The sequence below is a fragment of the Xiphophorus maculatus genome, chromosome 18 (genome assembly GCF_002775205.1).
Source record: "Xiphophorus maculatus strain JP 163 A chromosome 18, X_maculatus-5.0-male, whole genome shotgun sequence".
Classification (NCBI taxonomy): domain Eukaryota; kingdom Metazoa; phylum Chordata; class Actinopteri; order Cyprinodontiformes; family Poeciliidae; genus Xiphophorus; species Xiphophorus maculatus.
The window spans coordinates 11,298,344-11,408,780 of NC_036460.1; the positions used below are offsets into that span (position 1 = coordinate 11,298,344).

General features: G+C 38.4%; 12 protein-coding genes and 1 long non-coding RNA gene across 16 annotated transcripts; 7 read left to right on the forward strand and 6 right to left on the reverse strand.

Annotated features, from left to right (window-relative positions):
• The first annotated feature begins 8,412 nt into the window (after window positions 1-8,412).
• Window positions 8,413-10,301, forward strand: LOC102223908 (tripartite motif-containing protein 16-like). Its single transcript, XM_023352104.1, has 2 exons — window positions 8,413-9,208; window positions 9,290-10,301. Exons 1-2 carry the CDS (start codon window positions 8,543-8,545, stop codon window positions 10,244-10,246), a joined length of 1,623 nt encoding a protein of 540 aa, XP_023207872.1. The 5' UTR covers window positions 8,413-8,542; the 3' UTR covers window positions 10,247-10,301.
• A 1,086-nt stretch (window positions 10,302-11,387) lies between these two features.
• Window positions 11,388-16,751, reverse strand: LOC102224169 (tapasin-like). Its single transcript, XM_005804553.2, has 8 exons — window positions 16,639-16,751; window positions 16,361-16,537; window positions 16,003-16,278; window positions 14,493-14,822; window positions 12,691-13,038; window positions 12,426-12,518; window positions 12,320-12,339; window positions 11,388-12,208 (listed from the first exon to the last, which is right to left on the reverse strand). Exons 1-8 carry the CDS (start codon window positions 16,682-16,684, stop codon window positions 12,194-12,196), a joined length of 1,305 nt encoding a protein of 434 aa, XP_005804610.1. The 5' UTR covers window positions 16,685-16,751; the 3' UTR covers window positions 11,388-12,193.
• Window positions 16,752-17,010: 259 nt separating this feature from the next.
• gemin4 (gem nuclear organelle associated protein 4) lies at window positions 17,011-24,098 on the forward strand. The gene is made up of 6 exons (XM_014470814.2): window positions 17,011-17,198; window positions 18,335-20,332; window positions 20,814-20,961; window positions 21,038-21,308; window positions 22,290-22,988; window positions 23,563-24,098. Exons 1-6 carry the CDS (start codon window positions 17,177-17,179, stop codon window positions 23,782-23,784), a joined length of 3,360 nt encoding a protein of 1,119 aa, XP_014326300.1. The 5' UTR covers window positions 17,011-17,176; the 3' UTR covers window positions 23,785-24,098.
• Window positions 24,099-24,173: 75 nt separating this feature from the next.
• fam57a (family with sequence similarity 57 member A) lies at window positions 24,174-27,896 on the reverse strand. Its single transcript, XM_005804555.2, has 5 exons — window positions 27,524-27,896; window positions 26,104-26,187; window positions 25,793-26,012; window positions 25,380-25,475; window positions 24,174-25,265 (listed from the first exon to the last, which is right to left on the reverse strand). Exons 1-5 carry the CDS (start codon window positions 27,643-27,645, stop codon window positions 24,975-24,977), a joined length of 813 nt encoding a protein of 270 aa, XP_005804612.1. The 5' UTR covers window positions 27,646-27,896; the 3' UTR covers window positions 24,174-24,974.
• A 3,108-nt stretch (window positions 27,897-31,004) lies between these two features.
• LOC106700275 (gastrula zinc finger protein XlCGF57.1-like) lies at window positions 31,005-35,105 on the forward strand. 2 transcript variants are annotated; one of them, XM_023351858.1, is made up of 4 exons: window positions 31,005-31,141; window positions 31,232-31,329; window positions 31,728-31,868; window positions 33,112-35,105. In XM_023351858.1, exons 3-4 carry the CDS (start codon window positions 31,805-31,807, stop codon window positions 34,725-34,727), a joined length of 1,680 nt encoding a protein of 559 aa, XP_023207626.1. In that variant the 5' UTR covers window positions 31,005-31,141; window positions 31,232-31,329; window positions 31,728-31,804; the 3' UTR covers window positions 34,728-35,105. The 2 variants fall into 2 exon arrangements, with proteins under 2 accessions (XP_023207626.1, XP_023207625.1); XM_023351857.1 differs by having other exon boundaries at window positions 31,086-31,141; window positions 31,232-31,326.
• A 3,172-nt stretch (window positions 35,106-38,277) lies between these two features.
• Window positions 38,278-42,536, forward strand: LOC111612045 (oocyte zinc finger protein XlCOF20-like). The gene is made up of 4 exons (XM_023351853.1): window positions 38,278-38,325; window positions 38,427-38,521; window positions 38,955-39,095; window positions 40,243-42,536. Exons 3-4 carry the CDS (start codon window positions 39,032-39,034, stop codon window positions 41,442-41,444), a joined length of 1,266 nt encoding a protein of 421 aa, XP_023207621.1. The 5' UTR covers window positions 38,278-38,325; window positions 38,427-38,521; window positions 38,955-39,031; the 3' UTR covers window positions 41,445-42,536.
• Window positions 42,537-45,160: 2,624 nt separating this feature from the next.
• LOC106700273 (gastrula zinc finger protein XlCGF57.1-like) lies at window positions 45,161-53,083 on the forward strand. Of its 2 annotated transcripts, XM_023351842.1 has the most exons (5): window positions 45,161-45,256; window positions 45,347-45,441; window positions 45,799-45,939; window positions 50,163-50,962; window positions 51,047-53,083. In XM_023351842.1, the coding sequence occupies exons 3-5, from the start codon at window positions 45,876-45,878 to the stop codon at window positions 51,752-51,754; spliced, it is 1,572 nt and encodes a 523-aa protein (XP_023207610.1). In that variant the 5' UTR covers window positions 45,161-45,256; window positions 45,347-45,441; window positions 45,799-45,875; the 3' UTR covers window positions 51,755-53,083. The 2 variants fall into 2 exon arrangements, with proteins under 2 accessions (XP_023207610.1, XP_023207609.1); XM_023351841.1 differs by having other exon boundaries at window positions 50,163-53,083.
• A 4,718-nt stretch (window positions 53,084-57,801) lies between these two features.
• LOC102237183 (transcription cofactor HES-6-like) lies at window positions 57,802-61,265 on the reverse strand. Its single transcript, XM_005804517.3, has 4 exons — window positions 60,908-61,265; window positions 60,698-60,784; window positions 60,522-60,603; window positions 57,802-59,498 (listed from the first exon to the last, which is right to left on the reverse strand). The coding sequence occupies exons 1-4, from the start codon at window positions 61,211-61,213 to the stop codon at window positions 59,086-59,088; spliced, it is 888 nt and encodes a 295-aa protein (XP_005804574.2). The 5' UTR covers window positions 61,214-61,265; the 3' UTR covers window positions 57,802-59,085.
• Window positions 61,266-64,314: 3,049 nt separating this feature from the next.
• Window positions 64,315-66,513, reverse strand: LOC102224942 (transcription cofactor HES-6-like). Its single transcript, XM_014470815.2, has 4 exons — window positions 66,412-66,513; window positions 66,237-66,332; window positions 66,066-66,144; window positions 64,315-64,986 (listed from the first exon to the last, which is right to left on the reverse strand). The coding sequence occupies exons 1-4, from the start codon at window positions 66,472-66,474 to the stop codon at window positions 64,625-64,627; spliced, it is 600 nt and encodes a 199-aa protein (XP_014326301.2). The 5' UTR covers window positions 66,475-66,513; the 3' UTR covers window positions 64,315-64,624.
• Window positions 66,514-68,154: 1,641 nt separating this feature from the next.
• On the reverse strand, window positions 68,155-76,139 carry LOC102225201. Its single transcript, XR_002754361.1, has 5 exons — window positions 76,124-76,139; window positions 74,418-74,482; window positions 70,513-70,673; window positions 70,057-70,148; window positions 68,155-69,831 (listed from the first exon to the last, which is right to left on the reverse strand). It is a non-coding gene; the product is annotated as an uncharacterized LOC102225201 (long non-coding RNA).
• Window positions 76,140-76,160: 21 nt separating this feature from the next.
• On the forward strand, window positions 76,161-89,838 carry cab39 (calcium binding protein 39). Of its 2 annotated transcripts, none has more exons than XM_005804518.3 (9): window positions 76,161-76,381; window positions 80,098-80,253; window positions 82,653-82,817; window positions 84,391-84,509; window positions 85,307-85,475; window positions 86,272-86,331; window positions 86,763-86,828; window positions 87,234-87,377; window positions 87,900-89,838. In XM_005804518.3, the coding sequence occupies exons 2-9, from the start codon at window positions 80,140-80,142 to the stop codon at window positions 88,086-88,088; spliced, it is 1,026 nt and encodes a 341-aa protein (XP_005804575.1). In that variant the 5' UTR covers window positions 76,161-76,381; window positions 80,098-80,139; the 3' UTR covers window positions 88,089-89,838. The 2 variants fall into 2 exon arrangements, with proteins under 2 accessions (XP_005804575.1, XP_023207295.1); XM_023351527.1 differs by lacking the exon at window positions 76,161-76,381 and adding an exon at window positions 78,631-79,142 and having other exon boundaries at window positions 87,900-88,088.
• A 2,361-nt stretch (window positions 89,839-92,199) lies between these two features.
• On the forward strand, window positions 92,200-98,816 carry LOC102237697 (integral membrane protein 2C-like). Its single transcript, XM_005804519.2, has 6 exons — window positions 92,200-92,481; window positions 95,147-95,290; window positions 95,382-95,570; window positions 96,698-96,808; window positions 97,543-97,693; window positions 97,774-98,816. Exons 1-6 carry the CDS (start codon window positions 92,389-92,391, stop codon window positions 97,863-97,865), a joined length of 780 nt encoding a protein of 259 aa, XP_005804576.1. The 5' UTR covers window positions 92,200-92,388; the 3' UTR covers window positions 97,866-98,816.
• A 4,290-nt stretch (window positions 98,817-103,106) lies between these two features.
• Window positions 103,107-107,377, reverse strand: LOC102225460 (lysophosphatidic acid receptor 6-like). Its single transcript, XM_005804558.2, has 2 exons — window positions 106,467-107,377; window positions 103,107-103,154 (listed from the first exon to the last, which is right to left on the reverse strand). Exons 1-2 carry the CDS (start codon window positions 107,312-107,314, stop codon window positions 103,148-103,150), a joined length of 855 nt encoding a protein of 284 aa, XP_005804615.2. The 5' UTR covers window positions 107,315-107,377; the 3' UTR covers window positions 103,107-103,147.
• Window positions 107,378-110,437: the final 3,060 nt, after the last annotated feature.

Consider the following 110,437-nt stretch of genomic DNA (forward strand, 5'->3'; position numbering starts at 1 on the left):
TTTCTGAACTCTTCCTGAGTTAAAACATTAGTTTTTTTTCTTGTTTTCTTTGCATTATTTGAGGTCTGAAAGCGTTGAATCTTTTTCGTTACTTTGACCATTTCTCATTTTCTGCAAATAAATGTGAAATTTTTGCTAGGAATTTCGAAAACATGTCAGTAGTTCATAGAATAAAAGAGCAATGTTCATTTTACTCAAACATATACCTATAAACAGAAAAATCAGAGAAAGTGATCATTTTAAGTTGTCTCTTAATTTTTTGCAGAGCTGCATATACGTACTAATATACAGTATATCTGTAATATTGGTGGTCAGCAGATGACAGCAGGATACATTACATTAGATCCATTATTCTGTCCACTTTTACCACATCCAAAATATTTTACCTATTCTATTTTAATGCCATGTATAAAAACAGATACCACCAGATGATGTTGGGTAGAAAACTGCCCCACATCCTGAACAAGCCGTCCATCAACATGCAGCCATGCATGTTCATATAAACCAACAATTTCAACTGAAGAGACCCAGACAAAGTGCAAAAACAACTCACTTTTGATTTATGAGCTCACCGAGGCCCTGATAAAACTCATCCTGAATGAACTCATTCCAGTGAGATAGACTATAGAGGCTCTAACTGTCTTTGCATTCAATTGTGTTCCGACATGAAAATTGGCAAGTGAGTGCTCTTTTGCAACACTTTTGTTTTGGATGATTTGAAGTGACTCTGCTTATAATCACAACATTAAATTGTTTTCTGGTACTGACATGTTTGCTTCTGTACTCCTCCTCCTCCTTCACTCACATTTGTTTCTCCTCTGTTATTTCCTGTTTAAATGTCTGTGCTGCGTTTTATCATCCAGCTAAGCTCTTCTGGTTGCTGTTGAGTAAACTGTTTGGAGGACATTTCCAGAAGGAGCTGGATTTGTTGAAATCATCCTCAGTTTAACACTTATAAATTGTGTTTATGTCATGAGTTTTCATTTATGTTATCTTAACTCCCAGCTGTGCCTGGATTATTCCCAGTCCCCTGGACACAGTTAAAAGTAGTAGTCTATTTTGAAGGTTATAATCTATTCTAACATCATCTGCTGGGGTGGCAGCATCAGAACCGGGGACTTAAAAAGGAAGACTGGTTCTGGGGAATACTGTGGATCTTCTAGAGATGACGGTGCAGAAAATCAATTTTCTAGATTTTTTTTTTTTCATAAAATCAAGAAAATTATGGACATCCCTGAGCAGCATCTACAGCAACTCTATGAGGAATCTTAAATTAATATGAGCTACAACAATGTTTATTTTGGCTTTGGGATCAATAAAATATTTTCTAACCGAAATTGTTTTGATTAAATGTCAGTTTAATTTACTGTCATTAAAGCTGAATAAAACCAAATTTATAATATTTTAAGAACACAGGAGGATACAGAAATGTGGATTGCTGTTAAAAGGCGAAATTGGACGAGTATATAAAAGAAAAATACTTTTCCTGGTGTAACTGCAGATTTAGAAATTGTAAATAAATATTGTAAATAATGTGGTAAAGAGGAAACACAAACTCATTAATTTTAGAGTCACAAACATTGAAACTGGCCGACTGAATGAAATGAATTCAAAATTGGAATAATTATGTTCAGAGTAAGAAACAGTTTACTTACAGAAAACGTCCAAAAACATTTTGTAACACAGATGAGGGTTAGAATTTAAGATGCATCGTTTTTGTACAACAAAAAAGAGTTTGAGCATTTGTTTTTGTGCTTTGGATATATGAAACAATTAAAGTGGAGGCTTGAAACAATCAAAATACATGAATGTAATAATATAAAACATATTTTTGGGAGGTATATAACTGAGGATGGTTCTATAAACTTTGGTTGTTACTTTTATAAATCTCTGTGCAATACTGAAATAGAAAATTCAGGGATGGCAGTCCATTTGTTTGTTTAATTTGGGATTTAGGACATGGATATAATCAAAAGCGCAATAATAAAATTTTACATATACCCTCATCTTTTCAAGTAGTATATTTTGCAAGTCTAAGTTTTTTTACTTGCTTTGTTTTTGTCTTTTAACTTACGTGTGAAACTAATCAACAAACTAAACAAAACATTCATCCCAAAGTGTTTTCTTTTTGCTGAGACTGTAATTAGGTTTGCAACATTCACACTGTGAGGAAAAAATAAACATACTCTGGTGCGCTTGAATATTTAAAGCTGTAATTTTCCCAAATGTAAAATAGTCTGCCAGGTCCTGTGTTGGAGCAGGGATGCATGTAAAACCTGCTATACTTAGATATGATTTAAAATTACCTGGATTAATACGTCTGAGGCAGTACAGTATGTACAAAACCACACTGTAAGCCCTCCCCAACCTGGGATTTTGAGGAGGCCACATGTGTGAAGGTTTTTATATGTGTGTGTGTGTGTGTGTGTGTGTGTGTGTGTGTGTGTGTGTGTGTGTGTGTGTGTGTGTAGTTAGTCATGATTCCTAAACAGTGTAACACGGGAAAGGTCAGCAAGACGAATTCCCAGACTGTTAAAGAGTCTGAAGGGGTGTTCAGGGAAATACAGTCATTTTTCTCCCTTCGTTTACATGTGTGTGTGTCACACACACTCCTCATGTAAAAGCAACACAGCACTGATTTATGAGCTCTCCAGAGCCCTGATAAAACTCATCCTGAGTGAGCTCATAAATGTTGCAGAAAGATGGAGCAGAGACTATGACTGGTGACTGCGTGTGCTGTAATTTGTGTTTTGACATGGAAATTGGCAAGTGTGCGTTTCTTTTGCAACGCTGCTGGTTGATTTAGAAATGACACTGCTTATCATCATAGCAGAAAATAGTGTTTTACTGCTGACATGTTTGCTTTGCTGTGCCTCCTCTTCTACTAACATTTATCTGTTATTTCCTGTTGGTCTTTATGGGTTTTGTGGTTTGTGTCTAGCTTGCTTTTTGTGCAATTGTTTGCTTGAATTATTGTTTTATCATTATCACTTTCCCTTCTCAGTTTAATTGAATTGTCAAATTTTAAATGGAACTATAGGGTCAGTTTTAATCAAACTCTGGTTTATTTGCCTTGAAAGTCTACTTTTTATTTTTACTTGAGGAAAAAATGTGTTTAAGAAATGCTGCTCTTGCATTTTTGGGGTATCTTCCCACCTCTTTAGTTTGCCACAAGCCATGCTGGATACAGTTACACAGCAAATATAGAGTGCTCTTGTAACTTTTTGCCCTGCATGCAACATTTTGCATGCATCACCCTCAACACGCTGTACCCATGGTGGTGGCGGCATTATGCTGTGGGAATGCTTTTCTTCAGCATTGACTTGTTAAAACAAATGCACCCAACACTTTTTAGATTTGTATTTTTGAAAACCATTTTGAAACCCAATATTTATGAAGAACATAACGCCAAAAAAACCCCAAACACTGTGAATTTGTAATTATAACTTTCCAAAACGTGAAAAAGAAGGTTAAGAACAATTTAACCTTTGTTCTTAACAAAGGTTAACTTACCCAAAAGGCCACATTTAGGTAAGCTTGAAAAGATTGAACCAACATTGGTGCTATTTTTGGTTCGCAAGGCACGGCAAATATAGAAGTTGTTCAGGAATCAAGTGAAGAAGTTCAGTTTTAGATATAACTGAATGTGTGGGAAGCTTTATGGGGATTTGTCATTTTCTTATTTAAGAACAAGTCAATTGGCAAAGTTGTCTTACTTTTCACCCTCAACTAAGACAAATGTAGGAAGCACGATGCACATTTCACTGTCAAGAAATGAAAATTGAACTACAGTGTGTTATGTTTATTACTATGACTGCCGGATGGTGGGTCCAGGTTGCTGTGATAATAGTGTTATTGCCAAAGACATCTTGGGAAAAAAATGTGGCAACTTTTATTACCTGAACAACGAAACGTATTGCAGCTGTGAGTCAATGTGACTGACTGCTGCATCAGTGTGAAAACATATCAGACTCATGTCTGGTTTGCACTAAACTTTTAACATTGCTGGAATCCCCCAGGGACATTGCAAACACCACAAGCTGCAGTGGTTCTTTAATAGAGATTTAAAACTTAGACTGCGTTCACACTGCAAACTGAAATGACCCAATTCCGATATTTTGTCAAATCGGATTTTTTTTTTTTTTTTTTTTTTTTTTTGCTAGGGCCGTTCACACTGCCACATATGCGAGCTGTATGTGCTCTGCAGTCTCAATGGGCAAAGGACCTGAAAGGGTCCCGCATGCGCAGTAGAGGGCGCAATAGCGTCAGCGTTCTCAGAGTTCTGCCAACCACCATAAAAAGAAGTGCTCAGTGTTTGCGGAAGTAAACATGGAGGCTAGCGGTGGAGCATAGCCTACATGTTTGAAGTTGTTGTCCGACCGGGGCAGCATATTAACAACTTAATCCTCATTATAGTCGGTCGTGGTTGTTGTTATATGTCCCACTTGCGCGTATCAGGGCGCAGAATAGTGAGATTTGTCCAGTATCAGTGACGTTCAGTACGGATGAATGTGACCTGAACGTTAAGTCCCTTTTGAATCGGATACGTATCGGATATGCAAGTGGCCTGGGTCGCATTCGAAAAGAATCCGATCTGTGCTGTTCAGACTGTCATGAAAAGATCAGATACAGGTCGCATTATGTAAACAAAAAAAAAATCGGAATTGGGTCACTTCAGCCTGCAGTGTGAACGCAGCCTTAGACATAACAGCTGCTAGAGTTTGTGCAAGTTGCCATTGTTTAAAACACAAAAACAGGAGCAAGAAAATAATTCTTTGCGCTCTGCATACCTGCCTTCCTTCTGGTTGCTTTCCAAGAAAGAAATAATTTACATTCTGTTGCTGATGCTGCTGTAATTTGCCCACAATAACCAACAGGTTAAACAGACAGGAAGTCACCGCAAAAACAAGAACCAATGTGTTCCCCCCGCAGGCCAAGTGGTTAGCAGAGTTTGGATGATATAATTAATCACACTTAAGCCTGACATAAAGAATCCTGCACCACGGCAGAGAAAAATACACTCATCCAAACTGAACTTGAAGGTCATTTGGTGAAAAGCAACGTAGGACTGATATTCGCTGGGATGGCAGAAGGTAAAATCTGAGAGTAGACATGAACATGAATAAATGTTCTCCAAAAATTTTTAAAACTGAATGAAATTAAGAGACTTCTGCCAAAACCAAACACCAACAGACTGCTCCCAATGAGCAGTTGGCAGCAGTTAACATTTGTAAAATTAAACGGCTAAAAATGGACAACGTTAATAATGATAGCAGTTAAAAACATATACAAAACATAGCACATTTCCTCATGAAACACTGTACACTATCAAATTTGCCCAAAATATATGTTAGAATATATTTGTAAAAAAAAAAACAAAAAAACACAGAGCTGATTCTAATAACATATGGCAGTTACAAACAGCAACAGAAAAAGGGGGAGGAGCTGTCAGTTACCGGTTACTATGGTAACCACCAACTGTAGAGAGCAGCACAAGAGAACTTAAAACACCAATAAATGTCTCCTGTTGGCTAGGTTTTATCTACAAGGCACACCTTGGACTCTGGCAGCCTACATTTGAACTGCAATTGCAATTAGAAATTATTGACTGTTAACATTTTTCTGTCACCTGATTTGTTACTTCTTTCTGTCTCCTTTTCTCGGACTGAATTGCTAAGGCTTCTGCTCCCTCCTCTTGGAACTTCTTACAAGAAATATTCACTGAATTTATCTCATTTAGTGCGTTTAAATCCAAGCTAAAAGTTCTTGAGGCGGATCCAATGACGTACTTGTCTTTTATGGCTTGACATTTTCTTTTAACTGTGTATTTGTTTTGGCTAGGACTCCCTTGACAAGAGGTATTTAATCTCAATCGGGTTTTATCCTGGTAAAATAAAGGTTAAATAAATAAAAAATAATTTGATGATTCGGAACATTCGACTAAAAAGCAAATGGAGAAGAAATCTGTAAGGGATCCAGCACCTTTCCACTGCACTTCATCTGTTTTAGTCAACTTTTTGAAGGTCCACATAGATTTCTATACATGATACTTTATTTCTTCTGAAAATTGTCCAACTTTATCAACTGCTGTGGTTTGAAAGAGTCAAAATATCTGACTTAAAATTACACACCAACAGTATTGGTGTTCAGTATTACCATATGTCACACTGACTTGTGCTTTTGTTTGACCTGTTTCCAGTGCAGCCGACTCAACAGCAGCAGACTGAGCGGAGCTGCAGATTGTGACGTCTGCTTGCAATCAGCAGCTTTAATAAATCTCCCTCTGCGTTCCCATGAGCAGCCACAGATTGCATGCTGCGCCGCTGTTTGCTGAGAGCTAATGATGCCGTCTTTCCAGAATTTAGGCAAAAGAAAAATATGGTCTCGTCTTGATGGACGGGCTCTGTTACGGAGCTGGCGAATGCCTGAGTGTGTGCGGCTGATTGCTGAGTGTTCAGCTCCAGGGCCTGGATGAGGAAAGGGTGATGTAATGCCATAGCAGGGCCTTTCTGCCAGCCAAAGAGCTGATGTGGCAACACTTTGATACAGCAGACATTGTGTGTGTGTGTGTGTGTGTGTGTGTGTGTGTGTGTGTGTGTGTGTGTGTGTGTGTGTGTGTGTGTGTGTGTGTGTGTGTGTGTGTGTGTGTGTGTGTGTGTGTGTGTGTGTGTGCGCTCAAGCTGCAGAGAAAGAACAATTGATGGATATGACTGAGATGGATTTTGGCTCAGTGTTGGTGAGTGACATCATTGTGTTGCGCAACAACCAGCTATCAGTGTGTTATGAACTGATTGAGCTGTTTCTTTTCCTGGAAAAGATGCAGAACTTGGACTTGGTGTCCAGGCTGTTTATTCTTTTCTGAAGTACTTCCAGAAGAGCAATGAAGAAATCCACAAATCTGTTTTGTTTTTTAGCTAAAAAAAAAAAAAAAAAGTATGATACTGTCTGCCTATCTGTTTTTATGCTTTCACTTCATCGACAGCCAGTTCATTTCCCAGAGCTCCCCTCAGGTCTTGAGGTCACGTCCTTCCAGCATCCTCTCTGCTATTGACTTTAGAGGCCTGCTCACTTCCAGCTCTATCTAATCCTGATGACATCCCACAGAGGACACCGTGTCCAGTCTCTCCCTCCGCTCACTACACTTCATATTGTATCTTTTTGAGAGAGAGGTTCTGCAAGAGCATCACTACTCTTACTTGAGTAAAACGTCTGATCTGATACCAAGTAAATACCGCACCAATTCTTTTTAATCAAGTTTGACATATCATCAAACTTCTGACCTTTTGGTGTTTTTTGGTCTTTTCCATTTAAGTGTTTTGTTAAAGCAAAGAACAGAATTTGGACAAAGTTTATAATTGGCTGTTTTCCTCAGTCGCTTTGGTGCATTTCTCGAATCATTCTTGACAATTCCAAAACAGTAAGTGCTTTTCTGGTAACAGTTCATACAAACAGCATCAAACCTGCAAAATCCACTTTCTAAAAATCCTTAGTCCATCTCTCAGCGGATAATAGTATTCATGAACATGACTGAAACCTAGGGATGTGTGAAAACTGTCAGAGTGAGGACATTACGTTTGGAACGCTGGACTTGGCTATCTGTGCATGAGGCAATGTCCACCAAGCCTAAATTTAGTGACAACAGTTTCCAATTTGAGTTCATAAAAAAAAGATTTGTGCTGGAATGATCCAATGTGGAGAAGGAAATCAAAAGAAATGCTATCCAAGTGTAGCAAGTGGAATCTCACAGGGTAAATGTGTTGTATCATAGCTTTTAGTTTGACATATCATGAAACGTCTGCAAACCAGATGTAAACTTTATTTATATCATACCAACAGCAGAGGGCGTCGTTATCCACGATTTGGTCGCAAGCTTCCATGATGTACATTCTTTTAAAAAATGAAACAAAAAGACATCATAAATTTATCCTCTTGGTAATTCGTTGATTTTGATAATAAAGTGTGACAACTTGTTTTATCTCTGCACTCATACAACCCTGTTATGTTTATTTTAGTCTTTAGTCGTGCCTTGTGAATTACGGTAAAAGAACAGCAGGACTGCTGTTGCAGGCGAAATTAAGAGAGAATGAGAAGCATAACCATCAAAAATATATATTGCACAACTATTACTTTCACCTTGATATGTATGTCTAGAAAAAATATTTTACTTCTATCTGTCTGTCGTAATGTTTTAGTTTATTTTCTTTTAGTCATTTGATTCAATTCTGATTTTATATTTTTCATGTGTGCACTTGGTGCAGTTCTAATCTATTTTTAAAAGTACTATATAAATAAACTTGACAATAACATATTTTCGTATGTTCACCCCTACTGCTCTATTGCCGTAATGCACCACTTATGTGCGAATCTAGTCTTTATGGTGATGAAATTACGCCGCCCTGAGCAGTGGATTTTTCACCGGATAAGAAATGGTGCGCACCCGCAGTTGGATCTTGCAGGAGGGAAAAGCTCGTGACCGAAACTGCTCTATGGACATGCTCACGTCACGTGAATCAGCGTACCTTTCTACATCTAACACACCGAAATGGCGCAGAAGGGTGTTCAGCTGGATGTTGAAACTTTTTCCTGTTCAATCTGTTTGAACCTACTGAACAATCCAGTGGCTATTCCTTGTGGCCACAGCTACTGCATGAGCTGCATTCAAAGCTTCTGGGGAAAAAAGGGTAAGAAGAAACGCCACAGCTGCCCTCAGTGCAGGCAGACCTTTGCACCGAGGCCTGCTCTGGTTAAAAACACAATGTTAGCAGCTTTGGTGGAGCAGCTGAAGCAGACTGGACTTCAGGCTGATCCTGCTGATCCTGCTGGACCTGAAGATGTGCCCTGTGACATGTGTCCTGGGAGGAAGCGGAAGGCCATCAAGTCCTGTCTCAACTGTTTGGTTTCTTACTGTGAAAAACACCTCCAGCCTCACTACAGCGCCGCTCTGCTGCAGAAACACAAGCTGGTGGAGCCCTCCAAGAAGCTCCTGGAGAACATCTGTTCTCGTCACGACGCGGTGATGAAGGTTTTCTGTCGCACCGATCAGCAGTGCATCTGCATCTTGTGCACCATGGAAGAACACAAAGGCCATGAAACGGCTCCGGCTGCAGCTGAGAGGGCGGAGAGGCAGAAGGAGCTTGAGGAGAATCGACAGCAAATCCAGAAGAAAATCCAGGACCAGGAGAAGGAGCTGAAGAGGCTCCAGCAGGAGGTGAGGGACGCCTGTGTCTCTGCTGATGAAGCAGTGAAGAGTACGGAGAAGATCTTCACTGAACTGATTAATCTCCTCCAGAAAAGACGCTCTGATGCGAAGCAGTGGATCAGATCGCAGCAGGAAGCTCTGGTGCTTTGGGTTAAGGAGGTTCAGGAGAAGCTGGAGCAGGAGCTCAATGACCTGAAGAGGAGAGACTCTGAGCTGGAGCAGCTTTCACACACAGAAGATCACAACCAGTTCCTGCAAAGCTACGCCTCGCTGCCAGCGCCCAGTGACCTCCCAGACTCATCTGGCATCAACGCCGGTCCTCTGAGGCACTTCGAGGACGTGACAGCAGCTGCGTCAGAGCTCCGAGACAAACTGCAGGACATCCTGAGAGACGCTGGGACGAACACCCTCCAGACGGTGTCCAGTTCCCAACCGGAGCCAAAGAGCAGAGCTGAATTCCTGAAATACACCTGTGAAATCACTCTGGATCCAAACACAGCTTTCAGAACGCTGGAACTGAGCAAAAACAACAAAGCAGCAATAGTGTGGTACGAGGACGAGTCATACACTCCTAATCCGGAGAGATTCAGTTCATGCAGACAAGTGCTGAGCAGGCAGAGCCTGACCGGACGATGCTACTTTGAGTTTAAATGGGCTGGAATAGGAATTTTTGTAGCAGTTGCATACAAGAGCATCCAGAGAGGAGGGAGAGCAAATGAATCGTTGTTTGGGTTTAATGATCAGTCGTGGGCGCTACGCTGTGACATTGAGCGTTTGAGTTTGAAAGGAGCTGGTTACACTTTCTGCCACAACAAAGTAGAGACTCCAGTGTCAGGTCCTCAGTCATGCAAACTAGGAGTGTACCTGGATCACAGTGCAGGTGTTCTGGCTTTCTATGATGTCTCTGAAACCATGACTCTGCTCCACAGAGTCCAGACCACCTTCACTCAGCCGCTGTATGCTGGACTTGGCTTTTTTTTCTGTGATGGAGGCAATGCAGAGTTCTGCAACCTCAAGAAACAGACTGAATCTGATTGTACATTATAAAATATATCACCATGTTGATTCATGGTACGAGACAGATTAAATATGGAAAAACTGAGTTTGTCTGCTTTGTCCCACTAGAAACAACCAATCAGAGCCAGGAGGCGGGTCTTAGCGCTGTTAATCAGTCTTGTGTAGCGCTGTTCATCCCTCTCACATCAGTGGAGTCTGTATTTTACTGTTCTTACCCAAATTTAGATAAATGATTGTGTTTTTTATTATGCATCCTAATGTATTTATTGCAACAAAGACTTTTTTATTTCGAAAGGATTTTTTTATTTTAAGTGAATTGCAGCTTTTATTCATTTCATTCCAGTCCAGGGTTGCCTTTTTTAATCATGGTTAGATCCATTCTTGTCAAGAGAGAACATCCAACAGGTTCAAAACAAGTCAAGTGTAAAGTACCCACTGTGGCATTAAAAAAGCCTCTATTAAGTGACATAGCTTTACAAGTAAAAGCAAGCGAAAGAAAACTGTATTCTGCTTATTTACAGGAGTTTTTGTCAGATAAATAATGGGGAGATTTGTTTTGCTAACTTTAAATATTTTTTAAGTAAAGATTTGTCTGTTTTCTGTCACTGTGCAAAATTTTACTCCTAAATCGAGAGACTTCTTATTTCTTTGTGTTGTTATGATTAGCTCCTGAGACAAATTAAGCATCTTTACAGATGATGTAGCTTCCACTCTTGGAGCATAAAAACCTGCATGTTGGGTAAACCGTTTACCCAAAATGACATTTAGGTGTGATTTTGTGTTTATGGTGCTTTCGTACGTGCAACAAACCAACACAAATTAGTGCATAATTGTGCAGAGTAAGAAAAACCTTCTAGCAGGATAACGCTGTTGAGCGTACAGCCAGAAATACTTAGAAGAGTACCGAGTGGATCTTCCACAATGGCTTAGTAACTTTATACCTTAGCAATAAAATAAAAAAGAACCATTTGATGTCTTCAAATATAAAATACAGGTTTTTGTATTTATTTTCATATTTGCTCTGAAATTTTTTTCCTTGTAACTAGATTTTAATCTACTTTTTTGCATCATTATCCATTCCACAAAAAAAGGAATATCCATCATCCTTCAAGTTTATTGTAATTTTAAATCCTAAAAACAAATATAAAGTTATGTTTTTTTTTAAATTATGGCAACACATTCCCCAAAGTAGATATTTATATATAAGTTGTCTTTTGCAACTCTAAATGAGTTTTTTTTGTTGTTGTCTGGCCTGAGAGAAAAAATGGCTCTCTAGGTTGTAAAGGTTACAGACTCCTGGTATAGAACAAAGTATTTTCATGTTTTTGAAGGGTCCAGTCAAAGTCCAGACCTAAATCCAATTAAAAAACTTTGGCAAGAATTAAACGCTGCTGTTCACAGATGTTCTCCATCCAATCTGCCTGAGCTTGGACTATTTAAGAGAAGAATCGGCAAATGTTTTGGTTTGGAAAGATTTGTAGCTATCTAAAGGTGATTCTACAAAGTATTCACTCAGTTGGCAGAAATATAAATGGATGGCACACTTTATGATTTATATTTGTAAAAATGTTGCAAACCATGTCTGCATCAAAAAGCATGATATATTGACTTTAACGCTGCAAACTGTGGGGGTGAAAAAGTCAAAGGGGGTGAAAACCTTTGCATGGAATTGTAGCTCTGGTAATAAATACAACTTCTTCAATATTGAGTCAGAATACATGCTGGGGCTCCATACCTCAATTAGTAGCAAAAGACACATTAAATTGTCAAACTTGAGTAATTTTTTTGTTTCTTAGTTTGTCAAGTTTTTGTATCCAGGAATTATCATTCTTAAAATTACATTAAAGTCAGTGCAATGTAGAAAACAGAAGCTTCACATAAGTCCAAAATTATCATGATCATCATAAAAGGCACATGGAGGAAGGAGTCAGGAAGTCCAGGCTGGTTGTGTTCATTCCCTTCATGGTCCATCGCTGCTCAGTATGGTTTATCCTGCTCAAAACACACAAAGATAAAAAAACACACACTCATCAGGTTTTTCCTACATTTTACACTGAAATTGATAATTGACTCAAAAATATTTCAGATTCAGTCTAACTTTACCTGCTTAGACTTTTTCATTGCTGTGGAGAAAAAAAATGCAAGTCTCATTTAGATAATAAATTCACACAGGTCTTATATTCTTATCATTTTTAAAGTGATTGGTCACCTGTGTGCAGGGCAGACAGCATCACAACCAGAACAACGAGAAGGAAGGCCAAGATGAAGAAAACCATGAGGTAAAAGGTCCAGCTGGTCGGCTCTGAACACACAGAACAAACCACAGACATGACCCTCTGCTGCCATCCGGTGGTGGACCGTGGTTCTGCAGCGCAGCTACTCAGGACTTAGACTTTTTTTTACTTAGACTGACTTTATTGTCATTTTGCATGCACAAGGTGTATACAGAACGAAATTTCCAGGAGTACTCTCACCTTCAACTTGCAGGATGAAGCTTTTCTTGATGGGCATTCTTAGCGACTTATGGGAGACGATGCATGTGAACTGCCTCCCAGAAGCCTCGAGCGAAGCCTTGAGGTAGAAGAAGCCCGACAAGGAGTAGGTCATGTCCTGGTTGTGCTTGTGACTGGACAGCAGGATGTTCTGCAGCATCTTGGGAAGCGGGGCCCCGACCCGCTGACCCAACGCCGCCGGGTCCTGCTCGTACCATTTTATCTCCACGTCCAGAGGGTAGTAGTTCTCTGCCTCGCAGACAACCTTCTGTTCAGCGCCGTCCAGCACAGATAGAACATTGCCCACATTCAGGGAGACACGGGGAGGCTCTAAAAGGATGAGAAATGGGAATGGGAAAACTGATGAAATACTAGATAAATATACAATGATTCTTTAAAAAAAAAGCTTTCTAGTGTTTAGAAACTGGAGCAAACAGATTCTCAATCAATTATGAGAAACGATTAAAGGGTTCTTGGAGCAGCCTCTCAAATACTTTCTTCCTTAAAATGTGTTCACAAACACACAAATGACTGTAAAACAATTGCAGCATGTATGCAGTGCGACATGCATTCAAGTCTGTGTTAACTATTGCAAACCAAAGGTCTAAAATTGACGTATTAAGACACTATTTGTCTGATTAAAACTGCCCACATTTTAAGTATGTGGGCTGGTTTTAGAAACAGTTCGAGACCCAAATGGAAGCATAAAAACATGCAAAATATAAATTTTGCATAATTTTCATTCTCATTCTCAGCCCTGTTTAGTCCGCTTTAATCGACCAGTTTGTTTGCCTTCAAAGTCCAGTTCATCTAGACTTGGTGTGAATGCTTAATCAAACTCTGCTGAAGACCAAAAATGGGAACTCTGGTCTCAGTTTGGTTGAAGTGAACTCTGCGGCAGTTCGAATGCATATGTGAATGCAAGCAGATCGAGGACCGCTCCAAAAGCAGGCCATAGATGCCCTCCACTACAGTGGAGGGCATTCTGGGTAAATACAACCAAAATAAATGGGTGAGCCATTCAGTAGCAGGAGAAATGGCTCCTGGCTTTTTACCAAAGACAAAAGAGAAATCCTTTAATGGCTAAAATCTGACGTCTCTCCATTTTTGTTTACATTTCATGAAGATGTCAGCTTCCCTGAGTTTAAGGCTTCAGTTCTAAACTTGAAACATCTGACCATTCCCTCCAGGTCAATCTTTGTCTCAAACTCAAAGGAGTTTCTGTACCTTAACAGTGATAGTAGAGTGGAGCGAGAGATGGAAAGACGGACTCCAGTTTGCCATGTGGGGGAAAAAAGCTGAGCAAAAAAGCAAAGCTTTTAATTTCCCAGGCCATGTAGACTCTGACCTTTGCCTTCAGTCATGAGATATGGCTGAAATAATGAGATTCCGGACGTGAGTGGATGAAGTGAACCTCGTCATCCAGGGGTAACTTGGGACAGAGCTGCTACTCCTCTGCATCAGGAGGAGTCAGTTTAGGTGCTTCTGGCACCTAGACAGGATTCCTCCAGGGTGAATCACTTTGAAGGAATTCTGGGAACATCCCACAGCGAGGACAGCCTGGATTATGCTGGGAGGATTATTTATAACTCCTGAGTTGGAGCGTATTGCCCAGGAGAGAAATGTTTGGGTTTCCGTACTGGATGAAATTAATTGCCTGGTTAAACCCCTTAACCCTCACCCCCGGAAAATACAATGAAAAACGGTATGCGGGTTTTATTTTTATTCCCACCCAAACCGGGCGACATTATTTACTGACCTGACCGACAAGCTCTCTCTCTCACCTTCGATATGCAGCACTACGTCCTGATTCCCGAACAGTGGATTTACAAGCACAGAGCAAATGTATGTCCCTTCACTGCTCATCTTGGTGAAGGGCAGCGTGTAGGTGGCATCTCCTCCAGCGAGGGCCTTTTTCCCCACTCCGGAGCCCTGGATCTGCCCCGTCCGGCTGGAGTGGCCGAAGAGTTTGGTCCTCTCTCCACGCTGCTGCCAGTGCCACTCCACCGTGATGTTTGCTCCCCGGTGATCGACGCCGAACTGGCAGTGGAGCCTCTGCTGAGAACCAAGGGTGGCTTTCACAGAGGGAGTCTGTGTTTTGGTAACCATGGCAACTGCAGGACAAAGTTAACCATACATCAATATGTGAAATATGTGAAGAGTGACTAGGGTGGAGGACACCTTTATTCAGATTTTGAAGTATGAGATCCTCAGAACTTCAAAGGTTTTAACATCCCCTGTAACTGTTGACACATTTTAATGTAGTTTATTGGAATCATATGCAATATGCCAGCATATACTGTAGTGTCATATTACTGTGAAATGGAAGGAAAAGGCAACAGATTTTCTAAATTGATAGACTGGGCAAGATGAGCGTTAATCAGAGCAGCAGCCAGTAGGTAACTCTGGAGGAGCTGCAGAGATCTACAGCTCAGGTGGGAAAATCCATCTACAGAAAAACCATTACACTGTAAAAACACAAAATCTTGCAAGGTATTTTAGTCTTATTTTGAGTGCAGATGTCTTTGTAGAACACATAAAATAAGGCAAAACTAAAAAGTCACTTTTCAGGAACATATAGGAGTTTTTTCTAATTTGATCATTAAAAAATGTCTTGCAATAAGTGAAACACCCTGCCAGTAAGTTTTCTGACGATTATTTGAATAACATACAAATGAGCAAATATTTGAAATCCTTTTCTAAGAGATAAAATACCTGATTGCCTAAAATGCAAAAACGCAGCATTCCTTTAGCCTACATTTGATCATTTGTAGTAAAGAATGCACCTGCAGCTAAAAAACATACTTCTAAGGTCAACATGTAAAAAACTCAGCCCTTTCTATTTAAGTTAACATCAACACAATGTAGTGCTGATCTGTTGATTATTATTTTTTGATTAAACAATTAATAGTTGCAATAACAACAGCAAAAGGTGTCTAAAGGAAGATAGATTTTACAGAAGTTGAACTATGACACTTTAAGAGTTCTGGGTTGAACATCGTCACAGACAAATAAGCTTTTTTCATCGTAAATCCAAAATATATCTATTTTTGTTCAGTTTTGGCTTAATTGGTGCTCTGAGGTTGTTTTTCTTTCAGCAGATGCCTATTGTGGACTCAGTATATTCCAGTTAGCGATTAATTCATTACGAAATTTGCTCATTTATCACGATTAATCCAATTAATTGTGTCATCCCTAATTACAATGTACTTAAGGTTTACTGTTGTCATTTCAAAAAGTTCAAGAGGTGAGAATACTTTTTCAACACGGTATTTCTGATCTGTTGAGGTTTACCAGATGTAGTCAGGATCTCAGTGTCAGCGATAGCGGGCCAGCTGCGGTAGTCCTGCTGCCCCGGTGGAGGTTCGTTAGACGGATGTCTGAGGAAGCCGGTGACCGTGAACAGGCCCTTGTCTTGCTTCAGGGTGCAGGTGAACCACCGGTTGTAATCCTTCGCTTCCTGGCTGGGCCAGTGGATGTGTATGCCCTCTGTGCTGTACCTTCGCAGCTCACATTCCAGCTGCTCTGCTTCCACCCCATCCAGATACCGCCGCAGGTCCAGCTTGGATCCTACACCAGAAAGGATAAAACCTGAAATGCAACAGTTTCCAGCTCCATTTCCTTGACTTACAGGCCGCAAGGAGTGACTTACCAGTGATCAGGAAAGTGATGGCATCTGGATTAACAGGAGTGTCTCCTTTTTGACCAAACTGCAGCATGGCCTGTCTATGGATGAGCTGAGTCTCAATGTGGCCCTCATTATTGAGGCTCACATGCTCATCTGTGAACTGACAGGGCAGCCATTGGATCTGATTAACACAGTGCACACCTGCGGAAAGATACGTGATGAATTAGTATAACACAGGGTCATACTCCACACAAAATGACTTAATGTTTACCAAAATACATAAACACATTTAAACGACATACCCGTTGCTATAAAAGAGCATAGAAAAAACTCCAGCAGCAGACCCATGGCGATTATTCATTGGTGATTTCCAATTCGGTTCTCCGTGTAGAACTGTGTATGTCAGGACGCTTTCGCTTTCATTTTCTAAGAATAAAAACTTCACGCGGCTTAACTTGTATCACGTAACAATCACGTGATAAAATTGCATGACAAACAAATTATAAAATACTTTATAAAATGCTTATGAGAATAAAAAGTAATGTGTTTTTTTACAGTAGATGATTTAAAAAAAAAAAGTATTTTATATATCGATGTGGTTGTGGGAGAAGCAGTACCGGCGTTGTCCAGAGGTGTCGCTGTGGCTACTGCTGACCGCTGCCGCACGTTGAAAAAGCGGAAGCGCTGGACTCTTGAAATGTTGACATGCTGTTAAAAAAATAAGGACAACTGCAGCACGCCGACACCGGTAAACTGGATTGAACTGAGACATAGGACCGCTGGTCTGGTTTCTAAAGCTGCCTTTACTGACTGGGCTGCTTTTCTCCTGACTCAGCCGCCATGGCGCTCATTATGAACAAAGGTAAATAGTTCCACTGTTTCCATACCCTATGAAGTCCGCGTATCGTCTGCTGAATAGAAAAATTACCTTTATACTTCATAAATAAAATATTATCTACCATTCGATTGTTTCTTTATGGTTAAACTAGTATAGGATGAAATCAGAATAAATGAGTAAACGATTAGTCAAAAAAAAACTAATTAATAAATGCAAAATGATTCCTAATATGAGTAAAATAGGTAAATGAATATATAAGTAGGTAAGTATCAAAGCTGAATATAACATAATAAGTAAACAAAAGTGGAATGCAATTCCATTAATTAATGCAATGAGTAAATGTATAATTCGAAAAAGGATTACTAACATTTTGGCAACACTGGTGAATCAAAGTAATAAATGTCATCAATAACATTCTAGTGACAATCAACTAAGTTTTATTTTGATTTCAAAGCCAATTAGTTGTTCTAGAAACTTTTTTTTTATTAGTTACACATTTGTTAATTTTGGCAAGCCGTGGGACTGTTAATAGGATCCTAACCACCAGTGGCACATCTCAGGAACATTAAAATGTCCTGTCTTTATCTGTAGAAATCACATATATTTAATAATTTTTTTTGTTAATAAACTAAATGTAGGATATAAACAGAATAAATTGTAAAGATGAACTTTGGCTGATGTTTTTTTTTTCTTTTGTCATTATTAGCTCATATTTGTTGTACCACACTCTCACATGGAGTTATGTAGCGGGTCACCAGCAGGTATGACTGAAGCGATTGACAACTATCCATCATTCTCGTTAGCATGAAAAGGAGGCCAGACAAATGCAATAACAAAAAGTTCAATGACTCCAGAACCGTTTATTCAAATTTTAGCAGACTTTTTAGAAACACTCAAAATTTGTTGTATTTACTGACAGATAAAGGATTGTTGATTTTCTTGTATTATAGTTTTTTATCAGTTTAACTCGTATCAAGATTTGTAATTTCAACAACTTGTAAAATGTAGTAGTGGGCTACTTTAAAGGGTTAGGGATTTCTTCCTTGTAGTTTGATGAACTAGGGTCCCCTAGAAAGCTAGAAATGGCCTTGGTTATAAATCTGGCCGGTGCTTAATGAGCTAAATCATAAAGTATTGCTGTGACTTTCTGATTCTTTCAGATTCAGCCATTATTCAAGGGGCTTTCCTGCAGGCAGAGAAGCTGTGTATCCCCTCGTCTCTGTCCTCGCTTCCCAAAGCCGACTGGAGCCGTGTCGGGCGCCCGATCTTGCTAGCACTCCAAGAAATCTGTGGACTAGATGAACCTGACAGTCGACCCAACCTTCAAGCTTTAACTTGGAAGAAGAGGATTGTTTGTGTTGTGTGGTTGAAGCTGTTGAGCAGAGAAGCTAAGGAGGATGTTGAAAAGGCTTGGAGGGAGAATCCGTTCTTCTCCCTCCAGAACAGCCTCCCTGAGATGAACCACGCAGTCCTGATGGAGTTGGTGAAGTCGACTGCTGCTGCGCCTATTTTTGCCCGTTTCCTCCTTCTTCTTCCCCGAGATCGGATCGCCATGGAGCTGGGAAGGCTAACGGAGCACGTCAGGAGCGAACCCGGTGGGGAAGACGATGTCAGATTTTTTCTGGAAGTTTGGTGGGAGTTATGGAAAGGCAGAGAGGAACTTAAATCAGAGACCGAAGAAACCATAGAGATGATGTTTGCCAACCAGTTTGCCCGTCTGTCCTCAGATTCTCCTCACGCTGCAAAGAGGTTGAAGCTGGACTCTGCAGAAATGACAGCATCGTCTCCAAACACTGACATCCTGCATGTTCTCTTTAATGCGCTGAAAGACATGACGGATCTGGTAGCTTCTACAAATGTGTGTTTTCAGTCGCTATCCATTTCTCTTGATGCTCTGTACACATCCTTCCTGATTACGCAGGAAGTCGTTCTTCCTGTAACAGAAAAGTTGGACGTTTTGTGTAAAATGACCAACTGCAGAGGAGAGATTGAGACCCTCAATGCTGAACTTATTCGAGATGCTCAGAAAGACTTGAGTGCCTCTCTGTCACCGTCTCCATTTCAGCCCAGCACGATGAAGCTGTCTGAAGCCTTGAAGATCATCACATGTCTCGTACAGTTTTGGAAAGATAAAGGCCTTCTGGTGGTCAGCGACCCTTTGACTCCATGTTTCTCTACTGTCCGGCTACAACGGAGCATCCAGAGAGTCCTGACTGCTCTGGATGAAGTTCCTGAAACTGCGACAGAGACGAACACGCTCAGAGATCTGCTCAAGTCCCTGGACCTTCCTGCTGCTGAGAACACTCCTGACATTCAGGCTCAGGTAACCGCAGTGATCATCGCTCATCGCATGCAGGATTACCAGAGCTTTGCAGAGCTGTTTGCAGGCCAGGCATCCTGGGCTCGTTCTGAGCTCTGGGTTCACTGCCTGGAGGAAAATCAAGCCGCTTTCCGGCAGCATCGTACTCTCTTCAGCCTCTCTTCTACCCTCATGAGTCTCCTACACGCTGAGAACTCCGATGTTAGTCAGTGCAGGAAGCTGATGAAGATCGCCGCAGATATTTTTTCTGCACTTTCTTTAGAAGACAAGAACCAGACGCTTGCTGCCATGTTGAGGTTATCCAGCAGGGGCTTCTTCAAGCAGCCTGTCCCCTATGCTGTAACAGAGGGCTTCCAACAGGAGCTCAACATGGCCTTCAACTGCATAATCCAAGGAGGGGGCGGAGCCTCAGCAGCAGTGTCACAAGGCAACCTGACCACTGCCGTCTCCTTGGTGGCGAGAGTGGCGTTTCAGAACCCAGAGGCAGCGTTAAAGTCCTGCTGCCACTCAGCCATTTTCAACAAGGGAGCATTCTCCCTGATGGCCAAGATCCTGCAGCAGCTGCCTGGACTCAAAGCTCAGCTGGGAGGAAAAAATGAAGGAGAACCTAAAGATGATAAAGTAAATGCTGCGAGTGGTAGGAGTCTGCTATGCAGGTGTTTGCAGGACACAGTCAGGAGCAAATCCATGTCAGCGAGTGAGAAGCAGCAACTCCTCAAGTTCCTGGGTCTTCTGATGACCCCAGACGTGATGACTGAGGAGGAGAAGAAGAAGCAAAGTTTCCTGCTGCCTCAGGAGGTCGTCAACACCTTTGTCTTGCCCAGTCTCTCAGCAGTGGGTGAGGATGCCCTAGTTATCATTTTAACCCACTAAGAGTTGATGGTTTTCTTAAAAAATCTTCCAGAAAACTTATTGAGTCTTCTGAAAGAATTCACATTTGTATTTATTCACATTTTGTCCTGATACAACCATGAACTTTACAGGAAACCTGTCTTTTTGCACATTTTTGTACTTCCTTTTGGGTCTCAACTACTTCTAAAATCAGCCAAACTGCTTAAAAAAAAACACCCAGCCGTTTTCTGGAAATATGTTAATGTTTTTTCGTGTCTGGGAAAGCAAGTCGCTGAACTTTGTGGTTGTAATCTGACAAAGTGTCGCACAATCTGCTATGAATCATTTTATTTCCCAGGCTAGCAGTCATTAACTTCAATTCTTATGTCTTCTAGTATTTGTAGCTAGACTTTACATGTATTTGGGTGGAGGATGTGTTGAAACATTTTCTGGTGGATTCACTCTGTAATTTCTCCGTGTATCTCCAGGTGACGATAAGATAGACACAGAGTTCAGTCTGCAGCTTCTCCATGCTGCTCTGTCAGTGGAAGCAGCTCCTTCCCCTCACTGGGTGATGAACTGCTCTCCCTTTCCCCTCCTCTTTGTCTTGGCCCAACTCTACAACCAGGCTTACAGGTGTGTGTGTGTAGTCTCTAATGTTTTACATTTTCTACTTTTCCACCTTTTAACTTCATTATGAATCATCTGATAGATGTTGGGAGGAGCCAGCAGATGGTGCCGTCCACCTACGCTCCATGGACACTAAGGAGCTGCTGGTGTCAGTGCTGACCACTCTGGGGCAGCTGGTGGGGGCAGAGATCGAGGCAGCCCCCAGCAGCTGGTCCAGAGCTCTGTTCTGGCTCTACAACAAGATCGAGGCGTTGGATTGGACCGTTCGGTTCCATCTGAGGCCAGTGTGGGGAGAGCACTTTAAAAACGAGGTGCCCTCCTCTTTGCTGGAAGTCTGTGACCTTCCTGAAGAGGTAGGAATATCATGTCCACACTGCAAAAACACTTATTAGTAAGTATTTTTGGCCTAGTTTCTAGTGCAAAATAAAACACATTTAACTTTTCAACAAGACATAGAAGCTTGTTTTAAGTCAATAACATCTGAAATCTGGGTGTAGTGTCTCTGAACCTTCAGAGCCACAAAAAGACAGTTACAAAGTCGGTCTTCTATCACTTGAAGAATACTTCCAGGATTGAAGGATTAATGTCCCAGCAAGTTCTAGAGAATCTCATCCATGTGTTTATCTTTAGTCGCAACGATTAATGCAACAGTGTCTTCACATGTCTGCCTAAGCAATCAATCGTCCAGCTGCAGCTGATCCAGAACGCTGCTGCTTGTGTTCTTACTAAAACCAGGAAGTTAGAGCACATCACACCAGTTCTTCTACTGGCTCCCTGTAGCTCAGAAAATAGACTTTTAAGATTTTGTTGTTGGTTTATAAATCATTGAACCACAATACATTAAAGATCTGCTGTTGTTGTATCAACCTACTAAGCGTCTCAGGTCTTCTAGTTCTGGTCTGCTCTGGATCCACAGAACCAGAACCAAACATGGAGGAGCAGCATTCAGCTTCCATGCTAATCCATAAATTGATACAAACTTCCAGAAAAACTGCATAACAGCCGAAACACTGAGTTCCTTCACATCAAGTCTAAAAACCCACCTGTTTAGCATTGCTTTTGATTAGTAATAAATAGAACATTGATCAATATAGTTGATGTGCATTGATGATTTTGATAATGGTATTTGACAAAATGTAATATTTATTGATCGTTTCTAAGTTGGTGACTGTGATGTTTTTAAAGTGTAAAGCACTTTGAACTGCCATGTTGCTGAAATATGCTATTCAAATAAACTAGACTTCATTAAGTATACGTAAGAGACTGAGATGATCAAAGGGTTTTCATATCTGGACCAGGCTGTATGAATATTCCTGTCCTTGCTCCCCCTGTAGGACTGGTCTGGCCTGGACCTCCCTGAGTACGGCCAGGGAACGGGTCTTTTAGCCTGGATGGAGTGCTGCTCCCTGTCCGACTCCCTGCGGTCCACCATGTTGTCCTGTCTTTCTCTGGACCGGCACCGGCCCGACCACGTCAGCATGTTCAGCAAAGGCCTGCTGGTGGTGCTGACGCAGACCCTCCCCTGGAGCTCCGTCTCCCAGTGGGAGCGGCTGCTGGGCGTCCTCAGGGAGCTGATCACGTCGGCTTGTCTCAGCGTCCCGTTCTCTCTGGAGTACGTGGACTTCCTGCCCCTCCTGGACCTGAGGCAGTTCTCCTGCGAGCTGCGCCTGTCGGTTCTCCTGCTGCGAGTCCTGCAGCTGCTCTGCGGCTCCAGCTGCTCCGACTGGCTGTCCTCTGACGGCTGGGCCCACATTTGCAGGCTGTACGCCCATGCTATGAGGGACATGATGAACTGTGTGAAAGCCAAGCTGCCTCTTCATTCTTCTTCTTTAGAGTGTCCTAAAGCTCCTGATTCCTCAAAGTTAAATCCGTCTGTTAAAGCTGCCGAAAGAGATCATAATCCTGTGAAACATGCAGAAGATTCTCCTCAGGAATCAGAAGATGCTCAGATGAAGGAGGAGGCGGCTGCAGCTCCGAGCCAAGAGGTCCTCTTCGTTCTCAGCCAGCTCTTCTGCCACATTCAGCACATCCAGGTAGGAATTAAATGATTCTATCTGGATTTTACCTCAGCACACCAACAACATCGCTGCAGCAAAGGTTTGGTGTGGAAAATCTGCTTTTAATGATTATGAAGTTTCAGACATGGCTGCAGATATCGGCAGCCTGATAAAGCCTGGAGATAAGTTGATCACAAAGCAGATTTTACTGCTCAATTCCATTTTTTTTCCTTTATTGATTTACATTGTTTTCTCTCTCATGGTTGTCGTTCATACTGCCTATTAAATGTGACCGCAGTGACACTTCTGTGTGAACGGTTTTTGTTCCCAAAGCAACCCGCATGCACAGAAGAGGAACGTTGATGTCACACAGCTGTGCAGTATTTACAGAAGTATATATGATCATGGAAAGAGCAATTTATGGATCATTTTTAAAGTTTATTCAGCAATGGGAGTTGACGGTATTGTTAGAAGATCCTAACAAGATGAAGATAATTAAAAGAAAGCACGTCTTTAATGTGTGCGCCCTGAAATATCTTATCCAGGTAGTTCCTCATTGTGTTATTGCGAGCACTGATATTGAGATTTGACATACATTTGTTTATTCCAGGTGATGATGCCAGGAGGCCAGTCTGAGCCTCTGTTCCTGTGCAGCCTGGAGATCCTCAGCCACTATGAGGCCGTCATGGCGGCTTTCCCAGAGAGCTGCAGCCACGCGGAGAGCGACAACACACGCCACTTCTTCTCCACCATCACAGACAACCTGAGCAACCAGCACATGAAGGCAGTGCTCCAGCAGAAGATCGCTCAGCTTGTGTCGTCGGCAGCTTGAACAGACACCCTGTGTGTGTTTCCTACTTGAGACAACCTGCTGAAGATTCTTACTAAACAATGAGATGCGTTGAATATCAGAATCCACACCTTACTCAGGTGTAAAAACTGAATTCTAGTAAATAAATGGTATTTTCTAGTGCAAAGACATGATCTGTTCATTATTTTTGTTAGGAGGTATGAAAATAAGGTTACTATAGAAGGGAAAACATTAAATAACATCCACCAGTGTTAAGTAGACAGATGTTTTTGATGAATTTCTGGACCTTAGAAAACATTTTCATAAAGCTCAATTTGATGGCAAAAACTTTGAAAAAATTGTTTGTGACCCTTTCTTAATTAATAAAAATCCCACAATGACCTCTGAAATAACTTTGAAACAGACAAAAGTAATTAAGAAAAATTTACTGAAAATTAACAAATGAAAATGGAACATTGCTTTTGAATTATGGTTCAACGGAATCATTTAAAAAAAATAGAAACTTTTCACAGGCAAAAATGGTGGCAGTTGTAGAAAAGATTGAAAATAATTTAAATACGGGGACATGTTAAACTAACATGTGCCCTCTAGTTAGCATTAGCATGACTTCAAGTTTGTAATCAGTCTACCTGAGAAAAATTACCACTGAACACTTTATTGAACATATTTATTTGATCAAGACGATCAAATAAATCATCTTGTAATGTATATAATAAATATTTTACTATAATGTAAATGGTTTTCCATTACCCTGATGCTGTTGAAAAATTACAATGGAATATTAGGGCCAGGCTAAGAAAAAGGAAAAATAAATAAATTATATAGTCATGTTACCAGAATAAAGTCTGACTATTATGAGAACTTCGACATGAAAAAGCAGTCTTTCAACTGCAGTAAAATGAGAACTTTAAGCATCTTGTGAATTGTATTTTGATACTGGTTTTACAGATAAAGAAATAATTCGTTTACACATCAAAGACTGACTAATAATCTGATGCTTATGTGTTTACTACAACTTTATTCAGGTAATGTTACAACTTTATTTTCAAAATATGACTTTATTCTTATTATTTTTAGTTTTTGTTTTTTCTTAAACACTTTTTTTACTCTGTTGTAAAAGAGTTTCAGTCCAAATAAATCTTTAGTAAAACCAGGCACAGAAGCCATGACTTCTGGTCTCAGTGTCTTAAATTAACAGACCAATGAGCTCCTCAGTCTTTCTTCGTCACATCTTTGTTTACCTGCGGCCTCCTCTGCCTCAGGTAGAGTCGCTGTGCTTTCCTCAGCAGCAAGGTGAACCAGTAGATCTGTGGAGCCAGCAGCACCAGGTTCCCCACGTTACAGTGCAGAGGCAGGTGGAAGGCCACTTGGTGCAGAGGAATGCCGAACTGCCGGCCGTACATCCAGTACATGAAGGGGAATACGAGGATGCGACATGTGAAGAAGGTCAGTAGGACGATGAGGCCGTTGATTTTATGTAGCTTGGTGCCATCGAGGCGCAGCTGTGTGTAAACAAACAGGTGAACAGAAACATGCGAGTGAAAAAACCGGAGCAATCTATCAAGATGTGATGCAAAGAATGAGAAAGACATTATGTTTTTTCCTTCACTGTTCACCTGAATGAGGATCTTTCCTATGGAGACGAAGGGAGTGCTGAGCTCTGTGATGAACATGCAGCCAATAAAGAAATCCCCCAAACCTCTCCTGAAAAACTAAAAACAGGCACAATGCAGTCAATAATCAACTTATTGTTTCTTTTCACTCATAGATATCTGCTCCCTTCATCACTTTACATCAGGATTTAATCTGGCCTACAAAGACTTTGTTGCAAAAAAATATTTCACCTAAATGAACAACTATTTGGTGATCTAGAAATATTTCCAAACAGTGAATATCTGCATCAAAACATTAGAAGAATCTCACTCAAAGTTATTGATTTTAGATCTGTGACAAATTTTCCAAATGAATGAAAATCTGTGACGGCAGAGGTTCGACTGAATGAATACGACTGTTTCCTCACTGATCTCACCAGTGTGATTGGTGTGAAAATAAAAACCAGGGCCACGTGATGGAGAACCAGCATCCAGTCCTTGCGAAGGAAAGCTCTGACCGTCTGCAGCGAGTGTCCACTGGGAGCTTCGGACCCATCTCTGCTCCTCTCAGTGTGGAAGTGGCTCAGATACATGGTGTATATGTCAAACACCATGTAAGGAACTCCAAACAGGACAAAACTGTTCACCAGCCAGTGACTGTGCATCGTGACACATGAAGCATTTTAACTCGATTGTTTTTCCTATATTACAATGAAAATGTACTGGTAGCTTATAGAGAGTTCTTCACCTGTCAGTCATCACATCCCTGCAAGATGAAACAACTGTGACTCCAACTGCAGTGGCCAACGACCCATGGACAGCAGAAATCAGTCTGTAGAAAGAAACACATCAGACCAAAAGTCAGATGAAACTGGAAACTTTTTACTGTAAAACTGAATCCTTTTGAAAAACTTAACTGGAACAGCCTCTGCACGTTCAACTCAAGCTTGAAAAATTTATTATTCGTTATAAATTTTGACTTTGAAATCCTTTGAGTCCTGTCGAGCTTATGATGGTTTGATTACTGAATAATAATTTGGGGAATCAAAGAAAAGTTGAACAAATTTCCATTTATATTATAAGAGTTAGTCAAGGAAATGAACAGCATAAAGTAAGAACAAATTGGATGCACGTTTTTTTTTTATGTGAATTTGTTTTCCAAATTCATTTAGGCCAGTTTATTAGTTACACTTTGCCAGCACCAGGCTGGACACACATTAGTTTTGAAACTGGCCTCTTTTTGTCCCACATAGATTTTAGTAAATACTCTCATGGTTACATTCTTGATGTAAATTTCCTGTTTTACCATATCAACTACACTTCAGGTTTGTGATGAGGTGCATTATTCTGTTGGAAGTGGCCATGAGAAGATGGGTACACTTGTATGGAGGATCAGATCCTCCATACATCAGATCCACACATCAGTATAAATCCATGCTTTCATGTTACTTCCACCTAATTTTCACCCTTTGCATGTTAATATTGCAGCTGCTCCAGACTCATCAGGCATCTTGTGCATTGTTGGAGAGCCTTTTTACATTGACTCATCAAATTCCAGTTCTTAGGAACAGAGGGTCATCTGGTAAGGTCTTCAGCTGCTGTAGCCCGTCTGCTTCAAGGTTTAAAATGCTGTGAGTTCAGTAGTTGTCCTCAACACACCTTAAGGTGCTGAAACAGTCTTCCCGTTCTCCTCTGATAGTTGTGGGATAAAAATCCCAGTGGGTCAGCAGTTTCTGAAATACTAACACCAGCATGTCTGATGGCCGTTTTTTAAAAGGTTATTTACAAATTCATTTAGGTCAGTTTATCAGTTACACTTTGCTAGCACCAGGCTGGACACACATTAGTTTTGAAAACTGCCTCTTTTTTTGTCCCTCATAGATTTTTGAACTTCTTTAAGTTCAAAGTTCATGGTTTGAACTTAAAGAAGTTCTCTTTAGTCTTCATGCCACCGCTGTTGGGCTGCAGGCATTAGCTGATTTACAAGTGTACCCAATAAAGTGGCCAGACTGTTTCAGTATAACCAGGCTTTTCATTTGAAACACAAGCTAAATGTTCAGACTTTAACAGCTCTTCTATCCCTGTTACTATTAGTAATTCAGTCCCCACAACCTTAGCAGCAGCTCGCTAACATTAAAGTGCAGCTTGATATTAGTGAGGAGGCTGACCTCTCACTGACTACGGTGACGTCGGCTTCGCTCCACTCCGTCCTGGTGTGTTTTAAGATCTTCCTGAAGCTGAAGAAAAGCCCTGGAAACACCGCAACTCCACACACCAAGGCGGCCATCATGGTATCAGCAGCCTCGACGTATCTTCGACCCTGGAAAACAAACTCTATCTGCTACATGTTACCACAACATCTCGGTGCTACAGCGTTAACTCTCCGGAGTTGTTGTTCTTGTTGTTATTACTATTATTCTGCTTATCTTATTCTTCTGCTTATTCTTCTAAATAATAACTGTTTACATTAAATAAATATATATATATATAAATGATTGTTGTTGTTATAAAAAAAAGTTATTCTTCTTTTCTTGATAGTTATTGGCGGTTAGCAAACAACTAAATGGCACTTTACCGCCACCAACTGGTGAGAACATTTGCCTTGACAGGTACTGGTGGATCCTCATTGGTCCCCTCACTGGAGTCAATGGAGGTACCTAGTGAAACGAAAACAAACATCTGTTAATACCTCAAACTACTTTGCAGCACTATTCCATCATCTGATTTTTTTTTTATTTTACTTAAGATTATTACTTTTCACCCTAATTTCCACCTTGTTGGGTTGATGAACCCAACAGGGTGGAACCTAACAGGTTGGGACTTTTTATGTGATCAACATTTACCTAGCTAACCTTCAACAGAATAACAAATATTTAATGACTAAATCGAATATAATGTTTTTTAAAATTTTTCACAATCTATCATATCTTTAAGGTTGACTCATACATGTTTAACATATTTAAGATAAGAAAAAGTAAGGAGATGGTGACAGTTGAAGCTTACCTTGTTTTCCATGGTTGAATTCACTTCAAAACCAATTGATGTCACTTCCATTAAATGGCTTTTATGGAATTTTAGTCTTTTTTTAAGGCAAAAAGGAAACATTCTAACAGAATGGAAAAATAGTACTGGGAGAAAACATATGGAGAAAATAAGAACAATAGTTTCAAAAAATTCAATTACATATTAAAATAGGGTTTATTACAGTCAATCAACTTATTGAAGAAAAACAACAAAAACAATATCTATTTTATAGTTTAAACTTCCTGAGGAAGTCTATTACACTGCACTGCAGACACAATGAAATTGAGCATGTGTGTCACCAAAACGGTGTGTAAAGTACAAAATAATATTTAAAATGCATTTAATTTATATTTGAATGATGGCAGACATCTAAATGTATAATTAAAATATGTTGTAAATATTTGGCACATTTTAGAAAAAAAATAATTCTAAGCAAAACACGCAAACATGGAATGTTGCTGCAAAAAAAGAATCACCTGTATATGTGTGATTTTTCCAAGAATTAGATCTTGGAAAAAATCTTTTTTCCAAACTCCCTTTTAATATTCATAAAAAAGGGAGTTTGTTTTTTACAATCCACAATAAGAGGAATAACTATGTATTTCTGACAGAATTTTTTCCGGTTGAGAATTACTTGGCTATCCATTTAAAAACATTCTTCCAAAAAATAATATGAGATCTTTCAGTGACATAATCTCGATATCTTAATCATGATTATTTCAATATCATTATTGCAGAAAGAACAACAGTTATTTCAAACCCAAAATGCTGATGCCAAAATTCATTGGAGGTATGCAGTATGTACAGAAAGTATTCAGGAGCCTTTACATTTTTCACTCTTTGTTTTATTGCAGCCATTTGCTAAAATCAAAAAAGTTCATGTTATTTCTCATGAATGTATGCTCAGCAAACCATCTTGACAGAAAAGAACCAGAAATGCAGAAATGTGTTAAAAAAGAAAAACTGAAATATCACATGGTCAAAAGTATTCAGACTGTTTGCTGTGACACTTATATTTAACTCACATTTCTTCTGATCCTCCTTGAGATGGTTCTACTACGCCTTCATTGGAGTCCAGCTGTGTTTAATTAAACTGATGGGACTTGATTAGGAAAGGCACTCACCTGTCTGTATAAGACCTGTGTCTTTCTCTGACGCAGTTCATGTCAGAGAAAGAGAATCATGAGGTTGAAGGAACTGCTCAATGAGCAATGACTCTAAGCACACAGCTAAAATAACAAAGGAGTGGCTTCGGAACAACTCTGAGACTATTCCTGACGGGCAAAGCCAGAGTCCTGACCTAAACCCAATTGAGCATTTCTGGAGAGACCTGAAAATGGCTCCACCAACTTTCACCATCCAACGGGACTGGAGAAGATCTACAAGGAAGAATGGCAGACTATCCCTAAATCCACGTGTGCAAAGCTTGTTGCATCATTCCCAAGAAGACTCAAGGCTGTACTAGTTCAAAAGGGTGATTCTACTCAATACAGAGCAAAGGGTCTGAATACTGATGGCCATGTGATATTTCAGTTTTTATTTTTAAATTTGCAAAAATTTCTATATTTGTTTTCTATAGGGTGCTGAGTGTACATTCATGAGAAATGCATTTTTTGATTTTTAGCAAATGGCTGCAATGAAGCAAAGAGTGAGAAATGTAAATGAGTTTGAATACTTTCCATATCCACTGTAAATGTGGAATCAAGTTTAAACAGATAATGTACACAAGAGAAAAACCTTTCAGTTGTGATATTTGTGGATACTGATATATCCTGAAATCAAGTTCAAACACACATGCGAATCCACACACACCACACCACGTATTGCTGTGATACTTGTGGAAAAAATTTAACTATATATTAAATCTAATCTCGCACAAAACAACCACCCTAAAACAGAAACCTTTTTGCTGTGATGTTTGTGAACAATGATTCAGGGCAAAAGGTGATTTAAACACACATATGAGCATCCACACAGGGGAGAAACCTTTCAGTTGTGATCATTGTGGGTATAGATGTAGCCAGAAATCAAATTTAAACATATACATGAGAATCCACAAAGATAAACATTTTAGTTGTGATAGTTTAGGGATATGACTTGCAGACGAATTACATTTTAAATAGAAGAATCAAAACAAAAAGACAAAATACTCAGCTGTGTGTGTTGAGTGGAAACTGATTTAGAACGTAAACATAAGCATGCAAAGAGTATGAATACTTTTTAGCTTAATTGTATTTATGAAAAAAATATTTTCTTCATAAATGTAAAACATATAAAAGACATAATATATTATATAATATGTAGACATTGTAGACATTCGTAATACTTGTATGTGTGAGAAAACCTAATAATATGCTAATTCCAGCAGTTTGACAAAGAAAGTTATTGGTTGATAATCTTAAAAAGTTGAAAAGGAGAAAGCAAAATTTGACTGAGAAAAGTTTCTACAAAACAACTCGAGAAATGACTGAATGAATCAGTATTTGTTTCAATATCTCACTGACAGTCCTAATTAAAAGTATATAGTTTTCTCTCTGCAAATTGAATAAAATTGCCATTTTTACCTACACTCCTCACCAGTAGGTGGCAGCAATGCATACCGGAAAGTTTTTTTTTTGTTTGTTTGTTTTTTGGCCTAACCGCAAAAACCACAAGAGGAAGAAGAAACTGCGTCATAAAATTTCCTGTCTCTCCATCTTGGGTCACACGGGGACAACGCGGCCTGGTTTACATGGTCAGATTATATTTCTGATAAGAAAACGGTAAATATTCTCATAGTTTGTTGAAATATGTTTTTACCCTCACAGTGAAGTGTTGAGCAGGCAGTATTTTACCAGGATGGTGTATTTCAGAAACGGATGGTGAAGAAGAGTTGAGCGTGCGGCGCAGAGTGGCCATTTCCTTCTGAGGATCCGTTGTGGGATCATCTGTGAACTCCATTGTCCTGGTGGTAAATTATGCATGTAGTTCTTCCACACGCTTTAAATGACTGCTTTTGTGTAATTTATCTCTGTGTATATTGCTTGTACAGTAAAAGGCCACTGCCATGTTTCTGTTATTTTATCTCATCTATTTAGTACTTTTTCAGTCTTAATTATTAGTTTTTATTATTCTGTAAGTTTTCAACATTTCATCTTTGGTTACCAAAGTTTAGTAGAAGTCTCTATTCTTATTGTTGAACAAAGTTAAAAAGTACAATGCTGCACATTAAGAACCCCAGCTATTGTACTGTGAGGATAACTGGGACCAACAAAACATCCTAATAGATGAGTTACAGAATCATATTGTATTTTACAATGATTTGTAGCTTTTAAACATTGTTCATTTTGTGGTTCCTGCTTCTCCCAGCTGGGCCCACAAGTTGATCTTGCCACCAGTTCACCCATCACTCTGGTTGTGAAGAGGCGCGGTCTCCATTAGAAGAAATGGAGCATCGAGGCAAAACGCTGGGGGCTGATTTCAACCCCATAGTGCTGCTGCATAGATTAGGTTTGTATGTTTTCTTATCAGTAATGGTTCTGGAGCAGCTTTCTGAGTGAGACTTTCTTCCTGATCAGCTCTGAAACTGGAAACAGTTGCACTTTGGTCTGGGAAGTGTGCATGCAATCAAAACAACATAAAGAACAGAGTGCTGCTCTTGAGAAAGTTGAAGTTGCCAAATGAAGCAAATAACTGTAAACAGCTGTAGGCCGCAGTGACATTTTTAACAGAGACAAGTATATTTTTAATTTCATGAATACAATGATAAAATCCATTAATTCAGCAGTGTTATTTGTCTGCGCGCTGCCGGTTTTAAACTATAAACCTATCTTCTATTAACTTATCTTTTAGGAATAAATCTGCTCCGCCAGTGAAGCGCTCAGAGCAACAGAGATGCTTGCTAACAGGCTTAAAAAAAATTTTAGACCATTTTTTTATTTTTATTATTTATTTTCCTAAGAACAAGGAGGATCAATGAAGACCCTAAGTCAAGCTCCTTGTATTTGTTGTCGTCATATGTGATTGCGACACACACAATAAAACGTACCTAACATCGCCGCAAAAACAGCTTCAACAAGAAAACAAAGATTATCTAATGCTTAATTTTATAGCAACATTTTAATGTTAACCCAGAATAAATCATAACGTGTTATATTAATAGTTTTTCGCAAAGTACAGAATATGCTTACCATATTCGGTTTGGTAAAGCCCCCCACTGAACTTCAGCTCAACTAACCAGTTTTGGTCGCACCCGCTTGTTCGATGTTTATCCTGCGGCTCTCAGAAGACTGCTTCGACAACGATTTTTACCAGGAATACTCCATAAACCTTCATTATCACCGTTACTGCTCATAAAAAAGGACGTATTTTACAACAAGCAAGCAGCACTTTGTATTTGTTTTTTGATTATTTAAAATGTCTTCCAGTTACAGTGTTAATTTTTATGCTATTAGTAAACACTTGTATCAAAAAAAGGGTTCATTTGTGAACTGTGATTGGTTCGCGCTCTCAGTTCAGTGCTTCAACTATAAACTCGTCTTTGGTATCACTGTTACTGGTGAAGAGATGCTATCAGAAACAGGCTTAAAATACGGATTTGGGGATGGTGGTGTTGCCTAAAAACGAACAACATCGCAGTTCAAACTAAAGTCAAACATTTATGTACGTTGTTTTTTAACACAAGTAATGTTGATGTGAATATTAGGCTGCAGTGGTTTATAATATACATAATTTGCCTCAATGGTTCCTGCAGATGCTCAGCAGATGTTGCTGCTTAAAGAAGATGCTCCTGAAGAACATGGTCTGGGTTTTGACATACCAGGTCCAGAGTTTCTCCCACCAACCATGAATGAGGATGATGAAGAGTTTCTCCTGTCCTCACACCTTCATCAGCACCACATACAAGACAGAAAGTTACCAGAAGTTCACTGTGAAGCAGTAGAACCCGTCAAGAATCAAGATCATGGAGCTTACTCCAACTCATCAGAGACTGAACTCATTGAGGAGGAGGAGGATGAAGATGATGTAAACAACGTTTTCTGTCATCTTGAACAACTGCGGGATTGCAGGCCGAAATGTAAATACAGGGGAAATGACACCAAGGTGAGCCATTCAAGTAGAGGTTCTCCAAACTCTGAGGATAAAATGAAATTCATTACTTCAAAACAATCCCTAGACTCAAAGAGGAAAGTTCAGGATGAAATGAAGGTTAGCTGTGATGAAATCAGGAAAACATGTAATAGAAATCCAACCTCAAAAAGACATGCGAGAACCCTAGCAGGACATGAACATCTCTGTAAATTGTGTGGACACACTTTTAAAGAAAGAAGAAACTTAGACACACACATGAGAATCCACACAGGAGAGAAACCTTTCAGTTGTGACATTTGTGAATACAAGTGTAGCATAAAATCAAGTTTAAATGTACACATGAAAACCCACACAGGAGAAAAACCTTTCAGTTGTGATGTTTGTTTGCAGAGATTTGGTCATAAAGCTAATTTAAATAAGCACATGAAAATCCACACAGGAGATAAACCTTTCAGTTGTGATGTTTGTTTGCAAAGATTTAGTCAGAAAGGTAACTTGAGCTTGCACATGAGAATCCACACAGGAGAGAAACCTTTCAGTTGTGATCTTTGTGGATACATTTGTAGCGTAAAATCAAGTTTAAATCTACACATGAGAACCCACACAGGAGAAAAACCTTTCAGTTGCGGTCTTTGTGGATACATTTGTAGCGTAAAATCAAATTTAAATCTACACATGAGAATCCACTCAGGAGAAAAACCTTTCAGTTGCGGTCTTTGTGGATACAGATGTAACATAAAATCAAGTTTAAAGGTACACATGAGAATTCATACAGGGAATAAACCTTTCAGTTGTGACATTTGTTTGCGAAGATTTAGTCAGAAAGGTCACTTGAACTCGCACATGAGAAGCCACACAGGAGAAAAACCTTTCAGTTGTGATCTTTGTGGATACATTTGTAGCGTAAAATCAAATTTAAATCTACACATGAGAATCCACACAGGAGAAAAACCTTTCAGTTGCGGTCTTTGTGGATACAGATGTAGCATAAAATCAAGTTTAAAGGTACACATGAGAATTCATACAGGGAATAAACCTTTTAGTTGTGACATTTGTTTGCGAAGATTTAGTCAGAAAGGTCACTTGAACTCGCACATGAGAAGCCACACAGGAGAAAAACCTTTCAGTTGTGATGTTTGTTTGCAGAGATTTAGTCAGAAAGGTCACTTGAACTCACACATGAGAAGCCACACAGGAGAAAAACCTTTCAGTTGTGATCTTTGTGCATATCGATGTAGCCAGAAAGCAAATTTAAACAGACACATGACAATCCACTAAAGATAAACATTCTAGTTGTGATATTTTAGGGACAGGAAATGAGAATCGTATTTTAGATGGAAGACTAAAGAAAAAGATAAAGTTATTCAGCTGCGAGTGTTGAAGTCTATAAAACACTAAAGAGAGTGGAAATTGATTTAAATCAATCAATTGCAGGGTTTATTGTGGAGAATTTCTGTGCTATTAAGGATTACTTTTGTTTTTTTATGCTTCTCTTCCAGTTATGGTTTGATTTGATTTCAATAAGCATTTTATGGAATACACTAGAAATTTTATGTTATATTGTTGGAAATATGATTTCTCACTGAGTTAATACTAATAAATCAGATTTAGTTTTTTTACTGCATTTTTGTTATTCCTGTAGATATAGCTGTGCTACAGATGTTCTCGAATCATTTTAACTTCTTTATTATAGATGACAAATCTGCCTGTTGTATATTTGTAATAAAGTAAAGTGACTAAATGCAAGTTTACTTTATGGGTTTGTTGTGCTTCAGAATGTAAAACTCTAGTCTGCAGATTTTTAAGGATCTAAACTTGGATTACACCAAACAAGACCAATACTAAACAAGTACAGGTCACTATTTGCAAATTAAATTTATCTTAATGGAAAAATTCCCCTACATATTAAATCCCTTAAATAATTCAGCTGCACTTTGTCTTTAAGATAGAATATGTGTAGCTAGCTTTCTATGAGCTATTGAGAAATTTGTTTGGATCCATTTCAAACTGCAGTTAGTTACAACTCTTAAGTAAATAAATAGAAAATCCTCCTGTTCTTTTCGGCTTTCTAGAGGTATTGCAAACATCAATTTGGATTCTTATTAATGTCAACTTTTGTAATATTTAATGTAAAAAAATGTATAATATTTCTGTAAATATATCTTAGTAATTTAAGTCAAAGACAGTTTTTTCCTATGAAAACGTTTATTTTAAGTATTCTGTTACTTAGAAATATCCTTGATCTACGATGCTCCATTGTGTACTTAGGATGCAGCTGTCTGTTGCTGAATAGGCGTTACAGTTGAACAACAGCTTCATGCAGGAGATGGGAGACATTGTCTATCAATCATGTTCTTTTAGTCAGAGTCCTGCTCTGGGTCAAGGTGGCATCGTCACACAGAGCTGGGCTTCCTAATTATCTTAGCTAGCCGCTTCCACTTGACTGCAGATAAGCTGATGCCACAACCAAAGAAGGTCTTCAGGAGAGTCCCCTGCTCCCCAAAATACCTCAGCAGGTAGAGTCTGCACTGATCCTTCCTGTAAAGTACATTTCTTTGTCACAAATATCTCAAAATTGCAGCTCATCCATTATGGCTGGTCCTGTCATCGAGCCATACATTTAGAAGAGCTGAAAGGCCTCTAAATAGTTTGTTTCTGCTCCAGATTTAGTCTTTCTTGGTAATGTAGTCCAACAGTGCATCAAAAGGAATTCTGTTTTTTTGAAAATTTTATGAAATAAACAATCCAAACAAAGGCTAAACTGTGATTTTATTATACCATTCTATGCCTAAATAAATATTTCTAAAATAGTTACGACTCATTATTCATACTTTTGATTAGTACTGGATTTAAAGTTATCTTTTAATGTTATCGCGTTTTTTTCTGATCGGAAGTAGGAATATAAAATGTTGCTTTTACAACATACACCTCATTTAAAATGCTGTTGAAAACAGAAAATTATGTAGATTGGATTTTTATTCTTAAGGAATTCCTTTTGTCATTTGAAATGAATTTCTTTGAATGACAATAACCATGTATGCAAGGTGTATGAATACTTTTAAGTCTAATTGTATTTATGAAAAAAATATTTTTCTCAAAAAATTAAGACATACAATATATGGACATTTGTAATACATGTATGTGAGATAAAGCCTAATATATTAAATCCAGTGGTTTGAGGAAAAAAAGTTATTGTTTGATATTTTGAAAAAGGTGAAAGCAAAATTTGACTAGACGTTTTACAAAACAACTCGAGAAATGAATGTTATCGGTATTTGTTTCAATATCTGACGGTGACAGTCCTAATTAAAAGCATATAGTTTTCTCTCTTTTTTTCAATTTAAAATTATTTTTTTCTTTTTTATTAATGATCATCTTTGTTTACAATTACAAAGAAAAACAAAGAAACAGAACACAATATATTATAAAGTATGCCAGGGGTGTAGCTTTCAATAGTAAATACATTGGTATGAAAAACCCAAAAAGAATAGCTATAAGATATTATAGACATGACAAATTAAGAGATCTATAACATTCATATGTGTTTACAGCTTTTTTGTTCATACTATTGGAAATAGTGGACAAATATAGCTCGATTTCCTTAACCAAAATTGTAAACAAAAGGTGAAGATGATGAAAATTTACATTTGCGAATATGAAATTTGCCAAATAGAATAATTAGATTGATTGCCAGTCTTTTGTCTGCATTAGTATTCCTACCATGAAAGTCAAAAATAATATGCTCATACCTCAGGGAACATTTAGTATCAATATTACAATTTATAAAGCTACTACACTCTTTCCAAAGTTTTCTTGTGATACGACAATTCCAGAATAATTGTTTCTGGATGCTTTTTGCAGAACTTACAGCTGGGGTCTATTGCTTTAATATGTCTCATCATGTAATGATTAGTAGGATAAATTCAATGTAACAATTTAAAAGAGACATCTTTCATTTTGTTGTTTATGAAAAGTTTCTGATGATGAGTCCACACCTTTTCCCATGGTGAATGAGGGACAAAATTCTTCCAATAGAAAACAGATGAAGGTATAGAAATAATATCTTGCTGAAACAGGGCACAAATAGTTCTGTTATTCTTACAAGTAGAAGAAAAACCCTTTTTTTCACATCTTTAATTTCAATTTAAATTTCAAGTCAATCAATTTTTTGAGTCCCTCAATTTTTAAAGCGTTGTTGCTGTCCATCTTTTCCACGGTGTCAAAGCGGGTGTTGATCAGCTGGGACAGAGCTGTAATGATGTCGGAATCATTTCCGCTTTTATCCTCACCTTGTACAATAAGAACGTTTTTATGGACTGGTTCTTTAGAAGGGGTCCCGTCTGGCGAAACATTCAGCGGAGGGAAGTCTTCAACAATCGAGTCATCGTCCATCCTGGTACAGTCGTGTCCTACGGTCGTCAGGTTGTTGAATTTGGTGGCCGTTGGGTTTTGGGGTTTTTTTTAGAAAATCTTTTTCTATTTTGAGACAACATTTTTCTGTTCTTCTTTCAAAAAGGGATTGGCCCTCTGTTTAAAAAATATTTAAAAAATTGAGTAGCGCTTGGTTGAGGGTTTTCCAATCAAATGATCGAATTTGGCGCAACAGGTCGAAAAGGAGCGTCTGCTCAAGCCGCCATCTTGCACGAGATCCCATATAGTTTTCTCTATGCAAATTGAGCAAAATTGCCACTTTTACCTACACTCCTCACCAGTAGGTGGCAGCAATGCACAACGGAAAGCTCTTCTTTTTTTGTTTTGCCAACCTGCAAAAACCGCAAGAGGAAGAAAGAAACTGCGTCACAGGATTTCCTGTCTCTCCACTTTTGGTTATGAGTTGATAACACGTCCTGGTTCTCATGGTAAGGTGATAATTCTGGTAAGAAAACAATAAATATTCTCATAGTTTGTTGAAATATGTTTGTACCCTCGCAGTGAAGTGTTGAGCAGGCAGTATTTTAACAGGATGGTGTATTTCAGAAACGGATGGTGAAGAAGAGTTGAGCGTGCGGCGCAGAGTGGCCATTTCCTTTTGAGGATCCGTTGTGGGATCATCTGTGAACTCCATTGTCCCGGTGAGCTGAAATATTGCTGTGGAATTAAAACATTGATTAAATTATGCATGTAGTTCTTCCACACGCTTTAAATGACTGCTTTTGTGTAATTTATCTCTGTGTATATTGTTTGCACAGTAAAAGGCCACTGCCATGTTTCTGTTATTTTATCTCATCTATTTAGTACTTTTTCAGTCTTAATTATTAGTTTTTCTTATTCTGTAAGTTTTCAACATTTCATCTTTGGTTACCAAAGTTTAGTAGAAGTCTCTATTCTTATTGTTGAACAAAGTTAAAAAGTACAATGCTGCACATTAAGAACCCCAGCTATTGTACTGTGAGGATAACTGGGACCAACAAAACATCCTAATAGATGAGTTACAGAATCATATTGTTTTTACAATGATTTGTAGCTTTTTAACATTGTTCATTTTGTGGTTCCTGCTTCTCCCAGCTGGGCCCACAAGTTGATCTTGCCACCAGTTCACCCATCACTCTGGTTGTGAAGAGGCGCGGTCTCCATTAGAAGAAATGGAGCATCGAGGCAAAACGCTGGGGGCTGATTTCAACCCCAACATTCTGCTGCATAGATTCGGTTTGTATGTTTTCTTATCAGCAATGGTTCTGGAGCAGCTTTCTGAGGTTTATCTTCTTAAAAGAAAGTTGAGAAACTGTTTGTGTCTGTGTTAGCAGATTAGCGTTCTATCTGATGGAATAGTGACTGAATTCCAAAGCAAATGACGTATCCAATTTGATTCATCATTGAAATATTCAACTTTTCTGCTGCTCTTGGTTCAGTGGAGCTCTGGTTCCTAAAGCTGATGAAGATTATGTTCAGGTCTTTGGCTTTCTTTTTCTACATGGCTCTCCTCATTTAGGGATGAAGTCTGTTATCTTTTGATTTTCACCTAGTTTGAAAAAAAAAACTGTTCACTCTCTTCCTGATCAGCTCTGAAACTGGGTATAGTGACACTTTGGTCTGGGAAGTCTGCATTCAATCACAACAGCTTAATGAACTTAAAGAGCACTGCTCTTAAGAAACTCTCTAGTTCTTAAATTAAGCAAATTACAGTAAACAGCAGTGGACTTTGTAATGATCCTGAAATACTAAAAATGATTGAAAAAGGACAAACATGTTTTAAGGGAAATGTCACTTTCATGTCATCACAACAAAGTTATTTGTTGTATTTGTTCTGGTATTCATTTTGTTAAAGTCTGTGTAATGTGTATAAAACAGAAGTAGACCCATTTTTCAAAAGAGACAAGTTTATTTTTAAATTTATGAACACAATGATGACATCCATCAATTCAAGATACAAAGTAACATGTTTTGGCAACAAGATTGTAAACAAAAAAGTGCAAACTAGCAACAAAAACACCCCATTTAAACACCTCAACTATCATTTCTTTAGCTTTAAACTATAGATGCAAGTTATCAATTAATGAGTAATCAAACGTTAATTGATCTCATTAAGGATCTCCACCACAAAAGAGACTATGTCTGGTGGTAGATAGCCCCAGGGTGGCCGATCGCCAACCCATCAAGTTTTAGTAAAAATACAGACTTTAACAGGCATCACTCTCAGAGCGATGTTGAGGTGTTACCTAAGAGCGAACAACATCGCAGTTCAACCTAAAGTCAAAAATTTATGTATGTTGGTTTTTAATTCCAGTAATATGCATGTGAGTATAAAGCTGCAGTGATTTAAAATGTACATAATTTGCTTCAATGGTTTCTGCAGATGCTCAGCAGACGCTGCTGCTTAAAGAAGATGCTCCTGAAGAATATGGTCATGACATACAAGGTTCAGAGTCTCTCCCACCAACCATGACTGAGGATGATGAAGTGTTTCTCCTGTCGTCTCACCTTCATCAGTACCACATACAAGACAGAGAGTTACCAGAAGTTCACTATGAAGCAGTAGAACCCATCAAGAATCAAGATCATGAAGATTATTCCAACTCATCAGAGACTGAACTCATTGAGGAGGAGGATGAAGAGATGGGTGAAGCTGCTGTAAATGTTTTCTGTCAACTTGAACAATTGCCAAATTACAGGCAGGGGAATGACAGCAAGGTGAGCCATTCAGCTAACGGTTCTCCAATCTCTGAGGATAAAATGACATTCTTTACTTCAAAGAAAACTCTAGACTCAATAAGGAAAGTTGAGGTTGAAATGAAGATTAGCTGTGATGACAATGGTAAAATATGGAATAGAAATCCAACATCAAAAAGAGATGCGAGAACCCTAGCAGGACATGAACATCTCTGTAAATTGTGTGGACACACATTTAATGACAGAAGAAACTTAGACACACACACCAGATCCCACACAGGAAAGAAACCTTTCAGTTGTGATCTTTGTGGATACAAGTGTAGTGAAAAATCAAATTTAAATGTACACATGAGAATCCACACAGGAGAGAAACCTTTCAGTTGTGATCTCTGTGGATACAAGTGTAGCGTAAAAGCAAGTTTAAATGTACACATGAGAATCCACACAGGAGATAAACCTTTTAGTTGTGATGTTTGTGGATACAGATGCAGAGATAAATCAAGTTTAAACAAACACATGAGAGTTTACACAAGGGATAAACCTTTCAGTTGTGATGTTTGTTTACAAAGATTTAGTCAGAAAGGTCGCTTGAACCAGCACATGAAAATCCACACAGGAGAGAAACCTTTCAGTTGTGATCTTTGTGGATACAGATGTAGCGTAAAATCAAATTTAAATGTACACATGAGAATCCACACGGGAGAAAAACCTTTCAGTTGTCATCTTTGTGGATACAGATGTAGCGTAAAAGCAAGTTTAAAAAAACACACGAGAATTCACACAGGGTATAAACCTTTTAGCTGTGATGTTTGTTTACAAAGATTTAGTCAGAAGGGTCACTTGAAGCGGCACATGAAAATCCACACTGGAGAAAAGCCTTTCATTTGAGATCTTTGTGGATTCTTGTCTAGACAGAAATAACATTTAAACACACCCCTGAGAATCCACACAGGAAATACTTTTTTGTAATGCTTGAGGAAAGGGGATTTACTAAAAAAACATTTGAAAATATAGGAGGAAGGTAGAAATAAAAAACTCTTGGAGAAAGTGTTCAACTGCAAGTTTTTTGGCAACTACTGAGGACTCTGAGTGGAATTAAAGGTGCTACTGCAGAGGTTTCTGTTGGATATTTTTGTTTTCATGAAATACAGTTTTATTTGTATATTTCTCTTTAACTTAGGGCGGGGTTGTCCATAGTTGGTCCTTAAGAGCCTGTTTTAATTCACTGCCTGGTGGTAGTTACTCAATCCTCAGCAAGTTAATATTCAGCAGAGACTTGCCAGTAAGCCATCATTTGGTTCACATGTGTTGAACCAAGGAAAGAACTAAAGTATGCAGGAATACTGGACCGTTGAGGACTGTTTAATTTTGGGTTTCTTTTTTATTTTTTACCTGCAAGTATTTTATAGAATACAATATAGGAAGGGTATTGAACTCAATTCCTCAAGGGTAAATGTTGTGCAACTTTTAGATGGGTTTCTATGTCAAAGCCAAATAGGTTTGCTTTCAAGACTCAGGAAAACTTGACTGCACTGAGGAGGTATTAGATCCATTTAATTTAGGTTTGTTGGACACATCTAAAAGTTGCAGAACATTCTCCCTGGAGGGCTTGAGTTGAAGATCCCTGCTCTATATGTTTCTTTATTTGAATACATAACATTTTAATGTTTTCTTGCTAAGTGGATATTTAGAATTTAGGAGTGTGGATTAAAATGATGGGTTTTCTGTGTTACAAATGTGTTCTCAGAGCCTGCATTTTCAAATTCTAGTCTTACCAAGGAGTCTTGGGTTAAGTGGTGCAGTCAGCTGCTGAGAGAGAAACTCTGAGTGAGGAGTCAACAGTGTATTTGATCCCTTTGCTAGCGTAGTGTTTTCTAGGGATTATTGGTGGTTCTTCTACTTCTTGTTTAGTGGTGTAAACACTCCTTTCCACCCTGACTGATAGGGAGTGTGAACCAAATGTTTGCAAAAATAAACTTATATCCATTCATACAAATTACTGCCTTATATGTAGAGTGGTCTGGTAGCTTTTACATCTTGAATCTTTCTGAAATAAAGATTCAAGACCCCAATGCAAATGCACCTCAAAATCTATGGAAATTGATTAATGCAGTCCAGACTGGACTAAGAAAAATGTCTTAATGAAATTGTGCAAGATTTGATTTATTACTACACAGCATCAATATGCAGTGTTGTCAGTCTTTCTGCTATTTTCTCTGCTTAACACATTTATCATCTTTTGTAGCATTAGGTACTCTCTTAAGCCGCTCATATGAGGCGCTTTGGGAAGAAATTCTAAGAATTTTTCTAAAATGTAACTGTGAGCTACTTCTACTTTTAGGATTTGAGAATGCAGGTCATAGTCATGTAGACTCTTCTTATAAGATAAGTTTGCATGCCCTAAATTTTTATTATTCAATAAAGTAAAATGACTGTATGCTATATTTTGCTTTTACATCTTCATTATGTATCAACAATAATAAAGAAAACATGTCAAATTTTTAAGTGTTATTTTTGTGGGGAAAAAGTTTTGAGAATCCAGGTCATAGTCATGTTGACTATTAACTGCATACTGGCCAATTCAATTGTACTTTGTCATCAAAGTAAAATATCGTCACCTTCCTTAAAAAAATAGCTTTTTTTAGGATGTCTTTTTTTATTTTCTTTGCCTGAATCATCTTTTGGTGAAAAATTACTTTGGCCATTATTGTAGGAGCTGACTATAGGCAGCTAGCATATAACGTTAAAGCAACGCCCCTTGAAAGTTCCCATCAATATTTGGTAAAGTTTGCAGCTAGCATTCGCTGTATGTCGAAATAAAACACTATTAAATGTTCAGCAGATGTGCTGAATGTGAAAATGTAAAAATTACCTGTATTAGTGACTTTAAAGACTATCAAGGCAAAAATTATACTAGAAGTAAGTTAAACATTGATCAACATGTTTGGTAATTGCCTAAATGATGATGAAGAGGATAAAGCTGATGTAAATAATGTTTTCTGTCAACTTGAAAACTTGCCAGATTGCAGACTAAAAAGTAAATACAGGGGAAACAGCAAGGTGAGCCATTCAACTAAAGGTTCTCCAAACTCAGATAAAATGCAGCTCTTTACTTCAAAGAAAACCCTAGCCTCAATGAAGAAAGTTCAGGTTGAAATGAAGTTTATCTGTGATAATAGTAAAACATGTTTAAAAAAAATCCAACATCAAAAAGTCATGCAAGGGGATGTGTTGTGGTGGCGCAGGGGTTAAGCACAACCCACGTAAGGAGGCCTTAGTCCTCGACGCGGCTGTCACAGGTTCGGTTCCCGGCCTGGCGACCTTTGCCGCAAGTCATCCCCCTCCTAATTGACTCTCTTTCCTGTTAATTAACTATCAAATAAGGGCCGCTAGAGCCCAATAAAACCTTTAAAAAAAAGAATGAAAGAACCCTAGCATTACATAAACATCTCTGTAAATTGTGTGGACACGCATTTAGCAACAGAAGAAACTTAGACACACATATGAGAATCCACACAGGATTCTTTATGGATACAGGTGTAGTGGAAAATCAAGTTTGGGAATCCACACAGGAGAAAAACCTTTCAGTTGTGAACTTTGTAGCCAGAAATCAAATTTAAACACACACATGAGAATCCACTAAAGATAAACATCTAGGTGTGATATTTTAGGGACAGGAAATGAGGACAAATCCTATATTTAAATGGAAGACTAAAGAAAAAGATAAAGCTATTCAGGTTTGAGTGTTGAAGTCTATGAAACACTTATGACAATGGAAACTGCAGAATTTATTGTGGATAATTTCTGTGCTATTAAAGATATCTTGTTTATCGGATGCTTCTCTTCCACTAATGGTTTGATTTAATTTCTATAAGCATTTTATTGAATATACTAGGTATATTCTGTTCTGGTAATTTAGTGATTTCTTACTGAGTTAATACTAACAAATCAGATTTATTTTCTTTACTGCATTTTTGTTATTGCTGCAGATGCAGCTCTGCTACAGATGTTCTCTAATCATGTTAACTGCTTTATTAGATGACAAGTCTGCCTGTTGTATATTTTCAATAAGGTAAAATGACCACATGCAAGTTTACTTTCATGGGTTTATTGTTCTTCAGAATGTAAAACTCTAGTTTGTAGATTTTTAGGGATCTAAACTTGGATTAGACCAAACAAGACCAGTACCAAACAAGTACAGGTCACTATTTGAGAAATTAAATTCATCCTAATGGAAAAATCCATACAATATATAGACATTTGTAATACTTGTATGTGAGTGAAAGCCTAATAATATACTTAATCTAGTGGTCTGAGGAAAAAAAAGAGTTATTGTTTGATAATATGAAAAAGTTGAAAGGTGAATGCACAATTTGACTGAGTAGACGTTTTACAAAACAACTGGAGAAATAAACGTTATCAGTATTTGTTTCAATATCTCACTATGACAGTCCTAATTAAAAGTATATAGTTTTCTCTCTGCAAATTGAATAAAATTGCCATTTTTACCTACACTCCTCACCAGTAGGTGGCAGCAATGCATACCGGAAAGTTTTTTTTTTTTTTTGGCCTAACCGCAAAAACCGCAAGAAGAAGAAAGAAACTGCGTCACAGGATTTTCTGTTTCTCCATCTTGGGTCATGCGGGGGGACAACGCGGCCTGGTTTTCATGATTAGGTGATAATTCGGTTCAGAAAACGGTAAATATTCTCATAGTTTGTTGAAATATGTTTGTACCCTCGCAGTGAAGTGTGGAGCAGGCAGTATTTTAACAGGATGGTGTATTTCAGAAACGGATGGTGAAGAAGAGTTGAGCGTGCGGCGCAGAGTGGCCATTTCCTTTTGAGGATCCGTTGTGGGATCATCTGTGAACTCCATTGTCCTGGTGAGCTGAAATATTGGTGTGGAATTAAAACATTGACTAAATGATGCATGTAGTTCTTCCACACGCTTTAAATGACTGCTTTTGTGTAATTTATCTCTGTGTATATTGCTAGTACAGTAAAAGGCCACTGCCATGTTTCTGTTGTTTTACCTCATGTTTTTTAGTACTTTTTCAGTTTTAATTATTAGTTTTTCTTATTCTGTAAACTTTCAAATTTCATCAACCCCAGCTATTGTCTTGTGAGGATAACTGGGACCAACAAAACATCCTAATAGATGAGTTACAGAATCATATTGTATTTTACAATGATTTGTAGCTTTTAAACATTGTTCATTTTGTGGTTCCTGCTTCTCCCAGCTGGGCCCACAAGTTGATCTTGCCACCAGTTCACCCATCACTCTGGTTGTGAAGAGGCGCGGTCTCCATTAGAAGAAATGGAGCATCGAGGCAAAACGCTGGGGGCTGATTTCAACCCCATAGTGCTGCTGCATAGATTAGGTTTGTATGTTTTCTTATCAGTAATGGTTCTGGAGCAGCTTTCTGAGGTTTATCTTCTTAAAAGAAAGTTGAGAAACTGTTTGTGTCTGTGTTAGCAGATTAGCGTTCTATCTGATGGAATAGTGACTGAATTCCAAAGCAAATGACGTATCCAATTTGATTCATCATTGAAATATTCAACTTTTCTGCTGCTCTTGGTTCAGTGGAGCTCTGGTTCCTAAAGCTGATGAAGATTATGTTCAGGTCTTTGGCTTTCTTTTTCTACATGGTTCTTCTCATTTAGGGTTGAAGTCTGTTATCTTTCTGATTCCCACCCAGTTTGAACAAAGTATTCAAATGATGGTTGTAGTCAGGCTTTTGTCTGGGAAGTCTGCATTCAATCAAAACAACGTAAAGAACAGAGCTCTGCTCTTAAAAACCATTACAAAGAATTCCTCTAAGAAGAACTTTTGTAAGAAATTTCTTAGAGATGTACCATCTGTGATTTACCTTAAAAATGCCCTGCCTAAGATGGACTCTGAAACTGGTCCATTATTTGAGTATTGCCACTTCAGCCAAAGTGGGAAATTGTTTGACAAGCAGTTCCAAATTCTTTTGAAAATAGTCATCTCTCTTCTCCATTGCTTGTGGGTTGAGTATGTTTGTGTGTCGCTCTCGCCTCGTAGTCATGCATCACGCTGATTTTATATTACTTTATTGTTATTTTTAGTATTTTTCCGGTTACATGATTCATCAAACCATATGAAATGCTTTGTCCACTTAGTCAGCCAGAGTTAATGTGGCACGCAGAGATCTGAGAAACTCGTCCCATTAACTGGACCAACCAAAATAGTTTCTGTGTCTCCTTGTTAAAAACTCAACAGACACGATATGGAAGAGCTACTAAAGCCACATTAGCAGGACTTAATTAAATCTCCCATTTGTTGCGCATCTCTGCGCAGTACAGCGGATTTAACTCATCATGCAGGGCCGGGCCAAGGCTGCATGAGGCCTTGAGCAGAATTTGACTTAGGGGCCCCTTTTGTTTTTAACAAAAGGACCCCTTTTGTTAGAGGGCCCCTTTTTTGTTAACAGAACACTAAATCTACTAGATTTAGTGAAATCTGGGAGAGGGGGAGTAATTTAATTGGCCAACCTAAATAATATAATAAGTTATAATCGCATTTAACTAATTTATATTTGTGAACAAACAGAACTCAGACTCGAAGATTAAACTCACAGCATCAGATTGTTGCTATGGTAACAATCTGATGCTGTGAGTTTTCCTCACATTCCTTAAAATCTTACATATAAATGTTAAATATTTAAAATCTTTTAATTTATGTATGCTGAAACCATTGAATCAAATTTAGCAGCATTGATAATATTGCTGTTAATTCTTGACAGTGTAACTTTGTGTGTGTGGCCTTTACAACGTAAGCTAGATGCATGATGGGGAAAAGACTAAACAGTTTTATCTTCCAGTTCTCAATACAGGTGAACATTTCTTAGGATACTTCAGAGAAAAGAAAAAGTCAAACCTCCTTGGTGATAAAACTTAAAAATCAAATGACTTTTGTTGGCGGTAGGATATATAGAGTCTTACAAACAAAATATTAGCATTTATGGGCCCCTGAAGCCCTGGGGGCCTGATGGAGCCGCTGACTTAATTTGGATTAAACAGAAGTGCAAATAATTGACATTCATTTTAATTGTATTTTTTAATTTGCTCTTTTTAAGACTAGTTGTGGGTTTAAATACTGTTTCACTGCCGATGTTTTCCCATAACATATAATTACCCAATATTTTTACATTACGTGTCTACTTGACATCTCTTAATACAAAAACACAGTAGGCCTCCGGTGGACCGCCTTGGTGCCCCAACCACCAGGCTTAGGAAGTTTTCTGGGGGGAATCCTGATCTTAAACATAGATAAATGAAAATCAGGAAATTTGTGTAGCCCATTTTTTGGAATAGTTTGTTTGAAACAGTGGAACAATGCTTTCAGTACGGCTGTGCAATTTGTACCGTTTCTAAAATGTGCAGGTCTTGAAGGTGCCCTCGGAACGTCTTTATGAATGGCACACTGTCTGAGGCATCTTTGCATGCAAGAGCAAGGCGGTGGGCTGCACAGAAAGTAGATGTGGTCAGGAGTCTGTCAGCTTTTTGACTCCACCATTCTGGTGCCTTTAATAGATTTTAGTTTCTAAAATCTCAAATTATACCTCAAATTATACTTGGTTTTAGTTTTTGCCTGTCATCACAGCAGCACCATCTGTTCCCAAACCAAACATCCAATCTGTTGGTATGACTTCGACTGTGATCACCTTGCGGTTAACTTCTGCAATTTTATCTGCCTTCCCATCATTTAGTGGCACCATGTCAAGAAACTGACAAAGATTATTTTTTTATCTAGCATAAAGTTTCATTTATATTCCCGGCAATATAAATACTTGCCTAATATTTATATTCTGTCTGATCAAGGGCACATCTGTAAACTTGTCCTCTTGAAGACCAGTGACAGTGGCGAGTCGGATGGCCTCCAGAATCGGTTTTTCCACAACTCTAGCTGAGATCTCCAACATCTCATCCACTATTTTGTGGGATTTATAATTGCCCCTCTTGTCAATCTAACAAAGAAAAAAAAAGTACTATAACACCGACACGTGTAAAATGTTGATGCCACAAAATATACGTTTCAATAATTTTCCTGAAGTTTGGTGAAATAATCACATCCAAGTAATTTGGCAAGATCGAGTAAGTCTAAGTAATTTGTGTGGTGTGCAACGTCATGTTTTACTAGCCAGTAAAGGCATTTAAACCACCAATGATTGCCTCATTCTCCATATTAATTACTGGCTCAAACACTTCCTTGATTGACAAGCCTAGAACATGAAAAACATTTGAGATGTTTCATTGAGTTATTGAGTGATTAATCATTTTAGTCGGTGTAATATATTTGTATTATTTACTCTTTACTTTTGCTTTTGTGTGCTGTCCCAATTGAAGCTCCTTGTATTTGTTGCTGTCATGTGTGATTGTGACACACATGATATTAAGCTGCATGAAAATGAAAAGCAACTCAATAGCCCATATCAATATAATTTAAAAATTGATGGGTAAAAATAGAATATAATGGACATTTTTTTGAAGCCATCAGTCAAAATGATGGAAAACAAAAAAGACTTAAGTTGCTTGTTTTCCCTGTCTGAGGCCCAGTGATGAATATATTCTGAAGGACAGGTTTGTTTACAGAAATTTCACAATCCATTTTATTTATTTATTTATGGTTTATTTTATGTATTTAAATGTTTAAAATATCTTCCAGTTGCAGTGTTAATTTTTATGCTATTCAAAAAATGTTATGCTTTTCAAAAAAGGTTATCATTTATTGTACATGTCAAATAAAAGGCCCATGGCCCACATTAAAGAAATTCTGAATTTGTTTTTGTATGGTTATAACTTTTTTCTCAAAATTTTGAATTTTTTTTCCAGAATTTATCATAATTATTCTTACTTTAATATTCTAATATCAAAAGTCAAAATTCTGAGGAAAATAGAAGATCTCAGAAGATTAAAGCCAGAATTCCTTTTATTTTTTTCAGTGGCCACAAAACTGCTAAACTACATCATTGTGAAATAATGGGCAGGATTATTCATTAAATCTTAGAGGTTTGTTAATGGATTTTATCAACATATTTTACCACAACGAACCTTTTGAGGACATTCATAATTTTGATATAAAAACTATTTTGACGCCCTGGTTTATTGCAAAAATTTCTGGGACAATTAATTGCCCAGCAAAATTAGTTATCGTGACAGACCCATTTGGGTTTTACATTAAACTTGCGCAAGCCAAACAAGTGGTGTGACTTTCATACCCAACACCTACCGTGGTGCAGTATTGACCAACAATGAGGCACATAGAGGGTTCATATAAATGCTGCTACAGGTGAAGCTGTTGCAAGAAGGTGTGAACTGTGCGATTGGTTCGCACTCTCAGTTCAGTGCTTCAATTATAAACTCGTCTTTGGTATCACTGTTACTGGTGAAGAGATGCTATCAGAAACAGGCTTAAAATATGGATTTAGGGATGGTGGTGTTGCCTAAAAACGAACAACATCGCAGTTCAACCTAAAGTCAAACATTTACGTATGTTGGTTTTTAACACAAGTAATGTTGATGTGAATATTAGGCTGCAGTGGTTTATAATATACATAATTTGCCTCAATGGGTCCTGCAGATGCCCAGCAGATGTTGCTGCTTAAAGAAGATGCTCCTGAAGAACATGGACCAGGTTTTGACATACAAGGTCCAGAGTCTCTCTCACCAACCATGAATGAGGATGATGAAGAGTTTCTCCTGTCCTCACACCTTCATCAGCACCACATACAAGACAGAGAGTTACCAGTAGATCACTGTGAAGCAGCAGAACTCAAGAAGAAAACGCTAGACTCAATGAGGAAAGTTCAGGTTGAACTGAAGATTAGCTGTGATGACAATGGTAAAACATGTAAAGAAAATCCATCATCAAAAAGACATGTGAGAACCCTAGCAGGACATAAACATCTCTGTAAATTGTGTGGACACACATTTAACGAAAGAAGAAACTTAGACAGACACATGAGAATCCACACAGGAGAGAAACCTTTCAGTTGTCATCTTTGTGGATACAGGTGTAGCATAAAATCAAGTTTAAAAAAACACATGAGAATCCACACAGGAGAGAAACCTTTCAGTTGTGATCTTTGTGGATACAGATGTAGCATGAAATCAAATTTAAACCAACACATGAGAATCCACACAGGAGAGAAACCTTTCAGTTGTCATCTTTGTGGATACAGGTGTAGCATAAAATCAAGTTTAAATGTGCACATTAAAACCCACACAGGGGAGAAACCATTTAGCTGTGGTTGTTGTGGATTCCGATTTGGCAGAAAATCAAGTTTAAAGGAACACATGAAAACCCACACAGGAGATAAACCTTTCAGTTGTGATGTTTGTTTGCGAAGATTTAGTCAGAAAGGTTCCTTGAGCTTGCACATGAGAATCCACACAGGAGATAAACCTTTCAGTTGTGATCTTTGTGCATATAGATGTAGCCTAAAATCAAGCTTAAATATACACATGAGAATCCACACAGGAGATAAACCTTTCAGTTGTGATCTTTGTGCATATAGATGTAGCCTAAAATCAAGCTTAAATATACACATGAGAATCCACAAAGGAGAGAAACCTTTCAGTTGTGGTCTTTGTGGATACAGATGTAGCCGAAAATCAAGCTTAAATATACACTTGAGAATACACAAGGGAGAGAAACCTTTCAGTTGTGATCTTTGTGGACACCAAAGTCGCAAAAAATCAAATTTAAATGAACACATGAGAATCCACACAGGAGAAAAACCTTTCAGTTGTGATCGTTGTGCATACAAATGTAGCACAACAACAACCCTGAAGGCTCACATGAGAATTCACACAGGACATAAACCTTTCAGTTGTGATTTTTGTGGATACAGATGTAATATAAAGTCTAGTTTAATTAGACACATGAGAACCCACACAGGAGATAAACCTTTCAGTTGTGAGTTTTGTGGATACAGATGTAGCGTAAAGTCTAGTTTAACTGCACATATGAGTACCCACACAGGAAATAAACCTTTCAATTGTGACTGTTGTGGATACAGATGTAGCAGAAAATCAAGTTTAAACCAACACATGAGAATCCACACAGGGGATAAACCATTCAGTTGTGATCTTTGTGGACACCGAAGTCGCAGAAAATCACATTTAAATATACACATGAGAATCCACACAGGAGAGAAACCTTTCGTGTAAAATTAAGTTTAAAACAACACGAGAACCCACAAAGGAGAGAAACCTTTCAGTTGTGATCTTTGTGGTTACAAATGTAGCGTAAAATCAGGTTTAAATGTACACATGAGAATCCACACAGGAGAGAAATCTTTCATTTGTGATATTTGTTTGCAAAGATTTAGTATAAAAGGTAATTTGAATAAACATTAAAATCCATACAGGACAGAAACCTTTCAGTTGTGATCTTTGTGGCTACAGATGCAGCAATAAATCAAGTTTAAACAAACACATGAGTCTCCACACAGGGGATAAACCTTTTAGTTGTGATGTTTGTTTACAAAGATTTTGTCTGAAAGGTCACATGAACCAGCACATGAAAATCCACACAGGAGAAGAGCCTTTTGGTTGTGATCTTTGAGGTTAGAGGTGTATCAGAAAATCACATTTAAATGCACACATGACAATCCACACAGGATAAACCTTTCAGTTGTGAACTATGTGGATATCGATGAAGCCAGAAATCATATTTAAATTTACACAGGAGAGAAACCTTTCAGTTGTGAACTCTGTGAATACAGATGTAGCGTAAAATTAAATTTAAACTGACACATGAGAACCCACACAGGAGAGAAACCTTTAAGTTGTCATCTTTGTGGATATAGATGTGGGGCAAAAGCAAGTTTAAATGAACATATGAGAAACCACACAGGGGAGAAACCTTTCTGTTGTGATCTTTGTGAATACAGGTGTAGTGTAAAATCAAATTTAAATGTACACTTGAGAACCCACACAGCAGAGAAACCTTTCGGTTGTGATCTTTGCCAATACAGATGTATCAGAAAATCACATTTAAACACACACATGAGAATCCACTAAAGATAAACATTCTAGTTGTGATATTTTAGGGACAGGAAATAAGGACAAATTATATTTTAAATGGAAGACTTTAAATAAAAAGATAGTTATTCAGCTGTGAGTGTTGAAGTCTATAAGACACTAATGAGAGTGGAAACGAATTTAAAATGGTATTGTTGCAGAGCTTATTGTGGAGAATTTCTGTGCTATTAAAGATGATTTTTGTTTTTTCGGATGTTTCTCTTCCAGTCACAGTTTGATTTGATTTTTATAAGCATATTATAGAATACACTAGGCATTTTCTGTTGTATTGCTGTGAAATGTGATTTCTCACTGAGTTAATACTAATGAATCATAATTATTTTCTTTACTGCATTTTCGTTATTCCTGTAGATACGGCTGTGCTACATATGTTCTCTAATCATGTTAACTGCTTTATTAATTGATGAATTTGCCTGTTATATATTTTCAATAAAGTAAAATGACTAAATGCAAGTTTACTTCTATGGGTTTATTGTTCTTGGGAACGTAAAACTCTAGTCTGATGTGGTCCTGTTAGCGTCATCGTTATGAAGCCAACAGGACCACATCATCCGCAAAAAGCAGAGATGCGATCCTAAGGCCACCAAAACGGATCCCCTCAACACCTTGACTGCTCCTATAAATTCTGTCCATGAAAGTAATGAACAGAATCGGTGACGAAGGGCAGCCCTGGCGGAGTCCAACTCTCACCGGAAACGAGCCCGACTTACTGCCGGCAATGCGGACCAGACTCTGACATCACAGCTCTCGCTGGAGCGGTTCGCAGCCGAGTGTGAAGCGGCCGGGATGAGGATCAAATGTCTGTGAGCGACTTGTAGATTTAGGATTTGAGAATACAGGCCCTGGTCATGTAGATTCTTTTCATTAGAAAAGTTTGCATACCCTAAATTTTCTTTGTTCAATAAAGTAAAATTAGTGTTTGCTATATTTTATTTTATAGTATTACGTATCAAAAGTAAAAAAATTAACTCATTTGTAAGAATATGTTATTTTTGTTGGGGAAAAAAACCTTCATATTAAATTCTTGGTGTTCTATTCAGTAGTACTCCGTCATTGAAATAAAACATTGCCACCTCCCTAAAAGAATTGTCTAAATATATATTTTTTGCCTTAATTATCTTTTGGCAATCAATAAATTGGGCCACTACTTTAAGAGGTGACCTATACAGCTAACATTAAGCATTCAGGTAACATCCCCTGAACGCTGTCATCACTGTTTGGAGAAGTTTGCAGCTGGGCATCAAAATGCAGTGCTGTTTAATGTTCAGGGGATGTTAAGTTTTACCTCCACCAAATATTAAAATGACCTGAATTAATGACTAAGATTATCAAGGCAAAAATAATGCAATATTAGTCGTAACTGAAACACTGATCAACATATTTGATTCTTGTTTGCCAAATGGCTTTAATGACATTTTGACAAAATATATTGTTTAATTGATGACTATGATGTAAACCACTCTGAACTGCCTTGCTGCTGCCAATGGATGCATATATGGTCCGAAGTCTACACTAAGTTCACCACAAGGTGGTGCGTAAGCGCCTCCTATTTGATTGGTCCTGAGACCGTTTTTTTGGAAGGGCATTTCCTGAGGAATGCTGTGATTAATATTCATTGTTCCAAATACAAGGAACAGCATACCTTAAATTAGAAATCCACGCACAGCCTGCCAGCCACTAATAATATCAGCAATGAAATAAACACTATATTGATGCAAATTTTCCCACTGATATCCATCAATAATCTGTTTCATTTTAAGCACAGTGTGCTTGTCATAGGCCTTGTTGACTCATTTAAAATGTGCCTTTGATAGTTGTAGGAGGAAGTTTTGAAAATGGTCTGTGTGCTGTTGAATGGAATATGAGAAATAAGAATTTTGCCTGGTTTGACTTCATATAGTGAGAAAACAAGATGTATGACTTTTAATTCAATCTAATAGTATTTTATGGAAGTGGACAAGATTGAACAGGGTAACTCGTGCGAGCATGTCTGGTGCACAGAAGACATTTTCAATGATTTTGTGGGAAATAGAGCAGAGAAGATAACTATAATGTCTTTTTAGAAGCAATAAGCTGGTGAACGGTCTGCAGATGCAGGTGCTGTGGCCCTAGCAGAGGCCATTGTTCTCTCACAGTCAATGGCGGTTGAGAAGCACCCAAGGATGGCTGGATATCCCCCTGGGATCTGTTACAGCACCATATGCTGCTCTGCTGCTAAACCCCTCCCCACCACCACACCAACTGTTGCACTGCGCTGACCTTCAACCTCACACTTCAGATGCTCGCTCACAAACTCACAGCTGATGGCCTGGATTCAGAAGTTCTCCCCACTTCTCTGATTTTCATCCGTCAGTTGCAGTGAGCAGATTGTAGCGTTGTGCTGGGGTCTGATGGAGCAAAGTTTCTTACAGTCATTAGTTCAGGGCTACTTGTGCAATTTTTAGATTATTTGTATGGACAGTAATGAATTAGAACATTTTAGCTTTTTGGTTTGATACATTTCTTGATTACATGAAGTTGTGTTACACTTTTGGTTTACTTAAGAGATTATATGTTCCATTTTAGCTAAAACAAAGACATTCTTGCACTTTTGAGATTTTGTTGCACTTCTTTCATACTCAAGCATAACACTGGGTTTCAAAAACTGTTTTTTGGAAGTGTTTGGAAATTTTTTTTTCAACTGAATTAGGACCTTTTTGCACCACTGATTCCAAAAATGACATCAATTTTTCTCAGTCACGTCAGGTTTTTAATTCTAATTTGATTTAGAGAAATCCAGTGTTCTGACTATATTGATTACATTATTGTGAGATTTTCAGTTCATTTCCGTTAATATTTCTCATCCAAAAAATGCTTTATGAGAAAAACATTGTTTTTTAACAGTTAGAGTCTGTTGCAAACTTGGATTTCTATAAATTGATTAATAAACACTGGTAAGGGTAAGTACATGTGAATTGAACATGTACTTACCAGGTGAACTGGATCAGCCGTTTGGACAAAGGTGAGACAGGAAGTTCACTAAACTACAGCTCCATGTACACTTTAAATTCAGGAGGAGCAGGGTCCGTGGGGTGGCCAACATTTTTCAAGAGGAGGTCATGGCCCACTTAACCCCCTTTGGGAACATCGCTGTTTGACCAAAAAGCATATTTTGGACTGGCCTATGAGCCAAAAAGCCCCAAACTTGTGTTTTAAAGACAAATGTAACATTTTGAGCAGTGAAAATGGACTGCAATAGAAACTTGCCTCTGCCTCTCTAGTCTTTCTTGATATATTCTTTTATGTTTTTGCTAGCCTATTATTTCTATAAAGGTCAAAAGGAAGGTGTGCGTATATAAGCATGATAAAGAAAGGAAGAGAACTTGATCCCTTTAAATAGGAACTGTAATGTTTTACTGTCCTTCTCTGACTTTGAAGCTATTCTGTCACACATAACCCACTGACTTTGATCCCAATCATGAGTGTTTCCTTCCACTTTCACACCCGGATCCTCCACCCTCCACCCATTTCACTGTTAACTAATTATCCTGTTCCCTTCACAAGGCCATCAGATATTAAACAAAATGCTTTATATGCTATGCTAACTGAATAATGATCACAAGTACATTGTGAAAAAGATGGTTTCTAAGGGTTTTTAAGAGGTGTAGCCTGGCTGGCTATTTAGTAAACTACCTAATCTGGAGTGAGGAGTAAGGGACCGCAGTGCTGTGAGGACCACCACTGGTCCAGACAGGATGTAACAGGAATTTGTTAACGTTCATTGTAGCAGAGGTGAGACTAAAAACACTTGTGAGGAGGTGCGACTGTTTCAGCATGCATCATAGTGGGGAGCGGACTTTGATTTAACAACTTAAAGTGTATTGATGTGTTAAAAAGCCAAAAAAGAGAAGTTTAAATCCTGAACTGTTTTTCAGATTAAACTTGGGGTTAGCAACTAAACTCCTTGAGAAATGCAACTTTCACATGCATCCCTGTTCCAGTAACTTACCTCCTTAAGAGTGTCAACAGATTTTGCAGATGGCGGGTTATTACACCATTCATTTGATTGAGGTGTGGTGGAGCAGGGATGCATCCAAACGCTGCAGGAACTCAAGGACTGAACTTGCTGACCCCTGGTCGAAACACTTGAGTCTACTCTGCCTTGCAAAATGAACCTCTGTCACACAAACCCGCTGAACTTTATCCCATTTTATTGTTTTACAACCACAAATTTCAATGCATTGTAATGGGATTTTGTGCGACCAACACAAAGTGATGCAAAACTGTAAAGAGAGAGAAAAGGGATTCATGATTTTTGAGTAATAATAATCTAATAAGTATGATGTGCATATACATTTAAACCTATTTATTGTAATGCTGGTAAATAAAACCCAGTCCAACCAGCTACATTTAATAGTCAGTTAAGAATCCAGCTCTGTAAAATTTAATCACAATGTAAATCCGGCTGTTCTGTGAAGGTCTTAGTGGTTTGTTAGATAACATTACAACCCCCCCCCCAGCATCATAAAGACCGAGGGACACAGCATGTAGGTCACTAAAAACATTATGGTTTAAAATTCAAAGCAGAGTTTGGCTATCCAACAATATTCCAGTTAAGCTTTGTTCAATTCATCATCTGAAAATTGGAAGACAAAACTACAAGTCATTGAAAGTCACCTAAACTGACAGACCTAGAACAGCAATGTTAAGAGAGGCAGCTAAGAGGCCAATGTTACCCCTGGAAGAGCTGCACATAACTGCAGCTCAAGTGGCACAAGGTTGACCGGATTGTAATTTTTGGTAGAAAAGCATAAAGTCCACTTTGATGTTTGCCACAAGCCATGCAGAGCAAGAAGCCCCGGTGAGATGGGACAAAAATGTAACTTTTTAGCCCATATACAGTACAGACCAAAAGTCTGGACACACCTTCTAATTCAATGGGTTTTCTTTATTTTCATGACTATTTATAAGGCAAGAAATCCCACTTATTAACCTGACAGGGCACACCTATGAAGTGAAAACCATTTCAGGTGACTACCTCTTGAAGCTCATCAAGAAAATGCAGAGTGTGTGCAAAGCAGTAATCACAGCAAAAGGTTGCTACTTTGAAGAAACTAGAATATAAGGGGTCATGAAAATAAAGGAAACTCATTGAATTAAAAGGTGTGTCCAAACTTTTGGTCTGTACTGTAGATGATGCTATACATGGCAGAAAACTAATTTCAGCTCAAGATAAATAAACAATTTTACAAGTGGAACAAGGTGTGAGAAGCCTCATGATGTGGGGCTGCTTTTGTTCTGCTAAAGACTGAAGCAGAGTTTCATCTTTCAACAGGACAACCTGAACATACTGACTGACTGAGCATGCAGAGGTTTCCAGCAAAAATTGCAAAATAAACTTTCCAGATTTTTATTGGGTAGGTTTTAAGACCTATCCTTCAAGTTCATTTTCCCAACAGCAAACTAGTTTGTGTTGACTTAGACCATAAAATCCAAATAAAATGCACCAAATTTAGTGTTTCTTATGTGACAAAATCTGAAAGGTTCGTAGAATCACCACATATATTTTGTGCATTGATTTAGTTTCACACTACATCAGCCAAAAGTATTTCAGCTACATTATTTTATTCAACAAATTCAGACATTAATTAATTAAACATTGTTACAACGTAAAGAGGCTATGTGTCTCATAAGCTACAGCAATACACGAAATACCATTATTTATATTAATCAGAGGCATTGCCAAACCTCTCAGGTGCTAAAAAGAGCTTTTCTCATCATCCAATCTCCATGTACACAGTTACACACAGAATAAGTGTGACCGCCTTCAACTGGTCCTTTTCTGTCCTTTGTTGGGTTCTAAGTGTTGAGAGGGGACGTTCTTTTATCCTCCAGGTGTGAAGAGAAGTCTTAAGAGAGTACTCAAAGCCAGGGTGTCAGGACTGAGGAAGGAAGGGGGAGAGTCCTTTCAGGAGGTCCCAAGCTACAGCGGCCCACAAGAATTGGGGCCCTGCTGATAAGAAAAAAGAAAAACTCCACCCTTTAGTGCACTTATTACGTTTTTTTTGTGATTTCCAAAAGAACTATACATGTGTTTCTGGGTCAAATGTTGCTCCCTCTGCCTAACCTTGTAATTTATTTAGTGAACTTCTACACTTCCCAGAATGCAGAAGAATGGATGTACAGTAGCTGCACCTCAATAAGAGCGAATAGATCCAGGTCCACAGAAGCTAGGTTTGGTCCCGTTAATAGAAATGGAAATCAGCGCAGGGCGATCATCTTAAGACTTTCAGTGCATGTCAGTTGGCAGTTCTTGAATTGGTTAAATAAGTCCAGAAAGGCTTCAGCAGCAAATGGTGCTCATGTGTTGTAGGGTGGAGTTTTCTCTTTCTGAAGGAGCCGCAGTGGCGCTTCACATTAATGAAATCCCACAATTCCTGTTTCCAGCAGATCCCAGCTGCAGCTACAGACCTTTCCTACCAAGGCCTCCACATACACTGAGGGTTTGTAACGGTGGGCACGCTCAGGGCCTCCCCGCTCTCCGCTCCCTCCGTCGAGCTCTGGTTGTGCTCGCTGTCCGTCTCGTCCAGGTCTGAGCACAATTCATCGTTGGACGAGTTGGAAAGGGCCGGGGTCGGGCAGGGCCCCTCAGCGGCCCCGAGCCAAGTGCTGCCGTTGGTCCCTGGAGTGTCCGTGATCAGGTCCATCAGGACGTCCTGGAGGTGGTCCTCGTTCAGCGGCATGCACTCCAGCAGGTGGTTGAGGAGCTCGGCCGCCACCGTGGCGTCTATGCCCGGACAGTTGGACACAAACATGTGGACCTCGTGCATGCACTGGATGTAGCCGGCTGCGAACCTCTCACTGGCTTCCCGGCTGAGTGCATCGGCCTCTGAGGGAGGAGAGTCGAATTAAATGACATTACAGTACTGCTGCACCCCGGCTCTGCATGCAATAAATTGATCAAGAAGAAAAAACACAAACTAGTTTCTATTACATCGTTGCTGTGGTATAAAGGTATAACAAAGTGCCCGGATGAACAGAATATTACTGCTGTCCCTCCTCCAGATGATGCTGCGCACTGCAGGTCAGCGGGTTGAAAATAGATGGCTGCAATTTTTCCTAACAGTAAGATTTGGCTGATTAAACACATCACATAAAAATCTAATAGTAATGTGGGAAAATAATAAAAAAGTGCCACTCTTCCAAAAAGCAAACCAGCTAAAGGGATAACACAACGTGCAAAGACTATTTTAAAACTCACAGAATTTATTCCATGTTTGTGTTTATGTTTCTGAATCAAAAATAAAACAACAATAAATAAAATGTCATAGTAACTATTTGACAGATGAACTGGTCAGGGCTTCTGATCTAAAGTTTTATTTTAGGTTTGAGTAACATATGAGTAAAAATCTGCTGCAGGTTGCTGGAAAAAAACATAGTAGTATTTAATCCTCCAAAAATGTTCTTTGCTTATGATTTTGCTTAATAAGAACCCCCCCCCCCCCCCCCCACATTCTACTTGATAATCTTTATTTAAAGCAGTTAAATTATGTTTAGCATTGTCTTTTACTTTACAGATATAGAAACTATGAAAGACTCTCATGTCTGAACTGAACTAAAGAGCTGAGATATCAATGCTCTAGCTGATGTTTCTTTGATACTATTTATGATCAAATATCTCCCAATAAATCTATTATCGTGTCAATTCAAAAATATTTGTTTACATGGACCAATAATGAAGAAATTTTCAGTGCTGTGTGAATACAAAAATTATCAATACATGCTATCACAACTGAAATGAATCAGTTTATGCAGAAAAAAAAAATCTGTTTTTTCAGCAAAGCAGCTGTATAAAAACAGTATCATTCTGTAACTCTCATCCTGGTAAAAGGTGAATAATTTTGGTTCTGACCTTGAGACCGGTTCTTGAGAACATCCTCCACCTTCTTCACTGTCATCTCCAGAACCTCTGCGTTCTCCATTTTGGAATGGAGCTATGGAAATGGAAAGTAAAAGTCACACCAGCTCCACGAAATAAACTGGCCTGCAGTAAGATACTGCGGTCCAACGTGTGCGCCGCATACTCACGTCTGTATCCGCTAGCAGAGTCCGCAGCTCCTGCAGACTTTCGTTGATGCGAGCTCGTCTCTTCTTCTCCACCAAAGGTTTCCTGATCTAAAGGATACCAGAAAGAAAACGAGCATTTATAGAATACAAATGTAATTAACTTAAAAATGCGTCTCTGCACACATTTTTAATGTGTGCAGAGACAAGTGCGCCACACCATCATTGCCGCACCTTTCTGTCCGCTTTCTGAATCCCGTAGCAGGACTCGTCCTCCTCCATGCAAAGTCCGGCGGTACCGGGCCGGGCAGCGGGGGCCATGTTGGTCGGAACGCCGCGTCTGTGGCTTCTTCCACTGCAGCCTGTCGCCGTCTGTGACGTCCGTGAAAAGGGGGGCAGCTGGCAAACAGAACCGGTTACAGGCAGACGGAGGAGGGGAGAAAAGCAGGCGAGGCGCCCTGTGTTTATTGTACCACCCCTGTGTGTCGTGTTGCTGGCGCTGACTGGCTGTTGTTGGTATTTATAGGGGCTTATTAACATGTGAATAGAGGCTGGAGCTGCAGGCGCTGGGGGCCAACAGAGCGCACACGGCCGGAGCCAATGAGCGATCAGCTCCTTTGTCTGTGGTCAACCCCGGTGAGCGCCCCGAGAATATGGACCGGCTTTAATCACACAATATGTTGGGTTAGGGGAACGGCCGCGCAGTTATTCCCCCATAATGAGCAGCTGGCACGTTAAATCCTCTGCATAAAATAAAGCATGCATTAAGTCAGTTACTGTTTGTAGAGGTGGGTGACAACTAGTTACATTTGCTGCAATGCACAAGAAAAGTGAGGCTTGTTTGTAATCAGATTTGTTGTTCTAAAGTTAGTTTCCACCTGCTGACTGACTTTGATTAAGCAAAGCGAACACTATTGTGACTGGAAGTACTGTATCTGACTACGTTCCATAAATACTTATTATTAGTATTTCATATTTCTAGTTTCATTTGAAACAAATTTGCTACTCGTACTTGAGTACAATTTGTGGGCACTCTACCCACCTCTGACTGTTAGTAATATTGTGGATGTTCAGTGGTTTTTAATACAACTCCACTGGAATAACGGTGTTCAACGTTTTTTCCATTTTCCCCTTCACATTTCAATGTATTTATTTGGGATTTAATGTAAAAGACCAGCAGAAATTAATGGTATTGTGAATAGATTTATACCAAGGATAAATTACACACATGTTGACTCAGTTTTATTAATGCTATTCTTAATGCGATTGGGACTGAGATGCACTCCGTACTTCAGATTACTTTTCTTAAAGTTTCAAAATCTGTATTTGTGTGCATATTTTTCGCTGCCCTCCTGCCTCTGTTTGCGCTGGGAGTTGTTGCCTGAGCCTCAGCAGATCCACCCTGCTGTTTGGCGGATGTAACGCGATGCCTTCAGTTGGCAGCTGCTGCTGGCGGCCCCTCGGCCAGAACTGAATCAGCCGGGGGAATTAAGGGCCCTTCTCCAAAAAGAAAGCGACAGGTGTTGGCCTGCGCCTCGTTTGTTCTCTCTGTTGTTTGGAGTCGTCGTATTTGAGCGCAGCGGCTTTCTCACGTAGTCTCCCCCCGCTGCGTGAGAGATGATTTTTATTGATAACCTGCTCCACTGACCGCGACTCAGTGTCTCTGAGTGCAGTGACAAATATGAAGAAGTCCTGTTAAAATTTAGCACCATGCACCCTGCAGATTATTTATAGCATATTATTGTTTTCTCTTTTTTTTTGGTAAAATGTGTGCGGTACAACGTCTGGATAGTCCTTACGCACAGTGTCTATTTGTTTCTGTCCAACGAGGCCCCTCAGGCCTCTGCCCTCCTTATTATACATGTTCTGTACACACCATTATCATGCTAATCGTCCCCATAATGGAGGAGAGCCGTCTGTTTGGGAAAAAAAAGACAGCAAGCAACTGTGAAGCCATGCAGGTAAATGAATTGATTCGTTTTCCAGGTGCGTTTTTTTTTTAATTATCATTTTTATTTTTACCAGCACAGTATTTGTTCAATTTGCGCGCAAAATGTCTGGAAACAACTGAACGAAGCGTTGCAGACTTTTGAAGTGGAGTTCTGTGTTTTGGCACCTCGCCACCTTCACATTACTGTTCCCGGGCTGTAATGGTGCGCGCAGAGGGGAGAGAGAGCAGCTGTCTCGGCTTGCTTTTGTTGTGGAGCTGCGCCGAGGGACCAGACGCCCCCCTCTCTGTCTTTCTCCCTCTTATTTTGGACCATCCACCTGACTGCATGCGTTAGGGAATCATAACAAGAGAATAATAATCTAAGAACTCATAGATTACAAACAGAGACGCTTTCACATCACCTTTTTTCCAACCTGAGAAATCCTCGCAGAAAACAGTCAATAGTAAATCCTCCGATAACTTTATTCTAAAGCGCAAATAAAATCCGATTACGACTTGCAGCGGCTCATTAACCAACCCTTTTGTGAAGATATGCTGTTGGCTATGAAGCTATAAATTTGATGAAGAAAGCAGAAGTGTCATGCTTTAATTAAAAATGTTATTTATAGCAGATGAACAGAAAGAAATGGCTTTATGAAATAGGAAAACACCACAAAATATTTCAAGCAGGAACTGAAAGAGTCGTCATTTATCTGATCGTTTACTCTGCATTAAATGCATCACATCTTATGTACAAAAAATAAACAAGTTTAGGGTGTTTTGCTAACCGAGGACAAATATAGATTTACCAGAACCGGGCTCGGTTTTGGGTTTAACACAACATATTAGGTTAAGTGTTCAATCGAAATGAATTTGAGTAATTAAGGTCTACATTAAGACAAGAAGGTTGAAAAATAACATTAAATGGTGCCTGTTTATATGGACTTTATCACCAATTTTTTTGGTCAAAGAGTAATATGGTAAACATTTCACTTACTTGTGCAAACTATATAAAAGGTAAAAGTTTCAATTTAGATTTAGTGAACAACGTCTTAAATGCTCTAGTGAACTGAAAGCATTAGTACAACCCTCTGATATTAACATAATCACACAACATCATTTTAACACCATGTCTTATTTCATTCTGCATTGATAAAAAAGGGATGCAGGAAAAGTACATTTCTGTCTTCCAAGGAACAGTGTGTCTGTTTGCACCCTGTAAGGACACATGTTGGGTCTCAGGAGTAGCTTATTAAAGTAAATTAGTGTCTTTTTGGTCCATTGCCATAATGTACCTATCTGATAGAGCTAGTTAGAAGAAAAATTGCTTGTTTGATACCAACTCTTGGTTGGTAATGTATTTATGTTTTTCTGGTTGGAAACAGTGAGCCAAAGAGTAAAAAAGAAATGCAAATGGATTGGAGTCATAGTCGATTTGTTTCAATGGTCTTGACTTTTTAAATTATGTCAAACAAACTAAAGACCGTACTTTAAAATAAAACAATGCATCTTTATTTTAGATTTAAACTAATGTATCATTAATAATCAGTAAAGACAACTTTCTGCGATATAGCCAATGTCCTTTTGCAAAGCCTTATTGTCGGCACACATCGTTCAAGAATAATTGCAGATAAATAAAACAGTCAATTAAGCTTTTATTGAGTAAGTAAAAGTCTTTATTATTATTAATATTAATACTTAGGTTAAATAGTAAAGAAATGAGAACAGAAATCTATGCAACATCGAACAAGAGGTCAAAGAAGCAAAATCATGCCATATATTAAGAAATAAATAGATGTTAATACAATAAATTAAGAAAAGATTAATAAGAGCCTTCTATAATTCAGGCTACAAGAAATCCACTTCTTTAGGGAAGTACTGAGAAAAGGTCTGAATCATCATAGCACACCTAAAAGCACTGGAACAAAACCGCCCCACTTCTTTGTCTTCTGAATATCTATAAGATACATAACAGAGGATGGTCTAACAAAACGGACAACTAAGATCGTTGATCCACCAGTTCACCACGGCCTCCACATCTCCAGCATCCCCAGGTGTGAGCTGTGGAGTCCTGGCCTCTCCTGAAGCTCAGCAACCTGACCGGGTGGACCTTCTTTCTGACGTTGCCTCCCAGCCGGGGCGTCCCTGCGAAGGGGTGAGGCAGGGAAACCTTGGCTGGTCAAGAGTGACACGTCCTGCCTCTGTGTGGGGCGGCTCGGCTCTCGGTTGGATCTGGGAAGGGACTTGAGAAGGTGGTTGAGGAGCCGGGAGCCGAGGGTTTTGTCCATCCAGTCGCAGGTGAGGAGCACGTTGTGGACTTCATGCATGCACTGGATGTAGCCTGTGCTGTATCTCTGCTGGGCCTCCAGGCCCGACGTTGGGTCTGGATGAGACAGAGAAAAAAACAGGAGGAGTTAATGCTGCAGTGAGGATTCAGTGTCACATTTATATAAAACCCCAATATGCTTGTCTGGATAAAAAATATTTTAAAATATATTTTTCATATTATCCACACAACATTAGTATCTTCCTCAATACCTTGTTGTATCGAATCCTGCCCTCTGGTGGAGGATCCATGTACTACACCTCACAAGTAGTAAAATGTGGAAGATTGCAGAAAATAACAAAAGAAACACAAGAACTGCAGGTGTGTGTTGTTAAAGTTTGGAACCGATCGAGCACAAAGCTCAAGCAATGCACAAATATTCATCAATTTACACCAAGATAAAGAAATGTTTGGTTACAATAATGGCTGCTGACAGGGGGTCTGATTGGCTCAATGATGAATATTTGTATGTTACGGCTATGATAACTATATATTGCATATGATGTTTTATTTTTGTACATTGCTATTGATGTAAAATGCTATGTTGATAAGACAGAAATAGTTATGAAGCAGTACATGGCAGCAAACACATAATTTATTAAGAAATGAAATCAAAAGGTGAGAGTGAAAAGGTTTTTCTTCATTCCACTCTTTTTCAAGAATGTTTCTTTTTTCTTCCTGTATTTTACACCACTATATTTATTCTATTGCATTTGTACCAAATGTAGAAAAATTACATAATATTGTGCTGTATTTGATTTCCTAATACAGCAATATATATATATATATATATATATATATATATATATATATATATATATATATATATATATATATATATATATATATATATATATATATATATATATATATAAGCATCTTATTAATAGCTATGTTAACACATATATATTTTCTTGCTTGGGGCTTTAAAAGACCATTAGTAATGTGCCTATGCTGCCCCCTGCTGCCTAATATTAGTAGTGTGGCTGTAGCTCAGATTGTTTTCGTTTGGACATTTTTCTAAGTTATTACAAGCGAACACAGTGAAACTTTTTTACAATATAATGTTTTTTCTCCAACAATAAAACAATTAACGTGAAACCACACGTGGCAAAAACAAGCCGAAACTCCCTCACCATTCAATGTATTATTCTGGATGTTCTGTAAATGTTTCACCGTCATCTCCAGGATGTCTGCCTTTTCCAGTTTGGATTGCTGTGGAGAAGAAAGAGGCGCTAAAATAAAAAGACAACAACTTTGCTTTGTTTTCTGTAAAGAGCAGATTGGAGACACGTGTTTGCGCTCACATCCAGCCTGAAGGCTCCGATCACAGTTTCTTTCAGCTGATCCAGACAGTTGTTTATTCTCTCGCGTCGTTTCCTCTCAATGAGCGGCTTCCTCAGCTGCAACAACAACATTTCATGAAGCCAAACAGCACACCAATGAATAAAAGACACGATACTACGTTAAACGGAGAGATACCTTTCTCTCCTCCTTGGCTCTGGGGGGTCTCTCCGCGTTGTGCGCCGCAGAAGATGCAGTCATGTTTAACCCGGTTTGCTTCTGTCCCTTCTGAGTCTCAGCGCGTCTCTAGGGTCCTCGGCGCGCCACGACCCTCTTATTTATAGGCCGCGATTTGCATGTGAATAGCCCAACTCTTTGCCTGCAGGATTTTCCCACACACGGGGTCCCCATCAGTCAAGTCTGACAGGTCACTGGCTTCATTCAGTGACCGGCAGAGCCCAGGAAAAAAAAAAAAAAAAAAAGTCTCAACAGCAACAGATGTCCAGCCTGAAACCAAGCACGACCTTCCCCCCACACAACAGCAGAAAAAAAACCCCGAGTTTCCCTTTTCTCCCAGTGTTGAACGAGAAGGTGCAATTACCTTGTTTCACCCTGGGGAGCCCCGGGCTCATTCTCACAGTGAGAGCAGCATTACACTGCTCTGTCTGAGGGAAGGCCAACCTATTTCCTCAAGGCTCACTGCCACACAAGAGAGAGACAAATCACCTAGAAATGGACTGAAATTGTGAGGTTTTCTAACAATATAGCCTCAAACTCGATTTTAACTGTGTTTCAATTTACATTGATGTGCACATTTTTTTATTTAGCCCCTTTTGATTTGATGTTCCTAAATAAAATCCAGTGAAACCAATTTACCTTAAACCCGATGATCAGAGACCACCCGTGTTTAATTTAATCTAAGTCTAAATTCAGTTTATTTATGTATTTATTTTACACTTTATCAACAAACATTTTTAAGTTCATTATTCAAATCAGCTTTTAAAAGTTTTCTGTCTAAGTTCAGATGAGACCTAAACTACCTTCATCAAAAAGACTGGACAAACCTTTCCCATGGTGAAACCTGAAGGTGGCAGCATCTTGCTGTGCGGATATCTTCAGTTTGCAGAGCCAGAGTAAATGTTCATAATAGATGTCAAGATTAACATAAAAATACTGGAAGAAATTCTGCTGGAGTCTGGAGACGTTGGTGAAGGGTAACTTTTGAGTAGGACAACTATTCTAACCATAGATCAAGACTTGCGTATGTGTTAAAATGGCCTAATCAAAGTCCAGACTTAAATATCAGAATTTCTGGCATTCTTGAGAATCGGTAAGAAGTCTTCGTCCAAGCTGATTGAGTTTGAGTGCAAAGAAGAATAGACAAATACTTTCATAAAAACTTAAAGTAAGAACTCATGAGAGTGAAAACAAACATCCTGTACTTTTTAGATTTTTATTTGTACAGAAAAAGTTAAACAACATCTTTCTTTATTGTTATGGCAACTTTGTGTTGGTCTATAATTCCACATAAATACACAGATGATAATTGATGTAGTGTGTCACAATCTCTTTGAAATCCACCTTGATCCACAGTTGGAAGAATCAGGGACGTCTTCCGTTCTCGCTTTGATCATATTCTGGGTTTTGAAACATTTCCGGGTAACATTTGCCACTAGCAGATGTCAGACCGGCCAGATGTCCTCTCCCCTCGTCTCACTCACCCCACCTCAAAGCTGGGGCCCCCTGCATCAGAGCCACGCGACTGCCAGGCGAACGCCGGGTCGTGGGAAACCGGGCTGGACAATAGCGTGCATTCATCTGAACCTAATCAGCATGAAGAAAGTAATAACCTTCAGAGTGGGTGGACAGTCCAGCAGGAGGAGGAGGCTGAGGGTCTGACAGGTGACCAGTGAGGACAGAGTCCTTAGGAAGTGTTGTGGCCACAAATCCATCATCATTCATACATTTATAGGACCATAATTTAAATAAAAAGCATAATTTTGAGCATATTTTTTGAAATGACCCTTTTATTTTCCATAACAAATGATCAGAGAGTCTTAGGTCAATAACTGCTGACAATTAGCTACCATAGCTGTGGATATGCTACAAAGCTCTCCATCATGATGTCATCAGGTGACTCTAAACCCAGCCAAGCACTAAACAGATGCTTAAGGTAAATAAATACATGAATGTGGCAAAACTTTCTTCAGCTGAACAGAAACAAAACTAAAGGAGGAGCAACCAAAGTCCAGGACAGAGGTCAGTTATTACAGCTAGCAGCAGCTAATGAGGCCCAAATGGATGTAAAACTCAGACCTGAACTTTCAAATACCGTACACATAAAATCAATTGCAAAGTTGGCCTTCTATCACCTGAAGAACATTAAGATTAAAAGATAAATATTCAAGCAAAATCTAGAGAAACTCATCCATGTGTTTATATTTAGCTGCATTGATTTCTGCAATGGTGTCTTCACACAGGTCGCCTTAAAAAGTCAGACAGCTGCAGCTGATTCAGAGCGCTGCTGCCTCTTCTGTCTCCATGCCAATTTGTTGCCTTGGTGTTCACTCCCTCCCACCATCCAGTTCATGTTGGTCCACCAGCATCAAAGTTGGGTTTTTCTTTGGAGTTTGGCGTTTGAATTTTTTACTTTTATAAAAAAAACTTAATCACAACTTCACATGACACCTGTTTGCTCAGGCCCCTCCCACATGCAGTGAGAGGATGAGAGGGGTGACCAGTGATTCCTCTGTGGACTGAAAGCTGGCCCCGAGTCGGGTTTTCAGGATGGATGGTGGATGGATGGATAGTCTTCTTCCTGAATTTGGTTCCTTTTAACAGCTAACCCATGGCAGAGATGCCAAAAAATGCAACACAAGTTAATAACAACCAACCAAATCTGGCTTCTTAAGGCAGAATCCACAAAAATATAAATTTAACGAACTGTACAGAAAGATCAGAAAACTAAATCAAAGACAAAAAAGATCAGGAGAGATTAAATTATTTTGAAGTTGGAACATGAGATACTGTTAGACCATCACTGCTTATTATGATCTGCAGCTACAACAGTGAATATCAGTCAGGAAAATTATCTTTAAGAAAATCAAAAACTGCTCTGCCATCTTTTTCAGAGAACAAAGTTTTTCTCAGTCTCACGTTTTTACTAGGGATGCACCGATTTATCCGTGCCGACCAATTTTTACATGTGAAGCCGATCTTAACTATCAATTTTAACTACTTCAGCAAAGACATTTAAATCAACTGTTTTCTTTTTCTGCTCTGCTGTGAGAGAGCTTTGACCAGCAGACCAGATCAGGTCTATATGTTTGCAGTTAATAGTCATCTCACTGTTGGCAACTCATCAACTTTCTTGCTACATTTAGCAACATTTTAGATAAAAAAAAATTGGTATTGTCCAAAATCGGAATCGACAGGTCAGGAGTTTTAATAGATCGTTAATCTGTGATCGTCCAGAAAACTGCAATCAGTGCACACCTATTTTAAATCCTTTGTCTTTTTGTCTCCTTTCTTTTTCAAGTGAAACGTCTTTCCATCAGACTGGTTGATCCATTTCAGTTTGACATCTTCAAGGCCATAGCTCTCCAGTTTGAGGTTCAGCTGAAAGAAATAGGAGGACAAGATTTAAAATCACCTCAACCCCAAACGTCCAAAAGAACAGCCGTCTGTTCATCTGAAACGTGGCATTTATTTTTAAAATAGGATGATACATATCAGCTGCACAGATTACATAAAATAAAAGACATGAAAGTTTTGTACTGCCTGTAAGTTAATAATTACACAACAAAACATAACCTCTGGAAATCAGAAATGCCCCTTCAATACTTGCTGCAAGACGACATCCTGCGCTTCTTCCAGGTCCGAGGAATCTGATTTGGACAACGTAATTTTTACCACCCTCATCTTCCTACGAATTCCTAAAGGATAAATAAAAAAATAATCATGATGATGTCTATAAAGAAATTTACAGGTGAGAGAAAGTTTTGAGTTTTGGCACTAGTGATTAGATTTTTGTTGTTGTTGTAATTAATTAGGTTGGAGGAGAATTAATTTATCCTAAACATTCTTTCTAATTTTCAACAAAGCTGGAGGCCGATGGTGAGGTGAAAGTTATTTTATAAAATAGGCATAAATCTACAATGTGGCACAAAAGGAACAGATCAGGAAACAGGAGGCAAAGTAAGAATCTTTAGAAAGGTCTTGTGAATTACTGTGCATGTCTGATTTCAACAGAGTTCATAGCCAGCTGCACACAGCGCTCTCCTGGTATGTTTGACTCACCACTACAGATGAAAGGATATGTGTTGGAGCAGGGTCTTATATTCCACATACTGTTTGTTGTAGTCACACAGGAGCTTTTAACATTTACTGATTGACTTGTATTGAAGTTACGGAATGAAGTCATCTTCATGCGTTGACCGTCTGACCACCTCCAAGACTCTCTGTAAAAGCCAAACCATGAATATTCATTCACAAGCTTATTGATTTCGGCGTTCTCGGAGTTGTTCCTCACGCTGGCCAGATCTGTGTAATTTTCCCTGCAGTAAAGTTGAGCTTTGTCCCAAGACATTGGTGTCGTCACAAGGATGTACTTTGAAGCTAAACCTTTATAAAACAAACAAAAGATATTTTATGAAGCTAATAAGACAGGCGCACATAAATTTACTGAAATACAAATGCAAAAGGTTTAATGCTAAAGTACAAAGTACAAACTAGAAACAATGAATGCATCAATATCAAATTGGGTCGACATTGATGTCACATATTAAGACTGCTCTTATGGCCCATAATATATATATATATATATATATATATATATATATATATATATATATATATATATATATATATATATATATATATATATATGTGTGTGTGCTAAAACAAACACTAATATCAGCATCCCTATGTGAAATTATTCACAGTAAATAAAGCAAAAGTTATTTAAATGCATCAATCCAATTAATATCACAAGTGGCTTCTCCAAATTAAACACAACTCACACTTGATAACCATCTTCAGTATTTAGTAAAGCGACTTTGTGCTCAGCAGCTGCAAACACTTTAAGACACTCCTTAAGTGCAAAAGTGTCCAGTTAATTAATATTCTGTTTTTTTTTACACTGCAATCACTTTTTTGAAACCCCACTAAAGATTTTCAATAGAGTTCAAGTCAGACAACTGTAGTGATACCTTTCTGAGTTTCTTTGAGCATCAAGTCTTGAGATATACTCAGGGTCAAACTTGAACTTTCTCTAAAACAGGGAAACATTTTTTGCCCAGATTTTCCTGATAATTGAGTGAATCCATCTATCCGCCCACACTCTGCAGGTTTCCTGCGCCACATGAAGCAAAGTAACCCCAGAGCGTCTCTGATCCACTACGGTACTTCACTGTATTGAGATGTTTGTGCAGCAGCAGTGTCCTTTATTCGCTGTAAATTAAGCAGGACATGAGTAGAGAGAGAGGAGAGGAGAAGTCGTGTAGGAGAGGTCCCAGGGTTGGAAATCGAACCCTGGATGGTTGCGTCCAGGACTAAACTCCTCTATAGGGGGCGCTATCTCCACCTCTACAGCATGTGCTTCCCCAGCTTTATGTACTTCATTCTTTCTGCTCCAGACATACTGACTGATCCAAAGGCCCCAAAAGATTCAGTTGTGATTCATCATGTCTCAAAGAACAAAATCCATCAACATATCTGGTTTATATAACTGTGAACATTTTAGAGTGGACTGTAGTATTTTTAGATCAGTAGTGATGTAATCCCTTCAGGGTGTAATATGATTTTGACTGAAACTTAAGGTTTTAATTTGGATGTAAAAAAGCTCCTTGCAACATTTAAATATTAATGCTATTTTGTTTAATCTATTTATTTCAAACCTAATTTGCAGCAAGAGTTGAAAACAACATTCTCGTTATTATACATAGCCGTTATTGTTCTCTTACCGTTGTAGCAGACAAACGGTCTTTGAAAAGTGCACCTATAGTCAGACCATGCAGCTCCTGGTTGTATATCAGCACACAGAAAATGATCTTCAGCATTGTTTGGTTCCCCTGAGTTCCACAGTCTTAAATCAGCCTGTCCTTTTTCATAAAATCCATCTTTTTCCAGAGACCACTTCCAGTTATTAACGTCACCATACAATCCAATCCAGAATTCATCAGTTTTGTCTCTGAGTATGTCCTTCACCTGGGCCATGGCTTCAGTGCTGTTGATGGTGACCAGGTCTGTGTATGTTTCCCTGCAGTACCTCTGGGCTTCAGTCCAGCTCTTTCTTTCATTTACAACATGATACACTTGTGAAAAACATAGAGGGAGGAAGCACAACCCTGGGACAATAAAAACAAATTTCAACAAATGATAGCACTCAAAATAGACACCCTACTTTGAAGATTAGACTTTAAACTTTCCTTATAGGCTGCTTTAGGTTATTCTGGGCTGTCGCTGTAGTTGTGCTGATATAGGCTTGGGCTGCTGGAAGACCAACCAACAACTTTTCCTCACTTTCTCCTTCTACTACTCTCCAATTTGCTTTATTTGTTGTTATTTCAACCGTAACATTTTGTTTTCTCTCAGAAGCTATACCTGGTTTAGCTTTCTGAAATTTCTAAATGTTGAAAACATGAAACAGTGGTGAACAAAAAGGTAAAAAAGAAGAAATTTAGGGGTAAATAACTCTTCACAGAACTAGGAATGTATCTTTCTTTTATTGATAATCGGAAACTCATGAATCTCCTCTTGCTGTCTAGAGCTTGCTAGTGCTTTTTGCCATAGCCTTTAGAGCACAATTATGGGAAACAGTCAGTGTTTCTTTTTACTTTTATTTTTTATTTTTTTCTTGTTTAGATTTCCACATTGTAGTCATGCACAGGAAAACTTTCTAGTAAAAATTAGATCCTTATATAGAACATAACTCATGGCGGACCGCAGTGTCGCTTCGTGTGCAAATGAGATACTGAAATATCTTTTGTAGTAGTTCTTTGGAAAATGATGTGAATTTGCACATTTGACATCATGTACTCATCCTTTTCCTATTATTCACAAGGATTTCACAAGTAGTATTTTGTTCTACTTAAATAAAGACGTAAAAAGCTTCCTGTAATAAAAGTGTAGTGTAGGCATTGAGATGCGATGTCCTGCCACTTCTAGATGTATCTCTTCTTCAGCATATCTGAGTCGCATAATCAGACTGCAGATTGCTCTGGAGAACTTGGCTGCATACTGAGGAGATAATTCAGCCATTTGATTCAGGTGTGCTGGACCAGGGACACATGTAAAAGTAGCAGGACACCGGCCCTCGAGGCTTGAAGTTAAAGACCTCTGCTAATTACTCAGAACGCAAAAATAATGAACTCCACACAAATAAAACATGATTTTCTGTATACCACCTTATAAAGTGAGAATTTTTAATCAGTTGTGTCTAAGAGTGAAACCACTAGAAACAAGATGTGTTATCCAGCTGTCTATTTAACCCTCCTGTTATGTTGCAGGTTCAAATTGACCAGTTTGAAAGTAAATTTTTTTTTTACCGGTATTTTAAATAGTTGGAAGTATTTTTTTTTGCATGAAACTTTTTCTTTTTGTCTTAATAGGTGCACTCTACATATAAATTGAAAATTTATACATTTTACACATTTGTAACACCTCCTGCGTCTACTTTTTACAGATTCTCAAGAGTACATGTGTCTTAAGTTCAATTATAAAAATCACCCATTGAAAAAAAAAAGTGTAATATAAAATTTTTTTACCAAAGATCAATTTGAAGGAAATTATAGTTTTTTTGTGTCTAGGTTTTTTTCAGTGGACATAAAAAATTTAAATTTAATTTTTTATGTCCAAATGAGTAAATGAGTAGGTTGTCGTCATTGATCCTTAATTTCTGAGAAATTAAAAAACATCATTGCACAAATATTGATTGAAATGGTTAGTATTGGAGTTAATAATCAGATACAAAAATGTTTTGGAGGAATTCTGTGGTTTCTGACACTATTGCATGATTAAACACTCCCCAGGTCAAATTGACCCAGGAACATTTTTGCTGTACCCTAGAAACAAACATAACAGGAAGGTTAAATAGAAAGCAGCAAAACATTTTACACATGACGACATCATAGGAGGATATTGCAAATTTAATGTTTAACTACGAATAAAAATTCAAACAAAATCCACAAAGCTGTTACACTTACCAAGGAAAAATATGCATCTAAAAGCGTCTTCATCCATAATGCATGCAGAAGTTAACTGTGAGGACCTGAGAATAAAATGCAGAATGGAGAAAACACTAAAAATCTAAAAATAAAAATTTATGTTTTTTCACCTTTGAAAGAAAATGTGGAACGATTATTCTTATCTTCTACTGTAACTGTAGAAAAAGTGATTACTTTTTATTAATGTAGAACGTTTTACATATAAAACAACAAGATGTTTCTCAAAAAGCATGAATATTAAGACGTGACAAAAAGCAAAATATTTTATGCAGATAATTACAAATAAAAGGGTATGAAAAGTATGTCAACTTCAATTCTCTTATGTTCACACCTTTTAAATCTGTCAAAAATTACTGTATTGAAACTTGACAGTTATAGTAATTTAAACTAAATGATGTCTGACCTGTTCTTCACTGGAGTTTTTCCTTGAGTCAAATGTTGGAGTGAATATGATAGAATGTGCAGCGGAAAGAGCTTTCTAACTCTGCTTGTAGAGGTACTCTTTTGTGGCACTATTATACAAAGGTTGGGTTGATGCTGCACCAATGCAGAACCCACATAATTTGCATTACACCGTCTGAAGTACACAAACCTAGTTCTGTGAAAAGATTATCTAATCAAATGATGTGGTATTTATTTTACACTTCTTATGAGAATTCCACAAAGCTTGTTAACAACAAGTTTATATGGTTTTAAATTTTTTGTTTTATTGTTTTACAAAATAACAGTCTGAAAAGTGCGGTGTGCATTTTGTAATATCCCTAAAAATATCAAGTGCAAACAACTGCCATTGGAAGCCACGGAGTAAGTAAATGGAGTCCACTGAAGCATAATTTCATCTCAGTATAAATGCAAATGGTTTGTAAAGGTCAATAGAGATTTGTTAGAGACATTAGTGAACAATGAGCATCATAGTGACTGAGGGACACTGCAGGAATAAGCTTATAGAGAATTAAAGCAGCTGTAGGTTATAAAAAATTGTCCCAACCTATGAGAATGTCACAAAAATCTATTTAAAGGGGTGGAATTATGTAAAATAATTTTTTTTGAGCTTTACATCATTTAATTATGTTATTCCCTTATCAAAATCTGTTGCTTCGATTATTTAAAAAAATATTTAATCTTCCATTGCAACCATTTTGGGTCAGTCCAGACATTAATCAAAGAAGGAATTTATGGCAAGGTTTAAAAATTGAGACTTTCTTAGTTTAATCTATTGTGCAAGCAATATTTAGCAAGAGAAAACAACAACAACAAACAAACACAAAACAAAAACAACACAAAACAAAAAAATGCCTCTGGAAAAGCAAATCTTATTGGAAAAAAATGCTACTTTAAATGTAATGGAAGCACCATAGAAATTTGTGGCAAATAGTCTTGATCAATCAAATGAAATCTTCTAAAAATACATGGAAATATGTGGTTGTAACATAACAAAAAGTAAAAACGTTCAGGGAGTTTGAATGTTTGATGCAATGTTGAGTTGTGTGGCAGTAGTACATATCTGCAATTTAATAACCCTCCTACAAGCAGATGAAATAATCCACAAATATCCACATTAGTTCTTTACTTGAACAGGATACGCAGAACTGAAATCGTCTTTCCTCATATAAAAGAAACACTCCTCCAGTAACGCTTTAACAAGCGCCCTCGTGTGGTCATGTACTATTATTGCAGAAACAAACCTGCGTTGTTGCTGTACCACCGAACCGCCAGAGGTGTCGGTAAGACGTCACTGCAGCCACGACTGCTGCGCCGCCAGCGTTACCAATCGGCCTGCCTCAGAGAAAGAACCAGGAGGTAACAGGGGGCCGCACAATTATCAACAGTAAAATAAGGGGAGTCGACGAGCAAAACAAAGCCCTTTTCTTCCACGGATTATCTGAATTGCCTTTTGCAGTCCTAACAGCTGAGGGGAAAACGTCGACAACGTCATATACAAGGTATTTTGTTGTGTATTTACATTCGGCTATGAAGTAATAACAAGGAAATAAACAGTGAGCAGAGCGGGGCTGGGTGAAGCTGGCCTGCTGCTAAAGACAGGCATGGGTTTCAGCGAGGAGCCGCTGGCAGGCCTAGTTAGCATTAGGCTAACTAGTTAGCTTTCTAACCTGACACATTCTGCGCAATAAATAGAAAAATTATTATTTCTAGGCTTTACCCAGACACATTTTAACACGGGTCACCCCAACTTCTGTCATAAAAGATTTGTGAGCTTCGAGCAATCCTGGTGGTCAAGTTAAGACGCTTTCGGACGCGACCCAGCTGCAGCAGTAGCTCCGTTTGTTGGACAGTGATTGAAAAGGTTATAGGCCACGATAGCTTCTGAACAAAGTTCAGCTGAACAGTAGAAACAACGCAGGCGAGCCTTGTTTTAACTGTGTTGTTAACGTGCGCGGCACTGAATCGACTCAGGTGCGTTTTTGTTAGCGCTGCACACCATCACAAAGCAGGCATGGAGATCACGGATGGGCGGTGCTCACTGTCAGCTACCGAGGCCCTGTTCTCCCTCTCTCTTTTTTTTTTTTTGCCAGTCTTTTCAGCTAGTAGCTGCAGTTTTAACAGAGAAAGGCATCGCTGCACAATTAAAAATAAGCTGTTGTGGTTAACGAGCGCCAGCTATGAGTAATTGATCTCTGTGTCAGATGGTGTGTGGAGAACCTGTTCCTGCCCGGACTGAAGGGTGTGTGCGCCACGGTGGAAGGTTTACGGGATTTCTCAGCTTTATTTGCTTTCAGGAGGATGCAGACACTTCAGTCAACACCGTGTCTTGTGTTTCTGCAAGGAATGAAGTCAGTTTGGGCCGAGTTAATGTGAAATATGCTGCAGGTCGAGTTGCTTATGACTGTGCCGCGCTGATTTGTTTGCGTTCTTCCGGTGGAGCATCCGACTTTGAAAGTTAACTTCAGCAATATGCACTTTTTATAATAGGTTTTTAGTTGTGATCTTTTAAAATTATGTGTAGCTTTAATCCTATCGTTGATGAAGCTAATTTAAAACCAGGAAACATCCTCAACTAAAAGCAAAACACACTGCTTTCCACATCTCTGCTTGTTGGTGGTTGTAAACAGAGGATTTAAACACCAAATAGGAATCTACAGTTTTTTTTAAATACCTTAGTTCAATGCGTGTGTATATTTAGCTGCTGACATCTGTGGTTTCACAACTGTAAGTTGGTAATGTTTGTTTTTAGATTGATCAGGGCTCATTTTTCATTATCTAATCCAGCCTACGTCTTCTAAAGAACAAGAGGATCCTTTATGGTTCTGGCCAGGAGCAAAAATATTACAAAACTGTACTCTTCCATACACAAATGTTGTTTGTATATGTTTTCCAAGACTACCTAATCTAAATTTGGTCCATGCATATTATAATTTGTGCAGAAAAACAGTTAAGTCAAAGTTATTTAAAACAACAACTCTTGTAAAGTTAAGGTGTAGACATCACAAAAAGAAAAGAAATGCTTATAATAGATACATTTTTTATGAGAATAATTTAGAGAAAAATCACAAGCTCAGCATGTTGACTGTCAGCCACTTTAAATCTTAATTGCTGCAAGATGTTTTTTGATGAGTCATATTTTTTATTGTTTTTTTTTTTGTCAAATATATAAAATAAAATCACCCAAATCACATAGACCTGCTGAGGAGCCTCATGAAATTATTAGTTGCACCCTTAACTGTAGGCAGAGTTGGTAGTAACTGATAGGTTTATTTTAATTCCTATCTAGCTAACAGTAACTAGTTACATTTACTCAGTTACATTTACCTGAGTACATTTTTTTGGAAAAAAAAAAAAAGTACTTTTAGGAGTATTTTTACTACGCTGTACTTTTTACTTTTACTTGAGTAATTTTATTATGAAGTATCACTACTCTTACTTGAGTATAATTTCTGGATTCTCAACAAACTGAATGAAAAACAAACATATTTGAACCAAACATTCACCAGACGCAAACATCTGTGGTTTTAGTGAAAGTTTGATCAGTTTTTTTTATTGAAAGAAACTGATTTAGAAAAAAAATATTTTGACTAATGTTATTTTTTTGTTACTTATGTGAATTATTGCCATTTCTGTCCTTAAAATACCCCCAAATTTCACATCACTTTATGATTTGGTCCATTTGATGATGTAATTTTTAAATATGAAATAATTGACAATTTGATCAATCATTTAATATCATTGATATTGACTTTCTGAAGCGAGCTGTTATGATGAGACGTTTTTCTGACGGATCCAAGGATTCTTACTTTGCTACAGCACACAGTTTCCATCAGGAGTTGTGCAGGGTAAGCGGTGACCTGCAGATCTTCAACCTGCCATATGTGTTGCCTCCTTATTTGCGTCACTGTTACTGAAGTGGGGCAGGAAGGCGTAGGGAGGCGGTGCCGCAGCCTGATGACTACATTAACGAGCTTTAGCCCCGTGGAAAAGACGGATTTGCTCTGCTGACGACGAGGTGTGTCTGGGTCAGCAGAGATGTTAGCATGTCAAAGTGCATGGGTCATTAGTGAGACATGGTTTTATATTACAGCTTAGTCCCACATGACACATGCATATATATTTATAAATATATCTCACACTTGGCTGGTACTCAAACATTATATTCCTGGAGCTAGCTTTGCTTTCTAAATGTGGACTCTGTCCAGACAGAGGAGAAAGTGGCGACTGCTCCAGGTTTAGAGGATCACAGCAGAACAAACGGTTGGTCTCTTACACATCCTTTTATTTTCTAAAGATCACTACTACTCTGTCAGATCTCTTAACTCTTTGTCTTAAAGACATAAAGATGTCTTTATGTCTGCATGTTTTTGCTTATTTTAATTGTACACAGTTCTTTAAATGTCCTGTGAGTAAATATATTTGCCCATTTATCCATAAAAAAAGGAACTTTCAATATCTAGCAAGTTATTTTTGCAATTTACTGTCTATTAAAAGAGTGGCACTCTTATTAATTTCACTTCCTGCTATGGCAGGGGGTGAAATTACCGTAATAACCCGATACTGGCTGGAAAGCACAACGTCTCCCCTTTCCGAAACCGTTGAAACTTTTCAGATAGTGCAAAGTGTGGCAGAATTACAGTACTGCAAATTTGGTTGGATCGCCGGCGCTCCATTTAGGACTTAAAGGTTTAATAAATGTTTTTATCTCGTTTTCATTAAGCGCTCTTTTTGTGATCTAAACTATAAATTTTACCGTGAAGCCCTGATGTGTTGGTTGGATGGGTTGGGGTTGTGTGGGTTATTATGTTGGATCAGCCGTTCCTACTTCTGATCCAGAACTACAAAGTTTTCCATTATGGAAAATTCTTATAGGCGTGTTTCATTAATAAAAGCTTGACGGCTAAGATTTCTGAGTGAGAGATTAGGCCCATACAAAGGTCTGAGATGACGTCATGGTTGATTATTTATATTTTAACCAGGTGATTCACCAGGTTTAATCTCTTCATGTGAGAGATTTAAAGGTCAGATTTTGAAGTGATGTGTACAGGAAGGAAAAAGATACACCTCTCCCTCCATTTATCCTTGAATCATTGATTGTATTAAATCTTTAGGTGTCGATTTAAATCATAAATTGGATATTAGTGGTGTTTTTCAAGAGGTTAAATACTGTGTCTGGACACAAGGTTTCTATAATTTTGTACATTTCCTTCCTCAGGTGGACAGTCCGCTGCCTGGTCACTCGTGGTAACTCTCCGCCATGCCTTTTCCCTTTGGCAAGTCCCACAAGTCACCTGCGGACATCGTCAAGAACCTTAAGGACAGTATGACCGTGCTGGAGAAGCACGACATCTCCGATAAAAAGGCAGAGAAGGTAAAAGAGATTCCTCCAGTCCAACCTGTTTCCAACACAACCTGAATGCTTTGCTCATGCATTAATGTTTGGGATGTCACAATCAAGTTTCATCCGATACCCATCCAAATTGTTTACATTTAGACATCTGTTAATGCAAAGTCTGAGCCTAATTTCTCATTAATGTTAATGATTTTTACATGATTGGATCATATAAAAACATCTTGCTCTTTACCAGATTTGAATGTCATTATTTCTAATCAAATCACAGTAATAATAGACACAAATCTTTACATATGTTTTTCTGTTTATGGCGGTAGTTTCAGGAATTGAAATTAGAAAAGCAACTAATGATTACTTTATTCTACTCACTTATTCTATCAATTATTTTGATTAATTGGACTAAATAATTGACACATTTTGAAGATTTTCCACGAACCACTTAAGCCTTTTCTTGCTGTAGAAATGCATAAAAATGCAAATATAAAAAAAAAAAAGATGAACATTTTATGGCCTAAAATGCATTAACAGCATTCCTCTGTGTACACTTGATCGTCTGCAGTAAAACAAAATCTTCTAACATCAACATGTTTAAGGTTTTCCTCACATTGTACTGATGTTCAGTACAATGTGAGTTTGATCTATTGACTATTTCTTGATCACCCAAATAGTAATTAAGAGCAATAAATGCTTAATAGGAGATTTTATTTATGCGTTTATTAATTTTTTTCAATACTTTAAACAGGTGAAGGTGAAGCTAAAACTAAAACTAGAGGAAGCTCTGGGTAGAACATTTTTACAGACAAATAAACTTTTCCAATTAACTGTGAATTTTGTGTATTTCTTACATAGTTTTGACTTATTTACTGCTGTGATTCTGTTCTGTCAGCTAACAGCATGTTTTAGAGTCTATATACTCAAGTTAATGATTAATTGATTGCTAAATTAGTTGAAGATTAATCCGACTAATTGTCTCAGCCCTAATTAACACAACACATGTATTAATACGAACCGTCACAGTACAGATAGGAATTAGTTTCACGCGTATTTGTAATGCTAGAGAGACCAGAGGGAAACGTCTGAATTTGTTCACAACAGCAGCTGTGTAAATATGCTCAGTATGAAGCCGAGCGTGTGGCTTTCAAAACGCGAACAACACGCAGGACCGGCTTGTTTTTAGTCAGCAGTTTGTAAAACTATCAGAAAGCCATTGCGTCTATCAGAAAGGTTGTTGCTTAGCAACTTCTGATAACTAACAAGATTATGTTTCACCTTTGATTTAATACCTCGAGTGGACACTAAATAAGTCATCTGGTGGTGTTTCACCTGATATAAATGCTGAACATTTTGTTATTATTTACAGAGAACCTATTAAAATCTTTATCGCCTCATAAATATGCATGAAATTAGTGCAAAACTACCTGAAACTAACATTCCTGGCCTGCTTTCTGTTATTTACTCATTCAGCTAATAAACGCTCTCGTTTATAAGTAGATTGGTAGGCGACTTGGTGTTTAGTGGCTCATCGACATCTGGCAGGAAATGAAGTTGGAACTGAACTCGCAACTTTCAGACTGCAAGATCTCTACTCCTTCCCTGCTGCTTCAGTCACCATCAGTTATTTGACTTATGACCTGTAGGTATCGTGTTTGGCTGAAATTAGATCAGATTTATGGCAGCATGTTAGAACTTCCTTGTGGTATTAATGGTTTATATCGCAGTTCTTAAAAAAGGTGATTATTTTTCATTTTATTTTTATGTGAAAGAGTGAAACCTAGCATTTGGTTTCCTTTTTGCTGTTGTTCTGAGCCTTGACCTCAAAACTGAGGTACGAACCAAACCGCAACCATTACTTCCAGGTCACAGTGCACCAGAAAGTCCTCATGTTGCTTCACAGTCTGAGTTCAAAATGGGTTCAATTCACTTTTTATCCTAAAATTGTACATATTACAGTATTTTACACATTTTTTGCAAGCATACAATATAAATAATAAACTAAGAAATCACATACGTATTCACAGCCTTTAACAGTCTGATGATGTGCTGTTAGCAGGAATCACTGCCTCAGATCTTCTTGAATATGATGGCATCATGTTGGCACGCCGATCTCCAGCCGATTTCTTCTACAGCTCCATCAGTTTAAATGGAAAACATCGGAGCTCAGGCTTTTTCAGGCCTCTGGCCAGAGGATTCAGGTCGGGACTCTTGCTGAGCCGCTGAAAGACATTTACAATTTGTCCTAAAGACACTTTTTGACTCCTCTCTGCTGAACCCCCAGTTTAGATAAGAAATCACCATCACAGCGAAATGGAGTTCTTTATGCTTCACAGATGTTAGCACTGCTAGCATTACTGATAATTAAAAACATTTTTATGGTTTGTAGATCCTAACCTGACAAAATGTTGTTTGCAATATTTCAGGCTGCAGAGGAGGTGTCGAAGAGCCTGGTAGCGATGAAGGAGATCCTGTATGGGACAAATGAGAAGGAGCCGCAGACAGAAGCAGTGGCGCAGCTGGCCCAGGAGCTCTACAACAGCGGCCTGCTCAGCACCCTGATCGCTGACCTGCAGCTCATCGACTTCGAGGTGAGAGCTTAGTTTTATTGGTCTGAGTGTAGGCCTGTCACAATCAATTAATCATATGATAAATTCAATCATTTCAATCATTTATATTAGCATAATTTAAAGTTTTTCTCTTCCTACCAAAAACTGGATGGCAAAAGTCTTCAGTCTGGTGCATTTGTCTCAACTAGACCTTTTTTTGAAGAACAATTTTATTTACAATGACTTCAAAATTCATTTTAATTTTTATTCCTGTTGTTTTTTTTTATTTTGAATATTTAAGATGTCTTCCGGTTCCAGTGTTAAATGTTTATTAGAATTTAAAGTTTATTGATCTTTAAGGATGTGTTCTTGCTTTATTATGCCATTTCTATTGCAGTACTTGAAAATGGTCTCAAAATAACAATATTATTGTTTATCGCAATAACTTCTGGGACAATTAATCATCCAGCCAAATTTTCTGTCCTGATAGGCCTATCTGAGTGAGAGGGAAGGAACAGGAAACAGGAAAATATTAAGTATACGTGTGTAAACTCATATTTCTTTGGAAAATGTCAGGCATCTGCTTCAGGCTGCTCTGACTCACCTTATCTATGAGTCATTGTGCTGAAAGAAGCTCATTTCCTCTTTTACACTGGCACATCCTCCTTACTTTAGACAAAGAGCTGATCAAGGATTACAAATTATACAAGACAGAAGCAGGACAGGGATTTGAAAGTTTTCATGTTTCTTTGTGAACCCACATCTTTCCTGTGGTTGCATGATGGACACTTTCAAATCAAAAAGCTGGGGTTCCTGCAGAAACATTTTTGCTCTGCAGATTAGAAAAATGAATTGACGTAATGACCAAATAAGACGAGTGGTGTATGAGTCACATTAACGTCATTATTATATTGCCAAGTATTGGCTCCAAAATTAAAGCAGTTCTACTAATAATCACCTACATGGTGGAACATGGTGGTGGCACCATCAAGCTTTTACTTTCCTGGCTGTATCAATTATTGACTAAATACAGCGCACACCACGCTTTCACTTTAAGCTTTTTAGTTCAAAAAATCTGTTAAAGCCATTTATTGTTTTGTTACATAAAACCTACCTCTAAAAATAGGCTGGTGTAAAACGTCATGAATTTCAAAGGTACAAATGCTTTTACAGGAAACTGTAAATAAAGAGAAGTTATTCTGACCAAACTGGCATATCAGCTAAAATGTCTACATAAGCATTTCTTCTGGATGCAGATGGTTGTAGTTGTTGCTGCACAGAAACAAAAAGGGTTTGAGGAACTAAGAAAAAGGTCTGAATTGTTTTTGTTTTGTGTCCATTAGCTCTTCCTCTGGTTGCTTTAGTTTCCTGTGCTGAATGACAATAACTTACATTATGATTTGCATCTGAAACAGCATAAAAATGACACAACAGTGCTACACTTACCATTACTGACATTCTCAAATAGTCAGACTAATATTGGTAAATCTATTGATTCTAAGACTCCTAATGGCGTCAAAAATACAACACAAAATCTTGAACCTTGAGTTTCATCATGATTTGTCTCAAGTATCTGTGGTATTAGTTGATGTTTTTATGTTTCTGTCGCTAACAGGGTAAAAAAGATGTAGCCCAGATCTTCAACAACATCCTGAGGCGCCAGATTGGCACTCGGACACCTACTGTAGAGTACCTGTGTACCCAGCAAAACATCCTTTTCATGCTGCTGAAAGGGTAAGAGTCCAGGCAGATGTTTTTAAAACTTTTATTTTTTTCCATGTTTAGTATAATTTAAAATTTGTTCTAAATGTTTTATGTTGTCGTAATACGTTCAGCCTTTTTGATATTTCCTGAAGTTTGGCTCTTTCTCACTCTTTTGCAGCCTAAATGATCTGCAGACATGTTTTGATGTGCTGTAGAATACTTTCCTCTCCAGGATCTCTTCTTCCTCAAACTTCGTTTTTAAACACCTCATGATAAAGATTGCAGCTAATCAGATAATTGCATTCAGGTAGTTAGCATCTGTTAAACCAGGGGTCTGACAAAGTGACTCTCTGGACTTTCCACAAGAGCTTAAAATTGATATAGAGCCAACTATTGTTTTTAAGTATAGATGGCAGATATAAAACAAATGTGTGTCAGTTTATTTTATGGAACAGTTTCATTGAATTTCCACAGCAAAATGACACTAAAATTACTTTTAAAACATTTTTTCTTGTCATTATTTTAGCAAATATGTGCTTTTATTTATTTACATATTTTCCGCAAATGTCAACATCCCATAAAAGAAAAAGTATCCATATTTTCTTTATTTTAAATTTAAAATAATAAAAAAGAATTCTTTTGAAAATAATAAGCACTTTTCCTATAGTAGATATTTATCAGAAATTATAAATTGCCTTTTTTCCAAGCGGTCATCCTAAATTTGTGACTTTAAATGACTTCTTAGCTTGACGGAGGGTAAAAATGTCTCTTTGGATTGTAAAGGTTGCAGAGCCCTGTGTTAAACGGCAAATCGCTGCTTCCTGCAGGTACGAGTCTCCGGATATCGCCCTGAACTGCGGCATCATGCTGAGGGAATGCATCAGACACGAACCGCTGGCCAAGATCACGCTGTGGTCGGAGCAGTTCTACGACTTCTTCAAATACGTGGAGATGTCCACGTTCGACATCGCCTCCGATGCATTTGCCACTTTCAAAGTAAGTCAAGCAGCTGATGGTGAATCAAGCAGCATTAGCTCTGATGTTCAATAAGAACACTATAAAACGACTAAAATATTATTTTCAAATGACTTTAAGTGATGAGCAGAAATGAAGTTGAGTGCATCATTAGCCCATCATCCATCTAATAGTCTTATAATTGTGCCTAGGTTATTTTATGAAAATGGAGGTTACTAATGTCACTATTATAAATGCTTTTGCTGCAGAATGTTTTACCTGTTTATTAAAGCAGATGATAATTTTACAATGAGACGTTTGTAATTGGGTTTTCTGTTGGAGCGGCACAGATTTAGATGCATTTTGGGAATAATAGACAAAGTGCATCAAATCTGTGGCAGCTTCACATTTTTACTGCCACTTTGGTGTCCAAAATATTTTATCCTGCATTAAAGATTAAGAGTCAGCCTCAGCTTTACTGCAGTATAGGCCTGGAGTGATTAAGTGTGATGAATCAGTTATTGAAATAATTGTCAGCTGGAATATACAGACTCAAAAAAGACGATTTGCTGAAAGAACAACATATTCATTGCAGTAATTAAGACAAAACTGTACAAAAATACAAACATTTTGTATTTAAGATTTTAAAAATATATAAGTAGCTTTTGCTCTGCCCTGTTCAAATTCTGTGAAAAAAATTATTAATTGCTTTTTGCTATCTAATTATTAAAACTGAAATATTCACATGTTGATGTTAGCAGGATTTCTTTAGCTGTAGCTGCATTCTTTGCTACAAATAATCAGGTTTATATTAAAGAATATATGTTTTTGTTTCCAGGACCTCCTCACAAGACACAAGCTACTGAGTGCCGAGTTTCTGGAGCAGCATTATGACAAAGTGAGTTCACACACAACTCTCTAAGCAGAGAGTGAAGTTTTAAGGATTTAAAATATGAAAACACTTCGCAAAACCAGTTGCAGTTGATTTAAACTTTAGTTATAATAGATGTCTTGAAGAAATCTGCAGCTGCTTGTTGAACTTTTCAAGTTCACTTTTTTCATTGAAATCCAGAACTTCAGATTACTTTAAGAGCAGCAGATGAACACTTTGTCTGGATGATCAGCTTGTCACCAACTTCCTCCTTAACAAGTCCAAATCAGCCATTTGGGACACCGTTTGCACCATGAGAACACAAAGTAACTGTCAGATTGTGTGGGAGATTTTTTTTGTGTGTGTCGATATCAGACGGAGAAAACGCTGTGAAAGTCTGTGCTTGATCTCCTTCTCGTCTCTAACCACAGCCATGTTTCTCTCTCTACCTCCTCCAGTTTTTCATTGAATATGAAAAGTTACTACACTCAGAAAACTACGTGACTAAACGGCAGTCCCTCAAGGTAAGAAACCCAGGTTGCACGTATAAAAAGATCTCAGGGTGAGGCAACTATATTAGAGAGTTATTTAAGGAAGAGTGTTTAATTCTTCGAATGCATCCTTCCCTGCCACCTCATGTCTGCCATCTAGTGGTTGGACAAAAAAAAAAATACTATTTTAACTAAAGCTAATTCCTTTGAGGTTTATTTGACTAAATGTCTGAATACTATGACTATAAATGAATTCTAGTTAATACTGAACATATAAACTTATATTCAGTTCACAATACAGATTTATATTGATCATTATTGACCACGTAGAGAGGACCTTCAGTTGTAAAATCTGAATAATTACTCTAGTTTGGCTTAACAAACAGAATTGCACCATTTTTAATTTGTGCTTCTTTATGTCTCATTAAAATTGTCTAGTTGCTCGGGGAGTTGCTTCTCGACAGGCACAATTTCACCATAATGACGAAATACATCAGCAAGCCGGAGAATCTCAAGCTAATGATGAATCTGCTGCGGGACAAGAGCCGCAACATCCAGTTTGAGGCTTTCCATGTGTTTAAGGTAAAGTTGAGCAATACTTGGTCAGGGGCAGGAGAGTGATTAGATATTTTAAATTGTAGGGAATGTTTGTGAGTGTGTAGTGTTTGTGAAATGTCCCACAATTTATGGACTTGGAAAATCTCAGCTTTTTGTGCATTTAAAAGCTCTGAAATGTATTTTACTTTTCTTCAGTTGCGTCTTAATGCTTCATCGTTTTACTGTGAACATTCCTGGGATAACTGATAACTATGACAAAGGGCTGCAGTTGTATAATATTTTTTTTGCATGAAGGCAGTCTGGTAAACAGTACCTTGTAAATGTATTCACACCTCTAGAGTTATTTACTTCTACAATTGTAAACATATTTTAGTTGGTCAGGTTTCCATGATGTTTTCAGAACTGAAGAACATAGAAACCATGCTCTTCTATCAAACTATACTAAACTACAGGCATTATCCTGTAATATATAATGATTAACTTGCATTCTCACATCAGAAACACAAGTATATTGACTCCCGTCTGTTTGTCCTCGTCCACCTCCAGGTGTTTGTGGCCAACCCCAACAAGACGCAGCCCATCCTGGACATCCTGCTGAAGAACCAGGCCAAACTCATCGAGTTTCTCAGCAAGTTCCAGAACGACAGAACAGAGGACGAACAGTTCAACGATGAAAAGACTTACTTAATCAAACAGATCAGGGACCTGAAGAGGCCCGCCCCGCAGGAGGCCTGAGGGGACGCGTGGCAGGGCAAGGACGGAGCCGCCAAGACCCGGTCTGGAAAACATCCAGACGGCGTCTGCTTAACGGAGCCATCGGCAGCAGCTGCTCTGGTTTCTGAACAAAAACTGAGGAACAAGAACAAAACAAACCCACGTCAGCTCACCAGGAAGTCGCCAGCTCTTCTGCCCCTCAGAACATTTAAGATTTTTTTTTTATTCTTTCTTTCAAAAGATGTCAGAAAATACTAGTAGATGCTGCTGCTGATTTATTATGTTGCCACAACAGTTCATCACACATAACGAACAAATCCACACATTCAAACTAAGGCAGGCTTTCTGAGAGGTGCGACAATAATCAAACAGATACGCACACAAGCAAATGATAATAACAATAAAACATGCAGATACAAGCCGCTGCTGAAGACATTGGGGTAAACGGTACGAACAAGAGCTTCAGAACTATTGTTGCATGCCTTGAAATATGACAGATCTGTGGCCGGCGCCGGTGCTGCAGCGTTCAGCACCGTCTCCACATTCAGATTCATGCACATCCCAACGGCTGCTTTAGTTTGCATCTTGGCCTTCATCTAACAAAGCAACCAGATGCCATCAGAACCATTTATTACCTCCTGTGCGCTTTATGACACAGCGCTTGAAGCACAGCTGAGGAGGGAGGGTTATAGGGTATAAAGTAGTTAAAGCCCATGATTTGGGTCATTTTTATTTTTTAATTATCTGGGACAGGGTGATCTTGTACATATGCCTTTTTTTGCTTTGTAGATTTTTGTTTAACCTTGACATAAATATATATTATATATATATATATCACCTTAAACAAACTGTTTTTGGTTGTTATCAAGTTACTGTCTTGAACATAAGAAAAGTGACATTGTTTCCGCATTTCATTTTACTGGTGAAATGATTGCTGGTTGGGTTGCTTTGTACATAACTTAAAGGGCCAGCTCACATTTAGCTAACCTATAGGATCTTTAACAATTTGTACAGCAGAGGAATGTCATAGTAACAGCCCTGGGTCTGTTCATTTACATTTTGAGGATCTCTGCAGAAAATGTGCAGGGGTGCAGTGCAGATGGGGAGTGGAGGGAAGAGCAAAGCAGAGCATTAACAGCAACATTAAAGCGTGTGTGTTTGCAGTTTGCGAGGTGCTGGGTGATTCGTTTCTCCTCACCGGGGCGGTTTTCTTCTGCTCCCTGTTTTCTTACCGTTTCGGTTTGTAACATCAGAGTGCCATGTTAGCCCCCTCACAGTTTGTAAGCTTCAAGTGGGACCGGATTATAACGCTCTCACTGTCACCCTTCTCTTTGTGTTTTGAGCCTTTTTATAATTCCAGTACAATGGTGAGCGTAAAGCATTGTGGGTAGCAGAGTGCTTTTGGGTTTGCTGAAGCTGAGAACAACTGATTAAACCACATATATTGTCTTCATTTGCAGTGAGTGACGTTCTAAAAAGCATCTCAGAGCAGAAAACACTACAGTAAGAGCCTGGTGTCCCCTTCGTTCACTCTGAACATGCATGTTGCTTCACTGGTTCTGCATGATGCTGCACTAAAGATTGTACTGGAATTGGCCCCCTTACCCATCTCCCTTCCAGCATCGGACAGTATTGAAATGACAAAAGGAATCCTTGACCGTTTACGATAGTGTGTTGACTTTATCTCCAGTCTCGGCAGCGAGTGTGTGGGAGCTTTCTGATGTGTCAAAGGCCTGGGCCCAAATAATTAAATAAACATTTGAGATAAAAATGCAGCTGTGTCGCACTTTATTCATGGGAATAAAACTCATCCTCAGGATAACAAAAGGACATGTTAACTTTCAGAAATGTTGAATTACTTTTTGAGGTTTAAATTTACTTCCGAAATGACAAAAAAAAAAGAAAAAAAAAGAATTAACTATGAAATAAATATAGGTACATGTTAAAAGTTAATATAAAAATGTTCTATATTTTTGTCTCTTATTTCAAAAAGTGAAACTTAGAGGGAAATATTGCAAGCTTTCATTTCTTGACATTTTTATTGACAAAAAAAATAATGAAACATTTCGTGTCTCACTAAAGTGGTACATTAGGTAAGATTGTTATAAAAATCATTTAGACAGAAATGTCTGGTTTATTACCCATAAGCCATAATCATTACACAGAATGAAAATGCATACCTTCACAAAGTTTCTCACAGGGAATCTGGGAACCAGCGTTTCTGGCTCAGCATTATGTTGATAAAGACCTTGAACTCCCTGAGTTCTAGAAAGGCGAAAATACAATAAACCTGCAAGATGAAGTAAATATTTTTCCCAAGTTACACAAATAATTAGAAGTTATTTTCTAAAATTCTACTAACAGGGTTTTTATGCTTCTTTTCTGGTAACTTGGGATGGACTTCCACAGGTTTGGAGACTGTTTTTTTTAAAAATTTTTTAGCAGACTTTATATAATCTTATAGACGTTTCTCTGATAAATATAAATAACCTGGTAAATAAGCGTTCATAAATTTAATTAATGTTCAACAAGAAATCTCCATGGCATACTGGAGGGAAGATCTGATGAGTTCTCTGACTGTGAACCCAAGTAGTATTTGTCTTGATCAGCTGATAGTTGTGAACTCCACAAATTTGGCAAGAAGAAAACAAAGAAATACCAAAAAACAACTAAAAATACCATTTAAAGTTTACCATACTTCATGTAGAGAACATATGAAATGTGTGGGAGGATGTGTTCTAGTCAAACGAGTCCAGAATTTAATTGTCTGGGCCACATGCAAATCACTTTATGATAGAAACAGATAGTGAAACATATTATTGTATTTTGTCTTGTGCTAAGACGGTGGAATAATTTAGAATTGGGCAATACTGAAAGAAGCATGTTGAAACCGCTTAAAGACTTGAAAATGGGGTGGATGTTCACCTTCCAGAGGGTCAACTAAAGCTCCAACTCGGTGCTTTAGATCAGGAGGGCTAAAGTTCAGAAGTACCCTGCAACTTTCAGGTGCATTTCTTCTACAACACGCCTGAATTAAATTGCTAAATTTCCTCATTCAGGTCTGCGAAGGGCTGGTAACAAGCAATTCATCTGACCCACCTCTGGTTTAGATCGAAGTGTGTTCTTGAACTAGAGTGGCCAAGTCCAAGTCCAGACTGAAATCCAATTGAGAACTTGTGCAATTATCTTAGTAAATAAGTCGAAATAAGATAAAACTGCCTTACGAGTAACTTTTCAACAAGATATAGGAGCTTGTTTCAAGTCAATAATTCCTTTATATAGATTTTAAAAATTGATATAAATCGCGGATTATTTCACTTATAGACTTTTCCCCATGCTAATAGTGAAATAATCGGCCAGTGAAAATACTTTGTTTTAAAAAAACAATCAATATTAAGGCATTATTGATTTGAAACAAGCTAATATATCTTGATGAAAAGTTACTCATAAGCTAGTTTTATCTTATTTCAACGTACTAAGATAATTGCACTATATACCTACATGTTGCTGAAAAGTTGGAGTCAGTTTTGTCTTTTTTTCAAATGTATTAAGACAGTTGTGCTAGAAAACACTTATTTATGCAGGATAGTTAAAACATTTGTTACTTTGCAAACGCCATCCTTTCCCTTCCATCTCACATCTATGAAACAGTTTTGCTTTGATTTATGAACTACGTCAAAGTTTGTGGTCTTGGTGTGAAAGTGCAAGGAGCCGCAGGACCCTGAATATCCAGACCACGTGATCGTACTTTTACAAATTCGATCAGATTGCAGATGATGGAAATGTTGGCGCTGTGACAGGCGTTTTGTAGCTGTCTTTGGAGCAGAGAGGAGCTGCAAATAGATTTCCTATGTGACCCATTTAGCAGGGTCTGACTCTGACTAATGCGCCGTTGTTATGTGATTATTGCTACCTAGAATTGTGCGTTTAAAATGTCCCCGTCGGTGACCGTACGGCAGGAAAAGAAGACAAAATGCGAACATTACAGCAATAATTATTGGTCTTTTAATATAGTTTTATTGATTGGAGCTCAAATGTAAGGAAAAAGAACAGAAAAAAACAAACAAACTCCGGACTGGTCCTTTAAGAACCAAATTTATTGGAGGAGGAAAAAAAAAAAAATTGCAGCCCCTCGCACTTCCGGTGGAGAGAGACAAAAACAGCTGAACGGCCCCACGGAGGGGAGAAGCGAGCAGGGCGGCCTTGCAGACGCTGTTTGGTGGGACTTGATTCATTTGACCCAGGTCTCCGAGCATCGACCCCCCCTCTCCGAGAGACGGTCCAGAGGAGGAGGTGAGGACACCTGCACACACCGTGAGCCATGGTGAAGATCAGCTTCCAGCCTGTGGCGGGACAGAAAGTGGACAAGGAGAATGACGGCGACAAGACGGAAATCCTCATCCCCCGTCCGATGGTGAGACCTTTTTTTAAATTTTTTTTTACTGTTTTAATTTTTAAATTTATCTCACATTAACACTTTGTCCTTTGCTGTCGTGTGTAACGCGATGTTCGCTTTGTCCAGACTGCGATCTGCGGTTGGTGCAAACCCGCCTGCACCTGCACTCCTGCACATTTATTTATTTATTTATTTGCATCAATCGCCATTTGCCTGCAAACAGAATTACATCTGCTGGTGCATGGCGCCACGTCTCCCCTCTCCGCATCATGAAAGTTTTTTTTTTTAAAGATTTTCACATGCACACTTTGTTCAGAACTGATTTAATTGTTTTTTAAAAGAAAAGACTAATTATTTTCTCAGGGCCTTTGCTGCTGTCACCGCCTCCTCCCCTCTGTGACGTTTTGAAGTGCAAATCTTACGTTTTAATGGAAAACGGTAAAGTTGAAGAAAAAAACTGCTTTGACAATGGAAATGACTAATGGGATGCATAATCTTGCAGTGCATGCAAAATAATTTGTTACAGTTGACAAAGCTGGCAGAGCAGGGAGTCCTGAACTTTGCTGTGGCAGCATCCTTCCCTCTATCAATGATACATGGCAGAGCTCTGAGGATGAGGGTCTGTAATGCAAGACAGCGTGGATAAGATCTTGCGCTGACACAGGAAGTGGATCTGACAGAAGGACAGAGCTGCTTCTGCGACGTCCTCCTGTGATGTTCCAAAAGTACTGAACGGAGGACGGACAGGCCTGTTGGTGTGTCACGCTGTCAGCTGGTGTGAAAGAGACACTGTCCTCCCTCAGTGAGACGACGGAACACAAAGAACCCAAAGAAAAGTGTGTTCGCACATGCCCTGTTCTGTTGTGTTCTTTCTGCAAATGCTTCCTTGAAGAACAGCAGGAGATGGGAAAATCAACTCAGTGGAAGATATTGCACTGGTGGCACCATGTACTGTCTAACAAAGTCACTGCTTCCAAGTCTTTTGTGTTGATTCCCCTTAGAGCTCGCTGGATAGTCGTTGTTTGCTTTTGATGTTTCTTTCTAAGAGCTGCCTGCTTGCTTTTTCCCTCATTTCCTCGGCTAGGAATAGCCACCTTTTGTTGTTTACCTGCTGCAATCACTCAGCAGCACTTCCACAATCGGCGCTGAATCACTTCTGCAGGTAATCATTACAGTTGCAAGTGGAAGACCCACTCTGAGCGTGTAGTGCCACTCTGCCCACACAGGTTGAGGCGCGTGGCACCAGCAGATGGACTGAGAGACTGGAGGCGGCTTTGGCAGATTATTCACCACCATCCCAGTCTGAGTTTGCATAAGCAGGGTTGATGATGGTTCTTCATCTGAATGGAGCCTAGCCTGATAATTCCTGCTTGAAACGCAATGTTTCTGTTTTTTGTGGATTTCTTTTTTTTTTAGCAGTTGTTTGATTCAGACTATTTTCAGCGCCTCGTCTTTGTGTAGATGAGTGGGAAGAACGGATACTGTCTCCTAGCTCTCTTCTTGAGCATCTTTTTGTAACTGGAAGCGTTTGCTTAGAAATGCACCAAGAAATGTTCTTATAATCCAGAATCAGAAGATTTTTCACCCTGACCTTTGGCTAGCTAACCATAAACTTTCTCTAAACAATGTACGCTAGACGCTCAAAGGTCGAGCCTACCCAAACACTATTGGTATGGAAGTTGTGACTGGGTCTGCAACTAGGGATTATTATAGTAAACAATTGAGTCCATCAATTGTTCTGACGATCGATGTATAAATTGGCACATTCTGCAGATTTTTTTTCTGTAGTCACTGAAGCCTTTTTTATACAATATTAGAAATACATTAAACATTCAATAAACAAATGATCCAATTATTTTGTTTAAATAAGAAATAAAGCACTTTATCGCCTAAAATGCAATAGCAGCTATTCTTTAGCATATGAAAAGCACAGTCCTTTCTGCTTGATTTGCCATTTACTATCAATACAGTGTAAAGCTTTTTATTTTTGGACTAACTAATAAATAATTGGATAGCAAAAGACGCTTAACAGTGAAATTTATTGGCTTATTTTAATTTTAAGCTGTAAAACGTTAAGTATCTGTCACTTGCAGGTATTTTTTTTATTTTTGCTTTACATTTGTAGTACAGAACCAGTGACTTTTACTCAACTTTAACACACCAGTTTGGCTAAATGCAGTAAGCATTTGGAATAAAAAGTGACCTATTCACTGTTGTTATTGTTACTAAAGAAACCCCCCAAAACAACTGCAACTGTTTGCCTTTCTTTTAAGGCAGCAGGTGCAAAACTATTTATGTTTCAGATGATTTACAGACCTCTCAACATACTTTGTTTCCTTAAAATATAACATGCTTGTCATGTTATGTCAAATAGTTTTGTATTTTTAATTGGAAAGTAAAATAAAATACTTTGAACTTGGTGATTTTGGCCTGTGGGTCAAAATGTGGGCACCATTGTGCTAAGTGCTGATATTATATGAGCAATCATTTTCTTTTTGTGTTGAAATGAGTAAAACATTTACAAAATGTGTGATGTTGCATCGTCTTGTAATAATAATGATTAGCTGATGCAAGCAGGAGGTTCAGGGGAGAAAAATAGTCCTTGAGGAAAATCTAAATTGTGTAAAATGTGGCTTAAATCTCTCATCAAGCCATCTCTACTTTTTCGTTTTCTTTCCTCCAGGATGAGGATGAACTGGTGCTGCCGCTGCGCCCCAAAAAGTCGCCCCTCAACGGGCTTTGCTGCCTGACATTTGGCCTGGTGGTCTTCATGGCCGGTCTGGTTCTGGCCTCCATCTATGTGTATCGCTACTACTTTATACCTCATGTAAGATTCTTCTGCAGTTCCTCCAAGATCGGCTCGTGAACCGATTTACTGATGTGAATGTTAATCTTTGTGTTTATGTGTGTGCACACAGATGCCAGAGGAGAACCTGTTTCACTGCAGGGTTCTTTTTGAAGACTCCGTCTATGCCCCCCTCCGTGGACGCCAGGAGCTGGAGGAAAATGTTGGCATCTACCTTTCTGACAATTATGAGAAGATCACTGTGCCCGTGCCTCACTTTGGAGGGAGTGACCCCGCTGATATAATCCATGATTTCCACAGGGTGAGGACAAACACGCACACCCCCCACACACACGCACACACACAGACATATACTGCATTTACAGCTTAATGTCCCTTTAATTCATTACTAGATTTCCCTTTGTCTTGTTCTTTCCAAGCACTGTGCCTTGTGAAAATATGTACACCTATTTAACTTTTTCCCAGTGCTTGTTGTTGTTCTTTTTTTACACGGTTTTACCAAAACACATCTGAAAAGTGTGGTCTGCATTTGTATTTAGTTAACCTGATTCAAAACAGACTGAAAACTTTGCTCAATCTTTCTCGCAAAAGTCAGGCACAATGGCATTAGAGTTTGTAACGGATTATCAATAGGATTTAGGATTAGCACTGGGCAACTGAAGCTCTGGCTGCATGTTTTGGGTCGTTGTCTTCCTGGATGTTGAACATCCCCCTGAGTGTAAAGTCTTTGCAATTTTTAGCATGTTTTCTTCCAGTATTTCCTTGTATTTGACTCTGTCTTCCTATCAGATTTCAGCAGCCTCCTCATAGCCTCTCAGACATGTTGTGTTAAATGAGAGTCTATATTGTGACGACTAGGAAACCTCTTTCTGACCCTTTGTTTTGTTTCTCTCCTTTTATCACTACGTCTTTCAGTGTTTTTGAGCGTTAGCATAGCAAACACAAAAACATACGTCGATACTGGGGATTGAGGTCAGTGAAAGTCCATTTAACAGACCAGATATCTTATTGGATTATTGGAACTGCATCCAAGGAATTTGAACTATAAAATCCTACCAAGTATGGCATCCAAACAGAGATTTGTGAGAGCAGTGTTGCTGATGATCACAATGAAATCAGTATAAAACACGTTGAATTTTGTGGTCCTAACTCGACAAACGCGTGAAAAGGTTCAAAGGCATGGATACGTTTATAAGGCAACATGTTTCACGTGGAAATAAAGGCTTTTCTGAAAGTAAATATTCTTTTTTGGAAGTGATGGCTTGAACAGTTTTAGCTCAAATAAAAAATTCCACACATTTTATCTCTCTATCATAGGCTCATCAAAAAAATAAAAAAGAAGCAGTGTTACTAAAAAATAAATCCAAAAATGTAGCATCCCTGTTGTGTTAGATTATATATATTTTTTTCTTTTCTTGCCTTTTCCAGGGATTAACCGCCTACCATGATATTGCTTTGGACAAATGCTATGTTATTGAGCTGAACACCACCATTGTGATGCCTCCTCGCAATCTTTGGGAACTTCTTATCAACGTCAAGGTAACACCGCGGTCATCATGAACCTGTCCGACGTCCCAGAAGCCTGCAGTGTTTCATGTTAAAGGGGACATGTTATTATGCTAAGTCCATGGGCTACACAAAACATGTTCATTACATTTTGTGAACCAAATTATTCTCAGATAAGATTTTAGTCTGGTCAGCTCTGCTTATTTTGAGCTCCTTCCAGCTGTTTTAGGGTCTCTATCACTTTAAGTCAAAATAATCTGCTGGTCATGCCCAACAACTCCATGTTTTCACTTGCACTTTGTACACATGAAAATGGCTGCAAACAGTTGTATAGCCATAAATCTTTAAGTCTGACTGAGAAGCAAATCCTCCTGCACATCCATCAAGGATGCAGGAAGTGGTAATAAGAAAATAACAAAATACCAGTTGTTTCCAGCAACCATTGTACGGCGCATACAAAAATACAGCTGACCAAACATGCTGTAGTTCCTCTTGGGTTGCTAAGTGACAGGCTGAGGTTGCTAGATAATATGGCAGTACCTACCAATTGTGACTTACTTGGTGCTTGGACTGTTTTTAGAGACAGTACATGCAAATGGAAGAACAAAAAGTGGACTTTGCATGACAAGTCCTCTATGAATTTATCTGTTGACGTGAGCTAACATAACCATGAAAACTCATCATACATCTTCTTCCCTCTGCCTCATTATAAACCCCTTGATAACTCTATTCCCCTGAGATATTTCCTCTGTTTTTGTTTTTTTCAGAAGGGAACATACCTGCCTCAGACTTACATCATTCATGAAGAGATGGTGGTGACCGGCAAAGTGCACAACATGCGTCAGCTGGGGCCTTTCATCTACCGCCTGTGCAACGGGAAGGATACGTACCGCCTGACGCGCCGCGTCACCCGCAGACGTAAGTTTGGATGAGAAGAAGCGTTTCTGAAACCAGAACCAATTTTTACTGATTTGTCTGTTTTGCGTTCCTCGTCGCAGGCCTCAACAAACGAGAGGCGAAGGACTGCCACCACATCCGCCACTTTGAGAACACGTTCGTGGTGGAGACGGTGATCTGTGACGGGGCGTAAACACCTGATTGCACATCTCCACTCACTACCCCAGCCACTGTAGCACCCCCATCCCTCCGGTGGATCTGATCATATCTCAGTTGCACTTTACTACTGCTGTTCTTGGATAAATATGGATTTCCACTATCTGTTTTGTTGTTGCTGTTCTTATTTTTTTGTTTTAATTAATGGTATTTACCCCTACAGTGGTGATGCAATACTAAACTGTTTGTTTTATCACAGGATTTTTCCATGTAGCAATTCCTTAAGCCAATAATAAAAGCTCATTTCAACATCTCTCCTCTACCTCTGTGGGGATTTGTTCTGTGCGATGGTTACTGTATCCACGTGTCATTAAGGTGGCAGTGCTTCTTTTTCCTAAAGCTCTGGACGTCAATTTGTGTTTTAGCTTCACTAACGATCAGCTACCAGGAGCACAAAGTCTTACTTTGCTCAACAAACATCATCCTTTGGATTTCCTGTCATTAATCAAATATTTTTCTGTTTTGTGAAATGTAAAACTTTAACTGCTAGTTGCTTGCTTGCATCTTTTCTTATATGCTTGATGCTTCTTGCTCCTTTTTATGCCTTTCATTTTTTTTCAAAAGCACCGTCATGATGTAAAATGCAGAGAACACTGCATAGTACTTAGACTGCATATATTAGGTTTAAGATGTTCCATTAGTCAGCCATGTGAAGACGCACATCTCATTTTTAATTTAAATATTTCTGAAAGTATGCCAAATTCATTTTTCATTAACCATAGCTTTATCTTGCATGTGTTTATCTATAAGAGAGAAGAGGAAACCTTAGTGTTTTGGTGAAATGATGTTAAAGCCTTAGACCAGATCAGAAACTGGGCTAAAGTCAAAAAGACACGAAAGGAGCGCATTACCTGACAACTTTGATCTGTATAGTTTGTCTGCCAAATGGCACCGGTCTGTGAATTCAATAAAAATGACTAAACTAAGAGTCTGGCTCTTCTTTTCTTAAAGAATTTATTATGAAAATTAGGTTATTTGTCTTGTAACGTAATTCAAATTGAAATTTTGTGAGAGGAAGTAACCTAATTTTGCATTTACTGCCTTAATTTTTCATGCATTTTTATGCCCAACATTGTTTTAAATTACTGCATTATATGATGTGTAGCTGCTTCTACATTTTTGTCTGCAAGTGTATTTGTTTTGTCTTAAAAAGTGCATTCTGACTGTTCAGCGACACCTACTGGATATACTTATAATTTAAAACTTCTGACTGGGAAACCATTTGCAAAGCTTTCACATTACCTCAGTAGCCATCTCCGTACATGAACTGTTGTGTTCTGTGTTCTTAATTTGTTTCAGTCCACAAGGGGGTGCCACAGGGCTCTGTATTCGGCCCACTTCTATTTGTTCCTTACTATTTATTCCTTCATACTGTGGAGTAATTGATTAGGTCAGTAAATAAGAAAAATGTTTCCTTTAAATCAGAAAATACAACAAGCCAACATCAATTTTAAAGAGCAACAATAAAAGCACTGAATGCTTATAAAATATCAAACTTATTACCATAATACCTGACAAACTCTTCAAAGTAACAGAAAAGGAGTACATGACAGTTTATTCACAGTAAAATATTATCCTCAAAATGTCTACTTCCTGGCTTTTTTACTTGCAAAGTTATCAATTATGTCCTCGTGATAGCTGCTTGACCGTCTCATGGTTGATTCTGATTATTGGAAGACCTTTGAGGTAATCCTGTTCTGTGGATGACCTTTGGTAGGTCCGAATGAGCTTCAGCTTCAAGAAGCTCCTTTCTACTAACGCCACATTCACAGACAGAGAGCAGGAAACCCTTGGGACACAGTTCTTGCTCTTCCAAATGTTTTTTGTGGATAAAAGTGAGGAGATCAAGAGAAGTCATGTTATCAGAAGGCAAGCTTGGTGAGTTTTTGATCTGCACAGTGAGCTCTTTTCCATCAATCTCCCTTTCATCTCCAGTGTATAATGTCCTGCAGAGGTTGTTGTACTCTGCACATTTCCTGATCTTCCACTTTTTGGAAATTGAGAAGCACTCCAAATCTGGAACTCACTTCACCGGCGTTTCAAACCTATCCTTTAAGGATTCAATGGCTGTTTCAAGGCATCTTCAACAGGCTCTTCTGGGACTTTATAGGTAAAGTGCTTTTTTATGTTCCTTAGTCCTTTCTTTTTCAGTACAGAATCAACATTCATTTCCTTGTACATGTCCGTATCAAAGGCCTGTTCTGAAACAAAGCCACTTCCTGTGTCAGAGATGTCAGAGATGCTTTTGCCCCAGAAAGGAGGTCAAGGGGCACATCAAGATACATTTTGGTAGACTGCAGGATCTTTCTGACATGGTCCACATAGTTTAGAATCTCATAACATATAAAATCAGTGCAAATCAAAATTGGTAGTACTTCTATGGGTTTCAACCTCACTTTTTCCCTGACCTGCAGGCTCCAACAACACTTCTCTTATATTGGAAACATTGTACAGCACAGCTTCAGTGTTTTTAATATGACTAAGCTATTATTTGTCACTCAAGTCCTGAGAGAACCAGTCAGACGTTCCCTTAGGATTGCCCATCTTTGTGGGCCTGCTGAAAAAAGGCTGCACTGTGTCTGTTCATTGCCAAACTAGTAGATAGCATCAGTTGAAGCTTTGCAGTTTCAGCCACCACCAGACTTAGGGAATGAGCCCCACATGGACCGTAAAATTCACAAGGATTCATGTCAAGAATCCTGGCTTGGACTCCGCTTTTCTCCCCTTTCATGTTGGGACCATTATCATCTGACTGTCCTCTGTAATTATCAAATTAAGGAACTTATTCAGCCCTATAAGTTCGCTCAAAATCAAAGATGACAAATCAAGACCTTGTTGTTTAGGAAGCTAGAAAAAATCCCGTCTTGATTTCTAGTGTCCATTTTATGAGTCCTTATGTTGCCTGACATCTGCTCTTGGTGGCTTACATCTGAGTACAATATAAAATGATTGAATAACATCTGGATTGCTTAATCCCAGTCACCATTGTGTCCAACATTTTCCCCATGATTGAAGCATTAAGTTTATTTTGTTTCTATACATGTTCCCTCCTTGCAATAGAAAAACGATTAATATTAACACTTTTAAGTCCAAATGTCCTTGAGGCCAACTTCATAACATATAGCTGTCTCATTTAAGCTACTTGTATTTTTAATAAATGTATATATTGCCTGTATTTAACTATACTTTTTGGTACTGCATTTGATGCATGCTGCTGCCCATCTTGACCAGATTTCCTTTAAAAAATCACAAAAGGATTTTTCTGGTTTAATAAAAGTTAGATTAAAAAATGTTTTGTAAAAACTGATAAATGAAATCAGCTGTGAAGGTATATAACTCAAAATGTACTCAGGAAGAATATTTGGTTTTCTTTTTCCTCCCAAGGGGTGTTGGATGGAGCATTTGCAGCAGACAGTATGTTACCTACAGCAGAAACTACTCAGAGAATTATCTACTCGGAGAAAGTCAGGCTCATTGATAGGTGCTATTAGATTCCTGGCTTTTTTGAGACTAGTGTATGACACACATGCACCACTGCTATGCATTGATTCAGGAACATTTGTGGTCAGGAAAATAACATGCTGCAAACAATAGTACAAAGGAAATAATAGCAAAAAGAAAATCAGTGCTTTACTAGTTGTCAATACCAACAACAATAAAACATCTAAAGGTACCACTAATGAGCGGTTTCTTTAATTTATGAGCTAAAATTAGCTAAAATGGTAAGTTTAGCTTAATTGCTGCCTGTAGCATGGGGGGCATCACTAGCATGTTGACTTACATTTACTTACTACGTTCAGTATGATAAATGTAGGTAATAAATTTTTAAGAAATCATCTAAAATTCTTAGTTTAGCTATAAGGCTAATGCTAGCATGAGGGCTATCACTAGTATGTAGAGCAAGTAACATGTTGACACTACCAGTAGGATGTGGGTTATCAACAGCATGCTGACCAACACTGACATACTCAATTTAGTATGTATGTATAAAATCTATATAAAATGGCAATGCTAGCTGAAATGCTAGCTTTAGTGTGTGGGCTAGCAGTAGTATGATGAACTACAAACATCTAGACCCTATCATTAGAATGTGTGGTCCTAAGACAACATCCCATTGAACTCTTTTCTCAGCTTAATATGTAGAGATTGGACAAGGAACAATGACGCTTTTATTTTGAAATTTTCCGTAAGCTGCATTTTAAAAGGCCACACGAATCCCATGTGTTAACAGTGTTTGTATTATACCAGTCATGTAAAGGGTAAAGTAGCTGTAACGGTAACAGAACAAAATAAATATTAAAGAGACCGAGGTGAAGAATAAGAGGTGTCTACCATGTTATTACATAATACTGTAATGAACTTACTGTTCTGTTTGGTGGGTTTATTCTCTGTTTTTTGAGTGCTAACTGTTTCCATGGTTTGGTGTTGGCATACTTTAATGTAATTTCCCTGTCAGCTTGTAGAGCTGCCTGTCAGTCAGTTGCTACAATGTGTGTATGTGTATGAGTAGAGCGGTTTGAGTTGTTCTTCACCTGTTTTTCTGCATTATTTTCCGTTTGTTGTGGTGCAATGCAGCCACCATAACTTCTGAAAGTTCAACAAGCGACCAGCTCTACCATAGACAGAAGTTCAGAGAGTGAGAGAATTAGAATTAGAATTTAACACTTCACTTGTATTGTTGGAGTTTTTGAACATTATTAGAAGGTTATTGGTGCGCTAGCATGAAGGGGTGTTTCCGTAAAGCAATGTTCTTGCTAAACCTCACCATTTATATTACCTTAACACAACAAATTAGTCTTCTTTTAAATACCAGAGTGAACCTTTTCTCAGCAAGACATTATCCAAAGGATTAGCTCCATAAGTAGGATAACACAACCTCTTCCCTATATGAAAAAGACGTGTTGACACCCATTTGATCCACACATGACCTTTCATTTTTATTCTGCACCAAGGTTTCTTTGTTGCATTTGTATGACATTGACTTCAGCTTGAACTTATTATCTAACACCACCAGCTTCCTGCTTCACTCATCAGATAAATTTACTCTGCAAAACGAGCAGTTGAGGTGCTGCACCCAAAAAGTGGTGTGTGCTGAATTAGCAGCTAAATTTGCACTGCAATAGAGGGACTGATTCTGCTAAGCTTGCAGCCATTTGTTTTGGATCATTTCAAATCTGAGGTAATCCATCCTTACAGTCTGCTGTGGGCTTATGCTGCTGGCCCTCCATCTGTTGATGGTCTGGAACTTGAGCTGCTGGTTCAACCACTGAGAAAGTCACAGAAAAAACAGCACCCTTAATACTACAGACAATTTATTACAAACGGCAACAAAAGAGCTGAGCAATGTCATATTAAGCAATACAAAAGCAATAACTGCTGCACCGTTATGATCTAATTAAATAAACAATTATTGTGCTTGATAGGTTAGTCAGCTTCAAACTGCTGACTTTGTTGGCATGGACTTTGCTGAACAAAGGAGGATTTTGTTTGCATCAATTAAGCCGAATGTTGAAGAATCTCTGTTGATCTTTGAATTTAACCTCTTTCTTAGACTTCTCCACAGTACATGTGTAACAGTGTTTAAGTTAAAAATACAATAGATGTGAATTTTGTCAAAAATTTGTTTATTTATTCTTTAAATTTATGTTATTTAGTCAACACAGACAGCTCCTCCCCCTTTTTTCTGTAACTGTGATATATATTAGAATCAGGCTCTGTGTTTTCTTTACAAATATTATATTTTAACATATAGTTTAGACAAATCTAATAATATACAGTGTTTCATGAGTAATTTTGCTATGTTTTGTATATGTTTTTAACCGTTGTCATTATTAATGTTGTCCATTTTAGCTATGTTTAATCATACAAATGTTAACTGCTGCTATCTGCTCATAGGGAGCTATTGCTTTGTAGTTTGTTTAGGGTTATTTATTATAACTTATTTAATGCATAAGAACAGAAGCTGCTGGAGATAAGTTAACCACCAACTTGATTTCCTCTTTTCTTAGTTATGTTTTAATTTTTGATGCAAAGTAATGTTTCTGTTATCAACTGCGGTAGTCTTTGAATGTTACATGTGTGATTTTATTTCCAGTTCTAAAAATATATATTCATTGTCATTTATGTTAAAGATGAGATTAGTTATGTGGATCAATGATATGAATTTATGTTAAATACCACTTCACAATCACAATCAGCCCCTTTTTCTGTTGCTGTTGTGTAACTGTGGCACAGAAGATGCTGGACTGATGTTAACCACCAAGTTGATTTCCTCTTTTCTTAGAACAAGTACAATGAACCTAAATGTGTCTGTTGTGAAGTCAACCTATTGGACCTGAGACGATCTGAGAAGAGTTACACATGTAACATATTTGGCATTTCCCAGTGTATGGCTCTAGCTTTAAACACAGTCTTTTCTAAGGGGTCCCTTAGCCTTAACGTATGGCTTTGACTGTCTTCATGAACATTCAGGCACAACATACCTTGTCTTTTTCTTAGTGACTCTCAGCATAAGGTTCTGGCTTAGAAATATACCAAACCCAGCCTGAGGCCTCAAGATCTAATCTGTTAGCAGAAGCTACAAACTCACAAACCAATGGTTTGAGAACAAAAAATCACTCTAATACATTAAGATTATGTCCTAAAATGTATGTAAAGTAATATGGAATCAAAGTAACACCATGGGAATGAATAACAAAAGCAGAAACTGAACTAGCTTCACTGCTCACTGTGTTGTTAATTCACACTGTTTGCTAATTGAGTCTTAAATAGATGTGGCTATCATTCTGACCTTATTAGATTAACCAAAGAATAAAAATAGTTTGACGTGCAAACTTTGCAGAAATTAAGATGAGATTATCAATTTTGCTCTGTTAGTTACTTCAGACCTTCTGTTCTGGCTAAGTACCTAGCTAGAGTGAGTTTCTGGTAAAATTATCAAGGAGAATTGATGAAATGCAACACTTTCCCCAGTAAATGATGCATGGTTTCATCATTTCACATTATGTATTTCCTGAATAAAGACTGGTTTATTTAGCCCAGGTTGGAGCTTCTGGAGCTGAATGTAGGTTTAGATGTGAGCATGAGCATGATGTCTAGTTTTGAAAAAATAATGTCTTAGTCCATGTTTTCAAAAAAAATCAAAACAAAAACAATAACAAGCAGTAATTGTAATTTTGATCAGTTTTTGCAGATTGATACCATGGCGGCATGGTATTAATGGGCATGGTTTGGTTTATGGTGGCCACCAAAAATAAAACAGAAACAAAAACAAAAAGAAAAAACCTTTACATTGCAGCTGAACTTTTGGTTCCCTAAGAAGTCATAATTCAGGCTACATTTACTATTTGGTATCTGATATGAGTTTAGCCAATGGATTAAATTTCCAATTTTCCCTAAAAATGATTGAAGCACATTGGGGGTTGACTATAATATGTATCTGTGAGATGTATAAGTAAAGACTCTGTAAGACAAATTTAAATAAATAAGCATTTTTATTAAGCAAGACAAAATTTACAGACAGGTCTGGAGGGGACAAAGCCTTTCCCCAAAGCTAAAGTCACTCTGACTCTTTATACTGGTGGAGGCAACAGCTTCTCATATTTGGCATAATTATGTTTAAGCATCACTTGTTTACATTGGTCTTTACCGGAACCCGTCTCAATATGTGGCAGCCTGCAGCTCTGAAAAGTGAGCAGATTCCACATTTCTCTGTCGGTCACAGCTTAGATGTGTCACTGAGACACAAATATGTAGCCTTCATGTCTCAGGTACTACATTATTCTCCCTTAATAACTGCTTTTAATACTGGCTTTCTTCATGCCTGCATCTGTCACCATGGTTACTCTCACTGCTTGTCCTCAAAGATTCCTAGTAGATACATTTTGTGACGTCATTGCTAACACTCAGGAAGAAAAACTGAGTTTCTAGGGAAGTAAAGATTGACAAGACATAGCTTGTGTTCTCTGTCTGCAACTTTATAAGTGGGAAAATATCAGATGCAAAATCACATTGCACATGTGAAAACAGATGTGGTTTAAGAAAAGTGATATGGAAGTGACTTGTGAAACACTTACAAATTCCCATGTTAAACAAGATAAAAATACATTTCCACTAAACTAGCTAAAATCATTTCCACAAGTACTTGTAGTGGCAACACATATTCCCCAGGTCATCATATATGTTGTCTGCATGTGATGACAAATTTACATGTCTTGTTCTGCCAGGTTATCTCTTTATTTTGTTTATCATAAAAATGATAAACAAAATACAGTTTTGTGTGTTTTATATGTCTCATGCAGTTTTCTGAAATGTTTTTTTCTCTGAAATTTCTCAATTCATCAGATTCTATTAAGTTCAACGGTATAATGTGACATCCTTCTACTAGTCTGCTGCAATAACCACAAATATATCACTAAAGGACGGCTAAGATTGGGTCCTGCTTAAGAAGAAAAAGAAAAAAGCAGGTTGAGAGAAAGGAAGCCAGGACAGACCAAACAAACTTGGCACCAAATATCACATGCTAACAATAAAGAATCAGTCACAGCTAAAAAGTGAAGTGAAGCATCATGAAGCTCACTCAGTTTCATTTGTCCTCCGATCTCTTCTTACGTCAGCTTCCTCTCTTTTCTTCCAGAAGGCATCGAGGGAAAAGTAATAACACAGTGGATCCAAGCAGCAGTTCACAGTAGCGAGACATATCATGGGTGTGAGTTCAGACCCTTTAGTCCTCGTTAATGCAGTGATGGACAAAGGCAGGAAGCATACGCAAAACATGACCAAGTTCAGGGCAAAAATCACCATCACGTTCACCTTGCTGTTGACCTTTGCAGACTCACTGAGGTGATGACGCAGGGTCCAGAATACCATGACGGTGCATCCAACATTGACTGCCAGCAAGATGAACTCCAACGTGGACTGAATGTAGATGGTTGATGAATTTCCTTTTATGTCAGAGTAAACAGATTCAAAACACGTTGAGTTTTTCATACTGTTCAAAAGTATTGAGAAACGGATACCCTCCGGGATATTGAGCACTATCACGAAGAGCCAAACCAGGACAACTCCTTTCACGGCATTGGACAGAGTTCGTATGTGCCGTGTCCTCAGTGGATAAACCACGGCCAGCAGCCGGTCAACGCTGATGAAAGTGATGAAGATGGAACTGGAGCGGATGTTGTTGCGAAACAGCATTGTGACTAAGACACAGGTAAAGTTACTCAAAGGCCAACTGTCCGTGGCGTAGAAGTAGACCCTCATAGGCAAAGTGATGGCAAGCATCAGGTCTGAGATTGCCAGGTTGATCATGAAAACTGCGTTGGGTGATCTGAGACCATGGTGGAAAAGCAGAATCCACAGTGACACGGCGTTGAGAGGCAGACCAAAAACCAGAATACAGCCAAAAACCGCAGCATAAAAGACAGCCATGATTTCGCTGTTTACAGAAAAATGTCGCAATCAAGCCGTTGAAGGAGCAGTTCCTCTCCCTGCTTTTCATCTGTGAGAAATGAATTGAGGGCAGCAAGCGACAGGAAATTTATGTGAGTTACCATGAGTTGTGGTCTCTCTGACGTACCCTAAAAAACCTTTCGGTGTTCTGTACAGTAAGAGGAAGAGAGTAAGACATATCTGAAGTCAGATCTTTGGCAGTGGTTCAGGTTTTAGGTAGCAAATTATTCACATAGGAAAGTACTCGAAGAAGTTCAAAAGAACTTTGAAAATAATTTGTTTGTTTTTCTTGGATATTATTTCTTAAAAGTAATTACAAAACAATGCCTTCCCCTGTGATGTATAACATTTACAAACAAAATCAAAAATTCATTAAAGAAATTTCATTTTTGTTGATTTCAGGACTTGGTACTGATGGATAAGTGCTTTAATCTCACATTTAGTTTTACATTATTTGTCTGAATGTCTGTTCTCTCTGCAGCATCTGAGGAAAAAAGATTATGATGAGATTTTGTTTTATTTAAAATGAAAACAGTTGCTAAGGAAGGAGGTTTTATTCATAGCAAAACTTTCCATTAGTGTAAAAAAAATTCATAATACTTTTGAGACGCCCACACTTATACCACCATCCTACTGATGCATATCTGCCGTATATTTCAAATGTGGTGTAAGATACACCACAATGAATCACCCTCAAGCCTCTGATTCATTTGACTGTTGCATATAGAATAAGATGAAAATGGTCCAAATTATCGCCAATGAATACATGAGGGCGCAAATATTTCACTCAAATACTGTATGTGTGTTCACGTTCTCTTTTTTTTCTAATGTAGGACATAAACTTAAACTACAGAGAATTAAATAGCATCTTGATTAGTCAAATATTTGTAAATTAAAGAAAGCATCCTTAATACTGCCTGCCAGATTGTTGAAACAACATTTAGAAAGCTGTTCATTGCTTTCTTCAAGAATAGAAATAACTTTATTGTCCATATAATTTTCCTTCCTCTTGATGCAGCCACTTCGTGAAGTCCTTTATGTTGCAAAGCATTCGTAGAACATGGTGGAGCCACTCCCATACTTCACAGATGGGGATGTTCTCAGGCTTGCAAACTTCCACATTTGCACACCTCCAAATTAAAGTTTCTCCTCAGCAATAATGATGCTGCTTGTGTTTAAAGAATTAGGCAATGTGTGAAAAGCATATTGCTCATAGGATTTGATAGTGAACTAACGGGAAGTCATTTCTCAAGTTCTTGTTTTTATAGAAGTGTGAAATGCGACAACACTGTCCTTCGAAAACGGCTTTGACCTTTGCATGCACTCTGTGGAAGCCAAATCAAACCAGTCAGTGAAATAGGGTGGGTTTATGTTTCTTAAAGCCACAAAAGCCCCTGTTGACTTAATTTTCTGCTTCTACGTTTAAAGAGGAAGCTTCTACCTATTATAATAGAATAGAATAGAATAGAATAGAATAGAATAGAATTCAACTTTATTGTCATTGCACTGTCACAAGTACAAGCAACGAGATGTAGTTTGTATCTATCCAGAAGTGCTCTACGAGATATAAATATTTATTTACAGATGTACAAGACAATGTATGTATGGACTATAAGGGGTTATAGCAAAAAGATATATATATTGTGTATAAATATAAATATGGGAGCTGTATGCACAGATGATACAGATTATACAGAATATACAGAATATACAAGAATGTTAGGGAATGGATTATACAGTATATGTATATAATATAATACAAGAAAAATAATGGCAGATAAAATTTACAGATTGTATGTGTGTGTGAAGAAAACAGTCCGTGATGTGTGTGTGTGTGAGGATAGTCCATGTGTTATTGTTGTATGAGAGGATAGGGGAGTACAGTCCTTATAGTTTATGTTTTATGTCAGGAGGCGTTCAAAAGCGTGACAGCTGTGGGAAAGAAGCTGTTCCGGTGCCTGGTGGTTCTGGTCCGTAGGCTTCTGTAACGCCTCCCAGAGGGCAGGAGGGAAAAGAGTGTGTGTGCTGTTGTGAGTGGAGTCCTTTGTGATTTTCCCAGCCCTTTTCAAACAACACTTCCTGTAGATGTCCTTGATGGCAGGGAGCGGTGCCCCAGCGATGTACTGGGCAGTTTTCACCACCATCTGCAGCCCCTGCCGGTCGGAGACAGAGCAGTTCCCGTACCAAGCTGTAATACAGTTGGTGAGGATGCTCTCAATGGTGCAGCGGTAGAAGTTCGTGAGGATCTCTGAGGACAGGTGGTTCTTCCTCAGAGTCCTCATGAAGAAGAGGCGCTGATCGCCTTCTTAATGAGTTTGGAGTAGCTGGTCATCCAAGTCAGGTCCTTGGAGATGGACATTATTTAGCCATATCCTCTTTTTGCCATTGTTTTGCTAATTATCACTTCTGTGATAATAATTTGGATATTCTTGGGAAAGGATAGTTCTTTAACTTACTTAATTTTTCATGTAATCTTGGACATTTTTATCTGCATATTGGCTAAGAAAAGTAGATTGAGGCACTAGATATTTCTCATAATCTGGAAGCCCTGCTAAATGATCCAAAGTATTTCTCCTAATTCACCTTCTTTTCCCTGAGTCCAGTCAAAATCTGAAACATGACCAAAAACCTCCTCAGTTTAAATCTTTAATGTGTCTGACATAATTCATAGTTTTATGTTATGACAATTCAGTCCTTTGTTCCCAGAAAATACGGTTTCTGGGCTGTTTTAGAATTGCAAACAAAGCTTTCAGCTCTCAGTCTGCTGTTTTGGACTCTATTGATGATCTGTTTTTTTTTTTAAAGATGTTCTTGTTAACTTGCTGTTTTATTTCCTGTTTATTATATTTTCTGTTCCTTTTCTTATTTTCACTTGCTAGTCTCCCCATATACCTGGTCCTACTGTTTGTAACTAGAGCAGAGACAAACTTTGTAGTTAAATGAAAAGAATTTGTATCCAAATCTGACAAAAGTTTAAATAATTACCGTCTTAAATGTAAAAAGTGTATCGATTGGCTGCAGGTTGTCCCGAGACACATGGAGGTAAAGCTGTTTGTCATTAGCATAGCCATAACAATTAAAGCTGATCTTTCACAGCATGAA

Coding starts and splice junctions, on each gene's coding strand:
- LOC102223908 (XM_023352104.1), top strand. CDS start 8,543: ATGGCGCAGAAGGGTGTTCAGCTGGATGTTGAAACTTTTTCCTGTTCA. Junction 9,209..9,289: donor TGAAGAGGCTCCAGCAGGAG/GTGAGGGACGCC, acceptor AATCTCCTCCAG/AAAAGACGCTCTGATGCGAA.
- LOC102224169 (XM_005804553.2), bottom strand. CDS start 16,684: ATGGGTCTGCTGCTGGAGTTTTTTCTATGCTCTTTTATAGCAACGG. Junction 16,279..16,360: donor CATCACTTTCCTGATCACTG/GTAAGTCACTCC, acceptor TTTCTGGTGTAG/GATCCAAGCTGGACCTGCGG. Junction 14,823..16,002: donor TGAGATCCTGACTACATCTG/GTAAACCTCAAC, acceptor TTTGTCCTGCAG/TTGCCATGGTTACCAAAACA.
- gemin4 (XM_014470814.2), top strand. CDS start 17,177: ATGGCGCTCATTATGAACAAAG. Junction 20,962..21,037: donor CTCTACAACCAGGCTTACAG/GTGTGTGTGTGT, acceptor ATCATCTGATAG/ATGTTGGGAGGAGCCAGCAG. Junction 22,989..23,562: donor GCCACATTCAGCACATCCAG/GTAGGAATTAAA, acceptor TGTTTATTCCAG/GTGATGATGCCAGGAGGCCA.
- fam57a (XM_005804555.2), bottom strand. CDS start 27,645: ATGATGGCCGCCTTGGTGTGTGGAGTTGCGGTGTTTCCAGGGCTTTTC. Junction 26,013..26,103: donor AGGGATGTGATGACTGACAG/GTGAAGAACTCT, acceptor CACGATGCACAG/TCACTGGCTGGTGAACAGTT. Junction 25,476..25,792: donor TTTTCACACCAATCACACTG/GTGAGATCAGTG, acceptor GCCTGTTTTTAG/TTTTTCAGGAGAGGTTTGGG.
- LOC106700275 (XM_023351858.1), top strand. CDS start 31,805: ATGGAGCATCGAGGCAAAACGCTGGGGGCTGATTTCAACCCCATAGTG. Junction 31,869..33,111: donor AGTGCTGCTGCATAGATTAG/GTTTGTATGTTT, acceptor TGGTTCCTGCAG/ATGCTCAGCAGATGTTGCTG.
- LOC111612045 (XM_023351853.1), top strand. CDS start 39,032: ATGGAGCATCGAGGCAAAACGCTGGGGGCTGATTTCAACCCCAACATT. Junction 39,096..40,242: donor CATTCTGCTGCATAGATTCG/GTTTGTATGTTT, acceptor TGGTTTCTGCAG/ATGCTCAGCAGACGCTGCTG.
- LOC106700273 (XM_023351841.1), top strand. CDS start 45,876: ATGGAGCATCGAGGCAAAACGCTGGGGGCTGATTTCAACCCCATAGTG. Junction 45,940..50,162: donor AGTGCTGCTGCATAGATTAG/GTTTGTATGTTT, acceptor TGGGTCCTGCAG/ATGCCCAGCAGATGTTGCTG.
- LOC102237183 (XM_005804517.3), bottom strand. CDS start 61,213: ATGTTAATAAGCCCCTATAAATACCAACAACAGCCAGTCAGCGCCAGC. Junction 60,785..60,907: donor TTCAGAAAGCGGACAGAAAG/GTGCGGCAATGA, acceptor GGTATCCTTTAG/ATCAGGAAACCTTTGGTGGA. Junction 59,499..60,521: donor TCTCAAGAACCGGTCTCAAG/GTCAGAACCAAA, acceptor CTCCTCCCTCAG/AGGCCGATGCACTCAGCCGG.
- LOC102224942 (XM_014470815.2), bottom strand. CDS start 66,474: ATGACTGCATCTTCTGCGGCGCACAACGCGGAGAGACCCCCCAGAGCC. Junction 66,145..66,236: donor TCGGAGCCTTCAGGCTGGAT/GTGAGCGCAAAC, acceptor TCTTCTCCACAG/CAATCCAAACTGGAAAAGGC. Junction 64,987..66,065: donor CCAGAATAATACATTGAATG/GTGAGGGAGTTT, acceptor TGTCTCATCCAG/ACCCAACGTCGGGCCTGGAG.
- cab39 (XM_005804518.3), top strand. CDS start 80,140: ATGCCTTTTCCCTTTGGCAAGTCCCACAAGTCACCTGCGGACATCGTC. Junction 80,254..82,652: donor CCGATAAAAAGGCAGAGAAG/GTAAAAGAGATT, acceptor GCAATATTTCAG/GCTGCAGAGGAGGTGTCGAA. Junction 86,829..87,233: donor CTAAACGGCAGTCCCTCAAG/GTAAGAAACCCA, acceptor AAAATTGTCTAG/TTGCTCGGGGAGTTGCTTCT.
- LOC102237697 (XM_005804519.2), top strand. CDS start 92,389: ATGGTGAAGATCAGCTTCCAGCCTGTGGCGGGACAGAAAGTGGACAAG. Junction 95,291..95,381: donor GCTACTACTTTATACCTCAT/GTAAGATTCTTC, acceptor GTGTGCACACAG/ATGCCAGAGGAGAACCTGTT. Junction 96,809..97,542: donor AACTTCTTATCAACGTCAAG/GTAACACCGCGG, acceptor TGTTTTTTTCAG/AAGGGAACATACCTGCCTCA.
- LOC102225460 (XM_005804558.2), bottom strand. CDS start 107,314: ATGGCTGTCTTTTATGCTGCGGTTTTTGGCTGTATTCTGGTTTTTGGT.